Here is a 129,144-nt window from a genome sequence, read left to right on the forward strand (position 1 = left end):
ATGTTAGCCTATGGGGAAGGTCCCCATAGGCTTTCCTGTCAATTTGGCATAGAAGGAAAATCGTTCCATCAATGGATTAAAATCCTTCGAATCGTTCGAACGAACGAACGAATGAAATGCGGTAAATCCTTCGACTTCGAAGGATTTTACTTCGACGGTCGAATATCGAGGGTTAATTAACCCTCGATATTAGACCCATAGTAAATGTGCCCCTTAAAGTCTGTCAATTGGAAAAAGAGGAGGCCTAAAGGAGGTTAGATTTGCTGTGAGGAGGCTCTGGGTTGATGTGGAGACTATGACAGTGCATGCAAAATTATTATTGAAACAAAGTACAGGTGTGGGATCTGTGGGAAACCTGTTATCCAGAAAGTTCCGAATTACAGAAAGGCCATCTCCATAAGACTCCAAATTTTTAGAAATGAGTTGCTTTTTCTTTGTAATAATAAAACAAATTCAAACTGAGATATAATTAATCCTAATTGGAAGTAAAACCAGCCTATTGGGTTTATTTAATGTTTACAGTAGACTTAAGGTATGAAGATCCAAATTACAGAAATCCGGAAACCCCCAGGTCCCGAGAATTCTCGATAACAGTACCCATACTTGTACTCAGGCCCGGACTGACAATCTGTGGGTTCTGGCAAATCACAGAGGGGCTGCTATAAAGTGCGATAGAAAGTCAGTATTTAGTGGGCTGGTGGGGTCTGTTTGAGCCTCTGTGTAGGCTGATTGGGCCTCTGTGTACCTGAAATGCCAGTGCCTATTTTGACTCTATGAGATGCAACACATATAGTATTATACATAGCAGAAGCATTCCATCTGTATCATATTCAAGTAGTTATGTTGGGCCCTGTAGAATAATATTTCCAACCTAGGCATTAGGTGAGCTATCTACAATAGCTTTCAGTACTTTTCATTACTCCCACAGCAAACGAAAACGACCTAGTTCATTCTGATCAATTCATGTGTGTAATGTGCCAGCTTCCATGTACAACAAGAAGAGATGGATTTTTTTCATGTCCGAAATTGCATCTGTAGAAGATACGAAGATACAGCTGCTATTTGTACACGTTATCTGTTAGTTGTTTGCAGATTTCAAATATTAACACACAAACTCATACACACATACATACATACATATACTATATATATATATATATTTATTCGCCAGTCGTAAATTCACGGCGAATGTACACCGGTGTCCAAAAACGGACGCTGGCGTCCAAAAAAACAGACGCCAGCGTCAAAAACGAGACGCCGGTGCCGTTTTGCAAATTATACAATACCAGAATAAAAAAAAATATAATACAAAAAGACATTTATATTCAAGATTAAGTGCTAAGTATGAACAGATGAGGGGGGGTGCACTCTCTGTCCCATAGAGCTTACAATCTACTCTAAAAAAATTGAACCCGTCTGAATCTGAGAAGTTACAAATTTCTCCATGAGAAATTTCAGATACCAATCAATGCCATCTGTCATTTAGATAAATAGTAACCTCCTGTCTAAAAATGTCATATTTTCCCTTTTTACATCACAATGACTGACGGCACAGCATAGTATTTGTATATTGTTCTTTTCAAATATATTACATGTGCCATTGACCTGTTTTGACCTAATGAAAAGACTAAGGGGGTTATTTATCAAAGTCCGAATTAATCTCAATATTGTCTGCTACAAATCCGATCAAATCGGCTCAGGTTTTTTACGCTTATTTATTATTAAATTTTCCCGAAAATTTGCTTTGCGGTAAAAAATCAGATTTTCATGATTTTTTCAGATTTTTTCATCCGATTTTCACGAATTTCATGTTTTTTTTCTGAATTTTCCCCTGAAACTTCGGGGTATCGCACAAAGCCCAGCGCACATCAAAAAATCATTGGGACGTCTCCTATTGATTAATATGTAACCCTGACAGGTCTGAGATGCAGGATTTTCAGATTCTGACTTTTCCATTCTCGGGGTTTAATAAATTCCAAAAAATTCATGATTTTTTAAAAGTCTGATATTATAAACAAAAACAAATTTTATGTGATTTTTACATTTAGAGCTTAGTAAATAACCCCCTAAAAGTCTTTAGATGCATCAAGAATATTTCTCCTGTAGAAACGGACAGCTGGGTATTCAGTAAAAGAGAAGTAGCTATGAAAAGGTGAGAATAAAGATAAGGTTGGAATAATGCATATAAATAATAGCACTAATGGGTATGCATTTGATTGTTCAAAGGAAGGGTTCTGATGGGCTATCAAGATGGCACTTCAGATATGCCCTGCGTCTATTATACTGCTGTCATGCATAAAAACAGTATGAGAGGTGGCAGGCCTGTCTGAATCTCCTGAATGTAATAAAAACTATATTTCAGTGGTTACAGGTCAGTGTGTCTACTATATATGAAATTTTGCCCCAATGCTTGAATCATATATCAACCTGATCAACTTGCTTTTGGTAATTGTACTGGTAAGTAGAACTGGTGATGATGCTTGATTGATGCTTAGCATGCAGGTCAGATTCAAAAGCAACAGTTATGACCCATGTGGCCCTCCTCAAGTCACTGATTGGTTACAACCTGGTAACCAATCAGTGAAAACCACTATTATGTTAGACATCCAGTCACTCCAGTCTTTATACATTACATTTGTGGCTAACTAACTGTATTAGAAATACAGTTTTATTTTGCACAGCCTATCTATTTACCCAGTTTTATTTTTACACTGAACTGTTCCTTTAATAGCAAGGCCTGCAAAATGATGCTTGTTTGCTATAATTGTGAATTCCATAGCTTGAAAGGAAGGACAAGAACATTTACTGTGCTAGACTAACACCACAGAATAGGATTAGGAATTATTTGTTAGAGTGACAGGTTCAAATTAATGTTGGTGCAATTGTTGGTGAACAAAAATAATAATGTTTTCAGGAAGAATTTGTATTTACACTGCACAGTGGTGCCAACTATACAATGTGCACTTTTTTCCACTGGCAGGTGGGTTGCAAACTTAATGCTTATTGCTTAGTGCTTATACTTTCTACTAGCCAAGTAAAAAAAGAGGAAAGATCTAGCCCAGTGATCCCCAACCAGTAGCTTGTGAGCAACATGTTGCTCTCCAACCCCTTGGATGTTGCTCCCAGTGGCCTCAAAGCAGGAGCTTATTTTTGAATTCCAGGCTTGGAGGCAAGTTTTGGCTGCATAAAAACAGGTGAACTGCCAAACAGAGACTCAATGTAGGTTGACAGTCCACATAGGGGCTACTAAATGGCCAATCACAGCCCTTATTTGGCACCCCAGGAACATTTTTCATGCTTGTGTTGCTCCCCAACTCCTTTTACTTCTGAAAGTTGCTCATGGGTTCAAAAGGTTGGGGATCCCTGATCTAGCCAGTAAGTTAATAGGATATAGGACTCTAGGAAAATGCATAGGCAGAGGCATTGGTTGGCAATGGATATATCAATACAAATGGCAGCTCACAAAGGTGCCTCTGCATCTAAGACTTCTCTGATTTCAGGACTAAAAGGAACAGAAACTAAAAGGAACAGAAACACATTGCCGTTTAAAAGCAAAATTCTCAGAGTGCCGACTTAGAAATCATTAACACAAAATATTGTGCTAAAGGCTGCCTAGCAATATCTTCATACAGTCCCCTTAGCACTAGGGATGTAGCGAACGTCGGAAAAAAAGTTCGCGAACATATTCGCGAACTTGCGCAAAAATGCGAGCGGTTCGCGAACGGTTCGCGAACCCCATAGACTTCAATGGGAAGGCGAACTTTAACATCTAGAAAAGACATTTCTGGCCAGAAAAATGATTTTAAAGTTGTTTAAAGGGTGCAACGACCTGGACAGTGGCATGCCAGAGGGGGATCAAGGGCAAAAATGTATCTGAAAAATCTGCCTGTGTGTGCTTGGAAGAGATAGTGTAGGGGGAGAGCTGTTAGTGATTTCAGGGACAGATGATAGTAAGTTTGCTGGCTAGTAATCTGCTTGATACTGCTCTGTATTGGAGGGACAGAAGTCTGCAGGGATTTGAGGGACATTTTAGCTTAGGTAGCTTTGCTGGCTAGTAATCTACTGTTCTCTTTAAACAACTGCCATACGTTGACCTTGTAGGCATTGTTTGCCCAGTTTTTTTGGACGCAGCCACTGAAGCACAGTTGCCAGAAAAAATATGCCATATAAATGCTGAAAATAGTCATTTTTCGCCATACGTTGACCTTGTAGACATTGTTTGCCCAGTTTTTTTGGACGCAGCCACTGAAGCACAGTTGCCAGAAAAAATATGCCATATAAATGCTGAAAATAGTAATTTTTCGCCATACGTTGACCTTGTAGACATTGTTTGCCCAGTTTTTTTTGGTTGCAGCCACTGAAGCACAGTTGCCAGAAAAAATATGCCACATAAATGCTGAAAATAGTCATTTTTGCCATATACGTTGAGTCAACGTATGGCAAAAAATGACTATTTTCAGCATTTATATGGCATATTTTTTCTGGCCTCTGTGCTTCAGTGGCTGTGGCCAAAAAAACTGGGCAAACAATGCCTACAAGGTCAACGTCGTTGACCTTGTAGGCATTGTTTGCCCAGTTTTTTGGCCACAGCCACTGAAGCACAGAGGCCAGAAAAAATATGCCATATAAATGCTGAAAATAGTCATTTTTTTGGTCGCAGCCACTGAAGCACAGTTGCCAGAAAAATTATGCCATATAAATGCTGAAAATATAAATTTTTTTGGTTGCAGCCACTGAAGCACAGAGGCCAGAAAAATTATGCCATATAAATGCAGAAAATATGCATTTTTTTGGTCGCAGCCACTGAGAACAGTTGACAGAAAAATTATGCCATATAAATGCTGAAAATATAAATTTTTTTGGTTGCAGCCACTGAAGCACAGAGGCCAGAAAAATTATGCCATATAAATGCAGAAATATGCATTTTTTTGGTCGCAGCCACTGAAGCACAGTTGCCAGAAAAATTATGCCATATAAATGCTGAAAATAGTAATTTTTTTGGTTGCAGCCACTGAAGCACAGAGGCCAGAAAAATTATGCCATATAAATGCAGAAAATATGCATTTTTTTGGTCGCAGCCACTGAAGCACAGTTGACAGAAAAATTATGCCATATAAATGCTGAAAATATAAATTTTTTTGGTTGCAGCCACTGAAGCACAGAGGCCAGAAAAATTATGTCATATAAATGCAGAAAATAGGCATTTTTTTGGTCGCAGCCACTGAAGCACAGAGGCCAGAAAAAATTAAACCAGTAGGGTTTGCACCCTAGTTTGTAACGGTGGCGGAGGGAGGAGGAGGACGCTAAAGGACAGCTGTGTGTGGAGTCATGAGGCTTGAAGAGAAGGACAGCTGCATAGAAGTCAGAACAAGTCTTCCGGCGTGCAGTAACCCTCCGAGATCCACCCCTCATTCATTTTAATAAAGGTCAGGTAATCTACACTTTTGTGACCTAGGCGAGTTCTCTTCTCAGTTACAATCCCTCCTGCTGCACTGAAGGTCCTTTCTGAGAGCACACTTGAGGCTGGGCAAGACAAGAGGTTCATGGCAAATTGTGACAGCTCTGGCCACAGATCAAGCCTGCGCACCCAGTAGTCCAGGGGTTCATCGCTCCTCAGAGTGTCGATATCTGCAGTTAATGCCAGGTAGTCCGCTACCTGCCGGTCGAGGCGTTCTTTGAGGGTGGATCCAGAAGGGTTGTGGCGCTGCCTTGGACAGAAAAACATTTGCATGTCTGACGTTACAGACTGGCCAAAGGGCTTTGTCCTTGCAGGTGTGCTCGTGGCAGGATTACTGGCACCTCTGCCCCTGGAATGTTGATGAGTTCCTGAAGTGACATCACCCTTAAAAGCATTGTACAACATGTTTTGCAGGCTGGTTTGTAAATGCCGCATCTTTTCGGACTTGTGGTATGTTGGTAACATTTCTGACACTTTATGCTTGTACCGAGGGTCTAGTAGCGTTGCGACCCAGTACAGGTCCTTCTCCTTAAGCCTCTTGATACGGGGGTCCTTCAACAGGCATGACAGCATGAAAGACCCCATTCTCACAAGGTTGGATGCAGAGCTATCCATCTCCGCTTCCTCATTATCAAGGACTGCATCATCCACGGTCTCCTCCCCCCAGCCACGTACAAGACCAGGGGTCCCCAAAAGGTCACCACTAGCCCCCTGGGAAGCCTGCTCCTGTTGGTCCTCCTCCTCCTCCTCCTCCACAAAGCCACCTTCCTCCTCTGACTCCACTTCTGGCACCTCTCCCTGCGTTGCAGCATGTGCCTGGGTTCGTTCTGGTGATTCCGACCAGAAATCGTGCGCTTCCAGCTCCTCGTCACGCTGGTCTACAGCCTCATCTGTCACTCGTCGCACGGCACGCTCCAGGAATAAAGCGAAGGGTATTAGGTCGCTGATGGTGCCTTCGGTGCGACTGACCATATTTGTCACCTCTTCAAAAGGTCGCATGAGCCTGCAGGCATCGCGCATAAGCACCCAGTAACGGGGGAAAAAAATCCCCAGCTGTGCAGATCCAGTCCTACCACCCAGTTCAAAAAGGTACTCGTTGACGGCCCTTTGTTGTTGCAGCAGACGTTCCAACATAAGGAGCGTTGAATTCCAGCGAGTCTGGCTGTCAGAAATCAAACGCCTGACTGGCATGTTGTAGCGCTGCTGAATGTCAGCAAGGCGTGCCATGGCTGTGTAGGAACGTCTGAAATGGGCCGACACCTTTCTGGACTGGGTGAGAACGTCCTGGAATCCTGGGTACTTGGAGACAAAACGTTGGACTATTAAATTTAACACATGTGCCATGCAGGGCACATGTGTTAAATTGCCTAGTCTCAACGCTGCCAACAGATTGCTTCCATTGTCACACACCACTTTCCGATCTGCAGTTGGTGTGGGGTCAGCCACCGATCGGCCTGTGACTGCAGAGATGACAGGAGTACAGATCCGGTATGGTTTTTGCTTTCCAGGCACGTCATCCCCAAGACAGCGTGACAACGGCGTACCTGGCACGTCGAATAGCCTAGGGGGAGCTGGGGGTGCACAGGTGTGGAGGAGGAGAAGGAGGACCCAGCAGCAGAGTAAGAAGAAGAAGAAGACGAGGTAGAGAGCGATGGAGGAGTAGAGGTGGTGGCAGAACCGCGTGCAATCCGTGGCGGTGACACCAACTCCACTGTTGTTGTTGAGCTACCCATTCCCTGCTTCCCAGCCATTACCAAGTTCACCCAGTGGGCAGTGTAGGTGACATACCTGCCCTGACCATGCTTGGAGGACCATGCGTCAGTAGTCATATGGACCTTTGGCCCAACACTAAGTGACAGAGATGCGGTAACTTGGCTCTGCACATGTTGGTACAGGTGTGGTATTCCCTTTTTAGAAAAAAAATTGCGGCTGGGTACCTTCCACTGCGGTGTCCCAATTGCTACAAATTTGCGGAAGGCCTCAGAGTCCACCAGCTGGTATGGTAAAAGCTGGCGGGCTAAGAGTGCAGACAAGCCAGCTGTCAGACGCCGGGCAAGGGGGTGACAGTCAGACATTGGCTTCTTACGCTCAAACATGGCCTTCACAGAAACTTGGCTGGTGGCAGATGACTGGGAATGGGAACAGGTGGTCAAGGTGGAAGGCGGAGTGGAGGGTGGTTCAGACGGGTCAAGGAGAGCAGAGGTAGAGCAGTAAGATGCTGGACCAGAAGGAGTGTGGCTTTTAGTTTGCCTGTTGCCTTTGAGGTGTTGCTCCCAAAGTGCTTTGTGCTTGCCGCTCATGTGCCTTCGCATAGAAGTTGTACCTATGTGGCTGTTGGGCTTACCAAGGCTCAGTTTCTGACTGCACTCATTGCAAATTACAATGCTTTTGTCAGAGGCACATACATTAAAAAAATCCCACACTGCTGACTTTTTGGAAGTGTGCGATCTGGCGGTAACAGTAGAAGTTGGCGGAGTTGGCGGTATTGGCGGCAATGGCGGGTGCGTTGGCCGGCTGAACACAGGTGCCGATACATGTTGTTGCCCTACTGATCCCTGCGGGCTGTCCTCCCTGCTTCTTCTAAGTCTTATTCTCCTACTGCCTCTCTGACTCTCCGTCTCTCCATCTGAACTACCCTCCTCTTGCTCTCTTCTACTAGGCACCCACAAAACATCAATCTCCTCATCATCATTCTCCTCAGATGCATCAATTTCTTCTGACACATCACAGAAGGAAGCAGCAGCGGGGACCTCCTCCTCATCACTCATTATGTCCATCTCTATCGTGTTCTCTGCCAGAATTAAATCTGGTGTAAGGTCCTCATCTCCTTCATCTTCTTCTGGCAATAATGGTTGCGCATTACTCAGTTCAAGAAACTCATGGGAAAATAACTCCTCTGACCCCAGTGAAGAAGGGGCACCGGTGGTGGAGGAAGTGTTACGTGGGGTGGCCATAGCAGTGGAGGATGAGGAGGATGTTGTGGTAAAGTTAGAAACGGTAGAGGATGGGGTGTGCTGTGTAAGCCAGTCAACTACCTCTTCAGCATTTTGGGAGTTCAGGGTCATTGGCTTTTTAAAACTGGGCAATTTGCTAGGGCCACAGGATTGCATAGCAGCACGGCCCCTAGCACGGCCTCTGCGTGGCGGCCTGCCTTTGCCTGGCATTATTTTTAAAAAAACAACAACAACAACAAAACTCAGTTGGTTTTTCTGGAAACGATAATACACACAGCTAGATGGCGGGTTGAAGAAACACTGTGCAAATAATGCCTACAAAGTCAACGTATACACTACTACAGCGGTGGGATACGGATTACGTAAAATATATGAATGCTGCTTGAAAAAAAGTAACTCAAGTGGTTTTTCTAGAGACGATAATATTATCAATATTTAGACAAAATGTGAACAAGCTCACACAGCTCGATGGCGGGTTGAAGAAAACACTGTGCAAATAATGCTACAAGGTCAACGTATACACTACTACAGCGGTGGATACGGATTACGTAAAATATATGAATGCTGCTTGAAAAAAAGTAACTCAAGTGGTTTTTCTAGAGACGATAATATTATCAATATTTAGACAAAATGTGAACAAGCTCACACAGCTCGATGGCGGGTTGAAGAAAACAGTGTGCAAATAATGCCTACAAGGTCAACGTATACACTACTACAGCGGTGGATACGGATTACGTAAAATATATGATGCTGCTTGAAAAAAAGTAACTCAAGTGGTTTTTCTAGAGACGATAATATTATCAATATTTAGACAAATGTGAACAAGCTCACACAGCTCGATGGCGGGTTGAAGAAAACAGTGTGCAAATAATGCCTACAAGGTCAACGTATACACTACTACAGCGGTGGATACGGATTACGTAAAATATATGAATGCTGCTTGAAAAAAAGTAACTCAAGTGGTTTTTCTAGAGACGATAATATTATCAATATTTAGACAAAATGTGAACAAGCTCACACAGCTCGATGGCGGGTTGAAGAAAACAGTGTGCAAATAATGCCTACAAGGTCAACGTATACACTACTACAGCGGTGGATACGGATTACGTAAAATATATGAATGCTGCTTGAAAAAAAGTAACTCAAGTGGTTTTTCTAGAGACGATAATATTATCAATATTTAGACAAAATGTGAACAAGCTCACACAGCTCGATGGCGGGTTGAAGAAAACAGTGTGCAAATAATGCCTACAAGGTCAACGTATACACTACTACAGCGGTGGATACGGATTACGTAAAATATATGAATGCTGCTTGAAAAAAAGTAACTCAAGTGGTTTTTCTAGAGACGATAATATTATCAATATTTAGACAAAATGTGAACAAGCTCACACAGCTCGATGGCGGGTTGAAGAAAACAGTGTGCAAATAATGCCTACAAGGTCAACGTATACACTACTACAGCGGTGGATACGGATTACGTAAAATATATGAATGCTGCTTGAAAAAAAGTAACTCAAGTGGTTTTTCTAGAGACGATAATATTATCAATATTTAGACAAAATGTGAACAAGCTCACACAGCTCGATGGCGGGTTGAAGAAAACAGTGTGCAAATAATGCCTACAAGGTCAACGTATACACTACTACAGCGGTGGATACGGATTACGTAAAATATATGAATGCTGCTTGAAAAAAGTAACTCAAGTGGTTTTTCTAGAGACGATAATATTATCAATATTTAGACAAAATGTGAACAAGCTCACACAGCTCGATGGCGGGTTGAAGAAAACACTGTGCAAATAATGCCTACAAGGCCAACGTATACACTACTACAGCGGTGGATACGGATTACGTAAAATATATGAATGCTGCTTGAAAAAAGTGACTCCGGTGTTTTTTCTGGAGACGGTAATATTATGGATATTTAGACAGAATGGGAACAAGGTCACACAGCTCGATGGCGGGTTGAAGAAAACAGTGTGCAAATAATGCCTACAAGGCCAACGTATACACTACTACAGCGGTGGATACGGATTACGTAAAATATATGAATGCTGCTTGAAAAAAGTGACTCCGGTGTTTTTTCTGGAGACGGTAATATTATGGATATTTAGACAGAATGGGAACAAGGTCACACAGCTCGATGGCGGGTTGAAGAAAACAGTGTGCAAATAATGCCTACAAGGCCAACGTATACACTACTACAGCGGTGGATACGGATTACGTAAAATATATGAATGCTGCTTGAAAAAAGTGACTCCGGTGTTTTTTCTGGAGACGGTAATATTATGGATATTTAGACAGAATGGGAACAAGGTCACACAGCTCGATGGCGGGTTGAAGAAAAACAGTGTGCAAATAATGCCTACAAGGCCAACGTATACACTACTACAGCGGTGGATACGGATTACGTAAAATATATGAATGCTGCTTGAAAAAGTGACTCCGGTGTTTTTTCTGGAGACGGTAATATTATGGATATTTAGACAGAATGGGACAGGTCACACAGCTCGATGGCGGGTGAAGAAAACAGTGTGCAAATAATGCCTACAAGGCCAACGTTACACTACTACCAGCGGTGGATACGGATTACGTAAAATTATTATGGCTGCTTGAAAAAGTGACTTCCGGTGTTTTTTTCTGGAGACGGTAATTTATGGATATTTAGACAGAATGGGAACAAGGTCACACAGCTCGATGGCGGGTTGAAGAAAACAGTGTGCAAATAATGCTACAAGGCCAACGTATACACTACTACAGCGGTGGATACGGATTACGTAAAATATATTATGGCTGCTTGAAAAAAGTGACTCCGGTGTTTTTCTTGGAGACGCGTAATATTATGGATATTTAGACAGAATGGGAACAAGGTCACACAGCTCGATGGCGGGTTGAAGAAAACAGTGTGCAAATAATGCCTACAAGGCCAACGTATTACACTACTACAGCGGTGGATACGGATTACGTAAAATATATTATGGCTGCTTGAAAAAAGTGACTCCGGTGTTTTTTCTGGAGACGGTAATATTATGGATATTTAGACAGAATGGGAACAAGGTCACACAGCTCGATGGCGGGTTGAAGAAAACAGTGTGCAAATAATGCCTACAAGGCCAACGTATACACTACTACAGCGGTGGATACGGATTACGTAAAATATATTATGGCTGCTTGAAAAAAGTGACTCCGGTGTTTTTTCTGGAGACGGTAATATTATGGATATTTAGACAGAATGTGAACAAGGTCACACAGCTCGATGGCGGGTTGAAGAAAACACTGTGCAAATAATGCCTACAGGGCAAATAATGCCTAAAAGGTCAACTTATACACTACTACAGCGGTAGTAAAATAAAAAAAGTAAAATAAAAAAAAATGAATATTAAAAAAAAAAATTAAAGTTGGTGCTGCTGAACTACTAGGAGCAGCAGATTAGCACACCAGTCCCACTCCCCAACACTGCTAGACTAATAGCACTGGGCTCTTATAGTAGTAGTAGTAGTAGTAGTAGTAAAACAACAAAAAAATAAATAAAAGCAGTCCTTACAAGGACTACTGTTATTGCAGCAGTCAGCAGATGAGATCAGAAGCAGGACAGCTGCCCACTGCAGCTACATACAGAGCACTGCAGTAGAAGGTAGATTACTAGCCAGCAAAGCTACCTAAGCTTAAATGTCCCTCAAACCCCTGCAGACTTCTGTCCCTCCAATAACAGAGCAGTATCAAAACGATTACTAGCCAGCAAACTTTCAACTGTCCCTGAAATCACTAACAGGCAGCAGCTCTCTCCCTACACTATCTCTTCAGCACACACAGGCAGAGTGAAAAAACGCTGCAGGGCTTCGGTTTTTATAGGGAAGGGGAGTGGTCCAGGGGAGAGCTTCCTGATTGGCTGCCATGTACCTGCTGGTCTGGGGTGAGAGGGCAAAAAAAAGCGCCAACAATGGCGAACCCAAAATGGCGAACGTCGCGCGACGTTCGCGAACTTCCGGCGAGCGCGAACACCCGATGTTCGCGCGAACAAGTTCGCCGGCGAACAGTTCGCGACATCTCTACTTAGCACCTAACTCATTTTCAACTGTGATAAATAGACTTTGCTCTCCCTTGCGCACCCAGCAAAAGTGCTATTCCATTTCTTCTTGTCATCATTATTTCCTTTCTTGCATTTTCTCCTTTTATTATTATCCATGTTGTATCCCACACCTCAAACCCAGGCACTGCAGATACTGATCTTAATGTGACCACAGTAACTCATACTGCTGAACTCTTTGGTATTTCTGTAACAAAATGGGAAGCTTTCATTTTTTTTTTTTGCTTCCAATTAAATAGTTTGACAGTAGAATCATTTATGGTTCATCACTGTCTGTGCAATCCAGCGCAAAATCAGGAAAAGTGCTAAGGAAAAATACAGTAAGTTATGGTTTAAACAGGCTGGAATAGTGTCAGGGGTACGGATCTCTATGGGAAAGACGGTGCAGACCATCCTGATGAATAATGTGATATAACTCAGCTACAGACACTGCCTGGTTAGAACCCCTTTATCAGCTGTTTGCTTCCTATGACAGCTGTTGAAAAATCACACGACCTGCCTTCAGATGGAGATCATCCATTAGAAATCCCTGCAACTATTGTGTTTAGTACCAATGGGAATGACTTGCTTTGCACACTGAGCATTTTTTATGAACATTCTTTTATGGCAATGGGGGGGGGGGGATACTGTTAGATCTTTCAGCAACAGCATCACTTTATGTCTGATGTATAAACTGGCACAGCTGATTTATGTATTCCCTTAAACAGGTAAGAATGTCCAGCAATGCATAAAAATACTGTTAATTTTTTTAAAACTTAATTATTTAAAAGATAAAAAATGACCATAAATATATAATTGTTGGAGGGGTTTTCATTGCTTCTACAATGGTTTGATTTCCTTATTCTATTGACACTAGATTAGTTGGCAGGAACTTTCAGAGATTGTGCTTACAGATCAAGTGGATTTTAATACAAAAAGAAGAAGAAAAAAAAAAGAAAAATTGCCAAAATATGTAAGCTCACGTGCCTCGTCAAGGCCCCTCATTGTACATGAGTCCCAAACTATATTGGCATTCAAAGTTTGTAGTGCATTTTAAATCAAGTCCCCCAGCAAACATTGTGACTGAGTAATAAGACCATAGTGTTGTTACCCTTAAATTCCCTAATTAACATGCTAAGATTGTAGTGCAAATAAAATCAAGTCCCCCAGCAAACAGTGTAACTGACCAAAGTGCACTTACCCTTAAAGGAGAACTAAACCCCTGTTAATCAAAAATCCCCATCCCCTTCTGTCTATTGCCCCCCTCACTGCTTTCTCCCGCCTTAGTTATTCAGTGGAAAAAGTGTCCCTGGCATGTATCTTGGCATATTCATGCAGAGTAACGTAGTAGAGCTCTTCAGTGCCATCTTCTGTATGAGCGCCGGCACAGAGCTTTTTCGCACATTTCCAGTTAGGACCATTCTGGTATACGTGCCTACTGTGCATGTGCGGAAAGCTCCCGAGATTGCCGAAGCAGAAGAAGAGTATCCAAAGATACAGAAGATTGCGCCGAAGAGCTCCGCTGCGCTACTCTGCATAATTACGCCAAGGTACATTACAGAGATACTTTTTCCACTGAGTTACTAAGGAGGGAGAAAACATTGAGGGGGCCAATGGACGGAAGGGGATGGGGATTTTTGATTAACGGGGGGTTTAGTTCTCCTTTAATTTCCTAACCATAGTAGCATTCTAAAGCTGGCCAAACATGAGCCAAGAAAAGCTCCCGACAGTCCGAGTTGGCAGCTTATTGGCCCGTGGCGTGGGGCCCGACCGGCTTCCCCGATCGATATCTGCCCGAAAATCCCGTTGGATTGCAGACCACATTTGTTTGTTGATACGATCCCGCAATCTGTCTGCTCCTGCATTATGATCCGGATCAGCCTGATATTGCTCCCTCCTCAGTGTGGGCATATTGGGGCGAGATTTGCTCGGGGCACCCTCGCCAAACAAGCGGATCTCCCTGTGTATGGCCACCTTGTGGTTGTAGTGCATTTAAAATCAAGTTGCCCAGGAAACACACATTGGTTGCTGGTGGACGATTTTAAATGCACCACAAACTTTGAATGCTAATATAGTTTGAGAGTCACATACAATTAGGGGCCTTGACGAGGCATGTGAGCTTAAATATTTTGGCCAAAATGTGGTACTAACACCTCATTATTTGTATTAATTCTTTTTAAAGGCAAACTGTGCACTGGCAATTTTTCTTTTTTTTTCTTCTTCTTTTTGTGTACAGATATTGGGTTTTAATAGTTTCTTGCAGCTGGTCAACTCCAGATTGTGGGTTCGACTGAGCGCTGGCACAATTGTGTTTTTAGCAGCTGGTCAACGCCACAGCCTGGGTTAGACCGATCGCTGGTGATTTCTTTCTGGGTTTTGTGTCCAAGTGGATATTAATGTAGCAGGAAGGAAGAAGAAAGTAGCTGGCTATTCAGGCAGTCATAGTTTGGCAGTACGGCAGAAAATGAGAAACCGTGTTTTGCATATGACCATTCTTAGTCTCTTCTTTTGAAAAACAGGATGTTGTGAGGATAGCCTAATGCATGGCACCTTGGTTAGGTTTCATTTTGGTTTTTTGGGAGCAGGTCCCATTTGTCAGTTATATTTTATAGATGGAGAATCCTGTCATTCTGGGTGACTGTAAGTCGGACAGCTGTTCTCAGATAGAAATGTGCTCTCCTGCAATAGTATGAACACATGTGACCTTTTCTGCATTTGGCTCTTACAGTCAGTGTTCTCTCTCTCTTCTCGGCTATGTGTGCAAACAAATTATTTTGTGGCCACATTTTAAACTTGTGTGCGCAGGTCAGAATCAATGCAAAATGTTGACTTTTCACGCTAACCTCATAATTTTTGTGTGCGAGCACGAGGGCACACATTAGAGCACACATTGCAGCCACTTGGGACAAGGGACTTATTTGACATAATGTCAAAAATACCCCAGGTAAAAGTTTATTTTTGGTGCTATAGTGCATAATACCACTCCAGGACAGATTTTGAAAAATGAATTTTTGTGCCAAGTGAATGCCATGCCTGCGGTTGCATACAAAAGGACAAAGTGGAAGGCCCAAGGGCATGCGTGCAAACAAAAATAAAATATCTATAATGGCAGAGCTGTGCAAGCACAGGTAAAGTCATATATAATTAGTTAATAAAATCCTATAAAGTGGCAGATAAGGATTATCCTCTCCAGATTTAAGCAGAATTAAGAATACATAAGAATATATACTTAAGAATTATATACTTAAGAATATACTTAAGAATTAAGAATATAAGGTTTGGCTGTCTTTGAAGGAAAATATAGGTGACTTTACTCATAAATAAAAGTTTATTTTTTCCTCTGCAAAATCAATGCTGTCTGTTCCCATGGATTCCCAAAGTATGTTTCCTTTATTTACAACAAAGAGTGTGACCCATTTGCTAGGGGAGCAATAAGAGTGCCTCCAGTTGAACCCACTTATCTCCTAACCTCTTACCTGCTCCTTTTATGTCAAAATTCTGTGCATCCCACTCAAGGAACAACATGTGTATGTTGCCAGGACAACTCACAATTGGACCCCCATCTCACACTTTTACAATCCACTTGTCTGCGCTCTTCTTTAAAGTTCCTTTGTGCAAAGCTGCTTCATACACGTCATTTGCATTAGAAGTGTTTACTGGAAAATAGAAATGATTATAGGGGGAACGGGAAGGAAATGTTATCGTGAGTCTGTTCATCCACATATCTGTGGGTCTGTCACATATTATTAATGCTCCTCGTGATTCACTTGGCTTTGATAATAGCTTTTTAGAAACATGCTTTAATATTGATTAGTGAGCTTAGTATTCTTTTATGACAACAATTTTATGGCAACATATTATTTGGATACTAGAAGAGAAGAACCGCTCGCACACCCTGGCCTTCGATCCTGAGTGCCTGGTGCACAGTGAAGGAGCGATCGGCACCCTCCTAATCCAACGTAGAATCAAGAATTTCACTTGCCGTTGAGTGCAAGTGAAATTCTTGATTCAACATATTTTTGGAGACTAGGTTGTCTGCCCCTTGAATCACTTAAAAGACAGTTTCATTTGATAAGAAATTGTGCCCCTGTATCTAATCATTGTATGTCAGCAATAACATAAAGCTGCTCAAACCAAGCTTTCACGTGCTAACATTTATATAGACCCCAATTAAAGCATATATTTACCAAAAGAGCCATACAGAGCAGCATTGTAGGTTTAAAAATCAGTATTCGTGATGTATTATTTTTTGTTGCTTAGAATTACATTATTTTTCATTATGCACAAATATATTTTTACATTTTTTAGGCTGACAGCTCCTTTAACACCCTCAAATAGCACAATGGGACGCAAATGGTAAACAAATTCTGTCAAATGATCTGACTATGCTTTTGTAACTGTTTTAAAAGTCAAAGTGCTAGGTATCTTTCCCCAGTTTGAATATTAGTTAATCTGTCCATATAAAAATTGTTGATCAGCAATTACCTCTCCCAAATCAGCATAATATTCCAGATTCCAATATGATTTGTGCTTGTGTCCTTAGATGATCCCTGTCCCCACGAGTTTTGAGAATAGCACAATATCTTCCTTCCAGATAGAGTTCAAGGAAAACTATAAATAGAACCAATCACAACTTTGCCTTCCTGCTTTAGTAAACACCTTCTGCCTTCCAGCCTGGAATTCGTTGTTTCTACATGGGTTATTGGCTCATACAGTAATATAATTGATGTCTATGTACAGTCTGAGACTGGTTTAGTTTCTGGTATTTTTTTTACAAAGTTCTGTGGTCCTCTATTATTTTACTATCTATAGGCCCTTCTTTGTGTGTGCATTCTAGAGTACAAACTTGCTGTAGCACACTTATCCAACGTTGTAAAAAAAAAAAAAATGCAAACAGTGTTTTATTGGCTCAAAAGTAGGCATAATTTCTGGCAATGTTTCAGACCACACTGGGCCCTTTATCAAGCCTATGGGGCAGATTCACTAAAGGACGAATTGTCGCCAGTGACCGATTCGCATGCATCACACCACTTCGCCAGATGCAAATTCACTACCACTACACTAATTCACTAATATGCGAAGTTGCTCCCTGGGTACCGAATGCTGGCGACTTTTCGCTATTGTTACTTCAGCAGTGCGAGCATTTCAACGGTTCTGCGTTATTGAAATCTATTTTTGGGCCCTCTCCATCTAGAATTCACATAATTTAATTCCATAAAATGAATAGGTTCCAAGCACATTTGAAAAACTAAATTCATAATCTTATATTTTGCACATTGCATCTTGTCTGCAAAATTATAAATGGTGCTTAATCATGTCATCAGTAATAATCAGTGACTACTGATGCAATTTTTATATGACTCATTGAAACTTATGTATTATAATAAATAATGTGCCCCCTCTTGTAAAATAAGAGGATAATACAAGTCAACTAGAGAGGTACATTTCCTGAAGAAAATGTGAGTGGTGCTTGCCGTGGCAAAACTCAGGCCCAAATCTGATTGGCTGTTGTTGCCCCGCCCCTTTTTTTCCTAATTGTGAACCACAGTCACTCAGTGAGTAACATACCAAAGTTTGGGAATGCTGTCATTTAATGTGTAAAAATGGCAGTATTTCTATTTTTTTCTATTGAAAATCAATGAATGAAATTTGATTGGTTGTTGGTGGCTCCGCCCACTTTTTCTAAACTTGAAGTGGAAACCCCCAGCGACCACATTTGTGATATTCAAGGTCCCTGACATCAATACTGAGAGAATGGCAGCCTTCTTAATTTTTCCCATTAAAACCAATCAAAGAAATCTGATTGGTTGGTTTTGGCTCCACCCACTTTTCTTAATTTTAATCCCAGTCCCCCAGTGACCAACTGTGCCAAGTTTGAGGACCCTGCCATTAACCGTCTAAGAGCGGCAGCAGTTTAAAATTTTCCTATTTAATTGAATGGCTGAAATTTGATTGGCTGTTGTAGACTCCGCCCACTTTTTGTACATTTTGGCTGCAGTCACCCAGTGACCCACGGTGCCAAGTTTGGGAGCTCTGGCTTTATTACTGTGAGAATTACAGCTGTTTACATTTTCTCATTGAAGTCAATAGGGAAAATCTGGTTGTTTGCGGCTCCGCTCACTTTTTTGGGTCCCCAAAATAGGACAGAAAAGTCACAACACCCCATTCCCGAATAAGCTGAACGGTTTGACACCTCATTCATGGGTCTGCGACAAACTAATTATTCGATAAATTCCCCATTATAAGTCAATGGGGCAAATTTGGGGACCTCTCCTGCCCCGGGGGTAAAACTTATACCCTCGTGTGGGGTATCATCTGACACAGGTCGCAAACCTCTTCAAATGTGGTAAATTTAACGTTTCTACAAGATTCCCTCTCTGCGCTAGAATCCGTCAAAAGTTGGCCTCAATGTTAATCTATGGGACTTTTCGGGGTGGTTAATTGCCCCCGCAAGGGGCAATTAACCACCCACCCCTTAGAAAAGTCATACCACCCCATTCCCGATTAAGCCACACGATTTGACACCTCATTCATGGGTCTAGGACAAACGGTGCGGGACTAGTTACGCGCCAAACTTTCATACGGAAGAAGAATAAAAACTAGAGAGGTACATTTCCTGAAGAAAATGTGAGTGGTGCTTGCCGTGGCAAAACTCAGGCCCCCCATATATGTTGGGTGTCTTACCCAGTCGCCCCTGGTGCCTAGAGAGTACACAAAGTCGGTAGAATCCGGATTAAACCGGTGAAATTTAAAGCCAACCAAATTTTACCATTGAAACCAATCCAAACAAACTGGCTATTTTTGGCTCCGCCCACTTTTAAAAATTTGCAACCCAGTCACCAAATGGACCAAGTTTGAGCACTCTTACATTAACAGTGTAAGAATGACAGGAATTTAAATATTCCCATTGAATAGCGTTAGGTAAAATTTGATTGGCTGTCTTAAGCTCCGTCCATTTTTCTGAATTTTAACCCCAGTTACCTAGTCATGGTCAGTGCCAAGTTTGGGGCCTCCGGTTTTAAAACTGTGAGAACGGCGGTAATCAAAAATTTTACATTGAAGTCAATAGGTGAAAACGGATTGGCTGTTTATGGCTCCACCCACTTTTCCTAAATTTTGACCGCAGTCACCCAGTGAGTAATTGAGCCAAGTTTGGTACACCTAGCATTTAAACCGTGATAATAGCAGCAGTTTATCATTTTTCATTAAGGTCAAAGGCTGAAATCTGATTGGCTGTTGTTGCCCCACCCCTTTTTTTCCTAATTGTGAACCACAGTCACTCAGTGACTAACATACCAAAGTTTGGGAATGCTGTCATTTAATGTGTAAAAATGGCAGCATTTCTATTTTTTTCTATTGAAAATCAATGAATGAAATTTGATTGGTTGTTGGTGGCTCCGCCCACTTTTTCTAAACTTGAAGTGGAAACCCCCAGCGACCACATTTGTGATATTCAAGGTCCCTGACATCAATACTGAGAGAATGGCAGCCTTCTTAATTTTTCCCATTAAAACCAATCAAAGAAATCTGATTTTGGCCGCAGTCACCCAGTGACCCACGGTGCCAAGTTTGGGAGCTCTGGCTTTATTACTGTGAGAATTACAGCTGTTTACATTTTCTCATTGAAGTCAATAGGGAAAATCTGGTTGTTTGCGGCTCCGCTCACTTTTTTGGGTCCCCAAAATAGGACAGAAAAGTCACAACACCCCATTCCCGAATAAGATGAACGGTTTGACACCTCATTCATGGGTCTGCGACAAACTAATTATTCGATAAATTCCCCATTATAAGTCAATGGGGCAAATTTGGGGACCTCTCCTGCCCCGGGGGTAAAACTTATACCCTCGTGTGGGGTATCATCTGACACAGGTCGCAAACCTCTTCAAATGTGGTAAATTTAACGTTTCTACAAGATTCCCTCTCTGCGCTAGAATCCGTCAAAAGTTGGCCTCAATGTTAATCTATGGGACTTTTCGGGGTGGTTAATTGCCCCCGCAAGGGGCAATTAACCACCCACCCCTTAGAAAAGTCATACCACCCCATTCCCGATTAAGCCACACGATTTGACACCTCATTCATGGGTCTAGGACAAACGGTGCGGGACTAGTTACGCGCCAAACTTTCATACGGAAGAAGAATAAAAATAAGTTTGCAAGATAACAGTAGTGATGCTTTGCTTCGCAAGCACCACTAAAAATATAGATAGTGATTATTGTTTGTTCTTCTGTAAACAAAAAGGATAAGTCTCCATTGAGTTCCACAATCGATATAAAAACACTCAGCCTGTGGCCTTTACTGGTTATGCCTGGTGTGATATGGCCCTTAGGCCTTTTGGGGTAGTTCAAGAGTACATATGCTAGAAAGCTTTAAATAAGACATCAGAGCCTAAGCAAAATGTTTTTTTATTTTTACCCCTAGAGAAATGTAGAAAATCTGATCCAGCTGGTGAAAATAGGGGGTCGGACAATTCTAGAAGATGATTCTGTACAGTATCACGTCACTATCCGGCCTCCTGCATCATTAGAGGCAAAGAACCTTCATCTTGGAACAAAAATACACCCTTCATACATGAAGCCTGAGCTTGCAAAACAGGGGGCTAGGCCCTACATCTAGAAAGGATCAAGGACAGCACTTAATACAGATATACACAATGTGTACCCTGCATAATAAGGTATTTACACAATTTAGCTTAGACAATTCATTCTGTTCAGCATAAACCCAAGGGTAACAATTTGTGCAATATATGAAATGTTGACTGGATTTCAGTTAATAAGCCACATACTGCCCCTTGACCTGAGTTTGTTTCTTCCATCTTTGTATTAGTATAAATATAGTGCTGATCTATTTTGCAGTGCCCTGCAGAGATTTTACATAGTCCCAATTGCAATCGCACGGACAAAAAAGTAAATTTTATCAGGAGATAGTTAGTGATGGGCGAATTTATTCGACAGGCGCGAAATTCCGCGTTTCACCGCCGGCAAATAAATTTGCGAATTTGCAGCGAAAATTAGATGGAATCGTCGCCGGCGACTATTCAGACGATGCCCATTGACTTTAATGGACGACGGCGTCAACTTTGACACCAGCGTCCATTTTGACAAATTGTCGCCAGCGTCAAAATCGGCATTTCACAGATTTTCCAGGAAATTCGCAAAATTCGTGGTGAAGCGGGACAAATTCGCCCATCACTAGAGACAGTTAAACTCCTGCATGTTTTTGGAGCATGGGAGGGAACCCACACAAATAAAGTAAGAACATACAAACTCCTTGCAGTTAGTGGTAAATTTGTCCCATTTCACCTCACCACAAAATGGCAAAACGGTGAAAAATTTGTGAAATACGAATTTTGATGCCGGCATTAATTCCAACGCCATCTGACGGAACTGTCACCAGCATCAAAAAACCTTGACGCTGGTGAATTTTTGCAGCAATTTCGCGAATTTATTAGCCGGCGGTGAAACATGCCAATTAGCTGCGAAGTTGTGCTTGGCGAATAGATTCACCCATCACTACTTGCAGTGCATTCACTAGAATTGAATCTAGACCCACAGACAGTGCTGCAACGGCTAAACACTGTACCCAACGATGCCTACAGAAGGTGCTTCTTCCTAAAGTGTAACTACCACAAAAATACATTTTCCAACTTTTAGATACATCTTTTTGAACAAAATCATCATTTTAGAAACGTGATTCATAAAAAGTTTCCTTTCGTTTCAAAAATGTTATTCCTCTCACAGCACATCTTCTCTTCTCCTGTCTTAACTCCCACCTCTTATCTGTTATTGGGTAAGTATAAACACATCTCTGAATTTTGGCAGCCAATCAAAGTAAATATTCCCACCTACCTGTTCATTTGATCTCCCGAGTGCCGTCAGTGATGTTTTGCTGAAACAAGTGACAGAACCAACGACGGAGTACATCATAAAGCAGTCAGATTTAATGACAATAGGAAATCCATCAAGGGACCTTCAAACTGAACTGTTGTTAAACTACAGCTATCAGCATCCATCATTAGCTGCTATAGTTTTACTTCAGAATCTGCTCACATAGGAGATTCTATTGTGCCATGTTTATCTTTATCTAATAAGTTTGCTGACAACACAGTGGGCTAGGATTAAAGAAAATATGGTTTATCTTGGATAAGATAGTTACTTGCACGGTGGTTGTGATATTCTGATCTGCTTTCTTCTCTCTAACTATGCTACTGAAACAGTACTAAGCACACTGAGCAAGTGACAAGTAAGTACTCATTATATCATTGCAGATGTCCCAGTGGGACTCACTACAATGGCGGTGGGCTACCCAGGCACAAACATGCCACTCATCACTTGTCAAGCAGTGCATTACTGATAATATGGTGCAGATCACAGCTGATACTTTCTTATGTGGCTGCAAGCAGACTTCAGTCATTGGAATTTGTAAAAAGCACTTCTGTCACATCTGCCATAGTGAGAAAGCTGTCGCTTTGGGCCGAGTCTTAATTCATTTAAATGAATGTTTTTTGTGTGCATCCCTAAGACGGTCCTGGTGGCCCAAAACTTTGTGCAAACCATTTAGCACCAGAGAGAAGATGAATAGTGATGGCCGAATTTGTTTCTTTTCGCTTCGCTGAAAAATACACTAAATGCCCGCTAAATTAGTAACAAATTCCCCAAATGAAAATGTTGACGCCCGCGTAAATTTTCATGCTTGCATCAATTTTGACACCGGCGTTAAAGTCCATGGGTGTCCGAATAATGTTGACCCGCGATGGTTTTGATGCAAGCGACTTTTCCGATGCGCATCCAAAATTTTCACAGTTTTGCAAATTTATTCCCCATCCGCGAAACGCGGAAATTCGCAGCGAATTTGCGCCTGGCAAATTTATTCGCCCATCACTAAAGATACGAATGTAGTTTTCTATCGAAGTCACTTGCATGCATCCACACCATCAACTGTCAGTACAAAAAATGTGTGAAATTGATATATTGAAGTCAATAGGCGTCACATTTTTTATAAACACGTAAATTTTTTCTCACTCCAACTGCAATACAGTCAATGGGCATTTTTCTTGTGTCGTAGTTTTTCGTCCTAGCGACTTTCTTGTCTCTGCAGCAAAATTTGTTGCAGGGACTTGTTTGTCGTGGCAACATTTTTCACAGGCGATTTTTGTTGCAGTTTCGCAAAAAAGAGTTGCAGATGGCAACGTGCAGAATTTCCCGAGAATCCTTATCTGGCGAAAAAAACTGCTCATCACTTGTCAGTACAGACACTAACTGGTGAATACTACAGGCACCATTTCTCTGAAGGGTTCTAAAGGTTCAGCATCTCTATAGCAGTAATGATCCACACCTTCAAATTTGCCACCATAGGTAATCCCATCAGTTATGGATAGTGTGTAATCCCCATTTATTGCAGTTCTCAAGTCTCTGCAAGTGACCTGCATTACTCCTTCTAACTGCAACATAGACAGATGGCTACCAGTAAACCCTGAAGGTGCTATTTCCAACCCATGTTTTCTTGTCATTTCGGAAATGAATGCCCATGGTCAGTATTGGCTTGCAAAACTCACCTTTGGTTGATTTTACTGATATTCTTTGCTGTGTAACTCATCATTCCATGTGAAACTTCCTGCAGCATCTTCAGTTTCACTGCATGTACATATATATGATAGACCTATGCTGTGCAACTTAGTCAACCAGGTGGTCCTAGTGTTAGGACTATGGCACACATATTTGTCCAGCTTTTATAACCATGCTCAGTGTTGGACTGGACTGGTGGGACACCGGGAAAAAGCCCAGTGGGCCCCACCAGCCCAGACCCAGTCCTTGCGTGGAAGCAGTTTCCGATCTCGCTCCCTGGTCCGTGGCTTGGCTGAGAGAAAAAGCAGGTAGGAGAGGGGGCCGGAGGGAGAATTGCGGCTCAGAGAGGGGGCCAGAGGGCACTTTGAGTCTGGGTTGGGGTGCTCGATGCTGACTATGTTTATATGCAGCATTAGTGAAAATCGTCTGATAGCACAGTTTCGTGTAAAAACACAGACTGGTATTTTTTACACGTGTTCAATATACATCAGTAGGTGCAGTGGAAGGAGACATGGCCACCATGAATTGAAGAAAATATGGTGGTAAAAGTCACCCAAATCACTTTGTGTGTTCCCCATTGGTTTGAAGGTTTTTTGAGATAAATGTTAAACAGAACATTAAACATTGCCACCAATACTGATCATTGTTTGTTTGTCCTATTGTCCTTTGTTTATGAGGTTTACGTTTGCTTTGTGTTTTGACTTGCCCAGAGTTTACACTTTGATTCTGAAGGCATTGTTAGTAACAGAGTAACAAGGTCACGCTACACATATAAAGCAAAACAAGTAGCTAAGAAACCTTTTCAAAGGTTATCTGTGTTATTTTGCATGGCTGGTGTCATAACAAGAAGTGATTGTCACTAAACAGCAATCAAAGGTTTCCCTGCTCTGCTTTATTAATCAGGTATGTTTGTATAAGTCTAGCATATTTATTTCTATAAACCACTTTAATTTCCTTCATAGAGTAGAACATATAGTTTGCCCATGGAAAGCGCGCATTTTCTTGCGCTATCCAAGGTGCTTAACATGAGAATTGTGGTGCTGTGATGTATAGGCCCATGTTTTCAGCACTGCCAGGACAGGAAAACCCAGAAAATATTCCATAATGCAGTGTTTTGTATCCCCAGAATTCCTACCTACCTGGGCGCACAGTGTAAAATATTGAATAGTCCCCTGCATACTGGCATACAGCATATCATTTGTTAGTTGATACAGTATTTAATCCAGAAGATTACACCTGAGCATGTAATAAAATGAAAGGCAATATTTATTCAACAGAATAATTATTGCATGTGCACAGTATTAGTGTATCCCAAGGTCTGTGAAGATGCACAAATTGCCAGTTAGGAGAGGCACCCCATGGACTGCAGGGGGTGCCTCTCCTAACTGGCAATTTGTGCATCTTCACAGACCTTGGGATACACTAATACTGTGCACATGCAATAATTATTCTGGACTTTATTACTGAACATTTGGAGGCCGCATACCCAACTAGACATTGGGACCTTTTTTCCATCATTGGACTGCCTTGTCCAGTCCTTAGGGACATATGTAATTTCATATAGTAGTCTATATACACACTTGTATTTTTTGCACTAGTGCATAAACTAAAGATTTATATCAAGGGATCCCTTTTCCACATGCAGCGCCGCTCAATTTTAATTGATTTTAGCTAAGGTGTTTTGGCATAGTGTTGAATAAATATTGCCTTTTATTTTATTACATGCTCAGGTGTAATCTATTCTAATCGTGTATATTTGAACTACATGGGCAGGGGGTGAAGTCCCAATTCTGTTGCGCATATAAAACCACCTTTATTTCACGTGGCATAGCGACATTTCAGACCCAGGTGGCTCTTTCTGAAGCTAACAAAGTTCAAACCACAACCTTTTACACCCAACGATTCCATTGCCTTCCAGTGGTCATCAGTAGAAAAAATTCATACCACATGGTTCCACGAGTGATCTAAATACATTCATTTTAATATATTTAAACAAATCATAATGACAAAAACAGTTTGTAATAAATATATTTATTCTATGGCTCCAAAAATGTTTGTGATGTTCACTGGAGAATAAAAGCAAAAAATAAAGGTATGGGACCTGTTATCCAGGGGCTTTCTTGATACTGTATCTTTCTGTGATTTGGATCTTCATACCCTAACTCTATTAGAAAATCATGTAAACATTAAATAAACTCAATAGGCTGGTTTTGTTTCCAGTAAGGATTAATTATATCTTAGTTTGGATCAAGTACAAAGTCATTTTTTTTTAAAAATGTTGATTATTTTATTATAATGGAGTCTATGGAAGACAGCCTTTCTGTAATTCGGAGCATTCTGGATAATGGGTTTCTGGATAATGAATCCCATTCCTGTAGATCAAAAACAAGTTGTGCCATCTATATGACTGAGTTCAATTCGTATTCTTTATTCATACCCTTAAGGATTAAACTCCCTAATCTTTTAATCCAACCTGCTTCATGTTTCAGGAACTTCTTAACTCTATCTCCACCTCTCCTGAATTTGGAAATTTGTTGTAATTTTTCACCTTTAAAAATAAAACTCTATATAGTTAGTATTGGCATGCTCGGGAGATGGGACGTAATAAATATCCTTTTTATATGTTTTCCTGTGTTATAGAAAATTGCTAACTAAAAAATAACTATTATATATATTATACTATAATTGCTAACTAAAGATAACTATAGCTTTAAATTTATATTGCCAGCTCCCACACATAGTCATACTAATAAACAGTGACATAACTACAAGAGGTGCAATTACTCCTGACTCTGCCCCACCAGTAAGGGAACAAGTAGTTCCCGTAATCAGGTGCAGACCGTGCACCTGGGCCCCCCACCGCCGCTTCGGATTTAGTTATTCTGCCCCTGCAACCCACCCATGAGTCCTGTAAGAGACAAGGTGGCTGGAGGATGCAGAGAGGAGAAAGGATGGAAGGGAAAGTGTATACACAGGCATTTGTCTGGAGGGTGGAGAACTGCAACACAACAGGCTCTCGCCCACACCCATGCTTGACAACGTCCCCAAAATGTTGCACTATCACATTAAATGTGCAAGGTTTACCTTGCTTGTAGCAGATCTATGTGCCATTGGATTTTTTTCCTTTGGACGGGGGGGGGGGTTCATTGGGGGGCCCCAGTGTTGGACTGGGGGTGCCTGAGTCCACCGGGGCTGCAGAATCAGGGCCCCCTCCCAATCCATAAATCCCGCTCTGTCTCCCAGCCCCCTCCCACACCTACCTGTGCTTGCCAATTCTTAGATCGGGGGGTGGAGGTCAGGAGCACTGGTAGTTCTGGGCCAGTGGGGCCCACAAGAGCTGGTTGGCCGATCAAGGACCTCACCCCTCTCCCAGTAATCCCGCTCTGGCGATCTGTATTCCCTGACGCCTCCCCTGTCAACGCGTACCGTTGCACGTTAGGTGGGGGGGGTTTGGAGCACAGGCTGTGTGAAGTGGGTCTGGGCTGGCAAGCAAGGGCTTTGGCCCACCAGGTTTTTTCCCTGTGTCCTGCCAGCCCAGTCCGACCCTGGAGGGCCCTGTCCAGAGAGTGGGCATGGGCAGGTGCAGATTGTACACCCAGGTCCATCTGACTCTAGTTAAGCCACTGCCATTGGGGGAACTATCTAAAGATTATGGCTGCACAGATGCAAATGCCAAACCCAGGTCCAGGGCCCTGCCCAAATGGTGGGCATTAACAGTTGCATTCCTACACCCAGGCCCATCTGACTTTAGTTATGTCACTGCCATTGGGGGTTCTGTCCAGAGAGTAGGCATAGGCAGGTGCAAATCCTACACACAGGTCCATCTAACGCTTGTTACGCCACTGTCAATAACACTTGCGATTCACCACTGATTTATAAACATTAACCCCCTGCAGCCTCACATCAACTCCCATGCAGTGGTATTGCACATGAACCCATTGGCCCCTTCAAAACTATCTAATAATTTTAAATGATTTCTCTGTTAATTTCCAATGCAGGATTACACTCTCTAATTTAATATTATGCTAATAAAATGTCAGTACCAATTACAAAGTCACCTACAGTTACCTGTAGTCCGTCCCATGTTAGCGAGGTGAGGCTAAATGCAGCCTTAGATTAGATGAGATAGATGCACAGCTGTATATAATACATGTATTTATAGACTATAGCACACCTATCTCTCTCCTTCCATCCATGTGCCTGTGCGATTACAGAAGAGTGTGTGTGTGTGTGTGTGGGGGGGGGGGATAGGGCTGGGTATGAGCAGCCAATCCTCTTACAGGCAAGAAGAGACAGGAGGAGATAAGGGGCTGGAGAAATCTTAGGAAGCTCAGAGAGCTGAGGCTGAGCAGTGTAACCCTGCGAGAGAGAAGTCAGGATGGAGGCGAACAGTCCCAGAAAGATCCAGTTCACTGTCCCACTGCTGGAGCCATATCTGGACCCCGAGGCTGCAGAACAGGTGGGATACACTCTAACCAGAAGCTTCAGGAGATAAAGGGCAGCGGGGAAAAGAGGGATGAATATTGAGCACATTAGAGAATGACAATGAACGATAGTGGCAAAGTGATCAGGCAGGGAGAGTCCCCATGGCTGGCAGTGAGAACCAGGGAAACTGTCAGTAGGGTTAGTGTAGTGAGTCTGTAAAGAGAGAACAGGCAGAGGAACCGAGCAGATACAGGTGTATCTGACATACGGGTATAACAGAGATACGGGTATAACAGAGATACAAGTATAACAGAGATACGGGTATAACAGAGATACGGGTATAACAGAGATATAGTTATAACAGAGATACAGGTATAACAGAGATACAGGTATAACAAAGATATGGGTATAACAGAGATACAGGTATAACAGAGATACGGGTAACAGAGATACAGGTATAACAGAGATACAGGTATAACAGAGATACAGGTATAACAGAGATACAGGTATATCAGAGATATGGGTATAACAGAGATACAGGTATAACAGAGATACAGGTATAACAGAGATATAGGTATAACAGAGATACAGGTATAACAGAGATACAGGTATAACAAAGATACGGGTATAACAGAGATACAGGTATAACAGAGATACAGGTATAACAGAGATACAGGTATAACAGAGATATGGGTATAACAGAGATACAGGTATAACAGAGATACAGGTATAACAGAGATACAGGTATAACAGAGATACAGGTATAACAGAGATATGGGTATAACAGAGATACAGGTATAACAGAGATACAGGTATAACAGAGATACAGGTATATCAGAGATATGGGTATAACAGAGATACAGGTATAACAGAGATACAGGTATAACAGAGATATAGGTATAACAGAGATACAGGTATAACAGAGATACAGGTATAACAAAGATACGGGTATAACAGAGATACAGGTATAACAGAGATACAGGTATAACAGAGATACAGGTATAACAGAGATACAGGTATAACAGAGATACAGGTATAACAGAGATACAGGTATAACAGAGATACAGGTATAACAAAGATACGGGTATAACAGAGATACAGGTATAACAGAGATACAGGTATAACAGAGATACAGGTATAACAGAGATACAGGTATAACAGAGATACAGGTATAACAGAGATACAGGTATAACAGAGATATGGGTATAACAGAGATATGGGTATAAAGAGAAGGATGTGCTGAGAGATCACAACTTCAGAAGTGCAGCTGAAAGGTCAAGGAGAAAGAGTAGGGGGTACGATTGAGCACTTTGACATTCACGAAAGGCCACTTATCACTTCCAAACTGTAATTACATCTTCCTTGGTCTCACAATAGGGCAGTATTGGGGCGTCCATTGGGCAGTAGGTCGATGTGTGAGTATTTGTGCATTGGTTTGCTGTGTGTGCTGAACTGTATATCTCTGCACAACTACTGTATGTGTAAGCAGTACTCTCTGTGCCTATGTGTAGGGCAGTGTGTGAGCAGGGTCATGCTGTCAGAATCAGCTTCTGGGCCCAGTACAGATGAGGCAATAGCCCCCACACACCTCTGTTATAAGGAACCTAAGTATAAATCTGTTTGCTCTGTTCAACACTGCTGCATCCCTTACAGGCAGGGGGCACACATACCGATGGTGTTAGTTCTGTATAACAGTCTTTTGGATTTTAATGGATATTGGGGTTGTCTGTTATATTTTTCAAAGTGATATGGTTCTGACTTTAGAAACAATGTATATGAAGCCAGATGATGAACAGATCTGTATGCTATACTGTTTCAAGAGACAGAACCAGCAGTGCAGAAAGGAAGAGAAATATACTGCTTTCACTAGCAATAAAGTAGAGGAATAGCTATAACACCACTGATGAATGTATACTGAAAAGTTGCTTAGGATTCAATTTTCTCTCCTTAGACAACAACATTTTTATTTTTGGGTTGACATCCCCTTTAAGCAGTGACATGAGCCTCCCGACATTCTTTCTTTGTGTGTTGTTCCCAGCAGCTGGAGGAAAGGCCAAGTGTAATTCTGTAATATTCATTAGTAGATCATGTAATTATCATGCAGAAGCTAATTGCTCATGTTGTTGAGTAGTTAGTTGAGTAGCGATGTCAAAGCAGTGACCTTTTAGCAGCTGAGGAAAAAGTCCAAACGTTGCTCACTGTGGCTGATGACAAGCAGCAGATGGAAGGCCACAGGCTGTTTTCGTGGGATCAAATCTTATTAAAGTGTATATTATTTTATGGGGATTCTTTATTGTAATGCAGTTTTTTTTTTCTTTTTTTCAATCTTTTAATTCTAACATAAGTTCTAATCACCATATTGGCAATGACCTGCCTGCGTTACTGACACACTCATTCCTGGTAACTGAATTTGCATACCTCCCAACATTCTGTAAATAAAAAGAGGGACAAAAAAGTTGCCGTGCGTAGCGCGGCAATGTTTTTGACCATGCCCATTTTGTGGCCACACCCTCTAATTACCATGTCCATTTTACAAAATTTGGCAGGTTATGAAAGTTTGAACACATTTCTGTGTTTTTTTTCAGTTATTACAGTTTTGCTAATGAAGGTGAATTTCCCTTTAAGCTGTGAGTCACTGTTTCCCCAAGAGACCTGTTATCTTATATTGTTACAATTACTAATTTGCTTATCTAGAAATTGTTACAAAACTATCTTATCTGCAGCTGTGGCTGTTCTGGGCTCTCTGCCAAAAGCCAATTAAGTTAGAAACATTGTTTCTTTTTCTGGCTCTTCAGTGGAGAGAAAAACAGGACTTTCCAGTACAAATGGAGGACTGCAGGCTGAGCTGTCAAAAGAGGGACTGTCCCTCTAAAAATGGGACAGTTGGGAGGTATTTGCCTTTGATTGAGTGGCAGTGACAGATGAGCATGTCTTAAAAAATATGGTGGTGACACCTAATTGCCACAATTTTTTTCCTACAAAACACCCCAAGGCTCTGCTGGCCCTGGAATACTTAGGTGCATGTTTGGGGGAGGTTCTGTAGAAAAGGCAGATTATGGTCGTTCATTCCTAGTATTACTATTCCGTATAATATTCATATTAAAGAGTCCATGAATCTTTACCCCAAGTAAATAACACACTGACCTTTTCCTCAAGTTGACAGACTGTTTATCTCAATGATGATCCCATTCAGTGATGCAGCTGTCTGTTTAGCTTTTAATGTCACACTGTTTGGAAGCCTGGTTTCCTCCAGTACAGTATGTACTTCCATAACGTCTCATAATATGTTATGATGCACAACAGACACAGGGCTGCCATCAGGAGGACACAGGAGCTACAACAGTCAGGGTACCAATTATGAATTTTTTGAATTTTCGAGTTTATTTTAGTGTAATTCGAGTAGTGAATAGTCCAAATTGATTTAAAATTTAAAAAAAATTCAAAAAATTCGAACTTAGAAATTTATCATGTACTGTCCCTTTAAGAATTCAACTATCCATCATCTAAAACCTGCCAAATTGGTGTTTTAGCCTATGGGGGACCTCTTTCAATCAATTTGGAGTAATGTGGTGGACTTTTGAAAACATTTTTTTTTCTGAAAAAACTGAATCGAATTTGCTGCTCGGTCCTATTCATCTTGTTTTTTTTTTGTTTTTTGTTTTAAAAATTTTAATAATTTTCAAGTTTATGCGAGTTGATTTGAGCTTTTAGAATCTTCCATACGCTAGAAATGCCTGCATTTTATATCATGATTTTGGTCTATTTCTATTAAAAACCCCTATTTATCCCAGTTAGTTTACCTACATTTTTTTTAGTTTACTCCATTTTTACAGGAAAACCCTGATTTTACAATTTCCCAGATTTTATTAGCTTTTTTGGTCCCATGCAAAATATAAAATCAGACTTTGGATCTTTTTACTCTTAAAGAGGATCAACGTACCAGACAGCGTAGGGGGTTCTTCACAGTCAGGACAGTGAGGTTGTGGAATGCACTGCCGGGTGATGTTGTGATGGCTGATTCAGTTAATGCCTTTAACCCTTTAAGTGCCAGCAGAATTTCACATTTTGGTTACGCGAAATGCCAGCCGTTTTTGAAACATTTTGTGCTCTCTCACTTTAGGGGCATTTTCTGAGGGGAAACCTATAGTTTACCTAGGAAAACTATACATTGTTTTTTTCGGTAGAAACCGAGCTTTCTAAATCTGCCTGAGTTTTCATGTATTTCCACCTGTGCAAAAAAATTTATAGTGCTAAATACCAAAAAAAAATGAAAAATTATCATTTTTCATCGTATATCAATTTATACCAGAAAAATATTTCATTTTACGGATGAAAATCCAACTGATTTGGAAAGCCTTATGTCTCTCGAACGTGCCAATACCAGATATGTATAGTTTTAGGGAGATTTAGGACTTCTGTACCTCAAAAACTCCCGGCAGTATATTGCCGAATTTTGAAAGCACTAAGGCAGAAAACGGCATGCTTTAGATTCCAAGGCAAAAACTCCTGAAACCGTAGGTTTACCCCAGAAAACCATACATTTTTGAAAAGTACACATTCTGCCGATTACAAAATGGGTAACTATGTCTCTCTAATCCCAACTACCAAACATAAAAGCTTGTCTGAACATAGCGGTTTTTTCAAAAAAAAATTCAAAATTCTGAAAAATCATTGCAAAGGTTTTATTTTGCTGCTCCGCATATCCCAAACTATATTAGGTACCAAGAAAAAGCACCTGAAATATGATTGCCAGGGGTCCACTGAACAGTTTGATACCCATTATGCATAGGTTTACCAAAGTATCTGGCATTTAGAGACACCAATATGAAGTTAGCACATCCAAATTGATCAGGACTTTACTTCAGCTACTGAGAAATCAACACATTGACTGCATTTTTTGTGGGGTAAAAACACAGAAATATATGTTTACCCCCCAAACCCATATATTTTTGGAAAGTACACATTCTACAGAATCTAAAATGGGTACCCATGCCTTTCTGCTCCAAACTACTGAGTCGCAAGGCTTTCCCAAAATTGTCGGTTTTGGTGAAATATGTGAAAATTGCCTCAAACCTTCAACTTCCCAGCACCATATCACCCATGTATCATTATGTACTAAGAAAAAGCACCCTAAATATGATTGCCAGGGTTCCTCTGAACATTTTGGTGGCCATTGTTCATAGGTTTACCAAAGTATCTGGCATTTAGAGGCCCCAAAATGAAGTTAGCGCATACAAACAGTCCCGTGGGTAACTTCAGCTAATGAAAAATCAAACACATTGACTGCATTTTTGTGGGGTAAAAACACAGAAATATATGTTTACCCCCAAAACCCATATATTTTTGGAAAGTACACATTCTACTGAATCTAAAATGGGTACCCATGCCTTTCTGCTCCAAACTACTGAGTCGCAAGGCTTTCCCACAATTGTCAGTTTTGGTGAAATATGTGAAAATTGCCTCAAACCTTCAACTTCTCAGCACCATATCACCCATGTATCGTTACACACCAAGAAAAAGCACCCTAAATATGATTGCCAGGGTTCCTCCAAACAGTTTGGTGGCCATTGTTCATAGGTTTACCAAAGTATCTGGCATTTAGAGGCCCCAAAATGAAGTTAGCGCATACAAACAGTCCCGTGGGTAACTTCAGCTAATGAAAAATCAACACATTGACTGCATTTTTGTGGGGTAAAAACACAGAAATATATGTTTACCCCCAAAACCCATATATTTTTGGAAAGTACACATTCTACCGAATCTAAAATGGGTCCCCATGCCTTTCTGCTCCAAACTACTGAGTCGCAAGGCTTTCCCAAAGTTGTCGGTTTTGGTGAAATATCTGAAAATTGCCTCAAAGCTTCAACTTCTCAGCACCATATCACCCATGTATCGTTACGCACCAAGAAAAAGCACCCTAAATATGATTGCCAGGGTTCCTCCAAACAGTTTGGTGGCCATTGTTCATAGGTTTACCAAAGTATCTGGCATTTAGAGGCCCCAAAATGAAGTTAGCGCATACAAACAGTCCCGTGGGTAACTTCAGCTAATGAAAAATCAACACATTGACTGCATTTTTGTGGGGTAAAAACACAGAAATATATGTTTACCCCCAAAGCCCATATATTTTTGGAAAGTACACATTCTACCGAATCTAAAATGGGTACCCATGCCCTTCTGCTCCAAACTACTGAGTCGCAAGGCTTTCCCACAATTGTCGGTTTTGGTGAAATATCTGAAAATTGCCTCAAAGCTTCAACTTCTCAGCACCATATCACCCATGTATCGTTACGCACCAAGAAAAAGCACCCTAAATATGATTGCCAGGGTTCCTCCAAACAGTTTGGTGGCCATTGTTCATAGGTTTACCAAAGTATCTGGCATTTAGAGGCCCCAAAATGAAGTTAGCGCATACAAACAGTCCCGTGGGTAACTTCAGCTAATGAAAAATCAACACATTGACTGCATTTTTGTGGGGTAAAAACACAGAAATATATGTTTACCCCCAAAACCCATATATTTTTGGAAAGTACACATTCTACCGAATCTAAAATGGGTCCCCATGCCTTTCTGCTCCAAACTACTGAGTCGCAAGGCTTTCCCAAAGTTGTCGGTTTTGGTGAAATATCTGAAAATTGCCTCAAAGCTTCAACTTCCCAGCACCATATCACCCATGTATCATTACGTACTAAGAAAAAGCACCCTAAATATGATTGCCAGGGTTCCTCTGAACATTTTGGTGGCCATTGTTCATAAGTTTACCAAAGTATCTGGCATTTAGAGGCCCCAAAATGAAGTTAGCGCATACAAACAGTTCTGTGGGTAACTTCAGCTAATGAAAAATCAACACATTGACTGCATTTTTGCGGGGTAAAAACACAGAAATATATGTTTGCCCCCCAAAACCCATATAGTTTTGGAAAGTACACATTCTACCGAATCTAAAATGGGTACCCATGCCTTTCTGCTCCAAACTACTGAGTCGCAAGGCTTTCCCACAATTGTCGGTTTTGGTGAAATATCTGAAAATTGCCTCAAAGCTTCAACTTCTCAGCACCATATCACCCATGTATCGTTATGCACCAAGAAAAAGCACCCTAAATATGATTGCCAGGGTTCCTCCGAACAGTTTGGTGGCCATTGTTCATAGGTTTACCAAAGTATCTGGCATTTAGAGGCCTCAAAATGAAGTTAGTGCATACAAATAGTCCTGTGGGTAACTTCAGCTAATGAAAGATCAACACATTAACTGCATTTTTTGTGGGGTAAAAACACAGAAATATATGTTTACCCCCCAAACCCATACATTTTTGGAAAGTACACATTCTACAGAATCTAAAATGGGTACCCATGCCTTATTGCTCCAAACTACTGAGTCGCAAGGCTTTCCCAAAGTTGTCGGTTTTGGTGAAATATCTGAAAATTGCCTCAATGCTTCAACTATCCAGCATCATATCACCCATGTATCATTACGTATTCACAAAAAAGCACCCAAATTGTGATTGCCAGGGGTCCTCCAAACAGTTTGGTGCCCACTGTGCATAGGTTTACCAAAGTATATGGCATTTAGAGGCCCCAAAATGAAGTTAGCACATACAAATTGTCCTGTGGGTAACGTCAGCTAATGAAAAATCAGCACATTGTCTGCATTTTTGTGGGGTAAAAACACAGAAATATATGTTTACCCCCCAAACCCATACATTTTTGGAAAGTACACATTCTACAGAATCTAAAATGGGTACCCATGCCTTTCTGCTCCAAACTACTGAGTCGCAAGGCTTTGCCAAATTTGGCGGTTTTGGTGAAATATCTGAAAATTGCCTCAAAGCTTCAACTTTCCAGCAACGTATTGTCCATGTATCATTACCAGCATAAAGCATCCTAAATATAAACATAGGGGTCTACTAAATAGTTTGATGCCCAATGTGCATAGATATACCAAACTATGTGGCGCACAGAGACCCCCAAATGACAATATGTATAGACATTTTCACGGCTGACGCGCTGGCTGCTGCAACATAACCACCTGGTGTGTGTATTATGCGACATTAGACCACCTAACAGTACAGAGACCCCAGAAAACCATATATTTTCAGAAAGTACACATTCTGACGAATCCAATATGGGTAAATAAGTGTTTCTACTACAAACTGCCAAACTGCAAAGCAATGCTGAACATAACGTTTTTTATCAAATTTCTGAAAATCGTCACAAAGCTTGAATTTTACCCCATTATATGCCCCACATTTCGTAACTTATCAGCATAAAACATCCTAAATATGAACGCCAGGGGTCTACTGAACACTTTGATGCCCAATATGCATAGATATACCAAACTATGTGGCGCACAGAGACCCCCAAATGACAATACTGTATATACATTTTCACGGCTGACGCGCTGGCTGCTGCAATATAAGCACCTGGTGTGTGTATTATGCGACATTAGACCCCCCTAACAGTACAGAGACCCCAGAAAACCATATATTTTCAGAAAGTACACATTCTGACGAATCCAATATGGGTAAATAAGTGTTTCTACTACAAACTGCCAAACTGCAAAGCAATGCTGAACATAACGGTTTTTATCAAATTTCTGAAAATCATCACAAAGCTTGAATTTTACCCCATTATATGCTCCACGTTTCGTAACGTATCAGCATAAAACATCCTAAATATGAACGCCAGGGGTCTACTGAACACTTTGATGCCCAATATGCATAGATATACCAAACTATGTGGCGCACAGAGACCCCCAAATGACAATAGTGTATATACATTTTCACGGCTGACGCGCTGGCTGCTGCAATATAAGCACCTGGTGTGTGTATTATGCAACATTAGACCCCCCTAACAGTACAGAGACCCCAGAAAACCATATATTTTCAGAAAGTACACATTCTGACGAATCCAATATGGGTAAATAAGTGTTTCTACTGCAAACTGCCAAACTGCAAAGCAATGCTGAACATAACGGTTTTTATCAAATTTCTGAAAATCGTCACAAAGCTTGAATTTTACCCCATTATATGCCCCACATTTCGTAACTTATCAGCATAAAACATCCTAAATATGAACGCCAGGGGTCTACTGAACACTTTGATGCCCAATATGCATAGATATACCAAACTATGTGGCGCACAGAGACCCCCAAATGACAATACTGTATATACATTTTCACAGCTGACGCGCTGGCTGCTGCAATATAAGCACCTGGTGTGTGTATTATGCGACATTAGACCCCCCTAACAGTACAGAGACCCCAGAAAACCATATATTTTTAGAAAGTACACATTCTGACAAATCCAATATGGGTAAATATGTGTTTCTACTGCATACTGCCAAACTGCAAAGCAATGCTGAACATAACGGTTTTTATCAAATTTCTGAAAATCGTCAGAAAGCTTGAATTTTACCCCATTATATGCCCCACATTTCGTAACGTATCAGCATAAAACATCCTAAATATGAACGCCAGGGGTCTACTGAATACTTTGATGCCCAATATGTATAGATATACCAAACTATGTGGCGCACAGAGACCCCCAAATGAATCTATAGCAGACAAAATTTCCATGGGCAAAACGAAGTAACATAGAACTGAGCCAAATGGTATAAAATCAGTAAAATCCAACAAAACCACAAAAATCAATGGCTTTTTTTTTTTAGCCTAATGTAATTAACGGTCAGAATCAAAGTTTGATTATTTTAGCATAGCTAAATAGGTTTTACAGATAGAAATAAGCGAACAACACCTACGCAAAGCTGAAAATGAAATAAAATGGCTAAACATGCAATAAAATGGCTAAAAATGTACAAATATCACTGAAATTGCAATATAATCACCGAAATAACATACAAAAGGTATTGCGCGGTGCAATTAGCAAATACGCTATTCGCAATGGCAATAAAACAGTTTTTACAGGCAAAAATACAGACGATGCGATAAAAGAAAATAAAAACACACAAAATAGCGTATGTGTGTGTACAACAGGCAAATTGTGTGTTGTATGCGTGTTGTTTGCATGTGCAAGTGTGTGCAAGCATGTGTAAGGGCTGTGAATATATGTGACCCCCCCTGATCCCCCAAAATTGAATGTATGTGTGTGTAAGTGTGAATATAAGTGGGAATGTAAGTGTATTAGTACAATAGGTGTGTGTGGGTGTGTGTTTGTGTGTATGTGTGTGTGGGGGGGGGCACTAACCTGGGGTGGCAGGCTGTAGGTTGTCCAGGAGGGCTGCATGATGAGCTGGAATCGTCTTCATTGCTGGATCTGGTGAGTGGGCGGTGCTGTAGGGCTAGGAAGCACAGGCAGCAGCAGGGCACCTAGATTTCATTGTGCCTGCTGCTGCCTTGGGGCCCCTGGGCGATCGCGCCTCAGGGGCCACTCGTTCCCCGCTTCTGCTCGTTGCCTAGGGGCTGGGGGACGAGTATGAACGGAGCGAGCGGCTTTTTTAGCCGCTCCTCCGTTCAAAAAAAGCAGGCAGCAGGCAAACAGCAGCAGAGCACGTTTATTTTGCGTGCCTGCTGCTGCATTGGGGCCCCTGGGCGATCGCGACCCAGGGGCCCATTTTCCCTACGTAGGCTCGTTGCCTAGGGGAAGGGTAAGCTGGCAGGGACACTAAGAACGGAGCGAGCGGCTTGTAAAGCCGCTCCTCCGTTCTGAAAGTGCAGGCAGCAGCAGGGCACATATGCTGCACGTGCCTGCTGCTGCCTTGGGGCCCCTGGGCGATCGCGACCCAGGGGCCACTTGTTCCCCGCCTAGGCTCGTTGCCTAGGGGCTGGGGAACAAGCAGGAACGGAGCGAGCGGCTTTACAAACCGCTCCTCCGTTCCCAAATCTGCAAATGCTGCAGAACGTAGAATCTACGTTCTGTGGCATTTCAAGTTACTTTGCTACAGAACGTAGATTCTACGTTCTGTGGCATTTAAAGGGTTAAGAGAGGCTTGGATGATTTCTTGGACAGACATAATATCAAAGGCTATTGTTATACTAAACTCTATAGTTAGGGGCCCATTCACTAAGTTCGAGTGAAGGAATAGAATAAAAAATACTTAGAATTTTGAAGTATTTTTTTGGCTACTTCGACCATCGGATTGGCTACTTCGACCTTCGACTACGACTTCGAATCGAACCATTCGAACTAAAAAACGTTCGACTATTCGACCATTCGATAGTCGAAGTACTATCTCTTTAAGAAAAAACTTCGACCCCCTAGTTCGCCACCTAAAAGCTACCGAAGTCAATGTTAGCCTATGGGGAAGGTCCCCATAGGCTTTCCAAGTTTTTTTCTGATCGAAGGATAATCCTTAAGGATTGCGTGTGGTAAAAATCTGCAACACCGACATACGAGTCTACTATGTATGAATGTAACTGATATACAATTAAACATTCAAAAGGGGAAATAGTCCATTGCAGTATTTAAACATGATGACTGATGCAGACAGTTGTAGGTGTCAGTGAGTTATTTACAAAGGTTAATATGATAAAAAACCATATTAAAGGAAAACTATACCCCCTAAACAATGTAGATATTGTAGATGTAGATATTGTATAAAACAGCTCATATGTAAAACCCTGCTTCATGTAAACAAACCATTTTCATAATAATATACATTTCTAGTAGTATGTGCCATTGGGTAATCATAAATAGAAAATTGCCATTTTAAAAAATAAGGGCCGCCCCCTGGGATCGTACGATTCACTGTACTCACAAACATACCAACAAACCATACATGTTAGGTCACATGAGCCAATTAACAGACAGAGTTGTGTCTTTAGCTTCCACACTTCTTCCTGTTACAGTTAGAGTTGCAGTATTTCTGGTCAGGTGATCTCTGAGGCAGCACACAGACCATCACGAAATGGTGGCTCAAGGCAAGAGATGTAAAAGGGCAATATTTACTTAAATATATATCCCAGTTTGGTAAGATTCTTTAATATGCCAGTTAATATGATATAATCTGTTGCTTAAGTATATTATAGTTTTCCTTTAAACCCATGATTATTTATGGACACAGACTGAATCATTAGAAGTGTATTTAGTGTATTAGAAGTGTATTTATAAGAAGTTATTCTTGTTGGTCAAGGGCATTCTGATTTATAATTTGCAATACAGAAATAGGATCTATTATTTGGAATCATTGGACATGGGTTTTTTCAGATAAGGTTTTTTTTCCATAATTTGGGTCAGCATACCTTAAAGGGGAACTATTGCAAAATTAAATTTTCATATAAGCTTCATCATACTAAAATAAGAAAATAAATACAAATTCTAAATACAATCAATTAAAGATTCTGTATAGTTTCTGAAATAATCAAGTTTATCTTCACTATCCCTCTCTCAGTATCTGTTTCTCTTCATTCTCTCTTCATGCAGCAGTTGGTTGTCAGATATTCATTGACAGTTAGATCCAATATATCTTATAGGGGGGGCTCCTTTAATAGCAGATGAATTAGAGCTCATTCAAATAACTAATTCAAGTACAAACAAAATCCAACAAAATAACTGCCTTTTGCATAAATCCTGCATGTAGAGTGACACAATGTCTGGTGATTTTAATAGATTGAGCTCTAATACATCTTCTAGGCAAAAGGAGCCCCCCTATAAGATATATTGGAAACCATAGTGTTTCCTGTGCATGCATATACACAGTAGAGGTGGCCATACACTGAGAGATCCGCTCGTATGGCGATGTCATCTAATGAGCGGATCTCTCCCCGATATGCCCACCTTGAGGTGGGCAATATCGGGCTGCTCCGATTGTGAGCCCTAGGGCCCAATGATCAGATCCTAACGGTGGCTTTACGGGCGCAACGAACAGATGCAGCTGCGATCCGATGGGATTTTTAGTCCCATACGATCGAGAAAGTCGGCCAGATCTCGATCGGGGAAGCCCGTCGGGGGGCCCCATACACGGGCCAATAAGCTGCCGACTCGGTCTGTCAGAAGCTTTTATCGGCCCGTGCATGGCCACCTAAGATTAAGAGACTGCAGAAACGAAATATACTGGGCTTTTATTTTCAAGTGAAATTTTACAGGGAATCAGAAAGTTAAAACAAGAGGCTATAGACTGACAGGGAAGTAGTTTTCCCGTAGGCAATAATTTCTGCCTACACTAGGCATCCAGGACAAACAAATAGATTTATAGGGAAAAGGTTTAGTGCTAAAAACAGCAAATAAATCCATCTCAAGGGTATAAAAGCCCAAACCAAGTTAGGGGACCTAATGTACCGGTGTTGCTGGGGGGTCGGAATGCTGCAGGCTTTTATAAGCACACTCATTCATTGCTTAAGCATTTATGTGACAGCTATTGTATACGTTCCTGAGAACTTTTTATAGGATGTTGGCCAGAGATCTTAATATTAACCCTTAGAGGTTATCATACAATGCACTTTACATAATAAGGTATCATTAACAAACAGCGTTTGCAGTTGTATATGAAGCTGACGCTTTATAATTATTAATATAAGGAGTCTTTTAAATGTTCCACAACCCAAAAAAGATATATGGCAACTTCTGCTGCAAATACACAAAATAGGAATGTTCTGTGCATATAAATTTGAGCATATACCTGACAGTGGTCGTACCCAGACTGATCCTTGTTGCTAGCCAGCTGATCATTCTGTGTATAATATAGTTACCCTATATGTAACTTGGACATTTGTTGCTTAGAAATTTTACATAATCCAGGGAAATAATTTAATCAAAAACAAAAATGCAATCAATGTGTTTAATAGCAGTGTAGGCACACTACATGTTTCGGGCATAAATCTTTATCAAGTGTACACTAAAGCTGTTTTAATTCAATTATTTCCCAGGATTATTGTACCTTAAGGTGTAACCAGACACCTGAATCTGCAGCCATAAGGAAACGAACTTTGGGACCTGAATCAAACTATTATTAAAGAAATTTTACATAGTTGGTTTATTTCAACAGGACAAATAAAGTGGTTTAATTTACTTTTTTAGTGCAATGATTAAAAACCATAGATACTTCTACTATTATTTGTTTCTTTGGGTGGGGTGGTTTGTCTCTGAATAGGAGAAATCCCTATGACCCTCAAGTCATCCAACTTTCTGTTTTCTGTTCTTCCTCTGTGCTGTTAATGTGTTACGTTAGGCTGTAGATGGATTTGCTTTCCCCTGTCCAACACAACACTAGCAGCACTCATTAGTGGGAACATTATAGGACAGACACATTTTAGGATACTTTTGAAACTTCTTGTCATCATTCATAGCCCTTAAGAAAATTGCTTTTATTCTGCACTTTAGTTGCCCTTTAACGTGCCTCTTAGTGATGGGCGAATTTATTCACCAGGCGCGAATTCGCGGCGAATTTGCGCGATTCGCGGCAGGCGAATAAATTCGCGAAACGCCCGCGAAAATTCGCCGAAAAAATTCAAAAACGGGCGCCGGCGTCGAAAAAACGGGCGCCGGCGTCAAAAACAAGACGCCGGCGCCGTTTCGCAAATTTTTCGCCGTTTCGCGAATTTCGCACGAAATTCGCGAATTTTTCGGCGAAGCGAAACGGCGCAAATTCGCCCATCACTAGTGCCTCTCTCTTTCTTTACTTAAACATATTTACATGTTCTTAAATGTATTTGTGTGTACTGAATAATGTTTATTTTGTTTGTATATTTTTATTCATATAGAGCTACTTATTTACGCAGTACTGCACATTACACCAATAAATTAATAGAAAAGACAGGGGTCATTACAATACTAAATACTAAATACAAATAAATAAATACAGTTGCATTAAAGATGAAGAGCTAAGTATTAAAGCTATAAGAGGAAGGAGGTCCCTGCTCCATAGAGCTTACAATCTAAGTGCTATGAAACCAGTATGTACTGTATAAAGTGTAATTCCCCATTCTAAAAAAAAACACTGGCAAAGACACTTGCTATTGGGCACCCATATGTACAGACTTGCTGTCATCTTCCATATGAATACATGTGCAACAGAAGGCACTCTAATGCATTTTAAATGTAGAATGTTAATTATAGCTACTTAATAGCATGGCGAATAAAAGCATCACATATAGGCTCAACTATTACGAATTAGAAAACTGCAGTACTTCATAGCCTAATGCTGTTTTTACCAGAGATGATGTGATTTCCATTTCACAAGACACCTCCAGGGTATCTCCCTCTCTCTTTGATATCCTGCTGCAGAACTTTGATGAAGAGCGAGCTATACAAACTGTGGTCTCCGAATGACTTCCTTCCTAATCAGCAATGTGAAATCCTGTGGCACTTTCTATATGAAAACGAAAGAGCTGCTCATTCCTTGTATAAATTGTAATCCAATAGCTCATAATGAAAAAGCTGCCACTAAGGTTTCTATCTACTGTATCACTTGCATTCATAGTTACAACTGGTTATACTGCTACACCAGGCAAGGAAAAAACAAATGTGTTTATCCTAGCATCTATCATCTATCTATCTATCTATCTATCTATCTATCTATCTATCTATCTATCTATCTATCTATCTATCTATCATCTATCTATCTATCTATCTATCTATCTATCTATCTATCTATCTATCTATCATCTATCTATCTATCATCTATCTATCTATCAATCATCATCTATCTATCTATCTATCTATCTATCTATCTATCTATCTATCTATCATCTATCTAAATATAAGGTCACTTACAATAGATGTTCCATTACTTATAAATACATTTTACATGAGGATTTTTGTTTTTGTAAAGTTGTGCATGTTTGTCTGTCTATCTATCTATCTATCTATCTATCTATCTATCTATCTATCTATCTATCTATCTATCTATCTATCTATCTATCTATCTATCTATCTATCTATCTATCATCTATCTATCAATCATCATCTATCTATCTATCTATCTATCTATCTATCTATCTATCATCTATCTATCTATCTATCTATCTATCTATCTATCTATCTATCTATCTATCTATTTTTGTTTTTGTAAAGTTATGCATGTTATAAAAGTATCATCACTTAGTACCAATTATAACTGATGATATGTAGTACTGCTTATATAGTGGATAATGTACCCCCATTGTAAAATAGAAGGATATTGTGCCACCAAGGACTTACAGGAAATACAGCGCTGTGTAATATGTTGGTGCTCTAAAAATACATGGCAATAATAATATAAACACGTGAGACCCAAGGCAGACATCATGGAATGCCAAGGTGACTTCTCGTATTTTACTGTAGGGGAGGTACATTATACATTATAATACACAAGTTTCAGTGGGCCATGTGACAGAAATTATATCAATGAGCACCAAGCAAAACTGATGACACTACTAAGTAAAATTTTAAAGATATAAGGATATTCATGGTGTAAAATATTTCATAGGTTATTCATGGATGTATTTTACAGGTTATTCATATAGGTTATCTAAAGTATCCATGTTGTAAAATATTGTACAACTGTAAGGCTATAGTAAAATAGGGCTACCCGTGGCTCCCAAAAACCATAGACTTTACAAATAAATCTCTGTGTGGAGCTTCAGGCTTCTCAGATAATTAGTCCTACTTCTATTTATCACTCCTATAGTGACCTATGACAGAGTATATCCTATTATTTCATAGGTCTGACTATACCTAGGTTCCACTCTGATCCTACCTGCCTGCTCAGTTAAGGACTTCAGGAAATATACTCAGAGCTTGAATACTATAGAACACTGGCACTCACTGACCAAATATGGAACTGCAAAGGTCATACTTTAACACAGGAAGAGGAATCTACTTCTCAGATATGCTAAGTACTCCCTTAGCTGTCTAAACTTAGAATAGGGCCCACTTAGCTGGCCAAATAGGGGGACTATATAGATAAAGAGAAATATATTTTAGCAGTCCCCTACACAACCAAATAGTTCCATGCCTTCATAATGATCATGGAACTCCATGGTGAATACTCCTCATATCTATAGTAAGTCAAATCAACTGGATACCTTTTCTCTTGAAGACGTTTCACTAGTCGTCCGATTGACTTTCTCAATTTAGAATTCTACATATACTATACAGCAAGTCCAGTTGATTTGACTTACTACTATAAATATACCCTGACCTGGATGAATGAGAACCTTCACATACACTACTCCTCAATTATTACAACAAGGGTTACATTATTTATTGCAATACACAAGTTTCTGTAATTTTGTAATTTACAGGATATTCTAGGCTGTTGTGAAAAAATTGCACTTCTGGGGAAACCTTTTGAATTCCCCAGCCTAATGTATAATCAGCCCCCTTTATCTAGAGAAAGTGAACAGCATGGTTTGGAACTCCCCGTCAGTTTCAAATGAAAACTCTCCCATTGCTCTTATATGGCACAGTCACCTCCTTCTATAACAAACTATCAGAATTAACCCTTACAGTCCCACAGGAACCCTTGCTTATCCAATACTAACATTTAGGTCTATGGCACACAACATATTTTGATGACCTCAGTGCTCTCAGAAAGAATTACAGTGATCAAAATGCCATGTAAATGAAGTTTGTATGTTATCACATGAAAACAGCAACAATATATTAAAGGAGGATGTTCTTATAATTAGTTCTTTAATTTATTTTTCTAATAAAACATATACATTCAAAGAGAATCCTTTCTGTTTGCAACATTTGTCCAACCCAGGAATTGTAGGAAACTGTAAACGGCATGACTTTGTAAGTCAAGGAAATATTGCCTGAAACATAAATTCTTCCAGTTACTCTAATCCCCTTTAAAGCCCCGAGCGAGGTTTTATCCGAGAAGAGATCTAGAACCAGCACTCAAGGGTAAAGAAATCTTTAAAATCCTCATCTGTCAACACTTCCCGTCTCTTTATTATAAAGCAGGACAAGGCATTTTCATGGCACAATTACATAAACAAATGCTCTGTAAGGCTACAGATTTATAGTTATTGCTTTAAAGTGGTTGTTCACCTTTGAGTAAACTTTTAGTGTGATGTAGAGAGTGATATTTTGAAACAATATGCAATTGTTTTTTATTTTTTATTATTTGTGGTTGCTTGCTTCCAAATTACCCTAGCGACCATGCAAAAGGTCTTCCTGGTGAATAAAAATAGAGGCTGACCAATATTACAACAGTTCAACAGCTAGACCAGATTAGACTCAATGTCCAGAATAATTCACTAGAATAATGGAGGCAAAATATAAAAAAAAATGTAAAGAAACGAGCAACAGTAATAGTGGCGAGTGATGAGCGAAATTTTTCACCAAGTTCCGCTGCAAAAATGACTCCCATAGACTCTAGTGGGTGCAAAAATGTGTTGCACATCAAAAATTTGTCATGCCTCAAAAAAAAAAAAAAAATGTTGTCGCCCTTAGACATCAATGCATTTTGGGGAATTTTCGCCAATTCGATAATTTTTGATGAAGTGAAACGGGTTACATTCGCCCATCACTAGTGACATGTTCCTATGATTTCTATAACATGAACTGTGGGTCTCCAGATGTTACTAGACTACAACTTCCAGCCCTTATCAATATATAATTAAGGGTTAGTGCATGCTGGTAGATGTAGTCCAGTAACATCTGGGGACCCAAGTTTAAGTAACAGGGATCTATGCAATAGGAATGGGAAAGGGACAAACCTATGTTCTTTTTTTTGATATGGGCACATAAAGCTGGGCTTATGTAAAAAAGATACCTAAAACCTGCCTGAATTTCATGCAGTATAAAAAATTTCGTTCTGGCGAAAGGTCGTTACTCGTGCCAGACGAATAAATTCACCTGGCACGAATTCGCAGCGTGAATTTCCAATTTTCATGATTTTTTCGTGAAAACTTTAAAATTGTTAGATTTTTTTAGTGAAACCATTTGAATTTCAAGTTTTTTTCAGTGAACTTTCCGATTTCACGTTTTTTTTTTGTGAATTTTTCACCGTTTTGCAAATTTTGCGGGAAATTCGCTAATTTTTCAGGCAACGGGAGAAATCCGCCCATCACTAGTCGTTACTCTTCAAAATCTGTTTTCCCAGAGTTGACCAGGCTGTCCTGTTTTACAAATATATGTTGAAATTGCTCGTTAATTAGGGCCTCGTGGGGCCCCCTATACCCCTTGGGCCCCCTGGCGCCGCAGGGTCTGCTTCATCTGTAGTTCCGTTCCTGGCTGTGAGCCATTTTTTAGGGCCATAACATTAGTTACATAGATCCGATGTGCATGGGAACACATACAGCAGCCATGTGAACTGATTTTAGGGGCTGGGTATTATGGAAACCATCAGAAAAATGTATTTGATTCACTTGTAAAATGATATTCTGTAACATGTCAGCACTTCAAGTTCCACGTGGTTAATTACATGCAATATGTAAATGTGTCCCGAATGAGACGTACGGTACCTTCTAACTGCTAAACACAGAGAATATTCTTTCTTTTTTCCACTGTTGTCATCACTTGTTTTAGCCCAAAGGGCACATGGGCAGATCCAGCATTTGTCAGATGTAAGACCAACAGATGAGACTGATATTCTGTTTCCTACTGATTTTCCTTCTAAATAATGTTCAAGATTACATCTACCTTTTCCAATGATTTTGCTCACACTTTTGTGCTTTTTGGATCCAAATATCAGTTTTAGGACTAAAAGCGCCTGCTGGCCTAATAGAGATTATGGCTCAGGGAGGGGAGATTGCTTTGGGCTGAAGGAAATCGTTTGCTTTACCTAAAGAAAATACATAATCAGCTAAAAGCATTCGGTTAGTAGCATGTTTGACATCTGCTGCCCCCCACCTTTTACCCACACCAAGTGGCCCGTACGTAAGCAACATCTTATGGAGTCATATCAGGTGACAGAAGTGGCCTGTGTCACCATAATCCTTAATGGAAAAATGCAGACTTTTGTCTTTGTCAGAGCACATCAGGTAACCAGTGAGTCTTCCAGCCCCAGACGCTCAAACAGGATCAGGATGTAATCACCCAGTATTACACAGCGGCGGCAGCAGAAAAGAATTAAGGCTTAGGATTTTGGTTTATTGTCATAAATGAAAAATGCATCAGGTTCTAAACTATTTATAACCCTGTCAAAATAGCTTTTTGTTCAATCCGCTAACACACTCTGTTACAGTATAAACTCATAAAAGTCAGTAACAACAGGCTGCTGCATTCTTGTATCACTTGTGTCTTATTTTAGTTCTGGTTCAGTGCAAAAGAAGCATTGATTATGCACAATAAGCCTATAATGCAGTGTCTGTGGTTTTTTTATTGATAGAATGGCACTAAATGCAGATATTGGAAGCCTGATGGAGTCTCATAACCTCTAAGCAACCCTTAAGTGTATGTAAATTATAGTTCAGTATTGCCATCTGCTTATTCCTGTATATGGGAAGTGGAAATGCCAGATATTGACCTTATGAATGTGGCATGATGTAATAGTTGTAACTTAGAATTATAGATGCACAGGGCTCTGTGGCCTGGACTGACAGGGTTCCATAATTCTGTACCCAGTTCTAATTGGCAGGCTTTAACCTAAACAACCTTCATCACAATATAAGTGCCCAAATAAAGTTGCAGGTAGAAAGGCTATAAGGCTTGTAGCAATTGGAATGTTTTCTCCACTAGTGTTTTTTTGCTGGATGACCAATTCCTGAATCTTACCAAGGGGTTGCCATTAATTTTAACCGCCCGACAATAAATCGCCTCTTCTTCGGGGTGACTAATCTCCCCAAATCTGAGCGTGTGTCTCTGCCCTAAAAGTCTGACCAGAACATATTGGACTTTAATAAATAACCCCCTTGGAGCGCTTCGTTTTCCGAACTCGTCCGAAGTTTCCTCGTGAGGCAACTTTTGGCAACTTTGGAAAATGAAGTGCACCAATTGCCATCCCGCCGGCAATTTTTTTCAAGATTTTTTAAACCCTGGTGTTAAAAGTCTGAATAAAAAAAGTACATGTAGAAGTCAATGGCAGAGGTCCCGTTGACATTTTGAAGATATCCTGATCTGCGCTGGGTTAGTTCAATAATCCGAAGATTTCGTGGTTATGGGCATCAAATTAGAAAAAGTCGCAGAATCGTATGATTCAGATTTTTTCACAATTTTATTGAGTCTTTTCCCACACAAGAGATGTTCATGCCTGCGTCGGGCCTGCGAGCCTAGCACACGCCGACGCATGCTCTAGCAGGCGCAAGTGAGCACTAGTGATGGGCGAATTTGGGGAGGTTAGCCGAAAAATTAGCGAAATGGCTAAAAATTCGCGAAATAGCACCCACGTCTCAATTTTGATGCTGGACTTTTTTTGACGCCGACGCAAATGCTGGCATCCATTTTTTGACGCTGGGGAATTTTCGATGGCGAATTTCCACCATCGAAAATTCTAAGGTCTGAGTAGGAGAGGAGTACCCCTCAACCTTAACTCTGATGCCAGATTTAGCCAAAACTGCCTGGCAGAGCTTGATTTAAGAATTTTTTTTTATCAAGGCAACCTAAACTGTCCCCTAAAGCTGCCACCCTAAGTACAGTGCTTATATAAAAATATACTATTTACCAGACTTAGAAGTAAGCAGTAAAGATCAATGGATACTGTATATTTTAGCCTTACAACAAATCAGCTGAATTTGTGCAGTGATCTGAGTATCTAATGAGAACTCTCAAATCAAAGCAGACTCAAAGCAATATGAAAACTGATCAAAGGTAATGACGTGTAGTGGAACTTTTCTATTGTTTATTGCGTATTTCCAGTACATTTTTAGATGGAAATTTATGGTTATTTAAGTTGACTAGGGAGGTAGTAACAGGTGATGTTTTCCCCTCTACGTCTGGAGACTGATATCAACCAATTGGATGTTTGCTTTTAAGCAGTAAACCCTGTACAGGTATTGGAACTGTTATCTGGAAAATCGTTATCCAGAAATCTTCTAATTTTGGAAGGCCATTGTCAATAGACTTCTTTTTAATCAAGTAGTATACATTTCCTTTTTCTTTTCAATAATAAAACAGTAACTGATCCAAGCTAAGATATAATTAATTCACACTGGTGGCAAAACAATCCTATTGGGTTTAATTATTGTTTAAATAATTTTTTGAAGACTTATGGTGTGGAGTTCCAAATTACAGAAAGACCCCTTATTTACAAAATGCCAGATGTAAATGGCTGTAAATCTGCTAATTGCCAGAAGGTAAATGATGTATTTACTGGTCTCTGATAGTAATGAGGGAGATGGCATGTCAGCATTGATGACCCAGTGGCTGATATTTGACTTCCCCTATCTGGTTCACAATAACACAACTCAGTAAAACAGAAGGGAGTTAGTTATTTAGTCCAATAATGCTTCCTCCGTGATTTGCCAAGCCATGAGGTGTTCCAGTCTAAGCAACTAAGGCAGAGGTGTGATATTTATAAGGCAAGATTTCACAACTGAGCAGATCAGCTTTCTTCTGCAAAGAAAACATTCTGTGTATATCTTAATCCAGAGATTTCATCCTTGGTACTGCTAATCTGCTGTAGCTATACGGTTTATTATGGTTAAACATTACAGTAGGAATCACATGCTAACATTCCATTTAATATTTTGTACAGCCCTGCAGGAAAGATTTGTTCGCTGGAGTTTGTAATGAGCTCAAATATTAAAACATGATTAGGTTAGCGCTATACAAATCTAATTGCTGCATAATGACCCAATTCAAATACTAAACCTTTGTTTTCTTTGCAGTGCACAATGTACAAAATATAATCGATAAAATATTATAACGCAGAAGCACAGATCTTCCCATCCAATAATTTAAATATTCCGATGGGTAAAGCAATCAAATATTTAGTTTCTCAGTAATATCCCTCAATATAAATCCAACCACAGATATTGAAGTGCAAGTGTGGATGTGCTGGATGCACAGATGTGCTCATATTGAAGCTTTTTTATTAAAGGTCCTAAAGGGGGTTATGTAAAAGGCACTAAGTTTGCCCAGGAGTAGTAGCCCATAGCAACCAATCAGCAGGTAGAATTTACTAGTAAGCGTAAGGTCACACTGGGCGATTCGGGTAGATTTAGTCGCCTGGCGACTAATCGCCTCGTCTTTGCGGTAACCAATCTCCCCGAATGCCTTACCTCTGCCTTGCGCCGTCTAAAATAAAAAATCGCTTGCAGCATGGCACACGCGTCAATTCGTATTCCGAAGTCGCCCGAAGTTGCCTCACGAGGAAACTTTGGGCAACTTCAGAATACCAAGCGGTGCGTGTGCCATGCCACAGGCGACTTTTCATTTAACCGGCGCAAGACAGAGGTAAGGCATTCGGGGAGATTGGTCGCTGCAAAGACGAGGTGATTAGTCGCCAGGCAATCTCCCCGAATCCCCCAGTGTGACCTTACCCATACTAGTAAAGCAAATCTTATCATTTGCAGTGGATTACTGCTCCTGGGCAAACTTTGTACCACATATTACATATGGGAACCAGATTCTAAATCTGCTCATTGCACTTTGGCATTGTGAGTGCCAATGCATCTGTTTTGCCTCTGACGCACTAGTTGTACTGAAACGAGTGCAAGTGTGACTTTTAATGCCGGGGAACCCTGGACATGGCAATAATTCACAGATTGGGTTATGTTGCACTCATGCTTGAAATTCAGGGAGAAATGCAATATAAGGAAAAAAACACATGGCAATTAGCATCCAAAATGTGCACTTTTCATGCTACAGTCGTATATGACATGTCATATAGTGACCATCCTAGTTAAAAACACAAGACTCAAAAGCTATAACTAAATATGAAAGGAGATTCTTACTTAAAATACTGGTTTTCATTTTTTTTTTTTCAATTTAATGGACGTCAACCTAAAAAAAGTTTTTTTGCCTTTTAAAAGAAAACCTAATTTAAGCAATGTTGCAATATACATTTATTACACATTTTCTATGGGTTTAAAGTCATTTGTATATGTATTGCTATTGAAAAAATTGTTTGTCTGTCCCTTTCTATTCTTTGCCCTGGTGGCCAACAGATTAACAGGCCTGTCTTCCTGGAGAAACAACCAAGAAATGCCGCTTTCATTAGCAATTACATTTACAAATAACTTGTAAAGCACTAACAATTTGTATTAGATTAATATTGGAAAGTTGCTTATAATTGTGTTTTCTGTTATTACGCAATTACATGTTCATTAAAAAAACAGTCAGCAAAGCAGCCCCAAAATTGTCAGCAAAACAGCCCTCAAGTTGTCAGTAAAACAGCCCAAAATGATAATATAACATAAATCTTTGATTTGAAAGCTGAAATTGGATCCCGGTTACATAGAATATGTTCATGTGATTGCCTAGTGATAGCTTCTATAAGAGAGTCTGCTGAAAAATAACATTTATATAAACTGAAATTTCGGCAGGAACCACAAGAGAACTCATTTACCAACTAGCTATAAAGCAGTGATCAGTGTAGTGAGGTCACTACTGTAAAATAAAGCAGTCATCTGGCTGACAACAAAGTATCTTATGGCTGGGACTAAAGTTGTCATTCAGGGACCTCTAAATGGCCACAGGTTTCCAAGCCCAGATACAAGACTCCCAAAATATTGTAGCACTGGGCCTCGCTAATCAGAGTGTTCTGATACAAAACATTCCTTTTAATATCTGTATTATATTTTCAGAGCTTCGGCTGCACGTTGGAGGTGCTGGGGAAAATGATTCTAGGAAGTCAGATTACAAATATTAAACAGGTGTCATTTCTTCAATTTAAAGAAAATGTAATTATTGCATACTGGAAAAATTCAAATGTTTCGTGGGTGGTGGACCTATCTTCAATCAAACAAATTACTTAATGTGAACTTAGTCAAAGGGGTTTTCTAAGCGCTGCAAATACATTGATTTTTTATTTTTTTTTTACTTTAAGGGGCAAATTTATCAAGGGTCGAATTTCGAAGTAGAAAAAACTTCGAAATTTGAGCATCGAATAGAATCCTCCGACATTCAAATTCTAAGTCGGAGGATTTTATTCATAGTACGATTGTATTACGATCATAGTACGATCGTACTTCAAATCAAACATTTTTATCGTACGAGCATACGATTTTTCCCAAAAAATCCTTCAACTTAAAAAAACTTACCAAAACACACAGGAGTTCCCCCATAGGCATACAGCAATTCGGTAGGTTTAAGTTGGCGAAGTTTTGAAGTCGAAGTTTTTTTTAAAGAGACAGTACTTCGATTATCGAATGGTCGAAAAGTCGAACGATTTTTACTTCGAATCAAAGTCAAAGTAAATGTGAAGTCGTAGTATCCTATTCGATGGTCGAAGTATCCAAAAAATTACTTCGAATTTCGAATCTTTTTACTTTGAAAATTCCTTTGAATTTACTTCGACCCTTGATAAATCTGCCCTTAAGTGTCGTTTGAGATATTAGAGGTTAAGACTGCCAGGCAGGCCCAAAGTGTCCACAATACTAAACTGTCTATACATTTTGTAGGCATTGCATGAATTCCACTAACCCTTGGGTTGGCAAAAACCTGGTAACTTTAGCAGTCTAAATATGCAAATATTTCAGAAACCACTAAAAGTAGAAAATTTATGTAAATTTATTGTAAAGTTTAGAACAGTTCATATTTTGAATTTAGATTTCATTTAAGGGACAAAAAAAAGCCATTGAAGGGACGTAGAAGGACGTCACTTGCATGTATTTTACTTAAATGTTAGATTTAGAGGGGCTTATGCAGAATAGGATTACCATCTTTTGAATGCTATGATATGTACAGGAGGGTGGTGATGTTTTGGATGCGGGTCAGTGATATCAGGGGTCAAGGTGGTGATTAGTGATGGGCGAATTTATTTAGAAAAAATGGACGCCAGCGTCAAAAACGGGCACCGGCATCAAAAAACGGGCGCCGGCGTCAAAAACGAGACGCCGGCGCCATTTCTAATTTTTCCGCGAAGCGAAACGGCGCAAATTCGCCTATCACTAGTGGTGATGTTTCAGAGTGAGGGGGGCAGGGCTAAATTGTGACTGATCACTGCATCATTTAATTCTGAGTTTTGTCTGGATTACCTAATTTGGAAATCTGGGCAGGCAGTTTTCATCCAGACAAAACTTCCAAAAACTGGCCTGTCCAGATAAAAACTTGACAAATGTCAACCAAGGTGCTGAATGATCAGTTCAAGCCTATGCCTGCCTATAAAAACCCAACTATTTCATTACTTTGCTATGCTGCAAGGATCACATGGTATTCCCTGGCATCATCTCAGACCATTTCCATTGTGATGCCAATTTTGCAAATGTCCACTGTGCTCCACTTCGTTAAGGACATGTCAACTCAATAAATAATGTTTTGCCTAATAAAAGAGAATATAATTCTGAGCAACATTGCAATATACATTCATTGCACATTTTTTATGTTTTTAAGTTTGTATTTCTATTTCGAGAAGGAAAGGCATGTTATGCTTGTGGTTGCAAAAAGTTAGGCACTCCCAAGTGATTGTATTTACTTACCTGACCCGGGCTGGTTCTCCTACCAGCAAAAAACCCCACCAGCTCGGGGTTATTCCAGCGAGCACCACGGAGCGATTCCCTTCCTGCTTCTTCTTTCTTCTTGCGACTGCGCACGTGCAGTAGAGCGGAAAGCCGAACTTTAACAAAAAAGCCTATTTCTGCCCCAGGAAAGAAAGAAGAAGCACCCCCAAGTAAAAATGTGTTCCTTCTCCTTTAAAAACAGTGTTTTCTGCCCCTTTCTATTCTCTGCCCTGGTGGCTGTGGCTTTTGAAATAATGTAACATGAGCCAATGTATTAAGAGACCTGTCTTAATGCAATACTGTTTAAAAAGTAACAACCAAGAGTTAAGCAAATTCTACTTTCATTAGCAATTACGTTTAATTTTCTTATTTGCTCTTATATGAGAAACCAGCCTAGGGGGATGGGGGTATTATTCATCTGGTGTGTTTCACAAGTTGCAGGAACAATGATGTATAAGCAGAATGAACAGCTTTCTTCCTTGAAAATCTTGGTGACATTGGAAAGAATACATTGTGACATGTTGGTTCCTTGGTGCATCACACATGGTTTAGCCTCCTTTTGCATGTTTCTGTATGGTTTGCTTTAGGGTATGTGATTACAAAGAATAAGAAGACGGATGTTTGCTTTTTATTATAACAAAGCTGGGTTTAGCTTCTTTTCACCTACACTAAGAATATTAAACAGAAAAAGAATATGTCTTAATCTCTTCTGCTTGAGTATCTTCAGTGTCTGCAACAGGGATAACACATATATGGTTCACTTACCCTTTGTAATTATTGGCTTTATTGCATTGAGATTTGCAGGCTTAGCGGAGTCGTAAGAGTAAAATAGCACAGAACTAACCTACTTCTGTTTTCAGATTCAGGTAGGATGTTTTGTTTAATTGCAGGGAACTATGGCCTCACAATTGAGCATTTTATTGCATAAGAAAAATACAAATGAAAAAATCAACGGTTGTCAAGAGAATACTAGGTCTTGCCATAGGAATAGTATGTAAGGGCTGTATCATATTGTAAGTAGTAGTTTTCATCTGGCCATCTCTGAGCCTAAAAGTTTAGTTTTAGGTTCAATCTTTAAGGTAGAATGTAAATGGTAGTGTTTAAAGTCAATTTATTTTTTCAATACATGTAAAAACATATTTAAGTTAGTTATTTCACAGATATTAAGGCTTATTTTCTCCCTTTGTATGCCCAATATCTGATAAGTGGGTGCTTCCATGCAGTTTATCATCAAAGCAACTAATCACATGTAATCTGAAAACTAAAGCTATAATTCAATTTGTATGGTCGGTTTTTTTGTACTTTTTGGTAGTTGTTGCGTAAGACTGGCTCCACTTTTCTGCCAGTTCTGCATGCTGAGAGCCTTCTTTCTTCTCTGCAGAGTTATCAGGGTTGCAAGTTCATTTTTTAAGGTGGCCTTACACACACCAATATTATTGTACAAAAAAATTTTCGTATAATATTCGGTGCGTGTATAGTGGGAGATGAGCTGACCGATATCGGCAGAAGGCTTGGATATCAGTCAGCTCGTTGATATGTCCAGGCAGAAAATTTTAATTGGGTGCCTTTGAAGGCACCAGAACATCGGCCACTGTCCGTGCTGAAATGGCAGATACAGGTAGAATTCTATAGTTCCTGCCTGTATATCTGATGATCCTTGAAAGGTTTTTTCCAGGAAAGATCGTAATTGTGTATCTATGGCCACCTTAAGAGGATTTGCAGACCACAAACCAACTTCCCAAATTCTTTTCTGCTTGCTATCTAATTACTTCATTTTATCTGCTTTCAGCTGCCCATGCCACCTCTTGTAGAGATAATTATTCTGCAGTGGAATTTCACTTTGGCGGACTATGGCCATTGGGGGTGGTATGGGGGGAAATGCAGTAAAAGGGTCCCATGGCAGTGAGGGGTTGTGGGTGGACTTTGGGCATAATTAGAGTGGCCTGAGCAGATCAGGGGTGTGACCATGTGGGCAAGGGGCATTTATTTCTATTTTACTTGGCAGGGCCCACATCGCAAGTTGCCCAGGTGGCCAGTATGTTAATAATTGGGGCTCCTTGGAGATAGCGTTACATAGTAGTAAGGGGCCCCATGGTTACTGAGAGTGGTCTCCTGGCGCATATCTGCAAGTAATTATCTGTCTCACAATGTCCGATTGGCACGAAGGCTTTAGGAGGATAAATGGAGGGTACAGATACAAGGAACTAAGCAATGGCATGAGCAAGACGATTATAAATCTTGGTGGAGTAATAAGAAACATAAACAGAAAGACAACTGCTCAAACTCACTGTTTTGTAGAATATCCTGCAGGCAAGGTCCAGAAGTATATTACCAGGTGCAGGTCAAGAAACACATGAAGCCACCAGTAGGTACATTATATACAACAAACATTATGGAATGTGGTAGTATAGAATATATAACCCTATAATAAATAGAGATGTCGCGAACTGTTCGCCGGCGAACTTGTTCGCGCGAACATCGGGTGTTCGCGCTCGCCGGAAGTTCGCGAACGTCGCGCGACGTTCGCCATTTTGGGTTCGCCATTGTTGGCGCTTTTTTTTGCCCTCTCACCCCAGACCAGCAGGTACATGGCAGCCAATCAGGAAGCTCTCCCCTGGACCACTCCCCTTCCCTATAAAAACCGAAGCCCTGCAGCGTTTTTTCACTCTGCCTGTGTGTGCTGAAGAGATAGTGTAGGGAGAGAGCTGCTGCCTGTTAGTGATTTCAGGGACAGTTGAAAGTTTGCTGGCTAGTAATCGTTTTGATACTGCTCTGTTATTGGAGGGACAGAAGTCTGCAGGGGTTTGAGGGACATTTAAGCTTAGGTAGCTTTGCTGGCTAGTAATCTACCTTCTACTGCAGTGCTCTGTATGTACAGTAGCTGCAGTGGGCAGCTGTCCTGCTTCTGATCTCATCTGCTGACTGCTGCAATAACAGTAGTCCTTGTAAGGACTGCTTTTATTTATTTTTTTGTTGTTTTACTACTACTACTACTACTACTACTATAAGAGCCCAGTGCTATTAGTCTAGCAGTGTTGGGGAGTGGGACTGGTGTGCTAATCTGCTGCTCCTAGTAGTTCAGCAGCACCAACTTTAATTTTTTTTTTTAATATTCATTTTTTTTTATTTTACTTTTTTTTATTTTACTACCGCTGTAGTAGTGTATAAGTTGACCTTTTAGGCATTATTTGCCCTGTAGGCATTATTTGCACACTGTTTTCTTCAACCCGCCATCGAGCTGTGTGACCTTGTTCACATTCTGTCTAAATATCCATAATATTACCGTCTCCAGAAAAAACACCGGAGTCACTTTTTTCAAGCAGCCATAATATATTTTACGTAATCCGTATCCACCGCTGTAGTAGTGTATACGTTGGCCTTGTAGGCATTATTTGCACACTGTTTTCTTCAACCCGCCATCGAGCTGTGTGACCTTGTTCCCATTCTGTCTAAATATCCATAATATTACCGTCTCCAGAAAAAACACCGGAGTCACTTTTTTCAAGCAGCATTCATATATTTTACGTAATCCGTATCCACCGCTGTAGTAGTGTATACGTTGGCCTTGTAGGCATTATTTGCACACTGTTTTCTTCAACCCGCCATCGAGCTGTGTGACCTTGTTCCCATTCTGTCTAAATATCCATAATATTACCGTCTCCAGAAAAAACACCGGAGTCACTTTTTTCAAGCAGCCATAATATATTTTACGTAATGGCGAAAAATGACTATTTTCAGCATTTATATGGCATATTTTTTCTGGCAACTGTGCTTCAGTGGCTGCGTCCAAAAAAACTGGGCAAACAATGCCTACAAGGTCAACGTATGGCAGTTGTTTAAAGAGAACAGTAGATTACTAGCCAGCAAAGCTACCTAAGCTAAAATGTCCCTCAAATCCCTGCAGACTTCTGTCCCTCCAATACAGAGCAGTATCAAGCAGATTACTAGCCAGCAAACTTACTATCATCTGTCCCTGAAATCACTAACAGCTCTCCCCCTACACTATCTCTTCCAAGCACACACAGGCAGATTTTTCAGATACATTTTTGCCCTTGATCCCCCTCTGGCATGCCACTGTCCAGGTCGTTGCACCCTTTAAACAACTTTAAAATCATTTTTCTGGCCAGAAATGTCTTTTCTAGATGTTAAAGTTCGCCTTCCCATTGAAGTCTATGGGGTTCGCGAACCGTTCGCGAACCGCTCGCGTTTTTGCGCAAGTTCGCGAATATGTTCGCGAACTTTTTTTCCGACGTTCGCTACATCCCTAATAATAAATGTCTTGCTTTAGTAGACATGGTAAATATGGCCTCCATTGCTGGTACCACTTCTACCAACAGGCCTCTGTATAAAATAGAAATGACAAACCCACCCTTCCAAGGCAGCACATTGAGGTTGAACCTAAAGCTTTATGCAGACTAGAGCTCTAATTCAAAATGAAATCTTTGAAGTGATCAGCCGAACTGAATTGCATTGGCAAATTCCTGTTCATGTTGACTATGCCTTTTAAACAGAGTCTTTCGTTACTATCCATTCTCTTTTATGTGCCTTATGACAGCCACATCATTTTGTTTCATCGATTACATTCTAATTAATTTTTTTTGGCACAAGGAGGGAGATAATGAAAGACATGCAGGTTTGGAATAATTATCATCGCAAGCAGAGAATGAAGCGCACACACATTTTAATGCGATGCATAGAAAGGTAATGGATTATATTTGCAGATTAATTACAGAAAAGCAAAATAATCTGTTGGACGGGGACTTGGGGAGTCATATTTAGACAGTTTGCCTGCAGCAGGGTCCCACTATTACTGTTCAAGGTCATTGGCTCAGTGATTGATAGTTCCCACATACCAGAAGCCTTATCATAATAGAGACGTAAACATAACGATGCGCTGTAAATTTAATTTAATCAACATACATCTATAATCACATAGTTATTTGGTGGGTGGTTGTTGAGAACCCTCCCCCCAAGTAATCATGGCTGAAGCAAACAGAAAGAGTGTTCCCTATACGCATTAACTAGGAATTGTTTTCACTGGTTGGATACAGGATAATGCTAGCAATTCCCAATACAATAGAAGAAATTCATGCATTTGGCCTAAGCTTGAATAGTCAAGTCAGAAAAGCCAGGCTTAGTTCCTTGGGATTTCTTATCTCCTTGAACCATAGGTAGCAATTAATAATTAGATTGTACAATCTATTCACCAGTGACTATAGAGACATTCTACATATATACAAGCTTGATTAATACCGTATAAAAGCAAATACAATTACTAGCACATCTATTTTAGAGAGATGTCACATTGTAGAGACTGGAAATTTATACACTTGAGGGGCTGTGAGGCTGGTCAGTTAATAAGCAGAATTACACCTGCTGTTGTTTTGTGGAATAGGAAAGGGTTAAATGTGAATTGATTTGATTATTTCAGATTTATGTTCATAAAGGCACATTGATTTGTATTCAAGAATGCAGGATTCTAGGAGACAGGAATCAAACAGAACAATATTATTATTGTGATGGCAGTGCACATTACATTTTACAAGGGCCGATGAACTGGCATCCGTTATGTTGCTACTGGGAGAATCCAGATATGAAGTAACCAATGAACACCAAACGTGTTTCCAGATAACGGATCCCATACCTGTAATACTAATTCAGATGGTGAAAGATGTACTTCACAGCAAATTGCAAACAATTTTACCCACTTGATGTAAACAGAAATCAGTCCCTGCAATACTTTATCCTCCAAGGGCACCCAGTTGCTACTGGGTCTGGTGTCTCTATTATTGTGTCCCCAGAATTATAAGGAAGTTTACCATTTATCTGCCATTTGTTTAAAGCCCTGCTGTTATCCAAACAGAGATATGTGCCTTGTGACTTAACATCTGAACTTTACGTTGAGGATCATGTGAAGTTCAGATGTTAAGTATCTACTTCTGTGGCCAGATTGGTTGGTGAGTGATCACCGGACGAGCAGGTGATATGCTCCTTTCCCTCCTGTGATTTATTGAATGGTGTGCACCATTTTTCTCTACGATATGTGCCATGTGATCCCAAAGTAATATATTTGCTAGGCCATGTTCAGTTTTTGGATGTTGCACCTGTATAGTTTAAGAGCTTATGCAGTGCAACTACATGATGGGATAATGGACACGCTATGACAATTTTCTCTTTTTCATCTATTTATAGGGATATCAAGGGATGTCAGAAATATCATTACATGCTTAGCAGTTTGGGATTGCCTGTTAGCCCTAATGCATCTATTATAATATTTCTCAGGTTCCTTATGCTTCTCTTATGGTAACTGTCCTTGCCCAGAACACATTTGAGTTCTCCAGGTGGTGATGTTTTGGTTCTCTTGGTGTCACCACTGTTTCCCATTCTTGTGTTGTATTTGCAGACGGGGCAACTTTTTCCGGCTGCTTCAGATTTGGGAACTGTAGTTCCATAGATTGTAATGTTTACGTTTCCAGCAGTTATGAATGTTGTTGGTTACAGTTCCATGCAGGTCATCTTCGGTTTTGCAGTTACCAGTTTTAGCACCTTAGGTGCTTCAGATATTGTCAAAGGTGAGAGCTGAACTCTGCAAGTCCTGCACTGGCTCCTGATATTATTCTGAGACATTAGCGGGTGCCAGCAGTGACTGACTATACAAATGAATATGAATCTTCTAACACAATAACACATAAAATGAAAAGGCACTTGCACTGCCTGACTCTGATTTTATGAGAAGCAGTCCCAAGTGACTCAATGAGTCATCATGAAGCACAGATGTATAAAATTACGAGATGATGCCATTTTCACCAGCGCTGATTCCATTTCAGGAAAGTTACAGTTTAAGAAATTTGAGCTCGTTGGATGAGCTGATCATATCGGTATATTTACATCAGACTCCTCTGGGAGCCTAGAGAATAAAGGCTGCGTGTCTGAGGAATGAAACCGAGTAGGTGCTGTGAGACAACGTTACCAGCATAGAACTAGGCTAAATGTGCGTAAACTGGGTTACTAAGTACAAGAATGTGTTTGCTTCAACCACCTCTCAAAGACCCTTTTCGGCAGATTGCAGATCAGTCCAAAGACCCTTGCCAGGGGTCAAACATATAGTAGAGAAGAAATCACTGCAGCACCTCTTTGTTGCAAAAGTGAGAAAGTTGTGTTTATTTGGTCAGTAACCAACAGCAGCAATGAGAAGAGGCAGCAGATAGGAAGATCTTCCCTTCCTGGGGTGAGGACACAATAAAATAACTTGATGCTTGATGGAGAGTACCGATATCTAACGTACCTTAGAGCTGCAGACTGGCTCAGGTTCATATTGGCAGTGGACCTAGAGCCAACCTGAGTTTAGTAACCCAGTTTATAGTAGAGAAGAAATCACTGCAGCTCAGTAACCAACAGGCAGTGTTTTGTGCTTAGTCTTGCTTGAGGCTTGAGAAAGGGCAAGACTAAGCCCGAAATGTTGCCTGTTGGTTACTGACCAAATAAATACAACTTTTTCACTTTTGCAACAAAGAGGTGCTGCAGTGATTTCTTCTCTACTATAAACTGGGTTACTAAACTCAGGTTGGCTCTAGGTCCCCTGCCAATATGAACCTGAGCCAGTCTGCAACTCTAAGATACATTAGATATCGGTACTCTCCATCAAGCATTAAGTTATTTTATTGTGTCCTCACCCCAGGAAGGGAAGATCTTAATATCTGCTGCCTCTTGAAATTGGAGTTACTGAGAGAAACAGCCAAGAATGCAGTGCTTGCTGCTAATTGTGCTTTATTGCCACGACATGTTTCGGGCTCAAGGCCCTTTATCGAGTGTTATAGGGCCTTGAGCCCGAAACATGTCGTGGCAATAAAGCACAATTAGCAGCAAGCACTGCATTCTTGGCTGTTTCTCTCAGTAATTCCAATTTCAATTGATTTACTCTACACCTGAGGTGGGGGTGTACACTGAGATAGAAGAAGCCTATTAAACCCACTCCCAGAGCGCAGTCACTTCTATAGTGTGGCATCTGCTGCCTCTTCTCATGCTGCCATGTGGATATTGACAACTACTACTAATATTGCTATAAACTAGTTGTGCCTTTATCCTCCTCACCTATTAGAAGTTCTCTCAAACCTTTATTCTGTCAATGAGTGAGTTAGTACGAGCCCCTAAAACTGCAGCCTCTCGTATTAATCTGCCTGAATAAGCCCATAAATATTTAAGAGGACCCCAGATGCTACAAACTAAGCTATTTAGGTCAGACAGAAACAGACATGGGTTAACCCCTTCACTACTATCCGTTGAAAAGATTAGGAATATGGAAATGTTACATTTTGCCATCCATGCTTGACTTGATGCAGTTCATAGCCCTACACCTTCTGGAATGCTTTAATTTGACATTTTTCTGGCTGCCTTTTTCCTATTCTTCCTTTCAAGAACCCACATGACAAGCCAGGGTGCAAATATGCTATTAACTCTACAGCTTTTCTGTGAATATGACTCTGTAGCTCACATTGAGTTTTATCAACAGACCTGTTTGGATTTGACACCATGAATTGCTCTTACACTAAAGAACAAAGTAAAAGGCCATTGTTACATATTCCCACGCAGTTACAACATGAACATCTGGAATTGTCAGACATTGCCCTTGGCCACTTTTTCCTTGCTTGCAGGTTTGTCTTTATTAATCACAGTGATAAGCTACCAGCAGAGGTTCCCATTAAACATGATAGACAGGATTACTAATTAATCATGTACTCTGTACTTATCTACAAATATGTGTTCATTGGTATGTGTGGAAGTTGCTGTATTTCTAGTTGCTGTAAATTTAGATGGTAAGCTCTACAGGGCATGGACCTCCTATCTCTTTGACACAGCTCGTAATCTTTATTGTAATTACACTTTGCATTTATTTGTATTTTTTATAGTAGTGACCCCCTGTTCGTTCTGTTTTACATTGCTGTGTACATAAGTAGCACTGTATGAAAATGTACTTACAAACTACACACCTCTCATAATCAATTTGCATGGTTGAACCTCAAAAAAAGTAGGATGGAACTTCAAGCAAGCAAGTTAAACTTTAGGAGGAGTACTGCTGACTGCCCATCAACATGAACCAGACCCGATTGATGGGGTAGGGACTAGTGATGGGTGAATTTATTCGCCAGGCGCGAATTCGTGGCGAATTTGCATGATTCGCTGCCAGCAAATACATTTGCGAAAGGCCGCGAAAATCCACCCGAAAAAATTTGCCGCGTGGAAAAAACGGGCGCCGGCGTCAAAAACGAGACGCCGGCACCATTTTGCTAATTTTTCGCCATTTGCTAATTTCGCTGGAAATTCGCAAATTTTCCGGTGAAGCAAAATGGCGCAAATTCGCCCATCACTAGTAGGGACATTATCCAGTGGATGATGCTGAGCTCTGGGCCCCACGAAATCCGGCCCTGATTCCACAGCTACCTAACCCAATCCAGGACTCTACTATATGGGGCCTAATAGCTTCTAGTTATGCCACTGAATAGAAACCACTCAGCATTTAGTTTTAATCACACTGCTACAAATTATAAAATAAAAGAGAATATCTGTTTGATTGCTATAGGCAAGCGATGTGGTCAATTTGGTCCTTTTTATTTATTTTGAAAATGTTTTATTTGATTTTCATATTAAACAAGTAATAACATTATGACAGCAAATATTATGCAGATGAAGAAAGACATGTATTCAATATGATGGCATAGTGTGATTAAAAACTAAATACAATTTTAAGGGACTGACAACAATAAACTGAAAATAACTAAAATTAACTAAGCCAGTGGAAGTAAACATATTGAAAGAAAGAAAAATGTCCATTCGTTGACTGGAATGTCTGAAAGCGTATCTTACAAATGAAGAAACCGTCCTATTTGTTAATTTGGTCCTTTTTGGAGTTCAGTTCCAGTTCCCGTGTGCACTGGCATAGCATATTAAGTAACACCCTAAGTGAAGCCAGGGAAATCCTTCAACAGTAGTATCAGTGTCCCATCATTAGTTTTATTTCTACTAGAAAATCTTGGTTCTTACCCTGATAGTTCCTTTTATACACTTGGCACATAATGATCTGACAGTAGCATAAAATATATACCTATAAAATAATGAAAAAAATGTGATTTGGTGTATGGTGAATGGTGTATAAGGTTCCTTTCTTTATATTCAGATGCCATCTTCTTTTTATTCTGGATAGTAATGGTAAAAGTTGTCTCTTCACCTCTGCTCCATAGTTTCACGCATATTTGAATGGCAAGTTTACGGCACAGAACTGCTTTTGTGCTGCCTTTTGTGTGTTTATTCCTATTAGCCATGTACAGTACTGTGTATATACAGGGTTAAAGGCATTAATGTAATCCTTGGAAAAAAAGCTTTTCAAGAGAGACATCTGGCTGCCATCCACAAGTTATGTTGTGACTTTTATAATTACCTAGGAGAAATTAGCAATTGATTAGCAATGCTTTCTGATGAACAGCAACACAAAATTATTTTCAAGGCCTCAATGATTTTTTTTCTGTGTGAATATACATGGATAGGGACATTCATTTCCATAGCATTGTAGAGCCTTTTTAAAAGAGAAGAAATGGTAAAATTTCTGGGGGCTGCTAAATTGTTTGGTGATCCTAGTTGCTCACCCCATCTTCAAAAACCCACCAGCCCAGAGTGCCATAATACCATTTTGTTTCATCCTTCCTACTGTTCCCTGTGCCACACGAATTGGCTGCAGATGTAGTGTTATATGTTTTATATAAGCTTAAGGGGGGAAACAAAAAAAATTATAAAGATTTCCATGACTGGGGCCCACATGGAGATCTTCTGTTATTCAGGCAGGTCTGAAACCAGTGGTGGTAAAAACATGCCTCCATAAAGGCTTGTTGAGTGCTTATAGGATAATAAACCATAAAAAACCTTCAGAAGAAAAACAAAGAAGTGTTTCGATGTTGCTCTGCTCAGGAAAGAGATCAGAAGCCTTGGATGCCCTTTACCATATCCTTCATAAGCAGAGCAACATCAAAACACTTCTGTAGGTACTTCACTTCTGTAGGTACATTTCTTATGTTATAGAAACTGACCAGCAGGTGGCACTGTTGTTACAAAAGTCATTATATAGGCAGTTAATAAAACTTAAATAGCGCTGAAATGGAAAAAAAATTAATTGCTTAGAAAAGCACCCCGTGCAATTTTACATTAGTTTTTTTAAAGGTTAACTTATTCTTTAAGCACAGAAATCTAGTGATGAGAACATAGTGGGGCTGATAGATGTTAAAATGCAGTTACCCATAGCAACCAATTAGCAATTTAGCACCTAGAGTAAAGGGGTGTAAAGAATAGTTTAAGGATTAAATTTAAGGAATAGTTGATGTGCCTTGGTGTTTTACCCTTCTCATATATCAAGAAATTTGTCTTAAACAGTTATCCAACTGAGATTTGATTTCTATATAGATTTGCATAGGGTTTTTAAAGGACAGTAACATTTAAAACTTTATAATGTAAAATATATTATTTTCAAATAGTTTAGCAGTGATAATTAGCTGTAGCAGCTGAGCAAATAAAACAATTCTTGCCAGTGGCAGTCCTATTGTATATATGTGAAAGATTATCTTGCAGATGAGTGGAGAGCCATGTCCTCTGTTTATTATCAGTCATGCATTAACACTATTGTAAATAAATAACTTATCTGTTATGAACTATGCAAAAGTGGACCCAACATCCATTTTAGACTGTGCATGGCAACACAGTTATGTTATATAGACTTAATTAGGGATGAAGAAGCAAACCCACACATTTGACAAATACAGAACAAAAGTATATTTCAATGCGTTCAAAAGCCTTTTATTTTATGTTACTGGCCTTTTAAGAAATATATTTTACTTGTTGTTCAAGGTACAGTGATTTCTGTTTGTTTACCTGAAGGAATGGAACAAAAACCAGAGGCAAAAGAAGTACTTTGTGTTTGTTATGCTGTGGTTAGATGATTAGTAGTAATGAAGCGGTTATTTGTTAAAGTATATGTATTTCATTAGACAAGAAAGTGTTGAGGATGCCGACGGAAGGACTGCAGCATGTTCTGGAGCCCTATATTCATTATGCTCTAGTTCTTCCTAGCTTGTATTGTAGTAACTGCCAACACATCTATTTCATCTTTCCTGATTTTGGAACATCTACCCTTTTGGTTTTGACAACCAAAGTGTTTCCAGTGATATTGATAACCACCCCCAACATTCACTCTCCAATAAACACATTCACTCTCTTCTATGTATCCCTCCAAATTCTGTCCAACCTTATCCTTTACCCCAACTACTACACACATATTGACTCTATCTTTTCCTTTTAATTCTGTGTAGCCTTATCTTTATTATATCTCATCTATCTCATCTTTATCATTCTCATCTATCTACCCATCCAAATTTTGTCCAGCCTTATCTTTAACCACCCCCACCATACACACACTGCCTGTCATCTTGCTACCCATTCAAATTCTGACTAGCCTTAAAGGATAACTGTACCCCCAAAATTAATACTTAAAGGATTGGTTCACCTTTGAGATCATTTTTAGTACGTTGCAGAATGTGCAATGGGTCTTCATTATTTATATGTTATAGTTTTTGAGTTATTTGACTTTTGACTCTTTCCAGCTTTTAAATGGGGGTCACTGACCCCATCTAAAAAACAAAAGTTCCGTAAGGCAACAAATTCTTTGTTATTGCTACTTTTTATTACTCATCTCTTATCCAGGCCCTGTCCTATTCCTATTCCAGTCTCTTATTCAAATCAATGCATGGTTGTTAGGGTAATTTGGACCCTAGCAACCAGACTGCTGAAACTGCAAACTGGAGAGTTGCTGAACAAAAATCTAAATACGTCAAAAACCAGAAATGATAAAAAATGAAGACCAATTGCAAATTGTCTCAGAATATCCCTCACTACATCATACTAAAAGTTCAATTAAAGGTGAACAATCCCTTTAAGCAACAGATCAAATTAAGTGGCATATTAAATTTTTTTACCAAACTGGAATATATATTTAGGTTTTCAATAATTTTTATTGGAGTTTTTTCTTTTTAAACATATATCTAAGCAGGCATTAAATGGCAAATAAGTATGGGAAATTTATAATAATAATGATATGACAAAATAAAAAAAACTGGAATATATATTTAAGTTAATATTGCCCTTTTAAGTAAATTTGCCGTGACCCCCCATTTTGTGATGGTCTGTGTTCTGCCTCAGAGATCACCTGACCAGAAAAACTACAACTCTAACTGTAACAGGAAGAAGTGTTGAAGCAAAAAACAGAACTCTGTCTGTTAATTGGCTCATGTGACCTTACATGTATGGTTTGTTGGGTATGTTTGTGTGCACAGTGAATCGTACGATCCCAGGGGGCGGCCTTTATTTTTTAAAATGGCAATTTTCTTTTTATGATTACCCAATGGCACATACTACTAAAAAAGTATATTATTATGAAAATGGTTTATTTACATGAAGCAGGGTTTTACATATGAGCTCTTTTATGCAATATATTTTTATAGAGACCTACATTGTTTGGGGGGTATAGTTTTCTTTTAACCACAACACATCCACTCTCTCACACATATCCACAGCCTCTTTCACGCATACACATATCCACCCTTACATATATACACATATCTACTCTCTACCCCTCTAAACTCTACTCTAACCACCCCAACTATGCACACATCCATTCTCTTCAAGATAACACTCCAAATTCTGTCCAGCCTGATCCTTAACCCCCAACCATAAACATTTCCACTTTCTTCTATCTATCCATTCAAATCCTGCCAGCCTTATCCTGAACCCCTAACCATACACATATCCACTCTTTTCTGCCTACCCTTCCAAATTCTGTCAAGCCATGTCCCCCATACATACATACAGATATATATATATTAATTGATCTATTCCCTATCCTTATCGTCCAGAAACATGATTTCCAACCACATCTGTTCAAATCTATCATTTCCTCCCTTCTCTATGCATCCATTCTTCTTGCATTACTCTCACATTCCATCTCTATTTCTAACTGTAACCTCTCACATCTCATCCTTAATTATTTCCCCATAATTACATTTCTATAGTGGTCATTGCTTAGAAGCCACAATTGGGGAAGGCTGAACTGAAATTATCTATTAGAAATGTCCCTGAAAAAAGATGAAAGGGTCCTAAGAATAGTTGTACCAATTATTACAACACAACAGGATATTAAATTGAAAGCTCTTCCAAATGGAATTAAAACTGTGTAAATGCAGAACTGTAGGTGCTTTTTATAACCCCCAGTAGTAGCTCATTGATCACCTTATTATGTGATTGTAACTGTGCTGCAGAAAGTGGCATGTTTCACGTGTGTAGGTGTGTAGTGTGTTGTGGAGAGGGGGTTAGTTGGCCGCAGTGGGATAAACACAGAAGAAACTGACTAAAATAGCATTGCTGTCAATGCTGAGCATCTAAAAATATCAGTAACCATGTGATGTGTAGTCATAGAGAGCTGGGACACAGATCCAGGCACCAGTGGCCTCTGAGAGGAGATACAACACGGGGCTGGGAATATACAGACTCACAGAATGTTACCTTGCTTCTTAAAGAGACAGATCCAATGGGAAATATCATATGAAACATAAATAACCTAAGTGTTCTCAGCTGGTATCACACACACAGCCAATCCTCCATTTAATAGAATGGCTTAATTAACATATTGCTGAAAATAATCAACAAAGCATCTTTTGGTTGTAACTTTACTGCCATTGCAAATAGGGTTGATCGAGATTTTGATTGCCCGAATTTACCCCTTTCCCCCACCCCCATACCCTTGGCATATGTGGCCAGCAATAATCCCCATGGCTGCTAATGCCGAATCATGTGCAAATGACACTGTCAGTATAAAATGACACTGGTTTAGTGATTGAAATGGTTTCATTATACTTTTTAAAGTGATAACCTTTAAAGTAAAAAAGCACAAAAAATTAATGGCAGTTGCACATTGATAAAAAAAGGCAGCTCAGGCATAGGATCCGTTATCCTGAGATCCGGTATCCAGAAAGCTCCAGATTATGGAAAGGCCATCTCCCATAGACTCAATTTTAACCAAATAATTCAGGTTTTTAAAAAGGATTTACTTTTTCCTTGTAACATAGTAACATAGTTAGTAAGGTTGAAAAAAGACACACGTCCATCAAGTTCAACCCTTTCGTTTTTTGTTTTTTTTTATCTGCCTAACTGCTAGTTGATCCAGAGGAAGGCAAAAAAAAACCATCTGAAGCCTCTCCAATTTGCCTCAGATGGGGAAAAATTCCTTCCTGACTCAAAAATGGCAATCGGACTAGTCCCTGGATCAACTTGTACTATGAGCTATTTCCCATAACCCTGTATTCCCTCACTTGCTAAAAAGCCATCCAACCCCTTCTTAAAGCTATCTAATGTATCAGCCTGTACAACTGATTCAGGGAGAGAATTCCACATCTTCACAGCTCTCACTGTAAAAAACCCCTTCCCAATATTTAGGCGGAACCTCTTTTCTTCTAATCGGAATGGGTGACCTCGTGTCAGCTGGAAAGACCTACTGGTAAAAAAAGCATTAGAGAGATTATTATATGATCCCCTTATATATTTATACATAGTTATCGTATCACCGCTTAAGCGCCTCTTCTCTAGCGTGAACATCCCCAATTTGGCCAGTCTTTCCTCATAGCTAAGATTTTCAATACCTTTTACCAGCTTAGTTGCCCTTCTCTGTACCCTCTCTAATACAATAATGTCCTGTTGAAGTGATGGAGACCAAAACTGTACGGCATATTCTAGATGGGACCTTACAAGTGCTCTATACAGTGGAAGAATGACCCCCTCCTCCCGTGACTCTATGCCCCTTTTAATACAGCTCAAGACCTTATTTGCCCTTGATGCTGCTGACTGGCATTGCTTGCTACAGCCTAGTCATCATCTACAAGGACTCCAAGGTCCTTTTCCATAATAGATTTGCCTAGTGCAGACCCATTAAGGGTATAAGTGGATATTTTTACATCCCAGGCGCATGACTTTACATTTATCAACATTGAATCTCATTTGCCACTTAGCTGCCCAGATTGCCAGTTTGTCAAGTTCCTGTTGCAAGGATGCCACATTCTGGATGGAATTAATTGGGCTGGATAATTTTGTGTCATCTGCAAACACTGATACATTACTTAGACTATTCTCCCCATAGTCATTAATGAACAAGTTAAATAAAAGTGGACCCAATACCGAGCCTTGGGGGACCCCACTAAGAATCTTACTCCAAGTAGAGAATGTCCCATTAACAACCACTCTCTGTACCTGATCCTGTTGCCAGTTTCCTATCCATGTGCAAATGACTTCATTAAGCCCAACAGACCTTAGTTTAGTAATGAAACAGTGCCCTGTACTTCTTCTCAACTAAGATATAATTAATCCTTATTGGATGCAAAACAAACCTATTGGGTTTAATTCATTTTTTAAATGATGTTTTAGAAGACAAGGAATGGAGATCCACTTTACGGAAAGATCTCTTATCCCGAAAACCACAGGCAGGTACTGAGCATTCTGAATAACAGGTTTCATACCTGTATTTATAATATATGATAAATTAACAAACCAATCAAATGATCAACTTGGAATATATACAGGTTAATTGAACCAGTTGATCTGCGCATCAGTGTGTGATTATTTAATCTTAGCCACTCTGTAGCCACGGTTAAACTGTAAAACTTGATTAGATGGTCACTATTATGGGGGAAGGACATGTCTGCTATAGGATTATATATTTGCTTCAGTTGTTGCTGTACAAGTTGCGCTGTCTTTCTCTTCACTTGTTTAGTAGTGATCATAGGGAGAGTCCATTAAAGCTTTTTTTTAATTGGTTTAAAATAGTATACAAATTAGCATTTGCTTTTTTTTACTAGATAATCATCATTTAGTAGGGAGACCACAGTAATCTCATGAAGGGCAACACCTGGCTCCTGGGCCTCCAGTTGAATAACTAACTATACATGACACTGGATTGAATGTTTTTGTTTTTGAAAGTTTTTTTTAAATTTCAAACATTAGTTTTATACAATGGAATAGGTAAGTGATCATGTGGGGTTTCTCTGCCATTGTTGCTATTCAGAGAGAACTTACACAGTTGTATAGGTATGGTATCTATTCATCCATATCTGATATCCAGAAGGCTCTGAAATATAGTAAGGTCATTTTTCATAGAGTAAACTTTAAAGGAGAACTTAAGCTTAACTAACGAAATAGGCTAGAAATGTTGTATATTACATTTTGTGCTTCTGTACCAGCCCAAGGCAACCACAGCCCTTTAGCAGTAATGATCTGTGTCTCCAAAGATGCCCCAGTAGCTCCCGATCTTCTTTTCTGCTGATTCATTGCACATGCTCTGTGCTGCTGTCACTTACTGAGCTTAGGGACCCACTCACATTATACAGTACACAGTACACATAGAATATAAATATCACAATATAAGGCTGATTAGTAATTAATATAGATAATTACTACATGGCAGCACAGAAACCAGTGCAACTAGCATCAGAATTTAATAATCAGCCCTGCAGCTTATATTACAGGCCAACCTCATTTTCTGTTTGATAATTAGCGACAACCCCTAAGCTAAGCTTCTCAACTGCTCAGAGCCCACTGCAGACCCCCTGTGACAAGTTTGAAGTCCTGGATCATTGCTGCTATTGAGAAGCTGAAACTTAAGGCTGGTGCAATAAGTTCAGTATATAAAATAGGGCATTTTTAGCTATATTAATTTGTAGGGTTTCTCCTTTAAGAAAATGATTCATATTTAATATTGCTTCCTTTTTCTTTGTAATACTATAACAGTAACTTGTACTAAATGGTAACTGTGCTACACAAATCTTTGTTTCCTCTATAGCTAATAAAAAAAAACCCTCCTCCCCAGCCACTTTCTTACCCATGGCGAGGAAGGGGGATAAGAGAAGGCCAGGAGTGGGTGGAGTTGGGCAGGGGTGTGGGGCAGAGGCGGGACAAGGTCAGGCGGAGGTGGGAGGATGGGGATTAGAGGCAAAATAATCTTCAAAGGGGCCCGGCACACTCCGATCCCCATCCTCCCTTTCACTTCCTCACTTCCTGTCCCGCCTCAGCCTGGCGCACTCTAGTTACGCCACTGTGTAGTGTTATGCTGCACTAGTAAAACTGTTGTGTTTGCTATAGTTTATATAAACAAGCTGCTGCGTATCCATGGGGGCAGCCATTCAGAGCTGGAAAAGGAGAAAAGGCACAGGATACACAGCAGAAAACAGATAAGCTCTGTAGTATACAATGGGATTCTTCAGAACTCATCTATCTACTACGCATCCTGTGCTTGAATGGCTGCCCCCATGGCTACACAACAGCTTGTTTGTATAAACTATAGTAGTGTTTCTGAAGCAAATACACCAGTTTTACCAGTGCAGGGCAAAATTACATTGTATTGTTGTTCGTGAAAAACATTTAGATTTTTTGGTGTTACTGTTCCTTTAATGTTTAAAAGATTTTTTTAGCAGACTTAAGGTATGGAGATCAGGAACAATTCCAGATAACAGAATCCATATCCGTACTGATTTGTGATGAGATACAAGAGAAAAAGAAGAAGGGATGGAATTGGTTACAGTTTTATGTATCACTTATAATCTGCTTTATCAGCAAAATGGCTACGAGCACTTCCACACACGCTTGTTATATAATGTGATCAGCTGTGTAAATATTATGCAGTGAAGGCCAAACTGCTTAAACTGAATGGTTTATACATAATTATAAGGTTTTATTTGGCTTAGAAAATTTTTTATTTGAGATTTATGTGGTGCCAAAAGATTATCGACTAATAACAGCACATACAAAATTAGGATTAATATAAGCATGAACAACTGTATTAGTATGAGATCCCTTATCCAAGAACCCAGTATCCAGAAAACTAGAAATTGAGGGAAGGATATCTCCTTTCATGAGTAATTTGCCTAGAAGCACAAGAGTGTTAAGGGGCTCCAAAGTACACTTCCATCTGTGGTTGGCTGCACACGGCACCTCTCTTTGGATAAAAAATACACCACCAGGGTTAGAGTGCAACGCTGCCTGGTGCAAAGGAACCCTGTCTAGCCCTGACTTCATACATACTTTCCTCCACAGTGTCGGACTGGCCCACAGGGATACCAGGAAAACTTCCGGTCGGCCCAGGTGTCATTGGACCCTCCTGCTTCAAAACATTTGGCCTATTTCATGGCCATTCCCTAATTCTATGAGAACAAAGTGGCTAAATAGATTGAATAATAGATTATAGTATGCAAAGAAAATAATAACAGTAGTTATATAATAGCAGTATAGAAGTTGCGCAAGAAGAGGAATTATAATAGTACTGAGATCGGGCCCCTGATCTAAGGTCTTTTGGTGGGCCCCTGGTCTAATATTTTTGGGTGGGCCCCTGGTGTCCCAGTCCGACACTGTCCCTCCACCCAGTCATCATGACTATAACACCGCTGAATGCAGGACTGTATCCAGTGGAGTAACTAGATGTAACTGGGTCCCACAGCAAATTTAATTTAGGGTAGAGACACACATTCAGATTCAAGAGCGCTTTATTTTCCAAAGCCGCCCAAAGTTTCCTCATGAGGCAACTTCGGGCCACTTCAGAAAACAAAGTGCACTGATTGCTCAGATTTGGGGAGATTAGTCACCCAGCAACAAATCTCCTCTTCTTCTGTCAGACTAATCTCCCCGAACTGCCTTCCGCTGGCTAGTATGTAAATTGCCGTTGAGAGGCAGTTTGAGGAGATTAATCGCCCCTAAGAAGAGGTGATTTGTCACCCCCTACACTCCTGGGCCCCCTGTAACCACGGGGTCCACTTCCTCTGTAGTTACGCCACTGACTGTATCCTTTGGAGGAACACAGGCCTCAGCTCTGTTGTAGAGTGCAGGAAGCTGCAGCAATTCCACTATGTGCAGGGGACTCAATTCCATTTAACCCCTTAAAAGTTCCCCATTTTAATCTTTTTTTAATGATTTTTTTTTTCTCTGTAATAATAAACCAATACCTTATACTTGATAGTAACTAAGCTGCATTAATTCATATTGGTGGCAAAACAATAATTGTGGGTTCATTTAATATTAGTAGCCTTAAATGATGGCCTTCTCAAGCATTCTGAATAATAGATCCTATACTGGTATCTCAATTTTTTTTTCTGCTGAATTTTGTTTGTGTAAGAGTTATAGCTATAGTTTTAGTATAGGTATGGTATCCATTATCCAGACTCCAGAATCTCAGAAGTATGGGAGGACCATCTCTCAGGCTCCATTTTTATCAAATAAATCTTATTTCTAAAAATAATTTCCTTTTAACTTGTAATAAGAAGACAGTACCTTGTACTTGATCCAAACTAAGATATAATTAATCCTTATTGGAGGCAAAACAATACTTTTGGGTTTAATTCATGGTAAAATATATTTTTTTGTGGACTTGTAGTATGGAATTCCAAATTACAGAAAGACCCTATATCCAAAAACCCCCTGTTTCCGAGAATTCTAGATAACAGATTCCATACCTGTACTTTGGAAAGCAAGGTGCTCCAGCAGAGAGTTCAAACCCAGCCATATCACAATATCAGAAACAGTTATTTTACAAATATATACCAAAATAAATGAAGTGTCATTAAAGGAGTGCACTGTGGCCCTGAAAGTAAAGAAGAAAATCTATTGATCTTTTCCTTTCCACGTGGCAGCCCCAAATGCACAATCAGCTTACTTGTCTCTCGCTACTTCAGTAATGGTATTATCCTTATTTATTAGCTTCCTATAGTCAATCAATGAAATGCCTCCGCTGTATTGGATTGTAAGATTTATTGGCCGATGAATGCAAATGTCTTGTTTGAAAAAGTGGAAATTTGTACATTTAATTTGGGTATTGTGGCTTCCTCAGTTGAATGATCTCAATACTTCCAGCACTGGGTACTGTGGGATTTCTGTGCAATTCCAAAGGTGATTTAGTTGCTTGGTGCAAGCATATACTGTATGCTCAAATGAGAGATATATGGATGAGTCTTATCTCAGAATGGTAGGAAGCAATTCACTCTAACAATGGTATTTGAGGGTTTCTGCTCCCATTGGAGGTGCCGGCGTCTCGTTTTTGGATGCCGGCGACCATTCTTGGATGCCAGCGAATACTTTTGGACGCCGGCGACTATTCTTGGACGCCGGCGACTATTCTTAGACGCCGGCGACCATTTTTGCTCTTGACCCCAGTATAAGCCGAGTTAGAGTTTTTCATCATATTTTGGGGGTTGAAAAACTCGGCTTATACTCAAGTATATACGGTATATAAACAAATGTAGAGTTTCTGAAGCAAACACAATAGTTGTAACAGTGTAGTGCAGCAGACCATTATATTTTCATTACTTTAAAATACTTTAATTTTTTGGTGTTACTGTTCCTTTATGGTTGTCACCTCGACAAATACTGGCAAGAGGTCAGCATAATCAGGGGCAGATCAGTGACTTATAGTGATGGGTGAATCTGACCCGTTTCACCAAAAATTCGGAATCTGGCGAAAATTGGGAAAATTCATTAAAGTCTATAGGTGTCACAAAAATGTTGACAAAATTTTTTTATGCGCATCATTTTATTTTCTCCCATTGGAGTTTATGGGTGTCATTTTTGCGGCGAGTACAGGATATTTATAGGGCTGTATTTACTATATAGGCACTCAAGGGCCTGTGCCTATGATGGCAGCTTTAAGGTTGGTATCAGGTGCAGGTATGGTGGTGTGATATCACAAACATACACGGTACATCATTATGTCATGTCTACCTATATCATTGCGTGTGCACCAGAAGGCGTGAAGAGGCCCAGTGGCTAGAGCAGCACCAGGCCAGAATATAGCCCATGTGTTTCCCCTAAGAGATTTGCTCAGCAGGGAGACTGTGGAAAGACCATGGGCCTCATTGTAGACATCAGAACTACATGCTGGCAGTGGGGCTGCATTTTGTGAGGCTCAGAAACCTCCATCTGAGCTTTTACCCTACCATTACAGTAGCCACACCCAGTTTTTTCATTATGGCCATTGTCTGCAAGTAGCCAACATGAAAGGCACTGTATCCTATTTTTGTCTTACTCTATCCACAGAAAACCTGAGCAGCAGTATAATATTGCTCTCCGCCTACTCCCAGCAGTGTCACTAACCTACTTTGCTGTATCATTAATTATAAAGAACCTGCAACATTGCTATCATGCAGAAATAAATAGGCCAGATTTTAGCTCCAGTAGTCTAACACTCGCATACTGCCTCACATGAAATGTACTTGCCCTGTGAATTATGGGCTTCCCACAGGCCTACATGGAAAAAGGATTCTCTGTCTTGGGTTCTGCTGTTTGTAGTTTCTATTGGTGCACAAGCATGGCTGGGCTAATGAATAATCTACATTTGGCATTACAGTGTTTATTATGGTCACAAACAGAAAATGTAGACAATCCCTTTGATTCAGGTGATTATTATCTGAACATTCCTGGGAGGGGAAAAGTCACATAATTCCCTTTTTCAGTAACTGCCAAAGGGATCTCTCTCCACCCAAAAACCAATTTTTAACAATTTTGTAAATTGAAATGTCGCATTTTCTTTCATTATGCAAAAAAAAAGCAAAAATAAATTTGAGGGGTTACAAAAAACCCTTAAAGGGAAATATTAGGAAACAAGTTCATAGGAGAGAGCATTGGACTTATTTTCAGATCTATAAAAGTCTCTTTACCCAGCTACAATTTCTCTGCACATAATACGCCATCAAAGATCCACATAAAATTAAGGGAAGTAGAGCTTTATTTAAAAATAATCTATTCTCTGCCCTACCCTCCTTTTATATGTAATTGAGCCCAGAAATCTGTTTTTAACCTTTGGACTATGGAAAGAACTTTCTGTTTCTCTCACAAAGAGAATTGTTTCCTAAACATTTGCATATCCTTATTGCCTTTCTTCCGCTTCTGATAAAGTACTTGGTATTACCTTTTCTAGTATAAGTAATTCTAGAGCAACTGGACTTTCACTACTCATCTGAGCAGCTTTTTCAGTTCCTGGTATGGGAAGTCCTCGGCATATAAACTCTTCCTCTAATGATCCAATCACAATGGCACAATGTAATTGTTCAGAGAGGTGACACCTGAAACACACAGGGTTGTGATTTTGTGGGTTACTGTGATAGGATTATCAAGGTATCATGCAACTCCTAGAAACAGGTGTTACTTGTGAGAGTTGCGTGATTGGATGTGTGAAGTGTTCTGAAACCGCTAGGGGTACAGATGTATACCACATTGCTTTGGTTTTTTTTTAGGTGTTGGATCCTTTGGGTGTACAAGTTTTTGTCTCAGTGTGGTTTGAAAAACACAGGGATGTGGTGTTGGTTGAAAATCCTCCGGAGTTTCTTTGACACTGTAGCTATGGGATGACTATATTCTGCCTACTATGTGTCTCTGGGCGGTTATTTCCTTTGGTGTTCCTGTTGGGCTTGGTTGCTGATGTTTTGACAAATGCACAGTAAGGGTAGTCCCACACTCTCAAAGTTCTAATGACATCCAGTTTGTGTTCTAATGGATGGTGATATTGGTTGGGTATTAAACAGTCCAAAAAGACAAGTTTCTTCTCGTGGACATCTTCCCTTATGGACTTGACTTATTGTCCACTGATGTAATGTGTTCTGTAAAGGCACCCTTCATTGGATCTGATATAAACCCAAGTGGCATCTACATACCTGAACCAGTGACTCGGTGTAGTTCCCTGGAATGTAAGTAAGGCTCTCCTTTCCACTTCCTCCATGTACAAGTAAGCTACAATGGAGGATACTGGAGAACCCATTGCACAGCCATGTTTCTGTCTATAAAAATGGTCCTTGTATTTGAAGTATGTGGTGTTAAGGCACAAATCTAGCAACAAACATTCATGGTTAGGACTGAGCTTCAATCTGCTGTTGAGGGTTTCATCTTGTTGCATATTGCAATTCATTTTGGAGAGAAAACCACAGAAATATGTTCAAACTTTCATAACCTGCCATGGTAATTAGGGGGTGTGGCAAAAAGATGGGCGGGCCCAAAAATCACCACACAGTAAAACTTTTTGTCCCTCTTTCTGTTTCCAAAATGTTGGGACGTATGTGTTAGGCAGACAAAACCTTAAAATCTTAACATCTATGGTGAGCTTAAAGGACAAGGAAAGGCAAAAAAGTAAAATCCAATTTTTACTTTCTTTAATGAAAAAGAAACCTATCTCCAATATACTTTAAATTAAAAATGTGTACCGTTTTTTAAAAAAACCTGACTGTATGCAGTGACATTCTCCCTTCATTTACTGCTGCAGGGAAACAATCAAACTTATGAACAGCAGGGGGAGCCCCTGCCTTACTTTCCAGCCATGCAGAACACAAGCAGCTTTGTTTATGACGATCCCTAAGCAGCCCAGACCACACTGAGCATGTGCATTGCCTTTGTCAGACAAAGATGTATAACAAAGTTACAAGATGGTGACCCCCTGTGGCCAACTTTGAAAGCATAAATCATTTGTTTGATTAGGCTTGTGGTGCAGTAAGTTCATGTTTATGTTTAGTATACAAAATACAGCATTTCTAGCCTTATTCTATTTTACACTTTCCTTCTCCTTTAAGGAGAATAAAGAATCTTGTCCAGCTGTTTGAGATAGTGTACTTATAATTAAGCTGGCCATAGACTCAAAGATGTCGCCAAACGAGCGGATCTTTCCCCGATATGCCACTAAAGGCATGGCTATATGGGGGGTAATTCGAACGTTCGGCCGAACGATCGAATTACGATGCGCCAAGGGGCTCCGACGGGTCGGTCGGTTAAAAATCAAACCTTCCCAATCGATATCGTGGCCAGATATCGATCGGGAAGACCCGTCAGAAGCCCCCATACACGGGCAGATAAGCTGTCAAATCAGTCCAAACGACCGATATCGGCAGCTTTATCTGCCCGTGTATGGCCACCTTTAGTTTCCATTTAATCCAGAACTTTGTCCAATCTTTTATATTGTAAAGTTTGAAGTCATTTGCTTCATTAAAGAATAGGGCTTTCAACTCCGCGGACACCTCTGTTACGGTTGGAAGGATGAACTCATTTACTTTTGAGAATGACTCTACTTGCTGCTACTAATATTAATTTGGTGTACAGTATTTAACTGAATATAATGAATGCCCCAATTTAGGTTGAAGTAAAGTTGATACATGATCCAAGTCTTCTTTGTTATTTAAGAAAGAAAATTTAGGAGACAATATAAATTGAGAATGTACATTTTAATTCAAGTAGTATTCAATATCTTTCCAAGAATTTTTAAGAAAGGAACATTCCAAAAGTAAATGAAAGGAGTTAGTTTGACGTGAATCACATTTAGAAAATTTGCTAAGGAGATTTTTATTTTGTAATAGTTGTGCATTAACTTAATAAAAATGCTGTCCTTACACATAAAGCTAAGCAGGCAAATGCTTGCTCATTTGGGGTACCCAGAGGCCACCAGATTTCTCAATACTGGAAAAGGAACATATGAGGGACTTTAATAAAGAACATATAAGAAATTGGACTCTGGCTGCATACAACTGCACACAATATTTTTAAAGAATCCTTTGTCAACTTTAGGAACTTTAGGCTCTTTAAATGCTTCAGTGTCCCAGGTATAAAGATTAAGACATTTAAGAATCACATCCTCTAAAAATTGTCAACCATTCTAATTAGATTGAGCTGGAAGTTAATTAATTGTGTAATGGGTTCATTGAAAGAAAAGTAATTGACATTATATAGTGAATAAAGTACCCCCTTTTGTAAAATATAAGGATATTATAAGTTACCAAGGGGTTTCATGACCATATAAAAACACGAGGCCAAAGGCCGAGTGTTTTTACACAGGTCATGGAACTCCGAGGTAACTTCTAATATCCTCATATTTTACAACTGGGGGCACTTTATTTATTATAATACACAAATTTCAATGAGTCATGTGACAGAAATGACATCAGAACTCACCGTTTATAACTGATGACATCAGAACTCACCGTTTATAAGGATATAATTTACAGGATATTCATGGCTTTTGTGTATTATAAATGAATACACAGTAAAATATCCATTGGCAAGCAACTATTATTAATATCATACAGTTTGTAAATTGAAACATCCCATTATCACACAAGAGAGTTACATGTTTTCGATGGCAGTATAATTGTATTTAGTCTGCTTAACTTCATAGCCACGTTGTGCCTTGGCTAGTTTTATATAACCACCAGAGGTTTAGGAGAATTCATTAACTTCGAGCAAGACTGCCGCTGGTAATGCAATCAGAACAAATTCTTCTGTTATCTCTGTATGGTATGTTGCACTTAAATTGTCTTTGGCACATTTTCAAAATAGACTGTTTCTGGGTAGTAATTCTTTATAATAAATCCCACAAAATGTGAGGTTGAATATGCTTTATTCACTATTAGCAAGGGAAATAATACCTGTAAAGGCAATGGAATGCAACAGCAATATTGACAAGTACAAAGCAAAAATATACAATAAGGACCCAGCCCACTAGATGGATACTCCCAAATGTAACCAAACATTAGAGAACATTTTTTGCAAAGTAGCCATGGTGTCCCAAGTCAAGTACAGGTATGGGATCCGTTATCCAGAAAGTTCTGAATTACGGAAAGACTGTCTCCCATAGATTCCATTTTATCCAAATAATCAGAATTTTTAACAATACCTTGTACTTGATCCAAACTAAGACATAATTAATCCTTACTGGAAGCAAATCCAACCTATTGGGTTATTTTAATGTTTACACGATTTTCTAGTAGACTTAAGGTATGAAGATCCAAATTACGGAAATCAGGTCCCGAACATTCTGGATAACACATCCCATACCTTTAGTTCCTTTCCCAGTGCCCATTAGACCTGATGTTGCAGAGCTGACCAGACTGCCCAGGTCCTCTTGTGAAATCAACAGGCCAAGGACTGATTGGATTAATCAACCCAAACAGCCCTCCATGTGTGCGCAGAAGTTGTAATCATCATTTTTCCAAGACTGCTTTAAAGTTTCAGAAACGCTTGTTACTCAGTAGCACTTTACTCAATGTTGGCAGGAGGCAAAATGCACTGATTTCAAAGTGATGTTTATCACCCCCAATTGTCCCAATTTTAATATGGTGATCAAGACATACAGTACAAAGCAGGATAAGACATTTCGGGATAATGGTATGCCCATCGTCCTCATTTATATTTGTATATAGGGAAGCCAGTCCAAATCCCCAGAGCATTTATTATTTTCCTTAGGGTATGGGCACAGCGTGCAGTTGACTCCACTGCTCTCAGCCTGTGTATTTTTGCAGGCTGAAAGAAGTGGAGCCACTCTATGCCCCTGGTCCATTGATTTGCATTAGATGTGCCTGGATGCACACACTGATAGTGGATCAGCATGTGTCACGTCTGGCCAATTTAGCTCTGTGTACAGCAAATTGTGTTGCTTGTTTGAATACACAAGCGATTCTGGAATGGTTTCTTCCAAATTCTGTTGCCTGTCAGTGTTTCTTTTTTGTTCTCACCCACAGCAGCCCTTGCAATACTGTGCTATAGACACTTAATAAAGGCAGCAGATAATCACTCTATCATAATAGGATTTTAGCAATTCATAAGGTATTTTGTGTAACTCTCTATGCACCCTCTTGAAAGGAAATGTTTGGGATAGGGATGAGCGAATCTGTTTTGCTTTGCCGAAACATATATAGAAGAAAACTGACGTTAATATGAATACACTATGTACACAATGTTCTTGCTCAGTTAAACTATGATGGAGGCAAACATAAAGTCTCAGTGACAGTAGCACTTATAATCTCACAAACATGGAAATCACAATTCACAGCTTCAGAACAAACACAAGCCTTCTAACACCTGATGGCGAGTTGCAACATGTACTCTGTTATTCCTGAATTGTTTTTTTCATCACTCCATATTAATATATATGAAGGTTAGAAAGCAATGTGACATACTCATGCCCTTAATGAACTATTGGGTGTCTCTGAAAGGATGACAGTGTTAGTACTAAGGAGGCAGGATGGTGTTTAGCATTAACATAATTTATTCCTCTTAATATCCAAAAAATTTTCCTCACCATAGTGATGGGTGAATCTGACCCATTTCACTTTACTGATACTTCGTGAAATGTTGGAAAATTAGCGGAAATGCATTGAAGTTGATCCAGGGACTAGTCCGATTGCCATTTTGGAGTCAACTGAGGCAACTCAACTCAACTAGCAGGTAGGCAGATTAAAAAAAACAAAAAACTAAAAGGTTAAACTTGATGGACGTGTGTCTTATTTCAACTTTACTTACTATGTTACTATGTAAGTCTATGGGCGCTAAATATTTTTGACACGTGACAAATTACATGACAAATTTTTCAACCATCAGTGTCTATGGGTGTCGCTTTCGCTGCTAATCTTGGCTAAAAATTTCACTCATCACTACTCATCAACCTTCCTATATTTAACCATCCAGTTCCATTTTCTCTTTATATTTTTAACGAGGAATATGCAATTTTACCCATCTAAGAATGCCGAGTTCCTCCTCTCCCTCCTGCTGTCCAAACAGAGTCAGACTGTGGGGCCCAGAGCCCACTGGGACTCCTGTCCAGGGCCCCCCTCCAGACCCCCTACTGCGATGCCGCGCATGCGCAAAAGGAGCCAGGAGATCGGGAGAGGGGGTCTGGCCTGGTGGGGCCCATGAAGGCTGGGACCCACTGGGTTTTTTCCTGGTGTCCCACTGGGCCAATCCGACCCTGTGTCCAAAGACCAGTGCATGACCAGTGAAGATTGTGCACTGAGTTGATAGTTTGGTGCAGTCTATCACAATAAGTTGAGTTATATTAGATATATACAGTATATGGCTTTGTACATACAATATTTAACTCTACACATACGGCTTACCTGGGCAACTTGGACCTATTGCAAAGAATAGCATCACCCCTCCAACTGGATTTAACGCAGTACAAGTTAGAGAGCATGTCTTCCTTAGATGCCAAAAAAATGATGTACCCCCTAATGTAATATACGAGGATCCTATAAGTCACCTTGGAGTTCCATGACCTATACTATCCTTATATTTTAAAATAATGGGTGCATTAAATATTTAATTGTACATATTTTTGACCATGCACCTGGCTCAACAAGGCATATATATATACACCAATGTATGGAAGCCTCATTTGTCAGTTGAATGAATACACAGTGTACCTGTAATATATTATTCTACATTTCACCCCTACTTTTTTTTAATTGTTCACATGGAGTTTGGTGCTATGCGTTGCTCCTTGTGTTCAGAATATAATTAGAACAACACAATTGTTGCACATGAGGCTTTCTCTTGGTTTGCATTTCTGCCAACATTTGGAACCTTCCAGGGCTCATTCATCCACTTGAAATCCACAGAAAATGTATGTACAATTCTGAGCAGAAGAATATAATTCAGGCCTACTGTGCTGCTAAAGCAAAAAAAAAAAAAACCCAGAAGAATAGAGCAGGCAATACGTTTCTGTATTCACATAGCTAAATGAAACAGAAAACAATAATTGTTCCCTTTTGTCTTGTGTAGCAGTGTGGTTACCAGGACATGGCAGAGCATATAATCTGCTGGCAGACATTCTCTCTCTTTCTTCCTTTTTAGAATGAGGAAAATCACTGCTCTTCTGGGATATCATTAATTGAAAGTGATATTGCACAACTGAATTATTTAACAGATCGAAATTCCAAATTTGTAAGAGGGCATTCATTCTCCTAAAATTTCACAATGACTTTTAATTATAATAAGGAGTTAATTATTAATTTATTCGTGCCCTAAAGTAGTGCAGATTAGAGAATGTCATTTTGTACTTACCGAGAGAATAGTGCAAAGTGCCTAGAAAGGTTTCAATCTAGGAAAATATTTTACTGTACAACCATTTAAATGTTGAATTTAATGTGACTGAGAATGCACATGACCGAGATCATAGTGACTAAAGGGGAAGTAAAACTAGAGTTCAGGGTCAGGGGTCATTCATTTTGTCTCTTTTCTGGAGAGCCCTTGGCCTCCACATATCGGCAACTCTTCTCCATTCTGCTGATTCTGAAGTGCAGGGCCAGAGTTAAAGTGGCCATTGATGCACCGATAATATCGAATGAAACAAATTTTCGTACATTCAGTGAGTGTATGGTGGCAGACGAACTGACCAATATCGGCAGAAGACTTGGATATCGATGGGGCAGGATGGAAAATTTTGATCAGGTGCCTTTCAAGGTACCCATAACATCAGTCTTTGTTGTTGAATCGGCAGGTACAGGTAGAATTTTATTGTTTCTATCTGTATCTCTGACAATTCAGCTGTACACGTGTGTGTTGAAAAGCACAATCTTTCCGGGAAAGATCTTTTCCAGGAAAGATCGTAATTGTTACGTCTATGGCCACCTTTAGAGGAGGTGACAGAGGCATGTGACACTTCCCTCTTTTGCATAAGCCACAGCAGCCAATCATTGATAAGCTTTATCCAGTCAGTTGCAGGAAGAACAAGGAAAGCAACTATCTAATTGGTTGTCATGGATTATTACCCAGGTATCAGCTAAAGGATCATAATTCTTATTTTACAATGGACATGGCAAGATAAATGTAGGCAAATATTAAATAGGCTAGGCAGGGAACAACTTATTGCTACTCAATGTATAGTCCGTATATACAGTATATTGCATTAAAACTTTAGGATACATTTAATATCACAAGGTGCAGTGGAAAGTGCATACATGGACACAAAATTGCTCCTTTTTTCGTGTTGCTTGTGCATTTTGCACCTTGCACAGTGCACTTCCCTTATAAATTAAAATATGCATGTCTAAGCATTCAATTCTATTAACTACAGCTCTGCATAATGATTTTAGCCTATTACTAAAGACTTCTGCAAATTTTCGGATTGGGATTCTATCTTTTAAGCTTTAGAGTTTACCCTCGCAAGCATCAAAATGCATTACTGTTGCTTAGCAACATGCAAGTCGCGCTCCATGAGATGGATTTCTCCAGCATCACTTTATTTGCAGTAATCTGTGCTCCGTCTGTATTATTAAATTAAACACATTCTGAAAATCAAATGCAGCAGGAAAACAATTCCCTTTATTTCACTTCATCTAAATAAACTTAGCCCAATGAATAATTATTATGAGAAATCCTATTATCATTGCTTGTTTCTTTAGTAGGTAATTGTATGCTTCTACACTCAAATTCAAATAAATTTTGAGACAGAGTAAAAAAATGGGGCACACTGCAACTAGTTATTGTGGCAACAAAGTGTCAAACAATACTCCCCTAATGTTATTTTTGTTTTACATTGTTTGCCACATGCAGTCATTCATCCAATCAGATTGCCATCTTACACTCGCATCCACTCTTCTCACTGGTGATTTGTTTTGACTGTGCTTGTACAAACCAGGAAGTAGTATGACTTCACTTATAGATGTTGCCTTTAGTGCAAGAAAGAGCATCCATTCCCAATTAAACTAATAGTCAAACAGTATATTTAGCACAAACCCTATTTATTTCATGTTGAAAAGGGTGACTAATCTTAACGTACAGCTTCCCTATAAGATTGCATTGTGATAGACAATATTTCCTTTAAGGTGGTTTTCCACCCTAAAAAAAATTGTTTTGCAACTTTACAACATACCTTAATTAAAAAGTACAGTTAGTAAAGTGATATTATATGTGTTTTTAACGTTACTTGTAAATAGGGTGGTAATTACATGGGTCTTGCAGGAAAAACACAAGCCAAGTCTAGTCTAGTTTTACATACTTACTGGTATGTACTTGCAGGAAAGTTTGTTATCCTCAGCTGTTGCACCCCTGGCCTGCCTCCAATCCACCCCAACCCCTCAGCTTCCCCTATTTCCCAAAGACAGCTATAAAACTGCTTTATTTACAAAAACAGTACCCAGTCTGCCCCTTTAAGTAATGGCCCTGCCCCTTTACACAATAACACTACCCCTCAGTCCCCACACCCGCTCCTTATATCATGGCCCATGTTTTTTTTTTCATTTCTAATCTGGTATAGTCTCTAATTAAATCCTATTCATAAAGCTGATTAGTATAATAACCACCTCTTACATTTCCAGCTGAAATGAGAATGCTCCAGAGAGCTTACAATCTATCTTTTGTTATGCTGTTCCCAGTCTAGTGGTACAAGTGTAATGGGAGTAAGATACAATAGTTTAGCTTGTTGGTGACATGTGAACCCCCATGCAGGCCTGGACTGGCAATCTGTGGGGTCTCGCAAATGCCAGAGGGGCTGCTATAAGGTGCCATAGAAAGTCAGTATTTAGTGGGCTGGTGGGGGCTGTTTGGGCCTCTGTATACCTGAAATACCAGGGCTTCTTTAATTCTCCGTCCACACCTGCCCCCCAGGGCTGATTTATTTTGGAATTGTCAGTAACTGCAGAGCCCAGTGGTTTTATTTTCCTATCTGGGCTGCTGGCCATAGCAATTTTTCCAGGGAGAGGATAAGGCTGCCTGAGAAGAAGGGTTATCTAAAGGGCATAGAATGGCAATGTGATCTGTGCTGCAAGAAGCTTACATATGTCCCAGTCCACGGAAAAATCATTTGCTTATTAGCCTATCAATTTCTCAGAAAATTAAAATATAGAATCCAAAAAGTGTATTAGGGGAGTCTAATGTTTCTATCTTTATTTTGGACCGGCCGACCGGGAGGTTATTTGGATCTGTCTTCTTTAGGTTAATATCTTCATATCATCTCATATTATTGCTCCTTCTTTTTATTTTAGGACTGCTGTTGTGAACAACAACAATATTTTTTTAGCCACGGGATCTAGAAATGTGTCATTGTCAGAACTCATATTTCGTACATCTTTAGGATTTTGCTAACAGATTGCACGTGAACAAGATGTAATGTAAACAAGAATTTGAGACTTTTTTGTAAGATTATGTAATAAGAACAAACAATTCCAAGAATTTAAAGGCAAGCTAACCTTTTATAAAGAATATTTACTGGTCACTTTCTGATAAGCCCTATCCCGTTTTCAGGTCAGAGATTCAGAGTGTTAACTTGACCACCCTAGGCCCCCTCGCAAAAAATATTTGTGTGCTCCTATCTACCATTCCCCTGCTACCCCCGGCCGTGCCATAATGAAGGGATGATGGGACTAAAAAATATTTTTTGTTGGGGCCAGGGGAAGTTATGATTCATGGGATTTTATTCACCAGAGAGCTGACCTTAATCTGGAGGGGACCCAGCCTGATGGTGTTGTGTGATTAGCAGATTCTCCCCCAGGAGTCGGACCCCTGCAGAGTTTGCAACCTATGTTAAAATGCAACTGCCATGATTCAGCATTGTCCTGCATAAATCAACACAATTGTTGATATGAGAAAAGAGTCAGGAGAGAGGCAGACTTTGCTCAGGTGTAGGCTCTATACACAGAGAACATAAAAAGGAATCTTTCTTGTTTCTTCACTTCACAGGCAGTTAAGTTGGCCATAGATGTTAATATTTGTGAAAGATCTTTTTATCGTCAGATCAAGCTTATCTTGAAACAATCGTTTAAATGTACGATTTGTCCATCGACTAAAAAGACCATTTCTAGTGATATCTTGAAGCCAGGAAAACTGTGGGTAGCTGCCTGCTTGGCCCAACAAACAATTGGACAATGGATACATTTCACTGTGAACAATGAACATCTTCTAACCTGCCTGAATGATTTTCTGATTTTCTAACAATGTTGTATGAAAAATCATTAGATGCACAATTGTTCAGTGCCAACTAACCTCATGATAATATGGCACATTTGTCGGATCACACTAAAATCGGTCATTAGGGAAAGGAAAATCTTAATGGTGAACTTTTGACTGGGATACCACTAGGCTCTCCAACATTTTTGTTGATTTGTTGTTGGCACATTGTTAAGGAAAAAAGAATCAAACGAAGGTTGTACAATTCTGCAGGTTTCTATGGAGAAAGCATCAAGGAATGCAAAGAACATTGTAGCCCTATTGTAACTACAATAATTTGTATGGAGTCTCTATAGAGCAGTAGTGGGGGAAGATAAGTAAATGTTGCACAGACATTTGTACATGGAAAAACAGTGGAAACATGTTTGTACATAAAAGAGCTGAATATAAATAAAGGAAACAAAAAAAAGAGGACTATGTCAGGGACATGGATGAAAAAAGCACCAGTGTTGCTAAATGTGTGTACTTGAGCTCGCCATGCACAGGCCTATTTGATACTATTATGTGGAGCCTACGAGTAACCAGAATCTTATTTATGTGTCCAGTTTAGAAGTGAAATTGATTGATGACCCGCATCAGTGTATGTCATGAGTGTGTCCAATTGACCAATAAGTTGACAGTGATACTTTGCATATTTTTTGTTATTTAAACTCATAGGATTACTCATTAAGCCTTAAAGGGAATGTCAACCCAGAAATATATTTTAATATAATTCTAAGCAACTTTGCAATATACATTCATTACAATTTTTCTATAGTTTGTTTTAGTTATTTGTATATGTGATGCTACTGAAAGCAGTGTTTGTCTTGGCCATTTCAATTCTCAGAATGTTGAAACAATGTAAGACAAGGCAGCTGATTAAAACAGACCCGTCTTTCCTGGGGAACAACATTGTTTAAAAAGTAACAACTAGGAGTTATGCGAATGCTGCTTTCAGTAGCAAATATGTTTACAAATAACTTTAAAAGCACTGAAAATTTTTAATAAACGGATATTGGAAAGTTGCTTAAAATTTTAGTAGGCAAATTTTTATTTTGGGTTGACTTGCCCTTTATTGTCTGTAGTGTGGACATTTTTATTGAAGGATCAGAATTGCACTTGTATATGGCCAAAATCAGTCTGCCAGTTTGCCTTGGACCTCCTGTGGTGAATGAGACTCAAGACACAATACCAGGGCTGTGATCAGAAATCATAGGGCCCAATTCTTATAATTTAGCAGAGCCAATCTTCCATGGTCTTCAAATGTTAGCCCACCTATCAGCCCTGTTAGCCCTTGAGTATCTCAACCTGTGTCTCATTTAGACATGCAAGATAAGGAGTGAGGGTGCAATGGCAGAAAGTAGGAACAGAGGCTAGCCTGCATCACACCTAATATGTTGTTATATGTACCTAAATATAAATAACGTAATGCTCAATACACATTTTTCACTAGAATGTGTAATGTTGACATATATACAGTGCATGTGTGTGTTTGTCTATGTGAAATAGAATTAAAAATGACCAAATGTGTTTATTCTTCTTTTGCCCTATGTTAGATACGGAGAAGAAGACCAACACCAGCCACGCTTGTTCTGAGCAGTGACCAGTCATCTCCAGGTATCTTCCATTGTACCTGTTTTCATGGTTAAAGAAGTTTTTTTTTATGCTATTCGATATCTAAATGCCAGTGTGCAGTACAGGAAGGAAACATTTAGATACATCCAGAAGCATATTCTGACATGCAGAGCATTTCCATCTAATTATCCTGCTGCCATTATCTGCAGTCTGACATCTCTACATACATATATCCAGCTGACACAGTCATTATCAGAGATCATTCAGTCTCAAGGTCGATTCCTTTTTATGTCACATTGACATTCATGGGGTTTTAATATTTCAGATCAATGTTCCCAGGTGTCACTATATTATTTTCAAGGCCAAAGTCAACAACATGAAAGCACCGTTCACTCTTCACATTGAGAATTTGTGTGTATATGAGAGCATATCTCTGTTTATACCAAGCCCAACAATATCAATTTGTAGCTCTTGAACTGGGTCTGCTCTTTAGCATGGAGCTAATTATATCCTCTCTCTGATTATAAAACATATGAAACCATCTGTTATTCACATTATATTCTGAAGAGCACTTGAATGGTTGAGTTTCATTCAATCTCTCTTTTATTGCCTGAGAATCCAACGTTGAGATCATTAGGTAGGGAAATGAGAAGGACTTTGTTAAACCATGACATGTAGGAGTGATTACTGTGTTGCAAGGGTCTAAGTACTTGCGGTATAATAGTCTTTAATGAGCAAAGGGGGGAACCGTTATAGAAGAGGGTTTATTGAAGCAGCTGTGGAAGTGTAATGTGTGGCCTCTTATTTAATGAACACTTTAGCCGATTCAGTTTAATTCAGTTAAAGCTTCAGGAGGTGGAAAATAACATTTATATTCACAGCTTCTATTTGACACCCCTGGAACTTTTTTTATGCCTGTGTTGCTCACCAAATCTTTTTACATTTGAATGTGGCTCACATGTATAAAAGTTTGGGGACCTCTGGTCTACATTATACTAAATATTAAGGGGCCGATTCACCAAGGGTCGAATATCGAGGGTTAATTAACCCTCGATATTCGACTGGGAATTAAAATCCTTCGACTTCGAATATCGAAGTCGAAGGATTCTAGCGAAAATAGTTTGATCGTTCGATCGAACGATTCAAAGGATTTTAATAGAACGATCGAAGGATTATCCTTCGACCAAAAAAACTTAGGCAAGCCTATGGGGACCTTCCCCATAGGCTAACATTGAGTTCGGTAGGTTTTAGGTGGCAAACTAGGGGTTTGAAGTTTTTTCTTAAAGAGACAGTGCTTCGACTAACGAATGGTCGAATAGTCGAACGATTTTTAGTTTGAATCCTTCGATTCGAAGTCGTAGTCGAAGGTCGAAGTAGCCCATTCGATGGTCTAAGTAGCCCAAAAAACACTTTGAAATTCGAAGTTTTTTTACTTTGAATCCTTCACTCGAAGTTAGTGAATCGGCCCCTAATTGTAAGGTGAACTGCCCCCTGAGAGTTTGACATGCAATATTAACACCATCATACAGATCTGTGCAAGCTATTGGGGGAATGTAATACGATTAGTGATGGGCGAATTTGGGGCATTTTGGTTTGCCGAAAAATTTCCCGCGAAATGGCAAAAAATTCACGAAATGGTGCAGACGTCTCGCTTATGACATTGCACCAGTGTCCATTTTTTTTTACGTCTGCGAATTTCCGCTGCGGTTTCGTGAATCGCGGAAATTTGCCACAAATTTGCGCCTGGCGAATAAATTTGCTCATCACTAAATATGATTCATTGGCTCAAAAAAGTTTGCTTACACCTTCGTATAAACAAATATTTGCATTGTTTATGACCAATTTGAGATCTCAATGACTTCCTCTCAAAGACCAAATGGCTTTTGTGAACATGTGCAGTGAATACAATACAATTTTGCAATCACAGAGGTTTTTTGCAAAGAAACTCCAGAGCAGGTGTTAGCGCTAACCTTTGCTTAGCAATAATGAGTAATGTAATATTCACCAGTGTATGGTTTTACATTGTGAGCCAGGCTAAACATTTGCAAAAATGTCATTTTAAACAACGCTTACGATTTTATTTACATTCCCCTTTATGTATTGTCCTCTTTTTCTGTTTTGCTTGAAGCTTCTATATTAAATATTACAGTTAGGCCCATAAATCTTTGGACAGAGAACTTTTTTTCTAATTTTGGTTCTGTACTTTACCACAATGAATTTTAAATGAAACAACTCAGACATTCAGCTTTAATTCACTGGGTTGAACAAAAAGATTGCATAAAAATGTGAGGAACTAAACACAACTGGACAAATGAAAAACCTGAAAATAAAATGTTCATTTCTAATACTTGGTTGAAAACCCTTTGCTGGCAATGACAGGCTGAAGTCTTGAACAAATGGACATCACCAGATTCTGGGTTTCCTCCATTTTAATGCTCATTTAAGGCCTTTACTGCAGTGTCTTTTAATTGCTGTTTGTGTGTGGGCCTTTCTGTCCGAATCAATTTGACTGGATTTAGCTGGATTTGAGCAGGCCCGGACTTGTGAATAGGCCGCCCGGGCCTAGGGAAGCAGGATTTTATGGGGCGGCATGCTGCCCAACCATACCCACATTGGTTCAAAAACACTGGGAATGCGCTGGAGATACAAACATTTTTTAAATTTCCCATGCACCAATCCCCATTGCTCCGGTCCAGATGATGATGAAAATTTGCACGAATAAAGGGGAGTGAACAGGGGCGACAAATGGCAGTGGGCCTAGGGGCACCCACTACTGCTTCTGTCCTGTGTCACATCATGGATAAACACTAGTGTCCCTGTGCCACTGGCAGCCAAACACGCCCAAGCCATCACACTGCCTCCGCCATGTTTTATAGATGATGTGGTATGCTTTGGATCATGAGCTGTTCCACGCCTTCTCCATACTGTTTTCTTGTCATAATTCTGGTAGAGGCTGATCTTGGTTTCATCTGTCCATAGAATGTTGTTCCAGAACTATGCTGGCTTTTTTAGAGTTTTTTTTTTTTTTTACCAAACTCCTTTCTATTTTTAATGCTAATGAATGGCTTGCACCTTGCAGTGCACCCTCTGTATTTACTTTCATGCAGTCTTCTCTATCTGGTAGACTTGGATATCAATACACCTACCTCCTGGAGAGTGTTGTTCACTTGTTTGGCTGTTGTGAAGGGGTTTCTCTTCACCATAGAAATGATTCTGCGATCATCCACCACTGTTGTCTTCCGTGGACGTCCAGGTCTCTTCTTGTTGCTGAGTCACCACTTTCTCAGGATGTAACAAACTGTAGATTTTGCCACTCCTAATATTGTAGCAATTTCTCGGATGTTTTTTTTTTCCAGTTTTTGCAGCTTAATGAGGGTTTGTTTCACCTGCATGGAGAGCTCATTTGACCACATGTTGTCTGTTCACAGAAAAATCTTCCACATACAAGTACCCCTCTCAAATCAACTCCAGGGCTTTTATCTGCTTCATTGATAATGAAATAATGAATTGCCCTCACCTGCCCATGAAATAGCCTTTGAGTCAATTGTACAATTACTTTTGAGCCCCTGAAATGAAATGATTGTGTTAAAAAAATACTTTATTTCCTCACATTTTTATGCAATCTTTTTGTTTAATCCACTGAATTAAATCTGAAAGTCTGCAGTTCAACTGCATCTGAGTTGTTTTATTTAAAATTCATTGTGGTAATGTACAGAACCAAAATTAGAAAAAAGTTGTCTCTGTCCAAAGATTTATCGGCCTATAGTATCAGCCTTCTTTCTAGCTTTTTCCAGAAATGGCTGCAGGAACGGCAGAGAAAACAATAGGAGAAATAAATCTTCAGTGTATTTCACCATAGTTTTTCATTGAGGGGTATGCTATCTTGTATGCATAATGTAAGGCTGCCAGTTCATACCTTTAAAATCAGATTATTATAAAATCCCCATGACTCAGGGATCATTAAGATGTGTTCTGCAGACTGCTCTATGCTTTATGCGTCACGCAATAATCCTCCGAAATGAATGAATGATGATGAAGGGAAAACCCTTTGTGCTGCACATTTCAGCTTAACCCTACATGGTGTCTATAGGAGATCTTGGAGCAATGGCATAACTAGATGTTACTGGGCCCAACAGCAAAATAGTTTGAGGGGCCCCCAAACTCTCCAGAGGTTGTCTGCTGTTTTACCAATATATATTAAAATTACTCATTAATTGGGGACTCATGGGGCTCTTATACCTCCTGGCCCCCTTCAGTACAGGGTCTGCTTTTTCTGTCGTTACGCCCCTGTGTTGGAGAAACTATAAAATGTACTGGTCTCTTTAATACTGGCCACATATAAATGCCACATGCTGTAGGATTAATAACTTATTAATAACTTATTTGCTCCAATGCATAATTAATTTTGGATCGGATTGGAGCCTGCATTACCCCTTAAATGGTTTTATCGGTATCATCTTGTGCCTGTGCTGCCCTTCTGAACCTCCTGTTCTGCACTCTTTTTACCTTCAGTGTCTCCTGTGCAGGGCCCTAAAAAATTGGAAGAGTGTGGTTGGATCTGGAACATATCTGGGAGTAACTAGGTCTGCTCAGGGTGTGCACTAAATTATTTTGAAAATCTAATACTCTGAGGAATAATATAATTGCACATATTTTATATTCAAGGCAAGATCTAAAGTGGAGCTCATCTGCTTTCCTCCTATAATGTGTTTCTAGTTCATCCATAACATATTGTGCCATTTGCAGATTGAATAAATATACATTTTACAGCATATCCATAATACAGAGTCATTTAAATAGTTTTTTTTATGTTTCATTTCCTTTTTTTTGCTTCCATGTCAGAGATAGACGAGGAACGAGTCCTTAACCCTTTACAAAAGGTAAGTTGCCTACACGTAGTAAATGTTCTTCTTTAGTGGCACTGTAGTTGACACTGTTACCAACCATTTGAACTGCAAACTAGAGGTCCGTTGGTTCTGCTACAAAATTTGAGTCCCCAGCCGGTTGCCCCCTGATTCTAGTTCTTTGGTTATTGTGATAACAGATTGGCTCTAAACAGTGTAACTTTTTAGATGCAATACATATTAGAGAAACCTACTATATCCTACTTTATGTGTTTCAACCAATTCACTGAAAGATTATCAAGCCGGCTGATAAGGGGAGGGGGGGGGATAGTTTAACTGTTATGGACTATGCACAATATAGATCTGTCCATCAGAAGTTGAAAATGAAATGCTGCCGTCTGATCCTACCTCTGCATATTTAAAGGAAACAAATTCCAAGGTGGATAATGCACTTAAATCCAATAATGGTTAACATGTTCTGGACACTTTTATACTATGTAATTATTTATTAAAGGCGTTGTTCACGTTCCACACCGGATTCAGTTCAGTGGTTTTCAGATAGTTTGCCATAAATAAATAAATAAATTACTTCCATTTTTTATTTTTTACAAAAATGAACATAAACTATAGATAAATGCTCACCTACAACAAGTTGCAATTTGGAAATAAATTTGTATGGAGAAGACAAGATGAAAGAAGATTGACATAATGACAGATAAACATAGGGCATTTTTTCATGCACTGTATTCATTTTGATTGTGTGCACAGACCAACATAATAGACATACTGTATTGAATAGCCTCCTTTTTAGATGCTACATTATGTAAAATATGTTTTATATAACTCAGACTAATTGCTCTTTTATTCCCACAGTCTTTATCCATGTCCCCTCATCAGAGGAAAAAAATGTCCCGTACAACACCCACCATGAAAGGTACTTAGTCCAGACCTATGTATAGCGTTTTTGTGAAATATATATAAATTTATCTCCTCTGTTATAAAGTTGATGTAAATTCCAGGATGGAGTTTCAAGATGGTTAGACAAGAGGGTTCATTTAATTAGAACTGGGAAAGAAGTACAAGGGAGCAAGAGCAAGCAAGCCCCTTAGTGCTCATCCAAGGAACACTTCTGCACGTTTGGCTCTGTACTTTACAGCATCATCATACACATGATGGCCTATAGCAGGTGATATTGGGGGGTAAGCAGGTCTGGACTGGGAGACAAAATAGGCCCTGGCATTCCAAGTAGACAGCGGCCTCCTCCATAATCCTCCACCAGCCCACTAAATAGTGACTATGGGACCTTACAGCAGCCCCTCTGGCATTTGCCAGAACCCACAGATTGCCAGTCCGGGCCTGGGGGTAAGATATCAGAATGAGAGAACCACTGGCAAGCATACGGTCAGAATCCAAAGTCGTGGGGGACTAGGTGTTAGATGTTTTGTTTTAAAGACACCTACAGGTTTAGCTACTCTGATGCTTATTTTTAACATATGATGCAGATCTGCCTGAATACTTCCTAAAGTATTAGCACTAATTGGGTAAACACAAAATTGAGCCCTTAAACTGAACCAGGGAGACGGTTTACTATAGTTCATGAAAAAAGGCCACAATTACATCATTATGTATTATACTTTAGGCCCCTACTACTACAGAAGTGTTCAATATGGTAAATTATAACTCTAATAATGCCAAAAATGTATTTTGAAATTTAAAAAAGTGATGGTGAAGGCCAACCTTTGATGCAATATACTCTACCTACGCCAACATACACTTTCTCTTGTGTATCATCTTTAATGTATGAAATGATAACCACTTTCTAGCTACTGTGTACTGCTTCCTTAATCTTTGGTGATATTTACATTTGACATAGACAGTATCTCATTTCTCATCTTTCATCTCTTCTTGTCTATGCTTGTTCGGCTTGAAAATGAGCAAAGGATACAGGACTCCCACTCTGTTGACACAGCCTGTTTGTTTTTGAATAAAGGATTATACTGGAGCACATTAATACAGGGGTTTTCAGATCAGATTCAAAGTGTTTTGCAAAGGGAGCAGCTTTTCCATGCCTGATTCTCTGATCCAACGCATTTCGAAACCCTTACATTGTTCAAACTGGGCTGCATTGGGAAGAACAAGTGCCTTTTCATGTATTTTATTACTTTAACGTTTCCTATTGAACTGAACCAGGGTCAGACTGGGACACTGGGAAAGAAACCCAGTGGGCCCCCAGCCCTCATGGGCCCCCAGACCTTGTGGGCTCCAATGGCCCAAATCCACTCCAACGTACCTTGTAGAGCCTCTTCCCTCCTGGCTAGTGATGATGAATTTATTTTCCAGACACAAATTTGCAGCGAATCTCCATAATTCCCCGCTGGCAAATAAATGAGCGAAACTGCTGCAAAAATTCAAAACGGAAAAAAAAGTTAGAAAATTTACAGGTGCCCATTGACTTTAATGCAATTGAACAAAATAGGATTGCATCAAATTGTCGCTGGCGTCAAAATTTGCGTTTCGCAAATTTTTTGCTGCTTCACTGGAAGTTTTTCTGCGAACCGAAACACGACAAATTCGCCCATAACTACTCCTGGCCTCCCTCTGCCCAGAGTGAATCAGTGTGAGAAGAAGGTACACATGGGGGGTAAGGGGAGATGGAGGGGGATTTGGGGGGGAAGTTGCAGGCCCCTGATGTGGCAGCCCCAGTGGGCTTACACCCTCCAGTCCGACACTGAACTAGTATGTATGTACATAGACAAAAATAAATAAATATCTATTATATATATCATTACAAGATTAAGTGCTAGTCTTAAATATGTGGATTAGTGAACAGGATTAAAATATAAAATGTAAGAAATGTAAAATAGATTTCCTTTTAAATTAAATATGAACCACTTCGGTTTCTTAATTTCCTCCATATAAATACGCATGACCAAATACAAAAAGGGGAGTTTTTGATACTGCTATCTGCTTTTTATGTTTTGCAAGGGAAACTTTATAAAGCTGTCCCATTAGACCATGATTGGGGAAGACATGGGAAGAAATTTTCATCTTTGCGAAAAGAAAAAATGGGAATTGCGTCAGGTGCTGAGTCACAATATTTCAGTAAGTCAGCCTAAAGCATAAAGCAAAGGAAAATAGCAGGGAGTTCAGTATCGTTCTGTCTCTAGAACAAAGAAAAAAAGAATAAAGGTTGTGGAAGTTCCGCTCTGTAGTTCCATTATTGCCTCCTGGATTATTCAGGTGGTGATAGAAAAAGAAATACATGATGAGAGTTCTGCTAGTTATTCCAACTGCTACTGTATGTGTCTGTAGATTTATGGGATTCATTTACCTGTTGACATGTGGGTGCTGACAGGGAATCTACACAATACAGAGAATGAGGTATACTCATGATCATGCCATATATCAAAATTGGGAATCCACCTCTGATTTACATCTGGTGAAGCCTCAGGTACTCGCCCCAGTTCACAGGCGACACATATATCAAAATTCCTTGTATCCAAAAGATAGCTGTCCCAAAGGCTTACTTTTCAGTAAAAAAATTTCTTTATTTAAATTATCATTAAAAATATTTGGTTACATTCAGTCCCCCCAGGCCCACCTTACGCGTTTCGCACCTTCCGGCGCTTAGTCATAGGTGTATCTGTAGACCACACAACCTCTGCGGGATTTATACCCTATCAGTCCCTCCCACTTTGTTTAAAACCAATCAAAATCTTTGAGGGATTAACCCTATTGTGTTAATTACTCTTCAACCATGCCCATATGGGGTTTAATTTCTTAATATTTTTCTTGCGTGAATATTTATAAATCCAATTGTTCAGTATATATAATAGTCACTATTTATAAATTCAATCCTTAGGTATGTATAATAGTATATTTCACAGAATTAGTATAATAACCAAACATCAGTACCACTCACTTCCTTTGTATTTGTTGTTCCTAGACCGTCAATTGCTCCCTTTTTAATCTAGATAACAGTATTAGCCTTTTCACGTATAGCAAGTAACATCAAATTCATGATTATATACATGTAATGGAAACTCCCTAGAATCTTTTAGTATTCAGGGGATAGAGAGAGTCAGATTGGGGGAAAGAGGAGGAGATCAATTGAGCCTCTTGGAGAGGAGAGAAGTATTCTGGATATTCCATCTGAGCACGCGCTTGCCCTTAGGACTTAATCATGAATTTGATGTTACTTGCTATACGTGAAAAGGCTAATACTGTTATCTAGATTAAAAAGGGAGCAATTGACGGTCTAGGAACAACAAATACAAAGGAAGTGAGTGGTACTGATGTTTGGTTATTATACTAATTCTGTGAAATATACTATTATACATACCTAAGGATTGAATTTATAAATAGTGACTATTATATATACTGAACAATTGGATTTATAAATATTCACGCAAGAAAAATATTAAGAAATTAAACCCCATATGGGCATGGTTGAAGAGTAATTAACACAATAGGGTTAATCCCTCAAAGATTTTGATTGGTTTTAAACAAAGTGGGAGGGACTGATAGGGTATAAATCCCGCAGAGGTTGTGTGGTCTACAGATACACCTATGACTAAGCGCCGGAAGGTGCGAAACGCGTAAGGTGGGCCTGGGGGGACTGAATGTAACCAAATATTTTTAATGATAATTTAAATAAAGAAATTTTTTTACTGAAAAGTAAGCCTTTGGGACAGCTATCTTTTGGATACAAGGAATTTTGATACTCATGATCATGGACAGGCTAGAAGGCAGGGTAGGCGGCTAGTGTTCAGGTAGTAGTTAGAACCAGAATGAACAGAGGAAATGGATTATATCAGAGCCAGCTTGGGTGAGTGAGAGTACATTGTCAGAATTTAAATAGGAAAAGAGTGCCAATGAGGCTGGGTGCAGAGGAATGATGCATGCCAGTGTCATAACACTCTCATCATGATGTCCAGGCACACGCGCAGACAGAACTGGGGGTCAGTGTGCAGAGCAGTAAGAGGGCATAACACACTGCTGGATTGTAGTAAGTGAGATCATTACACAGGACCGCCATCAGAAATCACAGAGCCCCATACGACAAAATTTTCTGGGCCCCCTGGGCTGCGTCCACTGCAAGCCCCACCTACAGGTCCGCCCTCCCCACCCCACAGGTCCGCCCCCCACCACACAGTAAAAAAACAAAAAAATATTGGTGGCTAGGGTTCCCACATGTTAATAAAAATAAAAATATATTGGTGGTCAGGGCCCCCCATAGAAAAACATTTGTGGCCAGGGCCCCCCCATTAAAAAATATTGGTGGCTAGGACCCCACATGAAAAAAAAAAATTGGTGGCTAAAATTGGTGGCCAGGCCCCCCACCCCCACATTAAAGGAAAATTGGTGGCCAGGGCCCCTTAAACGTCCATACCTTACCGAAGTCAGCAGCTCTCAGAAAGATGGGGGGCCTGGCTAATAAAGTAAGTGTGGTGTGGTAGGGCCCCCCTTACCCTCGGCCCCCTACAACCCTCCCCCCTGTCCCCCCCTGAACTTCCTGCTCCTTACAATGACTAAAATAAGCCTACATTTTCATGGTTTTAATCAGAATATTATCAAAGGTATGAAAAAAGTGTTGCTATAAATCAGTGTAATTTGCTGCACCCAAAATGCCGAAGGACTTGTGAATACATTTCTGGGAATATCGCTGAACAGATGCTGTTGATGGGTATGTGCTATCAGATTTGTAAAAATACACAGCATATACTGTAGGAAAGGATCAATTTCTGCCAACAGCTGTAATTAAAATGAATTTATGCTGCAATGAAACAAAAAGTCACATTCTACTTCCCGATCCAAATGAGCAAAGTTAAACAATCCAGCAGTCTACTGAGAAGCCACTCTATCAATCCCCAGCTACAGCCTGTTATCCTTTTAGATAAAGAGCAGCTCATTATACAGAGGCTTCTCAGTTGCTGCTGATTTAAGTTTTAAAATTTTTCCTAGTTTAAAGCAAGAAATACCAGCAACCATAGATATTTCCTAATTAAAAGAATAGGCAAAAAGTATGTTCTGCACATTTAAGGGGCCTTTACAGTAAGATCGCAAGTGCGGGGAACAAAGTGCAATTTAAAGTTAAGTCACCATGTTTTTTTCGCAAAACGGATCCATAGGATCAAAGGAATTTAGTTAAAAAATAATTTTATTTGTAGAAAAGTTAAAAATATATCAGCATCTCCATATACCCTACACATTTCGCACCCCTAAGGGCACTTAGTCATGTGACTAAGTGCCCCTAGGGGTGCGAAACGCATAAGGTATATGGAGATGCTGATATATTTTTAACTTTTCTACAAATAAAATTATTTTTTAACTGAATTCCTTTGGTCCTGTGGATCCGTTTTCAGTGTTGGTCAGCTCTGCTTCCACATTCGTTGCTGTACCGCTCCCTAAAGCTGGGGGTCTGGGGCTGGTGCACCCGGACCACTTTCATTATTCGGTGAGTCACTTTATATTTCATTCTGGAGCACCTTGTTGTCACAGTCGGCACCCAACACCAGAACAGATGCCAAGCACCCTGGTCTCGGCTCGACTTCACCGGTTAAGTGACCGCCTTTAGCCTCGGGAGGAGCCCTCGGCTTACTCAGATGCCACCTGGACTTAACGAGAGGTGCAAGGCGTAAGTTCTGGCAGGCAATGGGGCACGACTGTTTACTAGGATGCTGGAAGATAGGAAGTCACCAGGAACCGGCATGCCGGGCCAGCACAAGCAGATAGAATAGTCGGACAGGCCATATCAGGATAGAGATCGTAGAATAGTCAGAGGACAGGCAAAGGTTTCAGGATTGGAGAGGTCAACATAGTTTCAGACAGGCAAGGTCAGGGTTGGAGAGATCAGCGTAGTTTCAGACAGGCAAGGTCAGGATTGGAGAGGTCAGAGTAGTAGCAGGCAGGCAAGGGTCAAACACAGTAGATCAAGACAGGAATAACAGTAATAACACCCAGGAACAAGCTTAATTGAACCTAACAACGGGCAAGGTCCTGTAGTCTAAATGGGCTTTATATACATTTGAATTTCGCGCCAATTGCTCGCTGGCGTGATGACGCAAGCGCGACTGCGCCTTTAAATGATGAACATGTGCGCGGCATAGAGGAACCCGGCACAGGAGAAGGATGCAGTGCGATGGACGTCCACGCTGAGGACGTGGCGTGGACGCCCATTGCCGCTAGATCACCAGGGTAAGTTCCTTACAGTACCCCCTCCTCTAGGAGGGGCCACTGGACCCTCAAGCTTACCAGGAGACCTGGGATGGGATTGTCTCCTAAGGTAGTCCACCCTGGCATCAGACTTGACCAGACTTTTCACCAACACTGGAGGAGGACTTGATTGTTGGTGGACCTGTATGGCTGGTTTTAACACAGAAACATGAAACAGGTTAGATAACAAAAATATTTCAGGTAACTCAAGGCGGACAGAGGTTGGGTTCACGATTTCCACAATAGGGTATGGACCTATAACTTTGGGCCCCTGCTTAAGAGCTGGAATTTTAAGCTTAATATTCCCTGTGGATAACCAAACCAAGTCCCCAACCTGAAATTTGGGTACTTCCCTATGGGACTTATCTACTGCTCTTTTTTGAGCGGATGTAACTGCCAATAGGGAACTATGTACCCCAGAACGAGACTTAGAGCTATGCTCAACAGAAGGGAGTTTCTCTAAGAAAGTAGCTGATACCATTAGAGTGGAAGCTAGACATGAATCTTGGCACTTGGAACCCCACTGAATAACCTCTCCAGTTACCCAATCAATGTGGGGGTTGTGTACCTGTAGCCATGGTAACCCCAGAATTAACGGAGACGAGGAACCATCGAGAACGTGAAAAGCTAATTTTCACAATGCATATTATTCACACACATAGATAATGCCTTGGATTTTTGGGTTACCAAACCTGACCCCAGTGGGCTTTTATCAATAGCAGAAATCCTCATAGGAGGTGTGAGGGGAATAAGGGGAATATTATACCTTTCTGCGAAGGCAGCATCTAAAATATTTCCCCCAGCCCTAGAATCCATCAAGGCCGAAACTGTAACTGAACCAACTACTCTCGATTCGGAAAAGGACGGGCAAAGAGCACCCGTCAATTAGACTTTAGACTTCAACTAAGGAAATCTGAGCATGTGGTCAACTCAACTGTCTCAGGCTCATAATATTTTGTATTTCTGATGAGAGATGCAGTGGACATTTGTCTTTATACACGTAGCGTTCATATTATTTGCCCAGAATAGTAGGATCGTTTTTTTTTAAATACCATACTTCTACTAGTTAAGACTTTTGAGCAGAAGTGGGGTTTAGGGTATTTTATACAGTATATGTAGTTCTCTGGCACTGAAGGGAAGGTGATTCTGGTCCTATAATATCTCCCAATGTCCATAAATAACCATCATAGTTTTCAAAAGCCTAACACAAAGCTTTTTGTGTGTATATCATATAAAGTATATAATAACACTGCACCAAGGAGTCTCTTGGTAATATCAACAATTCCAATGGATTCTTTAAATATTTACTTCAGCGAAATGTCAGCATTATTAAAATGCTAGAATCTGTGTTTGCATATATGTTTGCATAGTGAAATACAGCCTTACACTGTGCTGCTTAATGATAACTAGAACATGAATCTCATTAATGCGATCAAGCCACTGAATGCACATAAATCAAATAGTTTATTCGCTTGCTGGACTAGACATATCAGTGCTCTGCACTGAGTAATATTCATGTAAGAAAACCCATTATTAGGGTTACAGCCTAGCAATGTTGGAGTTGTTTATCAATCAAGTGTAAGGAAAGACTTAAAAATAAAAAAATTGCATTTTCTCTTTCCAAAAGGAATATTGATAAATAATTTGATAACCTGATCAAGACAGTCTACAGATGACTGATATTTTCTACCATCCCTCTCCTAAAATAAAACATTTCAGCTGCTGGATTCAAGGTGTAATGAGCCACCCACCTCTGCAATTAAGCAGCGTATCCAGCGACAGCTCATTGATTCGTCAAACAGGTTGAGGAAGGCTTTTTTTTCGGCCGTGGGAGTTCGATTCAGATCATTATACAGATATACATATGTAACATTTGCGTAACCGAACCACTGCTGAAATCTCTTGGCTCAGCCCAGGACTAGATTACATACACTACATCCTAAATTTGCTCCCCTAAAAACTAGTGCAGGCCCAAGCCAACCAAGCTATTTAAAGGGATTGTTCGCCTTTAAATTAATATGATGTAGAGAGTGATATTGTGATACAATTTGCAATTGTTTTTTGTTTTTAATTATTTGTGGGTTTTTTTTAGTTAACTTTTTAGTTTTCCAGTTTGCAATTTCAGAAGTTGGTTTCTAGGGTCCAAATTATTAGAAATAATGAAGACCAGTTGAAAAGTTGCTTATAATGGACCACTCTGTAACATAGAGAAAATGTAGTTACTAACCTGCAGTCTTTTTTTTTTTCCTTTAGTCTGAAGGCAGCACAGGTTTCACTTGGATGTAAAGGGAAAGTAAAAGTTAACTTTAAGATGAACCATCTCTTTAAAGCCTTTACTATACATTGGCAAGCAAGTAACCAGGAGATTAGTGCTGCTGGCAAAAAGAAAGAAGGCACTGGCATTGATTATATCCTTATACTTTACAGTAGGGGGACCCATGTCCCAGGAGCTTACCATCCACCTTTGACACTTGTGCCAAACTCTGTGGGCCTAGCCCCCAATCCTACAAGCATTCCTCTGCAATCTGTGACAGCACGACTGCTAACCCAACCTACCATTTCCCCCTTTTGACTCAAGGGTAGGGCAGGTGGGACAATGTTCCCTTGGTTTCCAGAAGGAAAAAGAGGTCTCCTCTTCCTTTTTCCCCACCAATTCCATTCCCTATCCTGACCAGACTTCCTGCATGATCCAAACCCTTTCTTATTCTTATTAACCCATCACTTTCTGCCTGCCATTCAAAGTACCATCAAAGGTCCTGCCCTTAAAGGTATGGAGCCCCCTCGTCTGTCTTTTTTCAATTGGTAAATGACTGGAAACTCTAATCGATTGAGAAAAATAAAAGAGAAAAAAAGAGAAGTGCAGGATGAGCGACAGCTTTGCAGGTTTGTTTGTTTTAAATAATTGCTTGATGGTAATTAGTGAAGAAAAAGACAGGATGACAAAACAAGTTTGCATCTTACAAAGTGACATGGCCGCCCACTCAGAAGTGATGGATTACCGTGCCTGCTCATTCCACCCCCAGGAAGACGCCGCTCACACGTCAGAGACACACGTCAGTCTATACGAATGTCTTCAGCGCACCCCTAATTTACTGCATTCAGTTTAATTAATCACTGTAATTCATGTACAAACTCAATTCATACATTCCCTAGCTCTGTCCCTGTGACACACTGAATTACCCATGAGACAGTTGTACCATCCATTACAGTCTTCTTATTCAGCTTCTGCCAAATCTACATTCAGTGCTCCAACCGTAAATTCCATTAACAATGTGAATAAAATAACACATTGTGCTTGCATTTTGTCCTTGATCTGCAGAATTCCTACAGCGACAGGCCATAGTCTTCTTTTCCAGATGTTCATTTAGCAGTATAGCACCTTCAGCTAATATCACCTAGTCTGCTCCACATATAGGGATAGGCCTCTGGTAGATGGAAGCAGTGATATATTGCTGGCAGCAGTATTCATTAACTCATAGAAAACAGCCTACTACTATATAGAAAGTGGAACTACAGACATGGCAGGATCCATTGCATGTCTCTTTAATCTCATGATCCCAATAATAAGCCTTGTTCAATCTAGTTTAGTTGGGAGACAGTACCCAGCTCCCTGCGGATTTACAGCTGACCATGAACATGGGTCAAAACTTCATATTATCCACTTTACTCAGAATACGGCAGATTAATGCATACCTCCCAACTGTCCCATTTTCAGCTGGACAGTCCCTCTATTGACAGCTCAAGCCGCAGTCACGGGTTTGTACTGGAAAGCCCCGATTTTCTTTGCACTGCACAGCCAGAAAAAGAAACAACTTAATTGGCTTTTGGCAGAGAGCCCAGAACAGCCACAAAGTTCAGATAAGATACTTTGTTACTATTTTGAGATAAGCAAATAAGTAATTGTAACAATATAAGATAACAAGTCCCTTGGTCACAGCTTAAAGGGCAATTCACCTTCATTAGCAAAACTGTAATAACTGAAAATTAACAGAAATATGTTCAAACTTTCATAACCGACCACATTTTGTAAAATGAACATGGTAATAAGGGGGTGTGGCCAAAATGTTAATCTTCTGAAGCAGTTCTGGGAGGGGGTAACACTTTAACCTGTTCTAAATGGAAACATTTAGTTGATACATTTCTTATCTTTGGCCCTGCTGAGCAGAATCTTTGGGTTTCATTAAAGGCAACTGTTAGAATTGATACAATAGCGGTTAATACTCCAGAGATACTGCTGAGAAATGTATCAACTAAATGCTGCTAAATTATAACAGTTTAGAGTCTGCACCTGAATTACTGAGCTGTCAGACTCAAACACCAGAAACAAGAACATTTAACTTTAAACTTAGATTTTGGAAAAATAGTAAAAAATAAATAATGGAAAGTAATTGAAATGCCTTTATTTCTGGGGAGAAATCTAAAAACAATTGAATTGAAAAAGGTGTTTGGAAGGTGAATAAACCCCTTTAATGCACAGGCTACTCTAGGCTAAAGCATAGGGTGATCACCGTGATCAAGGTCCCATATAGTTTTTTTTTTAAATTTTTTTTTTTGCACTGCTCGATCTGGTTGATGCACCTATTGAGAGAAGAAGGCAAAGCACATATATGCATGTACTGGAAAAGTGCAAATTCAGTGACGTGACTGGTGCATGCCAAACCCGACCTGGTGTAGAAAGCGGTGGTTGCACACAAGTCTGGACCCAGCAGTAGCCTGTGTGGATGTAGCCTAAGCTCCCCGCATTTCATTAATCTGCCACTGATAGGACTTGAAAATTGCTGAACTAAACTGCCTTATGTTCCTCATTGGTAAGCAATAGATTGGGCTACAAACTGTAGTTCTGATTGATCGGTAAGTGTAAATACACCTTTCAGGCCCAGGATTTATTCTATTTTACTAAGTGTATAGGGAAGCACTTTGGCTAGTAATTGGCCTGCGGTTATTAGCTGAATGCACTACACTTCTAAAGGCCATAAGTTATAGAGTAGGGGCCTGTTGTCCTCATAATGGAATATTGAATTCCTGTGTATGTAGTGAACCTTCTCCTTGTATATGATTCATGTATAAATACTGAATCTGCAATGTAGGGTAGATGGGAGGTTAAATAGAGATACATGAGGGGTGCATCATGCTCTTCATATTGAAACTTCTCCGTAAAGTTATGATGTAGAGAGGGATATTCTGAGACAATTTGCATTTTGTTTTCATATTTTTAGTTGTAGGTTTTGATTTACTTCGTTTTTTATTCAGCAGCTCTCCAGTTCAGCAATTTGGTTTCTACGGTTCAAATTACTCTAGTAAACATACACTGATTTGAGCAAGAGACTGGAATCTGAATAGGAGAGGGCGAGAATAGATTAGTAATAAAAAGTAGCTACTTTTGTAGCCTTAAAGAACATTTATTCTTTAGATGGGGTCAGTAATCCCCATTTGAAAGCTGGAAAGAGTCAGAAGAAGAAGGCTAATCATTTAAAAAAAAAAAAAAATATATATATATATATATATATATATATATAAAAATAACAAAGACCAATTGAAAAGTTGCTTAGAAATAACCATTCTATAACATACTAAAAGTTAACTTAAACGTGACCCACCCTTTAAACTCCCAGTCCAGCACCCAATATTAATCAAAAAGAACCAGGAAATATGTTGAAATATATTCTTGTTCCTGATTTTGAGCCAGTGTTTTTGATATTCTGTCAATTTAGTCAGACAGCTCAGAGTGTTAATTTCAAGTTTAATTTAAACTGTTCTGGAAAGGTTTATTTTTATCTACGCTGTCTTTGGCAATAATCACTTGTAATCATGGCAGTTAGATTCAGCTTCTAATTAATACAAATACATTATTAATAAATGCTATGTTCAGCATAGTAAACGTCTTCAATTGAAGGTTTCAGGTTTAGTGGATGCAGAACTATATTTATTCCTTATATTCTATTCCATGTCTGATTTAAAGAGAGGCTCTATCACATTATACAAAAGTCCATCCATCCCTAGTGTAAAAACTGGTAGAATCCCAGGACCCCAGCACTGCAGGGTATTGTGCCAACCTATAGTGCAATAATTCAGGGAGACTGCGGGCAGTTTTATCAAAGGTCGAAGTGAAAATTAGAATTAAAAAAAATTGAATTTTGAGCTAATTTTTGTGTTCTTCGACTAGGGAATAGTCCAAATTAGATTAAAATTTTAAAAAAATTTGAAAATTTTAATATTGAAATGTATCATGTAAGGGCAGATTTATCAAACGTCAAAGTGAAAATTCTAATTAAAAATATTTGAATTTCGAGCTAATTTTTGTGTTCTTCGACTAGGGAATAGTCCAAATTCCATTTGAATTTGAAAAAAATTTGAAAATTCGATTTGCCATTTAAAACCTGCTGAATTGTTGTTTCAGCCTATGGGGGAGCCCCTAGAACCTATTTGGAGTCAATTGGTGGACTTTGAAAAATCAAAGTTTTTTTCTGGAAAAACTTTGATTCGTACGATTCGTATTTGAAAACGGACCTATTCGATCGGAAACTGACCTATTCGGCCAAAAAAAAGCTTTGATTTTTTTTATAATAATTTCGGTTGGTCGAATTTCGAAGTTTTTTAAATTTGAAATTCGACCCTTGGAAAATCTGCCCCATACTGTCTCTAAAACTTCGACTTCGACCATTCCCCATCTAAAACCTGTCAAATTGCTGTTTTAGCCTATGGGGGACCTCCTAGAACCTACTAAGATTCAATTGGTGGACTTTGAAAAATCTAAGTTTTTTGGGGGGAAAACTTTGATTTGTATGATTCAAATGCGCTATTACTTCGGTTCGTACTATTCGAATGAAGGGGTAAAGCATAACAGGCCACCTTGCCTTTGGGCCAATGGGTATTATTTATGGAAACGGAAGCAGAGATTAAGAGATTACCACCACCAGCACTTCCCCGCACTGTAAACGCTTGCACAGATATGGGATCTGTTATCCAGACAGCTCCGAATTACAGAAAAGCCATATCGCATACACTCCATTTTATCCAAATAATGCACAATTTTTTAAATAATTTCCCTTTTCTCTGTAGTAATAAAACAGTACCTTGTACTTGATATAAACTAAGATATAATTAACCCTTATTTGAAGGAAAACCAACCTGCTGGATTTATTTTATATTCACATGATATTCTAGCAGATTTAAGGTATGATGATCATCCAAATTACAGAAAGATCCATTATCTGGAATAACCCAGGTCCCAAGCATTCCGCATAACATATCGGATACCTGTATAGGTTTTTTAGAAGAGATGCACAGAATACTGAATCCCTCTGAATTACCGGAAGATCATAGACAAAACAATCCTGTGGGGTTTATTACATTTTTAAATAATTTTTAGTTGATTTAAGGTATGGAGATCGAAATGAGGGAAAGACCCCTTATCCAGAAATCTCCAGGTCACAAGCATTTTTTTAAGTGGTGCCACCTGATGTTCATTTATCTACATTTGAAAATGAATTTTATGTGAAAAGGAACTTTGCTCTGCTAATTTTTAAAACTAGGGGAAAAAAATCATGTAAATTGCAGAGCATGGAAGAGTGCTGTGAACAACTGTACACTGATTTGTTTTGAGGGTTAATATTCCCTTTTATAAATCTGCGTGAGTCCACGGACAAGGCCCAGCCATCCCCCAAGTCACACCCACTCGGGAGAACTCTGGATCTCTGCCCATTTTATCATATCTGTCAGGATCCATATGTTGACATCTCTGTTTTACTTTGGGCCGTATAAATAAATAATGATCCCAAATGTTAAATTTTTTTTTCTGTTGTATTCATAGAATAAACAAATAGGCCCCCTGCTGGGAACACACTGTGACAAAATAACATCTGTTCGCAATATTTAGCATTTCTGTTGTTCTATTAACGCCTTCTAGCGCTGTGATAGGGATTGTTTTTTTATTTTGTCACGTTGCTATGGTTTTGGTCATGAGAAATCCACTTTAAATCGGGTGTTACGTGGCTGGTGTTCCATTTGCTCCCCTTGTCATTATGAAGATGATTGTTAGCTCTGCTTACTAGAGCTAGGATAGAATTACCGGCATGCATAATATCAATCCCCAATATAGTCATTTGTGATAAAATGTTCCCCAAACAATAATTGCCTTATCCTGATGACAGTGACGCTGGGTTGCCATGTAATTTGCAAAACATGAGCATCTTTTCGGCAAATTGTGAAGCTGTTTCTTTATGGGGTGTTGTGCAGAGATGTTTCCCAGAAAAGCATTAACTCTGATAGGTAAGAGATGTATTAGTATTCACCCATCAGTGCACACAGTGGTCATATGAGCTGAAACAGGAGATATAACTGGCAGCCCTGAGCTGAACAGCTTTTAGCTTGCAGAGAAAAATTCTGTGCCCATTGGCTATTACTAACTACATCTCCCTGCATCTTATGGACATTGGGAGTTATGGTTCAGCAATAGCAGCAGAGCCAGATATTTTATTGTTCCTAAAGTACCGGTCCAGCCAGTCAGTCTTCAAAAGGAAACTAAAACCACCACCACACCCTCTGCTCCCATGCCTACGTAACATTTAGATAACTGTAGTGACAATAATCTTTTGGGTTAATGTAATAAAAAAGCTATGTTTGCATCAGATCTAGTAAACTTTACTTAGCCAACTAAGCAGATGGCTAGTAAATGCATATTGCTGATTGGCTTACTAGAATGGAGACATTTCCCAATTTGTGCACATTATTAAATTATCAAATAATTCTATAGGAGTCATTGGAGACTATCCTACAGAATAATAGGCAGGGATAATACGTGGATACGTGGGACATACTTTTAAATGGGCGTAGTCTAGAGGCATTATTGTTTCTGATCAATAGTGAAACATGAAGCTGCTGGGTGATGGCTTTTTTGGGAAACTTAAAGTAAAAACATTAAAAAGTATTTAACACACAGGATCCCGCTGATAACCTCTACCTTTGCCCCTGCAGTTGTAATGTCTGCTTCAACTATGTTTTTTAGTGATGTATAGGGATGTAGCGAACTGTTCGCCGGCGAACTTGTTCGCGCGAACTTCGACCGTTCGCGTCCGCCGAATGTTCGCGAACGTCGCGCGACGTTCGCATTTTGAGTTCGCGTTCAATTCGAATACAAATCGTTCGACCATTCGACCATTCGAATTCCTTCGACCGCTAAAAATCAAACGATTTCCATTCGTTCGAACGATTGTAAGCATTCGATCGAATGAAAAGCATTCGATCGAATGCTTCGATCGTTCGATTCAAATGAAAATCGTTCGATCGAACGATTAAAATCCTTCGATCGTTCGAATCGAACGATTTTAGCGGGTGTTCGAAGTTCGCGAACTGTTCGCGAACGTTCGCATTTTTTGCCGGTGTTCGCGAACGGCGTTCGCGAACACCAAATCGGCAGTTCGCTACATCCCTAGTGATGTACAGGTCAGGTTTTTCGTGACCCGCACCCGACCCTAACCAGCCCTCCCTCAGCCCATGCCCACATCCGACTTCTGGGTTCCTTTTATAGACCCGCTCCTAGTGATGGGCGAATTTGGGGCATTCGCTGAAATTTGCGGGAAATTTGCAGAACAAATTTGGATGCCAGCTGGGTTGGTGCTGGGAGCTGCACTTCCATAGCAGCTGGTAAACCGCAGGTGATGCATCTCTGTTAGAATCCCATCTTTGTTTAATAAACAGAACTGAATATATTTACAGTTTACACATGGTGTCCTGCAGCTGTGCTGAGGCTTTAGCAAGTCAGATAAACACAGAGATCTTTGGGGAATTATCCCCCTTTGCTTCTGTTATAATCAGCTGAATATACTCTTTTTGCTTCCTTATCTGACAGTTTGTAAGGCAATGTGCAGACAGATGGATTAACGGAAATTTGTATATTTTTTAAAATATATAAAAAAAGATAATCAATTAGCCTTAATCAGGTCAATGACTAGTTTGTACAAAATGCAGTGCTACCGGAATATGCATGGATATAGCGACACCTAGTGGTGATTTGGGTGGATGCACCTTAATAGAGCCTTTATTAAAGCAGCAAAGTAATTCACATCTGAACAATGAGAAACATGTTTCCTTAAATATTCAAGACTCTGATTTTTTTTTTTGCCATAGAACTCCAGCTATTAGCAGAACATCACCTGTGCAAGCAGGGATCAGAGGAGGAGAAGATCCCCCATCAACAGAACAACCTGGACGACAGGCCTGACTTGGGATGCTGTTGCCATGGTAACACAGCCTCCACTCAAGCTTCACAGTCGCATATACCATGTAACTGTTTTACCCAGGATGGACAGCAAGATAATAATTCCCTGGGAAGGAGCCATGCCAGTCAGGAGGATTCATTAGATAGTAAGTTCCCTGGAACATTTGATTCCTGTTAAAGGCATATTATTACTTGTTTATAAGGGCCCTGCCCTCCAGGTCCTGTTAAACTAAACTAAAACCCCATCATCTCCTGTGAGCCTTCAGCTGCGAACGGGTGTTGTGATATCATATAAGCAGCTTTTTATAAAGTCACTAAGGTTCTGGAAAGCCTCTTATTCAGATTATTTTGTACTATCATCATCCACAGAGCAATGTCTCCTGTTTTCTAAGCTTGTGTGCTGTACCCAATCTAAATTTCTTCCATGTATATAAATATATATATATATTGGACTGTATATATGGGAGGGAGCCGCCGTATCTTATCCAAATAGAAGTTTTAGTGAAGCAGGCCACTATGTTAATTAAGCAAAATCGCAGCTCCAATAAACGGGGGAACGTAATAAAAATCGCTAACGGAAAAACTATTCGCAATGCGAAAAGTTATGCCTTTGCGCGAACAAATTTTGCTTTGTGCGAATTTAACATAGCTTTTGCGAGCCCGGAAACTGTTTAGCGACCACTTCCGACAGTGAAAGACCGTTTGCGAATTTTATAGTTTGCGCCAATGTGCAGTCAATGTAATAAAACTTCTTACTGAAAAAGTCGTTATGTTTGCTCCAAAAGATTACGACACCTTCAAGCACTTCTTATGAGTGCGCAATTAGAATTCGCAATGCGCAATTAAATTTCGCAATGCAATAACAGTTTAAGGAACAATATTACATTGCGAGATGTGGATTTTTAGTCTTATTGGTGCGAATTGCTTTGCTCTTTGCGACTTTTATTACATTCCCCTGAAAGTGTCTAAATGTCATTTTCTACTGATGAAACATAATTAAATAATGGAAAAGCATTAGCGATTTAATAAGCATATAATTTTTTTTAAATTATGTCATCAGTGTTCATAGCTGCAAAGCATCTTGTTTATTTTTAATCCTACATGTTTCAGTCCACTGCATATCAATGGAATTAAATAAGAAAAACATGATGGTTTCACTGCACTCTTGTGCTCAGTATAACTAAATAAATAGGTCAAATCATTATGGAAACATTAGCTAAATCAATAGAAATAAGGGCATAACAGAAAATGGCAATGCTAAGAAAAAGCTTACACTCCATTCGTATAGCGAATAAGGTCAAACATTATGAAATTATTGTCACTGATGTGCTGGTTGAGGAATAATTGTCCCCCATAGAAGTACAGCAGCAAAATGTCTAGAAGAAGTCCAGGTCCAGGCTAGGTATAATTTGCACCAAAGCAGTTTATTATATGTGCAGACTTAAGGTGGCCATGCACTAGTTGACCCTTGGGAATATCCAACCAGTCCCAAGTTATTGGCTCTGTAGCTCCTACTAATTTACTCTATAATGTTTCCCCCAGTGTCCCCAGCTTGCGTTTTCTGCCTTTCCTATTGCATCCAGAATCAGTGGGAACCACATTTACTGACCAGACAAGCCCCTTGCATCTGATCTTATATCAAAATGTACCCTGAATCATGCCCTCTGCACCACTGGGATCCTCACACTCTTCTGTAGATTGACCCAGAGGTAAAACCAAACTTTGGAACCTTTGTTGATGTTACGGCCCTGGACACTTTATTAAAATAGTGTCCAGAGCCGTAATAATATCTTGACTTGGAAGTCGTCCAACTTTAGGACTATATCAATGGCCCCATGCGTTCTTGTCCAACTGGATATGTACAACATAACTCAAAAAACATCTGGTGGATCCCCTTCCAGATATTTGTTGGCCAGGCAAACACTTTGTCCCAATATGCCCCCAAGTAAACAGATAAAAAGCATGATCAAGAAAATAAAATAGTGTTGTTTCAAGTGATTGTTCCATGTATTTCAGAAGGAAAAAGCCACACACATCAGTGGAACATTTTGTTTCAGAATTGCTATGCTAGCAATGTTCAGGCATGGCCTCATACGCTCCCTGCTGGATCCCCTTTGTGAGTCCTTCACATTTTACCTTAGATAACTCTGTTTGCTCATTCTGACATATTTCCATGCTTCTTATATTCAGGGAGAAGCACTGCCAGCTAATATGAATTGCTAAATAACAACATTCTTTAAGTGACCTTATTTCTGCTCATTGTGTGTTCTCATTCATTCAGCCATGAATCCCCTTGGAGTCCCAATATCCCTTGCTTCTACTTTTAGTTCTCTGCTACTTGGTCCTATTAAAAAATAAATAAATTGATAAATAGATTTAAATGTCACAATGCCCCCAAGGAAGGATATAATAGCCTCCATCATGCAGGTATTTGCTGAACCTACTTTCTCAGTCTGATGGACCTCTGTCTGTGCTTGATATCTGCCCGAGTCTTTGCACACATGCTAATTGCCTCCAGGATTTTTCTGGTTTATTTGCACATACATGAAGCAATGTAATAACACACCCTGATTGCTGCACATCTTGATAATAAGACAGTGTTGATTTACTAGGACTGGAAGCTGGAGCAATCTTTTCTATCACAATCACAATAAACACTTGTCTTACCCCAGAAAAAAGCTACATAAAACATAATGCACTTCAACGGGATAGTTTTAGTATGTTATATCAGTTGTATGATATTAATTAGCAGATCCAGTGGCTGCCAGGAGCCCCTGAGTATAAAGTGCCTATTTGGGGGGTTTGACTGATTTAAAATGTTTATATATATATATATAAGTGTTTGTGTGTGTGTATGTGAAACAGAACATTTTTAGCATTCAGCTGGATATTTTCGTGCCACTGTCCATAAATAACCAGTGATACTCTACAGAAGCCAAGCAATGAACATTATTCCTTTGCTCTGAGGTCTTTCCCTTTAAAGTTCTGCATGTGGGAACCATCTGCAGAACCCAAAAGCCCTTGAGAATTGACCCGCCAATTCCCAGCCCGATTGTTTTCCTGCAGTTCCAATATCCACATGATTCTTTTTATCAGAGCCAATGCCGGCCTCTAACCCTGCCTGCCGGAAAATAGAATGTAAGGCAATTGCAGGGAGAATGGAAATCCATTTGGGAAATCAAGTTGGCGTTATACTGCTGTAGGAATTGTCCCCAAGGGGAAAAAATCCGCCATGGTTGCTTGGTCTTTTTTCCTTCTTTCGCTATCTGTATTGGCTAAAGCGGAACTGTGGATACAACTCATAAAGCGACATTTATTTTAACTGCACGAAATAAAAAACTTAAAACTGAAATTAAAAAATCAATTATATCTTGCTTCATTTATAGATCGGTAGCTTTTGTTCTGCTGACATTATTATAACACCCACTCCTACGTGCAAACTGAATGTACAATACACAGACGATTAAGCTACTTACTTATTAAACAAAAAGGCCATATGACTCCAGGAAGACTCCAGAAAGACCAATAGGCATGTTCTCAGTGGGACGGACCTAATTGCTAGTTATAGACAGTGACTGAGCCGTTGCAGTTGACTGTAATTCAAGGTAGAATATGTTGGCTTTATGCGTTGAGCCCATTCAAAGCAGTTGATATCCTGTTGCCATGCTTTGTGCTCTATTGGCAATTATAATTAGCAAAAAAAAAGAAGCATCTGTTTGTAGGCTCCCAGCTCTTTAACACACTTAAGTTAATTACGTTCCTCTTCATTTCTTGCTGTTGCATGCCTCTACGTTGCACATTGATTGGGGAATCATCTAATGTTGCCTTCATTGTTCTTCTGTTTCTCTTCCCTGAACCAATTCACAGAATACTCTTCTGCATTTCCTTTGTACAGTAATTACAACTTTCCCAAATGAATAAAAAGTTTGCTGTCCCTGAAAATTACTTATATAATTATTATAGTTAAAGGGATACTGTCATGGGAAAACATGTTTTTTTCCAAAACGCATCAGTTAATAGTGCTGCTCCAGCAGAATTCTGCACTGAAATCCATTTCTCAAAAGAGCAAACAGATTTTTTTTATATTAAACTTTGAAATCTGACATGGGGCTAGACATATTGTTAGTTTCCCAGCTGCCCCAGTCATGTGACTTGTGCCTGCACTTTAGGATGGAACTATTTTCTGGCAGGCTGTTATTTCTCCTACTTAATGTAACTGAATCAGTCTCAGTGGGACTTGGCTTTTACTATTGAGTGCTGTTCTTATATCTTCCAGTGAGCTGTTATCTTGTGTTAGGGAGCTGCTATCTGGTTACCTTCCCATTGTTCTGTTGTTGGGCTGCGGGGGGAGGGGGTGATATCACTCCAACTTGCAGTACAGCTGTAAAGAGTGATTGAAGTTTATCAGAGCACAAGTTACATGACTGGGGGCAGCTGGGAAACTGACAATATGTCTAGCCCCATGTCAGATTTCCAAATTGACTATAGCAAAATCTGTTTGCTCTTTTGAAAAATGGATTTCAGTGCAGAATTCTGTTGGAGCAGCACTATTAACTGATGCCTTTTGGAAAAAAACATGTTTTCCCATTACAGTATCATTATTAGGGTTTAGTTCTCCTTTAAGAAGTGCAGTATGGGGCACATGACTATTTGCTGCTGGAGTGCCACCAATGGTGAGGTAAGAAGTACTGTCTTGCATTCATACTGTTAATCTCACTAGAAAGCAATTTCTCATCCAAGTCAATGAAGTATAATTATATATAATTATATATATCTTTATATTTTCAGGTCACGTGTCTGATGGGAATTTGCAAATTAGTGAGCCAAAAAAAAAGAACAGCCACATATCTTTCATAGAAGACAAATAGGTCTGGAAAAGCAAACGGATTGTTATTGAGTGAGTATGAACATACAAGAATATGTCTTATTACAAATAGGAGCTAAATATGGGAGATGGAATGAATAGAGAGATGGCAGAAATAAGAAACTCGAGAACCTCTGAAGAAGAGACTCAGGATGGAAACCTTCACCTCTGGAGGACTAGAGGAGAAATATCTATGCATCGCTTGTGTGGACCAGGGGTTTGGCCTGATTGGGGCCTAAATGCATTTGCACCTGTAACATTATGATGTATACAGAGGATGTGAGGAAAGAGTACAGTTAAATAGAGCTAAGGGAAGGAAAGTAGTAAAAAAAATTTTTTGATACTTACACTAATCCTAAAGAGACATTTATATTTAGGATTTTATATTTATTTGCCCCTAAATCCAGTTAAATGTGGAAGGGTATGTATCTAAAGAATAACCATCTTACCTGTCTGTTACAGACACCCCCCTCAAATCAAGGGGGCTGAAATTTGGAAAGGGCTTAACCATTATGTACCCCTCTTGGACAACCCCCTGGGCCAAGATTGTACATCCATATACCAGATCCTGAGTCCCCTTTGCAAGGTAAAATGGTACTGGGAATTGCCTCTTATGACAGTGCCTCCACCTAATGGAATCCAGAAATACACCTGCGGGCGGCTCCATTAGGAGAACATTCAAACACACACAGTGCTGTATAACACATATAAACTTAATAGTAAAGAGAAAGTGCAGATCCGTTCACATGGGGAACCTGTTGCAGTCCCATCCTGGCACCTCCCTGCCAGGCAAAGTCACACACTCCACTCCAGATGGATAAAGAGTCTCAGTCCCTTTTCCCGCTTCCTGCCCAAATACCTCTCTGGCTGGACAGAGGTACTTTGCTCCCATGTGGCAGGCACAGCAACAAAGCCTGTTCACAAATAGGAGACACACTGGATCCTTTCTTTTTCTACCCTCCCTCAGGCAAACTCACACGGGGGCTCACACAGATGGGTAGGCTCACACAGAGCTGGAACTCACAGCGTTGACATCCTCAGATGCTCCAAGATCTCCTAGCCGAGCACACAACTTGCTTTTTCCTCCGCTGCTGAACTATAGCTCCCAGAACTCTCTCTAGTGCAAGCATGTAAAAGTCCAGTTTTGCAATTAGGAGCTTCAGACCCTCCTGGTCTAGCTTCCAGGCTTGGGGCTAGTACCTGTAGCTCACAGGCAGGGGATTTCAACCATGTGATTTGACATTTTGAGGAACAGAGGGTAATTAACCCTCTTTATCCCTACATACCTAATTAGTCAGCTGTCCCATAATGCACTTACCAGGCAGAACAGCTTAGAACAATATACCAGGCAGGTGGGACAACTCATCTCATGCAGATTGACGGCCAGAGGTTTCCTACTCTTATCCAGCTTTGAATGGAGTATCCATATGCATTATACTGCTTCCCCTATAGTGTAACATTCTGAAACTGAGCCTTCCATATCTTTCATAGATCACTGACTAATAGTCCAGTACAGTATGCTCCATAAAATGTCCAGTATATGTATCTATTTTTACTTACAAAACATAGATTGGCACGTTTGCTATTATAGTTTAGTAATATCCAGTTATGGTTTCTAATATTTATTCTACCTTTTTATTCACTATACTTCGTTCTATTGTCTTCAGATTGGCACACAGAAGTGGGTAAGGATGGGTATATATAAGTAGTGAGTGGTTCTAAAGGCACTCTGACCAGCAGGAACTGCTTAAAACCATAAACCAGACAGGTGGGACATCTCCACATCTTATGCAGATTGATGGCCAGATGTCTACTTCTCTTATCCAGCTTTGAATGGAGCATCCAGATGCATTATACCTTCTCCTGTAGTGTCACATTCTGAAACTGAATGCACAAATGTAATGTAATAGATTTTGCCATCTTTAATGTTTTTTCTATTTTTGCACCAGGTATAAAAGGAGCAAGTAGCAGTCCCAGTACAGTATCGTGGGCTTACAGGATCCGCATCTCCCTCCTTAAAAAACAATTTTTCCTTACCTCTCTGCTACTGAGAATCTGGAGTCTGCACTGAGTTCTGAGCAATAAACTGCAGGCTTCTCTGGAAGCAAAGAAGTTTAAAATAACATTGCTTTGTGTTTGATATCTTGCCTCTGTATTGTATGTCTTATAAGGAAAATGTGTATCTATATGCAGAAGGCTGCTGATATGCCAATCATTGTGTTAGCCCTTATTAGGCCTCAGGATGAGACGGGAGGACATAACATGTGGCTAGAATAAAATCATTTTGTGTTTTTTGGGTTTTACCTAAATGAAAAACTTGTGTGAACAAAAAATAAATGGGCCCAAAGGAACCTGTAGATTAACATATACAGTACCCAGAAAGCTAAATGTAGAAATGCTTACACAAAAGTCACCTGCAGTACCTTAAATAAATAAAAGATCACAAATTGTGCCACAACCCCACCACACTGTTCAACAACTGAAGCAACTGCATTGGTAACATGTATTTGCCAGATGCAATGTGTTCTAATGTCAAATTCTTAATAAAATGGAGGAAGCTGTTTCAATAGCTGTTTCATTGCTTTATGTTCTGAACTGTGGTTTGTGTGCTGGATTTATTTCTGTTGTTTCATTTCAATAGTATTACATATTACATACATAATTACATATTGCAATTATAAGAATATATAATATAAGTGATTAGTCTCTGCACTCTCTCGAGCTCATTTATATCCCTCTTAAGGACCAGAACCCGAAACTGCACTGCATACTCCAGATTAGGCCTTACAAGAGACCTATAAAAAGGCAAAATTATGTTTTCATCCCTTGACTTTTTTATGCAAGACAGTCATTAATTTGCTTTAGTAGCCACAGAATGATACTGCCTGGAGTTACACAGCTTGTTATCCACAAAAATCCCAAGATGCTTCCAAATTAAGGATAGTCCGCCAACTTTGCTAATCAGTTACTTCATGTTCTCCTTATTCTTTCAATAAGACCCAAGGCTTTTAATGACAATTCTTCTGTAAACCAATTGGTCATGCAGTTAAGGGAATTATATTTGGTGATGGTATCAAGACATTGTGGTGCTTCTACAAGAATCCTGCTGTTTACTTGGGGGAATGCAGGTCTGAACTCTGTTTTGGAGCACCGAATTGAGCAGTTGTTCATTCATCCACCATGCAAGACATGGCGCAAAGTAAAAAAAAATGGTGGAGTGTTACTGTTGTTACACCCTGCCTTGCATGTAGTAAATGATCCCTATGCTGTGTAAGATTAAAGAACTGAACACCGTTCAAAGAAACTCCAACTCTTGATCTGTTATGATTAAACCCTTGCTTACAAACCTGGGAAATCAATTTTAAATGCTGATGCTTACCTTTAAAAATTTCAGACTGCTCAATACCACCTTTACTTGAAGTACTTATGCTGGAGTCCCTCCCTGATTCTCCTCTAGAAGTTACTGAGTTTGCTCATATGACTGCAAAGGATCCAATCCATTTTTGTGTTGTCAACTGGGTGTGGAGGGGGGTGGCCAAATAAAAAGTTGTCTGAAGAGTTCAGACCATATTCAAGCCATCAGCATGAACTGTCTTCTCATAAAGGGTGTTTATTATGGGGAAGCAGAGTAGTTATTCCTCAAAGAGGATGCAAAACTTTCCTAAACATGCTACATGCGTCCCATCCAAGAATTGTGTGCATGAAATCTCTTGCAAGGAGTTATGTCTGGTGGCCTAGAATTGACACAGACATAAAAGAGGCTGTAAATCTTTGTGTCACTTGCCAGAACTCTCACCACAGCTTCCCTGCAGCAACTGTGTTTCCTTGGATAATTACAAAAAAGCCTTGGCCTGGACTTTTATATTGACTTTGCTGGACCATTGCAAGAAAATAACTTTGTTGTAGTGTTAGAATCGTTCTCAGAATGGTTAGAAGTCATCCCATTGTCATCTCAGACATCAGCAGTAACAATTTCAACCCTTCGTCAGCTGTTTGCAACACACGGAATAGCAGATGTTATTGTATCAGACAATGGCACTGCTTTTACTTCTGAGGAATTGAAGACATTTACCAATAATACCAGCCACAGGTCTCAGTCCTGCTGAGCTACTTTTGGGGCGGCGCCTCAAAACATGTCTTGGTCGTCTTAATCCAGACCTACCCAAGGATGTAGAGTGCATCCAGTGCATGCTAAGAATTACAGGGCTGGTCCAAAGTGGGTCCCTGCAGTAAGAACTGAAGTTACAGGGCCTATGTTATATAAGGTACATTGCAAAGACGGGCAAGAATGGCACCATCATGTTCAGCCGAATGACACTACCTTAATAGGAGTGAGGCACCCTCTGGGTAAGCAGTGTTATCGAAAGTGTGACCGATATGCGCTGGATGATGCGCACGGCACTACGCCCAAGTAGTGGTACTGGATCGGAGGTTAAGCGTCGAGCTCCCATGGTGACGGACATAGAAAGGACTATTCTGGTTTGCCTATCGCTGGTGTGCTGCTGTGCTGCTGTGCTGAATGGGGCAATATTGGCGACAGTGATACTTACGCTCATTCCTCTGGGGGTAAGTGAATTTGGAGTTCCTCCTGATGGTATTTTTAGTAGTACCATTTTGACCTCGTGTAAGACAAAACTCAGTAAAGGAAAACCTTTAGTAATAGTCAGGCAATTTATTCATACATAATACAACATAACAGTTTTGTCTGGGTAAGCTGTTGGAGTAACACACAGAATGTCACCCAAGGACTTACCAAAGACCCACCTCTTGGTCCAGGCGTTATATAGTTTTCAGAAGGCATTTACAGTAATTGTGACAAGGGGTTCACGGAAATACCATACATGATCTGGCGAGGAGACTTACTGACATATACATTTATACATTCCTGTAAGATGTGCAGTTTTGCAACATAAGAGATTTCTGGTTCCAAATGTCCACAGCCTCGTAAACATCTGTTGGCTAAACATAACCATTGTGGTACAGACAGCTATCGAGCAACACTTCTGCAAAAGGGCATAAGAGACATGCTGACACTATGCTGACACTCTTCTAAGTAACAGAGTGGAGATAATTTATTTGTATGGCCTAGTATAAGTTATATGAGTGACCATTGTCCACAGTTGACCATTAGCCCTTATAGTCCATCCTGCCTTGGGCCCTATAGCGTTATGGCGTCGTAGAGGGCGGGGGTGACAAATATCAACCCTCTGACACTAGCCATTCGTCCGTCTTAGGATTTAGACCGTTCCAGATATATTTTATAATAACACTCCCTATCATTTAGAGATTCAGATATTTTAAGAAACGATTAGTTTGTCACGGACTATCAGAAATAGGCACGATCGCACTGATCATCCACGTCCACATCCACTCGTTATTAAACGAGTACTTATCCTAATCACATGAATGCACATGAGATTGGTTTGAATGTATGATACACTAATATGAAGAACAATCTTCTGGGCTTGATGCTATATGTTGTATTCTGTATGACACTCACTGATGACATCAGCTTTTTCATTTTGGCGCCATCCTCACACCTATAATTTGCTTCACTGTTATGTAGAATTCACTCTCCTGAAAACGGCCCCAGTGAGGGTGCTGAAATGTTGAGAATAAAACATCACCTTTAATTTGTTATATTTAGTCATTGGAGTGCGGTTTCTCACCTTGCACACTGTCTAAAAGCCTGACATATAAGCAATTATTATTTTGTAAGAAATTCATACCCTATGCCATATTTGTACCAGCCATTTTTTCTGCAGCAAAGAGAGAACGCTCTTAATTAATTTATGTACATTTTACTGTAGATTACAATAAATAATGTATCCCCCTGCTAAAATTTATAAATAAATTTAAAGTCACGTAAAAGTTATGTGACCTGTGGCTTTGTGCTTTTATATGATAACGCAATTCCCCAGCGACTTATAATATCTTAATAAATTACAGTAGGGTGTACATTAACCACTAAATATATATTAGCCCCCATTGGTGTAAATATAGACCATGGGGTAAACTTCCTCTACTAGCCGCTCTACCTATAGAAAATTTGCATGGCTGATCAGGGAGGTGCACGACATCTAAAGATTCTTTACAGGGAGGCCCGGGGACGAAGTTATTAACCCATTGTTAGCACCTAATTAAGTAAGTGGAGTGACAGAATCATTTCCATTTTAAAAAAAAACATCCATTCATTTGCACGGCTCTTCTCTATTAGAAAATGCAGCAAAAAAGTGATATCTTAAAAATGTTGACCAATGAGAAAAAACCCCACTTTCGTTAAGACAGAACCACATTCACCTTGACATCTGAAAAATCACTCTCTTTGGATTCCGAGGACCATAAACCTTTATATTTAGTTCTGCCATGCTCAGTGTTTTTAGTTTATGTTTAGCCAGTGTAGTATTAGGTATCCGATCTGGGACATAACTTTAAACTACAAACCATATATATAAGCTGGGTGACTGTGATAAGAACACTTATCAAGAGATTCAACTCTAGGGCAGTTTTAAAATCTACCACTTACTTTTATTCCTGTCTTGCTTGTGTTTGTCATTTTCAGTTTATTGGATTAGCCCAGTAATAACACAATAACTGGGAAACATTTCTCTTCAAGAGGTTGCAGATATAGAAGAATAAAATATCCCCAGGTTGTGTTTATGATAGCAAGTATTATTAGTTTATGTGTGCCACTGCTGCTATACCCTGAAAAGACCAAAAGGTGTCGTGCAAGCCTAATACACTGCCAGATGTTCACAGCATTTATCCACAAATGAAGTCGCTGAAGATTTGAATGTTGGAGAGAAGGGATATTACAAATCCATTCCCATGGAAGTAAACTTAGCAGTCAACTAGGGGTTTCCCCAGGATTTTACAGGCAAAGGGCAGGGTAATTAAGCTCATGGATAAAAAAGAAATTATCACTGCTGCTCACTTGCAGCACTGGTGTCCTCAGTTCAGTTTTAATGCTAACTGTGGTCTTGTACAAGTGCATGTCTATTGTAATGCGATATATTTTATTTTTGTATTTTTGACACTTCAAACAGGGGGAATGTGCATTTACTTATTAATGCAATAGGTACCCATCATGCTGTCACTGTCAGGGCCGGAACTAGGGATAGGCAGAAGAGGCACATGCCTAGGGAGCAACGATGTGGGGCACTGGCAGATGCCTGTTCAAAATTCTTCTGCCTACTCCTAGTTTGGATTCGCTCCTGTCTGCAGCTCTTGTATGGTTGCCACCTTTGCTGGTGGGCCAGATTTCATTGGGATGGAGTAGTGACTAACGCATTGTTAGAGAGCTGAAAAGCAGGAAGTTGTGTTCTGGCTGTTATGTTAGACATCCAGTCACTCCAGCCTTTATACATTACATTTTTTGCTAGCCATTTTATTTTGCACAGCCTATCTATTTACCCAGTTTTTATTTTGACATTGAACTGTTCCTTTAAGGCCATTACTATTTCTACAACGCCAGTCTAGCTAATATATATGTATTTACATGCCTTGTTTGATAGCACTGGAACAGTTAGCAGGGGACAGACAGATGGTACTCCCTCATGACCAGGGCTTAACGACTACATATTTATACTGTTTTGGTCGCATATATTTACTACATATATGTTATGTTTTGGGTAGACGAGGATGAGTAGAGTATAACAGTGCTTTATTAGCAGGTTCATGCAGCCATTACACAATAGTAAGCAACTCTAACACCACAAGCTGTATAGAAAGTATGTACAGTATACAGTATGAGCACAGTGACATCTACAGGCCATTTGTATAAACACCACATATTCCCCCTATAGTAGGAAAGCATTTGGACAACTATAATAATCAGCAACAATTAAACAGTATGCATTTAAAAACAATATTATACATTATTCACATCACATAGTCCTGGGTCCATGCAGGTAGTTTTCTGGTTTTCTCAGTACGCCTTATAGGTTCACTTTCTTCAGGCCTATTGCAGTTGACATCAGGAGTAGGAAAATGTCCTTCATCAAATGGAGCTTCTCCAAAGTCATATCTAACAGGAGCAAGACGACTTGCATTCCATATGTGTCCATCAGACAGTTCATATGTGTATGGTCCTCGCTGGAGACTCACTTCAAGAGGTGTAGTAAACAGTGATGGGCAAATTTCTCCCGTTTCGTTTCTCCGAAAAATTCGTGATTTTCCCGCGAAATTCGTGAAATGGCAAAAAATTCGCAAAATGTGGATTTTTACGCCGGCATCCAAATATTTTTGACACCTGCGACAATTCCAACGTAGGTGACAATTCCGACACTGGCAACAATTCTGACGCCCATTAAAGTCAATGGGCGCCTAGAATTGTCGCCGGCATAAGAAAATATTTTGACGCCAGCGAATTTTCACCAGCAGTTAGGGGCATTTCCCGGGGGGGGGGGGCAGTTAGCGTGGGGGAGGAGGGAGGGGGGTCTAGGTGGGGTGGGGGGTACAGGGTTTTTTTCTTCAGGGTTTCCTTCTCCTGAAACTAAAAATAGTTAACTAAAATGAAATAGTTAACTAAAATTATCTAAACGGTCTAAAATAACGTGTATTTCACTTTTTCTGAATTGATGTTGTACATAGAAGAGTCAGAGTACTATAAACGACCTATATGGTCCATAACATTTAACCTCTCTATTTTTCCAATGTGATCATGTGAGCACCAATGTCTAACTTTACTTCTTTGGCAAGGACATAACAGCCACAGATAAATTTCACTCATCCCATCTCACTTCCACCAGGCTGAAGACATTTTCACACAATAACAATGGTAAACCATATGCAAAGTGATTTCCATGTAGTAATTTCCATTTTCATCCAGTAGGATACGCACCATCTGCTTTGACCTTAAAAGGAAATAAGAACACCAAGGCAACAGAGAACTGGAAACTGGAACAGTGGAACTGGAAATATCCATTACTTTTACATGGAAGAATCCACACTAGAGCAGAGTTGAATGACAGGCAGATTAATATTATATTTTATAACAGCAGAAGTCATTTTTTACTTTTCATTCCATTTGATGCAGTTATACGCTATATATTTCCCCTCCAGATCCTCGTTCACTTGTTTTGCTGTTTTATGACTGAAAAATGAGCTACTGAGTGCCTAAAGCTTCTCTACTATGTCATTTGCAGGCACCATTCTCTATTAATACTGACAGTGCCATGAGTAAGGGCTCTTAACTTTTAAAACCAAAGGGTTATTTTTTTTTATCATTAGTTAGGCATCGTCCTGAGAAACAGAATTTGCAAGGTTTATGATTTGCATGGTTGGAATTATGGGCAGGCAGAAGATGCAAATGCCTAGGGTGCAATGGCGGGCTATGTACCTCTTCTGCCTGCCCCTACTTCGGTTTGGACTCTACAAAGACAGTGTTCTAACAAGGTATTGATTTCTGCAGTAAGAGAAGCAATGCCGTCCTTGTACACAAAGGCCCCACTCTTCACCTTGGGGGTGTTGGGTTCTTATTGAGGTTGCCTTGCACTTTGGTTGCACTTAAACCTGGTCTGGCACTGATGCGGTGTGTGTATCTGTGTAAATTTGCATGCAACATATTTGTTTTGGCTAAAGAATCCATCAGCGAATATATCTTAGTCTGGGCAGAAGGTGGCTACTATTTGTACACTTTGGTATATTATGTAATATAATTCCAGCATATTATACAATGGGTCCTGGTGTATTGCACAATAGGAAGCAGAGCAATGGACTAAAGTCATCAGCAGCAAAGTATTATATTAGAACTATGGGTAAAAAGATGTCCCACACATTGCTGAGTGATAACAATGAGGAATGCCATCCCTGGCACATGACAAACTCAATCAAAACTCTTTGCTTTTCAGCCCTCCCAAGAACCCCATTGTTACATATCTTAATGAAGCACCAGGAGCCAGAAATGATGTAAAATGGCCACAGCATTATTCATTATTCATATTTTATCAAATAGGACCTTGCAAGATAAGATTTTGCCAAACCATTTCATATATTACCCCACATGATTGCTTTCTCAACAAAGGTCAGTTGGTTGTATATGTGAGTTTGTCAATGGTACAGTCTTTGTTTGGATAAGGGTTCTTAGTGGGGTTCTGTGTTGGTTCCACTGATTTATTCATTGATGACTTATGGGAGGGTACTGTAAGTAATGTATCAGTGTTTGCAGATGACACAAAACTATGCACGCCAATTCTTTCTAGGATGCATCATACTTGCAACATGAAATGGACAAACTGACAATCTGGGGGGCTAAGTGATAGATAAGATGCAGTGTTGATTACTTGTAAGAAAACTACCTGTGCGGCGGGGACGCCCGCCGCATGGTACTTAGCTCCAGCGCCATGTCGGTTCTAGGGCGAGCACGGCGCGCCTGCGTGCCTCTTAAAGGCGATGGCGTGTTTGCGCCAGCGCGTTTTTGCGCATGTTTTGGCGCGAATTTAAGGCCCATTCAGTGTACAGCCCCTTGCCCTTGATAGAACTTGTTTCTAGTGGTTTCCTGAGCCTTGTGCATCTGATCTGTATCTTGTCTGTCTGATTACCCGTGTTTGACCCAGCCTGTTCCTGACTATTCTGCATTCTGTATCCTGACCCTTGCCTGCCTACGACAACGATTCCTGCTTAACCCCTTGATTGACAACCCGGTTTGACCCTTGCCTGCCTGACGATTCTTTATATCTGCCTGCCTCGAACCAGCCTGTCTGACGATTCTCTTGCCTGCTCCATTTGTACCGTGACCTTCGGCCCAAAAGACTCTGCTAACAGCCGTGCCCCTTTGCCAGCCAGAACATCTCGCCTTGCACCTCTCGTTAAGTACAGGTGGCACCCAAGTAAGCTGAGGGTTCCTCCCGAAGCCCAACGGTGGTCACACTACTGGTGAAGCCGAGCCGAGGCCAGGGTGCTTGGCACTTGTTCTGGTATTGGGTGCCGGTCGTGACATTACTATAAGGTTATGCACCCAGGATGTAAAGAAGTGCAAGCCACTTATACCCTTAGTGGCTCTGCATTAGGCAAATCCATGATGAAGAAGGACCTTGGAGTCCTTGTAGATAATAAACTTGGAAAGAGCAAATCATGCCAGATAGCAGCTGCAAGGGTAACATTTTTTTTGAGCTGTATTAAAAAGGGGTATACTGTGCAGATTCATGGGAGAAGACCTAGGCATGGCTTTGGTATCCAGTCCTCAAATTTTTTATTAAATTAGAGAAAATCCAAAGAAAGGCAACTGAGTAGTTAAAGGGAATGTCTCGTTCACTTGTTTTGCTGTTTTATGACTGAAAAATGAGCTACTGAGTGCCTAAAGCTTCTCTACTATGTCATTTGCAGGCACCATTCTCTATTAATACTGACAGTGCCATGAGTAAGGGCTCTTAACTTTTAAAACCAAAGGGTTATTTTTTTTTATCATTAGTTAGGCATCGTCCTGAGAAACAGAATTTGCAAGGTTTATGATTTGCATGGTTGGAATTATGGGCAGGCAGAAGATGCAAATGCCTAGGGTGCAATGGCGGGCTATGTACCTCTTCTGCCTGCCCCTACTTCGGTTTGGACTCTACAAAGACAGTGTTCTAACAAGGTATTGATTTCTGCAGTAAGAGAAGCAATGCCGTCCTTGTACACAAAGGCCCCACTCTTCACCTTGGGGGTGTTGGGTTCTTATTGAGGTTGCCTTGCACTTTGGTTGCACTTAAACCTGGTCTGGCACTGATGCGGTGTGTGTATCTGTGTAAATTTGCATGCAACATATTTGTTTTGGC

General features: G+C 39.9%; 1 protein-coding gene across 2 annotated transcripts; it reads left to right on the forward strand.

Moving 5' to 3' along the window:
- Window positions 1-28,356: 28,356 nt before the first annotated feature.
- ppp1r1a.S (protein phosphatase 1 regulatory inhibitor subunit 1A S homeolog) lies at window positions 28,357-119,955 on the forward strand. 2 transcript variants are annotated; one of them, NM_001094633.1, is given in 7 exon segments: window positions 28,401-28,500; window positions 90,231-90,291; window positions 95,092-95,129; window positions 95,967-96,027; window positions 112,434-112,670; window positions 117,313-117,421; window positions 119,338-119,955. In NM_001094633.1, coding segments are annotated over 6 exon segments (558 nt in total). In that variant the 5' UTR covers window positions 28,401-28,419; the 3' UTR covers window positions 117,393-117,421; window positions 119,338-119,955.
- The last annotated feature ends 9,189 nt before the right edge of the window (window positions 119,956-129,144 follow it).

Source organism: Xenopus laevis, chromosome 2S, assembly GCF_017654675.1.
Source record: "Xenopus laevis strain J_2021 chromosome 2S, Xenopus_laevis_v10.1, whole genome shotgun sequence".
NCBI classification, from domain to species: Eukaryota; Metazoa; Chordata; class Amphibia; order Anura; family Pipidae; genus Xenopus; species Xenopus laevis.

Bases quoted from the DNA above. Each gene is read 5' to 3' on its own strand.
- ppp1r1a.S (XM_018248392.2), top strand. From the start codon at position 28,420: ATGGAGGCGAACAGTCCCAGAAAGATCCAGTTCACTGTCCCACTGCTG. The intron at 90,292-112,433 runs GTATCTTCCATT...TTTTTGCCATAG, and splicing joins CAGTGACCAGTCATCTCCAG to AACTCCAGCTATTAGCAGAA. The intron at 112,671-117,312 runs GTAAGTTCCCTG...TTATATTTTCAG, and splicing joins TCAGGAGGATTCATTAGATA to GTCACGTGTCTGATGGGAAT.